At 40.7% G+C, this 128,198-nt stretch overlaps 9 protein-coding genes and 2 long non-coding RNA genes across 12 annotated transcripts; 7 read left to right on the forward strand and 4 right to left on the reverse strand.

Moving 5' to 3' along the window:
• Positions 1-21,374: 21,374 nt before the first annotated feature.
• Positions 21,375-23,615, forward strand: LOC117448606 (parathyroid hormone-related protein-like). The gene is made up of 3 exons (XM_034085928.1): positions 21,375-21,693; positions 21,888-22,006; positions 22,505-23,615. The coding sequence occupies exons 2-3, from the start codon at positions 21,903-21,905 to the stop codon at positions 22,893-22,895; spliced, it is 495 nt and encodes a 164-aa protein (XP_033941819.1). The 5' UTR covers positions 21,375-21,693; positions 21,888-21,902; the 3' UTR covers positions 22,896-23,615.
• Positions 23,616-26,272: 2,657 nt separating this feature from the next.
• Positions 26,273-27,196, forward strand: LOC117448501 (galanin receptor 2a). The gene has a single exon (XM_034085812.1). The coding sequence runs from the start codon at positions 26,273-26,275 to the stop codon at positions 27,194-27,196; it is 924 nt and encodes a 307-aa protein (XP_033941703.1).
• A 13,340-nt stretch (positions 27,197-40,536) lies between these two features.
• On the forward strand, positions 40,537-43,916 carry LOC117447586 (shaker-related potassium channel tsha2-like). Its single transcript, XM_034084343.1, has one exon. The coding sequence runs from the start codon at positions 40,968-40,970 to the stop codon at positions 42,402-42,404; it is 1,437 nt and encodes a 478-aa protein (XP_033940234.1). The 5' UTR covers positions 40,537-40,967; the 3' UTR covers positions 42,405-43,916.
• Positions 43,917-46,597: 2,681 nt separating this feature from the next.
• LOC117448701 (potassium voltage-gated channel subfamily A member 1-like) lies at positions 46,598-52,820 on the forward strand. The gene has a single exon (XM_034086054.2). The coding sequence runs from the start codon at positions 46,598-46,600 to the stop codon at positions 48,071-48,073; it is 1,476 nt and encodes a 491-aa protein (XP_033941945.1). The 3' UTR covers positions 48,074-52,820.
• Positions 52,821-66,484: 13,664 nt separating this feature from the next.
• On the reverse strand, positions 66,485-78,709 carry cnot4a (CCR4-NOT transcription complex, subunit 4a). The gene is made up of 13 exons (XM_034085170.2): positions 78,455-78,709; positions 76,666-76,886; positions 75,843-76,040; positions 74,903-74,989; positions 74,461-74,562; positions 73,482-73,607; positions 73,225-73,349; positions 72,938-73,144; positions 72,324-72,378; positions 71,958-72,213; positions 69,964-70,455; positions 69,070-69,303; positions 66,485-68,290 (listed from the first exon to the last, which is right to left on the reverse strand). Exons 2-13 carry the CDS (start codon positions 76,837-76,839, stop codon positions 67,965-67,967), a joined length of 2,382 nt encoding a protein of 793 aa, XP_033941061.1. The 5' UTR covers positions 76,840-76,886; positions 78,455-78,709; the 3' UTR covers positions 66,485-67,964.
• Positions 78,710-79,259: 550 nt separating this feature from the next.
• On the reverse strand, positions 79,260-86,248 carry LOC117447694 (uncharacterized). The gene is made up of 19 exons (XM_034084521.2): positions 86,164-86,248; positions 85,088-85,189; positions 84,877-84,991; positions 84,610-84,784; positions 84,054-84,165; positions 83,604-83,710; positions 83,385-83,511; positions 83,176-83,296; positions 82,966-83,051; positions 82,665-82,792; positions 82,526-82,585; positions 82,373-82,436; positions 82,197-82,291; positions 81,742-81,870; positions 81,298-81,412; positions 81,074-81,211; positions 80,713-80,879; positions 80,139-80,221; positions 79,260-79,957 (listed from the first exon to the last, which is right to left on the reverse strand). Exons 1-19 carry the CDS (start codon positions 86,246-86,248, stop codon positions 79,762-79,764), a joined length of 2,205 nt encoding a protein of 734 aa, XP_033940412.1. The 3' UTR covers positions 79,260-79,761.
• A 281-nt stretch (positions 86,249-86,529) lies between these two features.
• LOC117448502 (interleukin-17 receptor A) lies at positions 86,530-90,023 on the reverse strand. The gene is made up of 11 exons (XM_034085813.2): positions 89,850-90,023; positions 89,731-89,752; positions 89,363-89,506; positions 89,093-89,211; positions 88,891-89,011; positions 88,534-88,581; positions 88,279-88,436; positions 88,078-88,152; positions 87,913-87,982; positions 87,538-87,633; positions 86,530-87,453 (listed from the first exon to the last, which is right to left on the reverse strand). The coding sequence occupies exons 1-11, from the start codon at positions 90,021-90,023 to the stop codon at positions 86,531-86,533; spliced, it is 1,950 nt and encodes a 649-aa protein (XP_033941704.1). The 3' UTR covers position 86,530.
• Positions 90,024-94,406: 4,383 nt separating this feature from the next.
• Positions 94,407-96,670, forward strand: LOC117448709 (troponin I, slow skeletal muscle-like). The gene is made up of 5 exons (XM_034086069.2): positions 94,407-94,516; positions 94,621-94,752; positions 95,703-95,792; positions 95,874-96,044; positions 96,134-96,670. The coding sequence occupies exons 1-5, from the start codon at positions 94,442-94,444 to the stop codon at positions 96,218-96,220; spliced, it is 555 nt and encodes a 184-aa protein (XP_033941960.2). The 5' UTR covers positions 94,407-94,441; the 3' UTR covers positions 96,221-96,670.
• A 7,098-nt stretch (positions 96,671-103,768) lies between these two features.
• Positions 103,769-104,881, forward strand: LOC139434006 (uncharacterized). The gene is made up of 3 exons (XR_011643408.1): positions 103,769-103,860; positions 104,215-104,306; positions 104,679-104,881. It is a non-coding gene; the product is annotated as an uncharacterized lncRNA (long non-coding RNA).
• A 4,143-nt stretch (positions 104,882-109,024) lies between these two features.
• Positions 109,025-112,181, reverse strand: LOC139434061 (uncharacterized). Of its 2 annotated transcripts, none has more exons than XR_011643471.1 (4): positions 110,614-112,181; positions 110,163-110,223; positions 109,710-110,080; positions 109,025-109,119 (listed from the first exon to the last, which is right to left on the reverse strand). It is a non-coding gene; the product is annotated as an uncharacterized lncRNA (long non-coding RNA). The 2 variants fall into 2 exon arrangements; XR_011643470.1 differs by having other exon boundaries at positions 109,710-110,062; positions 110,614-112,176.
• Positions 112,182-112,238: 57 nt separating this feature from the next.
• On the forward strand, positions 112,239-113,638 carry LOC117448011 (troponin I, slow skeletal muscle-like). The gene is made up of 4 exons (XM_034085064.2): positions 112,239-112,403; positions 112,862-112,951; positions 113,216-113,389; positions 113,552-113,638. Exons 1-4 carry the CDS (start codon positions 112,287-112,289, stop codon positions 113,636-113,638), a joined length of 468 nt encoding a protein of 155 aa, XP_033940955.1. The 5' UTR covers positions 112,239-112,286.
• The last annotated feature ends 14,560 nt before the right edge of the window (positions 113,639-128,198 follow it).

Genomic DNA, 128,198 nt, shown 5'->3' on the forward strand with positions numbered 1-128,198 from the left:
TTGCTGGTGCCAGTGTCGGGTTAACTGACACTCCTGCACTTAAACTAATGGCAGCGAGCAGTCATCTCCCATGAGGTGCTCACCTTGGAAAAAATCACCCAGCTCCCTCATCCTCAATCATAGTGGTGCACTCGCCACCCACTGAATGAGACCATGGGCATGAAAAGAGGGATTGTTTCACCATTCAGGCATATATGAGGGCAAACGAAAACATGTAATACGTATGTCCTGTCTTGGATTTGCCCTCCTCTCGAGTTCAATGAGACGTGGAGAAGTGGGGAAGAGAACAGCACGCAAACAGAAAAAGTCAGAGTCAGCAAATTGCCACTTTCATTAGGATTTCTTTAGCAAATGATGAAAAATATATAAGTATTTAACATTCAGACCAGTACAAAAAAAGAGTTTTCGCAAACCTAGAAAGCAGACACCGGGAAATAGGACAGAAATCTTATGTTATGGTAAAAAGAAAGTAGGATCATTGACAATTTCGCTATATTTAATGATTAATTTCTAAATTGGATAGTTTTGCTTCATGTAACTTATTTTCAATGTTAATCCTTTTTTCATAAACCTGCACCCTATATGCAGTATATAAAGTATATTTACTTTGTCAGTTTGTGTTGCGAGTCTGGACTTAAGAGTTGCTGCATGAGTAAATATGACGTAAATATGCACCATAGCAGGTTTAACAAACTAGACTAAATAGTCTAAGAAAGGGAGTGCATAGGCAGTGTGCTCACATGTGTTTATATATACGCAGTTGGTTAGCTGTAATGATAACAGTGTCTCTTGTTGGATTTCCCAGGATCCATTTTCTTATTATACCACATTCATTTTCCTTGGGGAAAAAAGGCCTGTGTCCATCCTAGGTGAGTTGTTAACATAAATATGTTGTACAGGTGAGTCCAGGGCAAAGAGAAGCACCTCTCAGACCACAGCATCTCCACCCGTCCTCCTCTGAACCCCCAACTCAATGGAAACCTAAACAGCTTTTTAAGAATGAAGAGCTTTTTCAGTTTGTTGCTAAATATAGGCCAACCCGGTGGGAGGTGGCAGGTTCCAGAGCCATTTTCAACAAAGATGAGTCCCAGGTCCTGCCCAGGGCCCGGCGGGTGGTGACTGCCGGTGGTCCGTCTTTCTCTTATGCACCGGCTCTTAAGTAAACACTGCAATCCTGCGGTCAGCTACAGCATGGCAGCGGGCGAAAGGACTCACTGTGCAGTTGCACACAGCTATGGTGTGTTGTCTCCTCCGGCCCACTCAACCTGGGCTCCTCCCCGTCACAGAGGCCTCTGCAGGGGTCGAGGGCCAGCGACAGACCTTGATGTGTGATCCCGGATCCCTGCTGGGAACTCCTGGTGGGGGCAGTGTTGGACTTCACCTTCTGACGGACCATTTTCCATCTGAAAAAAGATGTCTAAATTGAGAACATAATCATGTTTACTGGAACTATGCTAATTCGTGTTGATTTGCAAGTGTAATCTATCAGGATGGATACTCTCAATAACCATGGTTCACATGAGGCTGTGATTGATATGATTTGACCTTTATCAGTAAATTGTTGAAAATATAATACAAATTACAATTAAATTACCATGGTTAGAATTAAAAAAGGTTGTATGCATGTTGTGGGCATTTTTTTTGCATGATTTTATAAATTCAAAGACAATGAATAATATTAGAACAATCATAAAATATTATTTTCTAAAGTGAGATATTGTGTGATTCAATTCATTTAAGGATTAACAGCCACAGATATCAGGTTTCACCTGAAAATATCTGCAATCTCAATATTTTTATCAGAGATAAACATTCAAGATAATATGCCATTAATCATCAGTATCATATCCAATAAAGAGCCTTATTAATCAACACAGAGGAAAACTGACAGCCTAGTCCTTATCCACTGAGGAAAATAAGGGGCAACAGGTAGTCCTTTATCCATTGAGCTCTGTTCCTGCTTTGCTCCCCTATACACGCAGATCATGATTTGGGGAGTCTCAGTGGCTACCTGTAAGGACCACAGGGGTGGCAAATAGCAGGGCTGTGGCTTTCTGAGCTTCTTAGCGGTGCGAGCAGAAGGATTTACGGTAACTCTCAGACAAGCGTTCACAGCTTGGACTCTTGGCATGGATTCGATATTGTACCTGGCTGAGCATCAAACCCACTGAACCTGAGGTCCAAAAGTACCTACACAAAACCCTGGGATGTTTGAATGATAAATCGCCGACATTTAGTGGCAGAACAAAAAATATTGGCCCTGCTGGGGATATCAATTTTAATTTTAATTCACAGTGAGAGCGCATACTGGGTGGCTTGATTGACCAGATATCGGCTTCTGGTTTAATTGAAAAACTCCTCTCTTTTTGGTTGAGATTTCCTGCAGATTCAGCACAGGTGCGATAGTAGAAGGAAACCCTGCAGTGTGAGTAGTGCGACAAATGCCAGTGGGGGTGATATTAAATATCAACCATTATTTGAAGTGCATTAACCAAGTTATCTTTAAGTTCATGTCCAGTCCTTTTGGGACCTGAGCTTTTTTGCTTCTGTGTAACTGGACTCTGCCTGCTTCAGTCAACCATCGCCAAGACTTCTGGTTCTGATAAAGGAGAAACCATTTCCATGAGAGTTCCTGACTTCAATGAGAAAACCATGTGGCAAAAGTTAATACATCTGACATGCCGAGAAGCATAACGGATCAATTTAGTAATCCACTTTGTTGTTAAAGAGGTTTAGAATTGAAATTAAGGATTTTTTTTAAATCATTGGCATCATTATCTTCAGGTAAATGTTGAACTTTATTAATGTGCTCAATGCTGTTTATGCCAAGAGGTGCTTTATAAAGCCACAGGACTGAATTTAAGGTCACACAGGATGCACAGAGCCAATCACACCAACCGCCACCCCGGAGAAAAAAGTCATGTTGCTAATATTAGAGGGAAGACTGATTACAGTGCTACTATTAGGATCTGGCCTGCATTTTGGTCCAAAGTAGGAACGCCCTGGGCATTTCTCTTTGGTGTTCATGCCCTCGCCCCTCAATGGCACACTACATGATATTATGAAGAGCCAGACCAAACATGCCGACGCAGACCACAGGGTTACTCACAGCCCCTGCACATTCTTTAGAGGCTGAAATGTGACCCGGTCCTATTTTTCAGCAGCTTGTCAGACTCAGTGTGGTGCAGGGAGGTAAGCTAGGAGGGAAAACTGTTGTCACCTCTCTATAGCTCTTACTTTTTTTTTACTTACAAGATGGCAACCTTGGGTGTCAAAATGAGACCAGATGGGTGGGTTGGATAAGTGCTGGCAGTCACCACGGATATGAAAAGCAAAAACGTACGGCTACTAACAACATCAGCAGTAGACAGTAAATGGAAATTAGTTAATTGGAGAAGCTTTGCGAGTTGATGGACACACTCTGGTAATGCAATACGTTTAGTAACCACATGCATTAAGACATATAACACCTTGTGGAGATTGAAATTGAAGTGACAGCATAATGACTCGAGGTCAATTCAGAGAACATTTCTGTAGCAGCTAGAGGAAGCCTTGCATGTCCAGCTGTGTGCAAGATGCTGAAGACATTATTGTCCTGGATGTCTGCTCCATTTCCTAAAAAGATATACATTTATTTCCTCCATCTATACAGGAGAGCTAAGTCTTTGTTGGACAACATCTCCAGAGACTTGGACAGGAAAACACTGTTGAGTATTCAATATGTCCGAGGTTGTCATCAGATGAAACTCATTTTGAAAAATGCTTGTTATGACTGCTGCTAACCATATCCACCCACTCGGTGCCCGGAGAGGGGGACAGCGGAGAGGAAGTCTTTCAGTCAGTCAGGTCGTACTTCATCTCAGCAGGCTATGGAGCTGCTGGACAGAACTTTAATGTAAACTTCCTGAAACCTGCTGGTGACACAATACATGGGGGAAAATAAGTAATTGTACATTAGGAATACCTGCAGAGGTCACCGCAATTTAGCAAGGCATTTCCTTTTGTTAACTCATTTAAGTACATAGTATTTGACCAAAATTATAACTTGCTAAATTAGTGCGGTTTCAGACCTCTGAATAGCTGTCTACATTTTTTCAGAGAACTAAGAAGGTCTGGTTGATCCACGGCTCTGGGCCAAAAAAAGCTTTGCAGGTGGGTTTCAAAGTGGCCACGTCACCTTCCTATGTTAGAGCCAGAAAAAAAAGGGACAGAAAAGTTTCCATGAACATGGTAACAAGCGTGAAGGACATTAATGCAACCATACAGGTTGTTGTAAATCAACTTGCAGGAATAACTCTCAAACTGCAGTTTGAGTTGATGATACTGTTTAAGTTAAGGGCTTGTAGAAAAGGCGGTTTCTGGGTTGACCGAAAACCACTGATTAGATTCCTTGTGTCAGAACTGACAATTAAGGGTGCAATTAGGGGTTTCACAATATACCTCAATTGACAAGAATGGTAATGTTTAAACAAAAAAATAGTGACATCATGATGATAATTCATGCAATATGAAACGATTCCTGTTGATAATATCCTGTAAATAATCCAGCGCCTGGTAAGTAAGAAGCATTTTGGGTCACTCACTCAAAACAAAAAACTGTAGCTGCAATGGAGTATGGGCACTATAGTGAAACACAAAATATCTTATTCCTTTATAAAGTATTTATAAACACATTGTTCATTGTTCCCCTCAAATATTCATTTTGTATTACTGATGCCTTTATTCGACACATTGTGTGCTGTCAAACTCCATGATCCAGTCAAAGTGATGCCCTGCTGGACATTATTTGGCCACTTATCCACAGGAATAAAGATCACAATGTTTTCATTTTAAACATGAATGGTCAGTCTATAACTTTCCAAGTTCCTCTAACTGCAGGTTTCTACCGGCCACAAACCTACACGTTCTTCCTCCAATGAAAGCCACAAAAGCAGCTCACCTCCTCATTGACCAAAACTCACTGTGCAAGGTAAAAAAAGAGCCAGACTCTCTGCGAAGCATGGCCAACTTTACCACTGAAATAGATTTCAATACATTTTAATTTCCGCAGCCACTTTCCCGTTCCTGAACATAATGAATTACCGAACAAAAGCCATGAAAGAATTCTCCCCCATTTCTCTTTACTCAATGAATAACCTTCCACCGCACAAAGAAAACAAAAGATGGCAAGTTTATTTTTCTGTGGTGGGGCTGTTTCAACGGAGCGATTATTCACTGACACCACCTTCAAAGGTTCCTCAATCAAAATTTTCAAGCACCATTGATAGTACTGAGCTACAGCGGGAACATTCCTGCACTGTGTATTACATTGTCACATTATAATTAGCTAAGAACTGGAAGGGTATGTTTTGTATATTTTTTCACAGGAAAAAGTAACACCTGTAAAGTGTTTGTCCAAGAAAGGTTTCAGTGCTGTTGGCAAGCTGATTGGCACGCTGTTTAAATGTATCATTCCAAGCTACTAATGTGTTTATGATAGTCGGTCTTTTTTAAAGCAGTTGTACACAAAGAAGCTTTTTGTTCATTATGTAATCATAGATAAGATTATATTTTCACAGCAGCACACAGTTCAGCTGGTTCAACAACTTTGAATCGCTGGCCAAGATTATTTCAGTGATTCAGTGCAAATAAATGTCAATTTAGTCTGATTACTAGCAAACACCCCACAGCAAGAAAAAACAAACTAAACAGGAAAAAGTACGTCAGTTGAACTGTGATTAAAAAGCACTTAGTACCAAGTTATGAGGTGCGTTTAAACTACAAAAAAAGTTGATACAATAACAATGAATATTTAATCTAAACTATGAAATTCTATTGAAGATCAAAAACACAATCTGCAGAAAGATGCGATAATAAAATGTATTTTAGAAAAAGGAATGTCAAATCTGGAAGACAGCGGCACTAAAAAGTATAATTATTAGGATTGTTAGAAAAACAAACATATGACTTATTAAAGAATGGATAAACAACTAGTATATGTTGTACATCAAAAGTACATTAAATAATAATGATAGGGGAATATGAAATGTGTGAAAAGGTCTGTTGCATCTTGTTGCTCTGGCAGAGACAAGCTTATTTCAGAAAATGCTTGTGTGTTTGTTTGTGTAGGCTTGTATAACTGTGGGAGTGTATGTGCATGTGTATATGTGCGTGTGTGTGTGTGTGTGTGTGTGTGTGAGTGGCCTGTGTGTGGCCAGACTCGCTGGGCTGATCTTGGCCCCCGGCTGTTGCTGGCGTTGAGCATGTCTGTAAAGAAACAGCTGGAGGCAAAGCCAACACCAGTCCCGTTCAGGAGCTCGGGCCTGCCAGCAGCGACAGATCCCAGAACTTTCCACGTTCCCGCGTCGCCATGCCAACAGGTCTTGGCACGGCAGGGCTGTCCTGATCTGCACACCTGGCCCACCAAGAGTCCAGAATCACCTCTCCTGTCACTGTGTGATGAACAGGTCATTTACAACCCAAGTGTTTGTGTGTTTTTAAGAGTTATGGGCCCAGGTAAAGAAAACAGCGTGCAGTGGACCTCCTGTGTGTAGCCCTAATCAAACAGAGCTGAGGACCTTAGCCCCGTACAACAGCCGGGCCTGAATTTGTTCATACTTGTACTGTGGAAAACCCACACAGAGGGATATTCAAAAATAAAGTGCATTATGGAAAAAAAGATTTGTTTTGGTATACTTTGATAGTGAGTTTTGTGGTTTTAGATTGAACGTAAAAGGAGCATGTACCGAGCCTGTGGGGCAAAAAGGAAAGTTCAGGCAGCTTAAGGGAATGATTTTAAATTCATTCCTCAGAAATGATGTGACATATTTGTCGTCTGTAATGCTTTCCAAAGTGACGACATGCCCAGGTCTCTCCGGACAGGGAGGTTCCTCGCTGGAGAAAGTTAATAAAGTTTCTCTTTTGCTGTAGGATTTGATTGCTCAATGCACATAGGTGAAGAAGATGGTCAGTTTTATTGTAAGGAAGTTTTGCAAACCAAACGTCAGATAAAGTATGTCTACATGATATTATATTACAATATAATTATCATAATTATTCATAAACTTTGTCCAAAACAGCTATTTTTGATCTTGTCTCAATGACCTTGACCATGCAGATTCAAAACACCCACCTTACTATAACTGAGCTCGACTTCCTGAGCTGCACTAACCCCAATGGTGGAAATGGGGGGATGTACTTCTTTACATTTTCATGTCATAATTTCACGTTTGCCACACAGCTGCTCGCTTATATAAAAGAGCATTTTCTTTAACGGTAAAAAAAACAGAGAATACAAAACAGTAGATTTGTGGTATAAAACAGTGTTTAAAATAGAAGTATGTGAAATAAATACAAGAAAAACGGAATATTAAGCAACAACTCAAACATTAGTAACAGCAATGACCGGGAGAGAGAAAAAAGGAATCTTAGTACAATGGTTAACTTAATGTACTGTTACCTTAAAATAAGAGGCTAAATGTACACCACCCTTCTGTTATGCAACAACAGTTACGTCATCAAAATGAGACATCAGGAGGCCAAATAATTGTATGCTTTATATGTCCAACCATAACATAAATGTTCTCATCACATCACAAAAATAAAACAAAATAACTGCATTTATTGATGTTTTTCTGATGTGTTCAGAACATGAAAACCAGATGACACTAAAATATTAATAAAAAAAGGTCTGTAATAACTATATCGGAGCCAATCGTTTATGTTGAGATTCAACTCCCTGGCTGAAGGAGTGAAGGACGGTAGGTTTTTATTTACTTTGAAGGAGATCTTGTTCCCCATTAGCTTTGCTGAGCAAAAACGGATTAAAGTAGCTTTTATTGCTGAAACATAACGTTCTTGTGTGGCATGTCGAGCGAATATGAGCCATGTAACACTAATCTGAACACACCCGATTCATGACAGCCAGCATGTCTGGCCCCCACATTTGAGATATCATATATTCCTAATCAAATATCTCGAGAAAAGTGATAATCGTATCCTTGTATAGTTGAGACTCTTTAGAGTAATACTGATTATAGTGTCAAGCTTAAACTCTGTGAATAAGACAATTTTCTGTTCTGTTGCTTTGGCCAGGTGATACTTTGACAGCATCTGGACTGATTATGTGTTTTTGAGTCAGTTTTGACTAGGCACTCTAATTCAATTACAGAAAAAAACATTTAAAAAACCTGATATTTGGAGGAAAAATAAGAAGTTATGCACATCATGAAAATGCACATTTCACATGGTGTGTCTTGGCTCAACATCTTTTAAAAAGAAGCCAAACTTTATTGCTATTGGAGAAAAATATGTATTTCTTTTTTTTAAAGTGGTGTGTGTATAAGTGGGATTATTTCTTGCTCTGTCTCCCTGGATATAGTCGCCACCCATGATATGTAACGCTAAGCTTACACATAAACACACTCTCACACATTAGGGGTGGAGCACGAAGAGAAAACATGATTTGTGTATGGATGTCCGGCATGTGAACATTTTGATTGATGGGCAGCTAAAGAACACAGGCCGATCCTTATTAGCAGCTGACGGCTGCCAGCTCTGAGGGATGCGTGGGCATGTCATACTTGGTAAGTGATCAGGTGTTTGACTCTGTCTGGTAGGAAGGAAGTCCTTATTAATGTTGAGGAGAAGGCCGAGGCTCAGCAACCTCAGGTATGCCCGCCCACACACACACACACACACGCACATACACACACTTCTAAACAGCACAGGATTGCTCTCGCTGTGGTTCATTACTGTAGAAGAGAGCTGGTGTGCTCTTACACGAAAAGTCCTGATTGGGAACAGAAATCTACATCTGTGGAGGTATTCGAATACATATTTCAACATCTTTTATTGTTTTACACACGTCCAGCGGAGTTATATTAGCATCCATTAGGAGTCACGTTTTATTAAGCTCTGTTTTGGTCTCTCTCCACCAGCTCCTTTTAAGAAAATGATAAATAGACTGCAAATTAAATAACTTTTTTTAGTCTTCTACAACCCGTTGAAGCGCTTTTACAACACATGTCATGTCACCCATTCACATACGTTCATAGAGAGGCAATGGCTACATCATCAGGAGAAATAAACATTCAAACACTCACACACTGTTGGCCATGCCATTGGGAGCAATTTGGGGTCCGGTATCCTGCCCAAGAACACCTGGATCCAATTGGTGGACTCAACCTCGGTCACAGCTGACCTCTAACATTTCAGAGAATATGAAGTCATTCCTTTTTTTCCAAGTGTCATTTAAGAGTTTTAAGCATTTACTGATAATTATTGGTATAAAATAAAGAATCACAATTATTTTGGATGGAACAATTGGGACAAGAACTTCTCATATTGTACAATACCAATATAAGAATACTGATGCCACATTCACGTGAGTCTGTACAGTACGAAGCTACAGATAGCTCAGTTGTGTGGTAATGCGGAAACTGCTTATTGGATTTGCCCAAATATACAAAGAATACCACAACCAGAACCTCTAATGCTAACTCATTTAAATATTAAATTCTCGGTTGTTATTCTGGTGGCTTTAAACCAGACAGCAAACAAATATGTTTTACAAGTGTTAAGTGTTAGTAGAGGGGCACTCGGAAAGCGCAAGTAAAAAAACGTATGCATGAATCTGCCATGTTACCCCCTCCAAAATGTATGGCTTTTCGCCTCGTTTCACCTTTCAAACAAGTTCCATGCAAATGAGGCCAGTTGTTTTTCCGTAATCCTGATAACAACAGACAAGTAAACAAGTGTGGAACGGCCCCCAAAGAGCGCAGGCATTTGCAAAGGCTGCTTTAATAAGTAAAACATATTGTGGTTTTATGATTCCGATCTGCCTCTCTGATTTGGGTCAGCTCCAATATTAAATGAGGATCTTTCTTGGCCCATGTTACACACTTCCAACAAGTGTCGTGAAAAATGGGCTCTTCTATTATCCAGCTGACAAACCAAACTGAAAACTTCACCTTAGCAGAGGAAATAACTTATCTTTAGAGCTGCTAGTGGTATCGGGATATTTATAGCAAAGATAAGAGGTTTTTTTCTAACTCGTAGTTGTGGGCCAAAACCCCCAAAAACGATCAAAAACATGCAAAAAGGTTCTAAAAAGGTTCTGTAAAGGTACGCTGAACTGCAAATCAGGACCCCTTTTCCATACAATTATGTCATGTGATAAGTTCAACTACAACCATCATTTGGGCTGGTGTGGGAATCCCCCTGACCCTTCATCGTCGTGAACATAAATACCAGCGACCTGTGAAAGGAACACATCACACCTACACAGCCACTTCACTCCCACCATTAACACTGAACTTTAAAAAGGTCTACAACAGCTCTTTTCCCCCTGTAACCCATCTGCACCACAAAGCTCAACGCTCCCTGGGGACAGTGTAATATAAACATATTGAGCATGCCTCAGTGTTTCCAAAAGCCACCCACATAAGCCATACCCCATCGGAGAGAAAGGGGATCTTAGTTTGAATCAGGGCCACTTTATTTACAACTCTTGCAAAACAAACTTTAAAAATCTAATTCCCTTTTACTCATGCAGTGGAGCGAGCAATGAAAGCACGGCCTTATGTTACAAGGTTTTGAGAGCGTGGGCAGCACAAAACCAACAGTTGTGAGCGCTGCCTTCCTTCCTTTACTTTACAAGGGGATGCCGATTGAAGAAATATGTTGGCTGTTGTGAGCAAATCCGCTTCATGGATTTAGACTGTTGGAAAACCACAGTCGGACAGAAAACAAGCCGCCTGGCCAGAGTCCATGTTTGAATTACACTCGGTGTTGATTTATCTGCTGCCCGGAGTATGTAATCGAATGTCTAATGGACTCACTGTTCATTAGTGAATTAACACTTTTGAACATTTACATCATTCAAGCCCAGCACGTGTTTTCAATTTATGAAAGAAAAAGTTATTTTAAAGTTGTTTGCTCAGGGGTTGGGTATATTTTTTCTCTGCGTGAACCCATTCTGAAAAATATAGAATAACAGAACTACTTTTATTAACTAAAAGCTCAACGCCAGACCAGAACACCTCTAAAAACTGGCTCGTAAAGATTTAAAGAGAACATAATGTCAATTTTAAAAGGACCAATCAAAAAGTGTGACTCTGTGGCCTCTGTTGTATTACTAAGTCCTAAATTAATCACAAACTCGACTTTTCTCAGCCACTGACAGAACGTGGCATTAGACCTAAATGTGTACATTTACTGTACTTGTTCTTGGGCCTGACCAGTTATATCTCACCGTTAAAATGGTTCGGTTTTGTATACGTATATTGAGTTTTCTGTCATGATTTTAGCATTCTGATTTTGATGAGTTATGACTTAATATTTGTGTCTTGATCTAGATCATGTTCTAGATATGTTACTGCATTTATATTCAGATATAGCTTTTAGTATCCAAAGGAAAACGCGTGTTCACAGAGTCTGTTGATTACTAGTGTAGACCTGAAGAGACATATATAATGAATCCATGGACAGTATCCTCTCTGATTGGTTCTCTTTTTTATTGCGTCTCACATTTATTCTGTCTCACCAAACTATAAAAGTCTGTCTGTCTGTGTTTGCTGGAATCTGAAAGATGTGGCATCCTGTAAAAAAGCATGATGTCACTTTTCACCACATATGACTAATTGAGCTTTAAAAAACAACTTGAACACATCTTTAATAAATATCTGTGAATATTGCAGAATTACCAGTTCCTTTTACAAAGACTCGTTGCTAAACGAGACCACACACTGAACCATAGCAATTCATAATAACTCATCAGACATGACCTATCCCTTCTCTATTTGGCACCAGAGAGTCTAACAATGAAGTGGCTCCCTATGAAACTTGTTTTGCTACAGCCATAAAAAGTGAATTTGTGCTGTATTTCTCCTTGTATATCCCATTTGCTGCTGCATTAACCAGTTTCTACTTATTTATATTCTTGTCTTCAGGAGTCACCTATAAGAAAAACATGTTTTATGTCACATACACAACGCCTTTATTCAAGCTGAAACTAACAACATATTATAAATATCATAATTAATAATCTAAGTATATCTTTGATTAGTCTTCTGTTCAGTAAATAGTTCACATTGTTTCCCTATATGCCCAACAAGCTCAAGACTGATGGGAAAATCAGTTCTGTATCATATACTGTAAGACAAAGAAGAGCATCCAATCAGAAAGACTGGAACGAGAAAAATATTTCCCTGGAAAATGATTGAAACAAATCACTACATTCAAATGACTGTTTATATTGACTTTTATGTGCATCAGCTTATCTATTAATCAACTCATTATGTCAGCGTAAAGGTGGAGTAGGTAAGTTTGAGAAACCGGCTCGAGATACACTTTTTGTTATATTCCATGGAATGCTCTGAACATCCCGATAGCAATGAATATCTTAAGTGCTTTGACAACAAATCCATAAACATTTTTAATCTGTGGAAGCCGTAGCGCTGTAAAAAGCACGACCAATCATCTGAGCCGGCCCGGCTAAAGTAACTGGATGGCCTACCTGCCAGTCAGCCTTCCATCTGGGCACAAACTTATCTCGTGCCCTCATTGGTCGTGTTCGTGTGTGTTGTGTTGGAGGAGGGGCTCTGCAAGGAAGTGGCAGATTTTTTCCGGCTGTGTATTTTCAAATGATAGCGCACTCGAGCTGGTTTCTCCAAAATTACCTACCCTACCTTTAAATGAGGAGGCTAAAACATATTTAACCTCTAATAAATATAATGTCTGCTTTTCAGCCTATACACGTAAATGAAGTGATCTTAACTCATGCTGCAGGGTTTTGTCTAAACAGGGTTACAGGGGCGCTGCGCCCTCTTCATTTCGGCGTGCGCCCTCATACAGCTCTTTTTACTTCATAGTGATTTTGAAGTGATTTGAAGTTCTCTGGTTGGCCTTGATATCCTTTCATGGTGACACAGCTTTACACATTGCACAGTGTTCTCCAGTTCTCTTGGAGAAGCAGAAAATTGAGAGGTAAAAACTCAGGGAATGGCGTGCCAGTCCCTGTGCCCTGGTGAGTGCGAGGCGGGTGGCCCCGCTCGGCGTGGAATAAAGCTGTCCAGGGGCCGCCTTCAGCATCCGTGTCTGTCTGCCAACACTGCGAGTACGTCCCAGGGCAGGCAGGGAGGACAAGACCGCTCAACAAGGACTCTACATTGAGTGCAGTCCATTTAAAATAACATATGGATAAATAAATACGGGACCTAAGTTCACTGTACAGTAATTGGTCAGGAAACCAACAGAGACAAGCTCATTTACAGTAAATGGATCAGCTTTGAGTCGGTGAAGTGCACTTGGCTCACACCGTGCATTATAGCGATTTGGAAATTTCAGGTGAAGCCTTTTTTTTCACTGTTTAAATATTCACTGAAATGGCTAACTGCGAAAACAAAACTGTATCTGTGTGTCAGAGCACAAGTAAATATAGAATGATGTTAAATATAGAAACATTACAGAGTGCTTAAACATGATGTAAGAGCAAGTTAACACACGCAAAGGAAAAAAGGGGAGTCTGACCCATTCTGATAATACTATTTCAGTTTCTGCACGTAAACTTTTTCTTATACTTTTCAAGGACATGCAGAGACATGTACACATAGTGTGTCTCTCTCTCTCTTTCTCTCTCACACACACACACACACACACACACACACACACACACACACACACACACACACACACACACACACACACACACACACACACACACACACACACACACACACACACACACACACACACACACACACACACACACACACACACACACACACACACACACACACACACACACACACACACACACACACACACACACACACACACACGCCACACGCTCACACACAGTGGTTAGTCTGGCCAACCTTGTTGACCCACTGGCTTAGCTGTGGTTGCACGCTGGACGCAAAGCACTCATTAACGATTTGAGCCTGCTCTTCACTTATGCAAACAAACAGACTCAGGCCGTCATTACCGTAACACCATGTGTGTGTGGTCTTCTCAATCAGACCTCTATTGATTCTTCAATTTTCGCCCGGGCTAAGGCAACGCGAAACGGCACGATTTGTCAAGCGTGTGAAAGACGTGTGGCATGCAGACTTGTGGCATGTTTCAAAAGCGGTTTACACACTGGCGGACACATTTTTCATCAGCCTCAAATACTGCACAGTAGTCTTTGCAGCGGGCGGGAGTCTGGCATCACCACAAGCCACAAAACATAAAACACCAAAGTGGGTTTTATGTTGCGTGTAAAATGCCATTATAACCGAGAGCGCTTGCCCCTCTCCACCAGCTCCACTTTCTGCCCTCAGACAGAGCTATCTTTACATGGACTGTGCGCTCTGCTGTGTGTGTTGCTTGGCAGCCAGGCAGAAGTTTATGGTAATGTTTTGGGTGATAGGTCAGGGGCAGGAGGGTGGTGGCCATTGGTGGCGGCTGTGTGGTGACTGTGTGGGGTTTCAGGCTGAGTCCAGCTGGCCTGGGGTCTGCCTCTGAGGTCAGGAACGAGAGAGGGGGGCATCAGACATGGGGCAGCTTGTGGTTTAGGTTTGGGGGGAGAGTAAGGAGTAAGAAGCCCCCTCTCCCATCCCCAGAGCCTGAAGCATAGGGCCACTGCAGAGAGAGGCCAGCCGCAGTCAGACACCCCACCACCAACATCTGCCAGGAGAGAAATGCTAATGTGGTGGGTAAGCCATAAGGCCAGGTCAAAGACTTGTTTTTCATCACACTGAATCACATCTTTGGCATAATCAAACACATGGTTCAATCATAAGATGAACAACATGGTTTCCACTAAGACGCTCCAACGTTGAATAGATGAGTAAAAACAGCTCCAGTTCAGATGAGAGTAGAGCTGTGCCAGGCAGGAATAATTTAATCTTAGAAATACATTTTACAGGCAAAATGTCCAGTGGCAGATATTTCCTGTCTGAAAAATAATGATTTAATATACTTGTGCTGTAGACTGAGTCTGGACACAGTGCTTTTGTCCAAGTTGGACCTCCCGACTCACTGTCTCCATGAGCTTGACATTTATGGTTAACGTGAAAAAGAATCTAGTTGAACATAAGAAATATGTGCTACCTGAGGAGGATTATCATATATCAAGCAGCAGAAACAGAAGCAGACAAATCTTGCAGCTCCTTTCAGATAAATGCGTGACGGAGGAGGGCATGTTTGGGTAAGCCTGAGCAGGAAAAAGGTAATGTTCGGGATGTATGGCTCTTAAAGTGTGGCGAAGTGACCCTTCTCCTACATCCTGACTAAACTGCCCATTGTGCTTTGTGGCCCAAAACCTAAAAGTCTGCTTTTGCCGTTTTAAACATTGACTCATAACCCGTAAATCTCAATGAGTGCAATTCAATGGATGTGAATATGTAAAATGTTATGTTAAAAAGGTACGCTGCTCAATTAACCGAATTGTAATCGCCAATTACGATTTTGGCATGCAACGATTATAAAAACAACATAATCAAAATAAAACGATTATTTATTTAAATTATTTTTTTGAAATTATTTTTTTATTGGTTTTTCAGTTGAATTATACTTAAAGTTCAGGGTAATCAACTGTTAAAAACATACTGCTCATTTCTTTTTTTCAATAAATGGATGTTTTCAAAGTAAATGGATAATCGTTTTTAATAATCGTGATATCAATTAGTGACCCAAATAATCGAGATTATGATTTTTGCCATAATCGAGCAGCCCTAGTTAAAAGTCCCATTTAGATTGGAACATCTATTTTCCTAGGAAGCCCTGGCCAAGAGAGCAGCAATAGTGTTTCAAAACAAAATAAACTCAGACATCTGAATATTTAAATAGTTTCAAATGTAAGAAATATGTTCCTTCACCAGCTCTGAGCTACATCAGCAGTGTCAGTGGAATCCAGATTCTGTATGAATGATTCAAACACAAGAAAGTGAGAACAATACATTGGTTAGTTGAGAAGCCCAGTCAAAAATAATATATATTTAGAGACCATTTATTGACATATTAATTATCAATGATTCATTTGAATGCTTTATAGAGCCAACTGGACAAATGTGATGATTAACTGCAGTTATTTAACTTATATTAAAGTCAGCTAAACACTTTTGATGTTAAACTGTTGTTCAGACAAATCATGCAATCTGAAGACTTTTAAAAACAAAATCACAAGTTAATTGTTGAAAACAATAGTTAGGCTACACATAGCCCTTAATTCTAAATCACTATTTATTCAATAACAGCTATGGCTAACACATATCCATTGTTTGATGGAGGTAAAAACTCCTTCAATACATATTTCTTGATGCTACATTTATTTGGATGTGTAACCAACCACAGTACAATCATGGAATGTTTTGTAATAGTATATGCTGTAAATTGTAAATACCTTCATAGTTACAATACAACCGTGAAATAAGAATTTATGTCTTGCTTACCATTTATGTATTTGCATTTGTTCCAGAACAGTTATATTAGTAAAAGGAAAACATGTTGTTGGGCCAACAAATCGGAACAAAGATATGCTAACTAGCCTTTTGAGAAGTTTTAAACCACAACCTTCTCTAACTGCAGCTTTCATGTCCTTGTAGAGCGTCCAGATTTGGAGGGCCATATTTTAAGCACCAATAAACCACCAACTGAAAAGAAAACAGGGTGCATCAACTTTCCTGAACTTTTATTAATACCACACAGTGCCAGAGCTGTTGAAAATAGCTGAAGCGGAAGAAGGTCAGGAGGAATAAAGAGCATTCCTGGGATGACAGTTATGATTGGGAGGTGTGAATGATTAGACAAAAACTCTTCCCGCAATACGACAAAGTATGCCTCAAACAAAATGAGCGAAACTGCCTGTACAGAAACTCACCGTTAAAAAACCATTACGAGGGAAAGTAAATCTGCAAAAGTCATTTTTCAAAGGAGGTTTTCCAGGAAAGAAAACCTGAAGTTCTCATGTGAGCAAACGGCCAAGCGATTAAAGCCATGTCTGCATCATAATGGGACCTTTATCAAACACGCTGTAAAACCCCTGATTCTGTTCTTTGAGGCTAAATATATGGTAACAGTATAACGTTAAAGTGTTATATCTACGCTTTTATTTGAATGTTGAACAGGAACAGGACTGAATTACTTACTTAGTTGAACCTAAAGCAGGGATAGTGTTCAGAGTTAAAGGAGAGTGGTGCTGTAAAACAGTAATCACATATAGAGAATGCCGACAGCTCGAAGTGTGATTTGCGTGGGAATTAACACTGACTAATGCAAACGGTGACTCTGAACGTAACTCCAAAACAAAAGCAGGAACTGTTGCCACAACTGACGCCAGGATTGATGACATAATAGGGTGGACCAATAATAGGTAATGGGTACAACACATCCAAAAATAGAAGCTGAACTCTGAGTTAATACATGAAATGAGGGGTGTTTCTCTGGCTGCAAAGTGTGTGTGAGCTGGATGCTTGGAACAGGATAGTGTGTGTGTGTGTGTGTGTATATGTTTTTTGTGTGTGAATTTGAAGTAGGTGCAGTGTGAAAAGGATGAAAAACGAACAGGAATACTGTTCTGTGTTGAGAGTGCAATTTAGCATGAATCAAAAGCAGCTTTCCTGGCTCCCGTTCCCTACGCTGCCGCCTGCCAGGAAATGGGATTTTTTTCATATTTTTTTGCAGGTAAAGTCTTTGCAGAATGGAATCAAATGAGGTATTTTTTTCCCTACCGAACGTTAAAGTGTTGGAAGTTTGAGGCAGACTAGCTGGAAACAGAATAAAGCTGCGTTTTGGAGACTGCAGGGGGGGTCTGCCATATATTTGTCCCAGCCCCAAACCCCTTCTGGACCTCTTGGTGAATTGAATCATGACTGCTTGTAAAATACTGAGCCCTCTATTAAGTAATTTACCACCGACTGGTCTACAGTCTAGCCTGAAGTGATTCTACTAATCATCACTGCACACAGAAATAATTTATGAGTCTTATTCATGCGGAGAAATGCAAGTTATTCCATCCAGTAAAACAGTGCAAGTAGGTGCAGAGACCACATAAATGACTCAGGATTTTTGAATGGACTGTATTCATTTTAGTCACCTCACAAACGATTTTAACTATGGATCCCTAAAAACAGCCAAATTGCAGTGTATTTATATTGTATGTAGGTTAACATACTGTAGTAAGTGTTGTAGTGTAGGGAAGACGTACAACGAAAATAGTTAATTATACTTTGCAACAACGCCATGGTTCATGCTCTGAATTGTGTTTATAGAATCTTTAATGTTAACAATCTTCACCACCTTAGTTTAGTCAGTTACCAAGCAACATTTACAGTTAAAGCTATACACAAAGTCAAGTTGAGGCTAATGGTAATGCTCTTAGGTTTGTAACTAAAGTATAAGACATGTGTGGTGGGAATCAACTTTGTAGTGGTACATCGTCTTAGCATCAGGGATATTTTTTACCACATTTTTTGTGGATAAGTAAACGTAACAAGAAAAGGGATCTTAAAAGTTATTAGGATTCATCCTATAGGGACCACGAATGTGTGTAAGAAATTAAAATCATCAATTATTTGTGATATTGATCAAAGTCAATATGTTAGCCTGCTTGCAGCACTATTAAAACAAATCAGGCGATCAACGAATCAGTAGGGTTTAACTGCTGGGGACAATGAACGTCTGTACACATTTTCATGGCAATTCATCAAATACTTAAGAGATTTTGAGTTTGGTCCAAAGAGGGGGACAGGACCGGTCTGCCATCAACAAGCCACACCACTAACAAGGCCAACAAAATGATGTTGAGTATAATAAACGAGAACATTGGTAGTTTGCACAGAGGCGGAATGTCCTTAATGTGTTGGCACAGGCTGTACTATTGTTCTTCAACAAACGGGTCATGACCAAGAAATAAATCAGAGAAGAATCTGCTGCCAGAACAAAACCAACTTTAACTGAGGGACTCTTACAGACATAGCTGTACAACTATGTTCATGTTCTTATCTTTCATTTGAGTCTAATAACATTTTACGGAGAGATCACTTTCAATAAACTCAAGAACACCATGTTCTTATTGTACCAAACAAGAATTTTGCGAAACTAATTCGCCCACTGTGAAATTCAAGATCAGAAGTCAAGTAACATGCAGAGTTTACGGTCCTCAGCTCATTGTGTAAGATCAAAGCGTTTCCACTGCCTGGTGTGGCCTTACTCAACTCAACTCACCTTGAGCTTGGTTCCCACTAGAGATAGTACCTTTTTTATTTATTCTACTAATTCATCCAAACAAGAAAAAAGTATCATTCATACACACAAAGATAAACAAAGTTAGTAGAAGCGGGAGTGCTGAAGCATAGCTTATGGGAAGTAGCCCTCCCGTGAATCATCAATATAACATTGGCAGTATTGCATCAAAAACATATAGAAATTAAGGAGTACAAAGAAATAAAGAAAACGGAAAAAAAAAAAGTTAGGGCAAGAACAAAAAATGCATATATATAAGAAAACTAGATGTCAATAGCAGTTGACTATCTTTTTTGAAAAGGAAAATACTATATATATATGTACACATGTACTTGGCAAATAAATAATAATAATATATTACATTTGTAATTGTTAGACGCTTTTATCCAAAGCGACTTACATACATTCAGTACTGTGGACAATCCCCACAGGAGCAATGTGGGGTGAAGTGTCTTGCCCAGGGACACAACGACATGCTGACGCAGTGGGACTCAAACTTGCTACCCTGTGATTTGAAGTCCAGCACACCACCCACTGAGCCACAGCCTCCCATATATGCATATAAACATTGTGAACAATTATTTTCAAGTGACTTTTTTTACATTCATATGTTCACACATACACAGAATATACATAACATATGCTCAGGTGTATAAGTGCACAAATGCACTCATATACACCAATGCAAATATTACAAGGCAATTTCCAGGGCTGAAATAATAATTCAACCGCATAACGATGAAAAGAAATAAGAAGGAAAAAATAAATAAAAAGTAATGTAAATGATATTAAATAAATAAACAAACTGAGAAGTTATTATTTCAACAAAAGAAATTTAATCTGAGAATACCCAATATTTGTTAGCTGGAGTGATCTGAATTTAGTTTTGAATTGTTGATGACAAGCGATACTTCCCTATTATCAGTTGTTTTCAAATCCTGCAGTGTTTTGACGTCACGATTTACCGATCACCTCAGCTCGCTTGGGACCTTGGCTGGGATGGTACTATGTATTGTGCAGAACTCCGTGACATTTTGTACAGACAGTCATGTTCCCAAGAGGATGAATCCCTCATTTTCGGTATCCTCTTTTATCAGACTTCTCACCTGTCACCAACATGATGTTCAAGTTTAAGGGTATCGTGATGACTATTGAACAGATTCCCATGACATTTGTTAAAGAAATAAAAAATGTTTAAAGAAATAAAAAATTGCCCTCAAGATTCAATGTAATAATTTGAGTGCTCCCTTCAATGTTAAGACTTACATTCTCCCTCTTAAAAAGGCATTTTTAACTGTAGTGCATTCAAAAGAAATCCTCTACTGCACTTCAGCATGTAGTGCTGTCAATCATTGTGGTACTAAACATAAATTCACTTTTAGACAAAGCTAAGTCTTACGTCAAACTACTGACCTCATTACGTTTTCACAAACATGACGAATGTGGCTGATGCTTTAGACTGGTTTCATCGCATTAGCAGTGGACCGTGGATTGTATATGGCTGCCTCAATGCAAAGCTCTCCACTTTCCTTATTAGCTGGATATGAGAGATACCTCAGTGCCCACTGTAACCATTTGGTGGTGAGCTGGTTTGCTGAGGCAGAGTGGAGGTGAATTGAATGGTCTGCAGTGAGAGGCTGTGGGTTGGGTTTCTCTGAGGTTATGGTCATTCTCCCCTGGGAAAGTGGTTAGGCCTGGCTGTTTACTTTGGAGGAACCCTGCCCCTCCCCTTATACACTCTGCTTGGTAACACAGGATTACCTCCATTGGTGTACACCTGTCATTTCTGACCTACATATAATGAAAGAATTAGGGGACTTCATTTAAAAAACTTCAGCTGAAATCATTTGGAATTGATTAAAAAAGGTGTTGTGTTGAGTATACTCTTTGTTGTGTGGTGGTTTAGACGTTGTGCGGGCGCCTCCTACTTGTCACAGCAGGTGTGTGTGAAGGGCTGGGGGGAGGTAGAGAGGGGAGGGAGGGGAGGGTGTTAGGACTGCACTTATTGGGAAGGGTCTAAGGTAGTGCCTGCATCTTCACCCAAAGAGGAGTTTGACTTTCTCACTGTGCCTCTCTCGGACAGCCTCACACAGTGCTGGACTGTAAAAAGCCTCTCAGCTCTGCTCTCCGGCTGCGGCCACCAGAGAAGATGCTTCACGCTTACTTTTCATGAGATTACTGCAACACTGGGTGGAGTGGCAGCTCTGCAGCTGATGGGCTGCTGCTGCGGCTCTTTCTATCTTATCCCTCTTTCAATTGGGACGCTGGGGAGAAATAAATAGCTTGACACACACTGTTGGGAGGCAAATGAATGGAGCAGAGTGACGGGGGATTTCCCCAGGCTGCCTTCACACCAATGGATCTGGACACACGCTTTTATCTGGCCAAAATGTGTTTTGTCGAATAACTTTTTTCTTTACAAGATAATCTCTTAAGAGCTTGCAGCCTGAACACTTTGTGGATTTTTACTGTAAGGATCCACACCATGTAAGTCTAAGGTTTCTTCTCTACTTTAATACACTTTTTATTGGCACAAGTAATGGTCCCTGGGAAATCTCACGTAGTCAAGAACGATGTCATTTTCAGCTGCCGACACTGCTACTGACAACAGTTTAGTTCATAAAACTAAGTTTAACTTTCCTCATTGAGGTGACTGATGTAATATTTCTTGTGTTCTTCAGATCTTAAGCTTAAGGATGTGCTCTATAGTCATACTTCATCAGTGGAGTCTGGCTGTGTTCTTGCTGTGCTCCCCGGTGACTCTTGATGGGAGACCAGTTGATGCACTTAGTAGCAGAACGTGAGTAAATGATATGCATTTTGATAACCAAAGAAAAGTAATTCAATGTTATGCGATATGATTTTTATTTTAATGTCATGTTTTGAAAGATTATTGTCTTTTGGATTAAGTAAACACAACTTCATTTGATTACTTAGATTCCATTATGGTAATCGGGTTTCTCTGTTTTAACTCTGGCTCTTTGAGGTCTAGAGCTCAGATTTGAGATGGTTCTCACAAACTTGTTTATGCTGCCACCTACTGCACTGAGGTTTACTGGTGCCTTGCCTCACATGCCAGCTGTGGTGAACCATGAAAAGAACAACAAAAAAAGCAAACTGTAACTTTTTGTTAATGCTCACAAACTCATCAATAAGGAATTTTAAATACATCTGGAAAAGCCAAGAAAATATGTTTTTCAGTCAGAGAAAGGTGAACTTGCATTGTGCAGGAAAATCAACTAATTAATTAAACTCAACTTTCATTGATCTGACTGTCTGTCTCATGTCATGCTTTAAGGAGGAGGTCAGTGAGCCATGCCCAGCTGATGCATGACAAGGGTCGCTCCTTGCAGGAGTTTAAGCGCCGCATGTGGCTGCAGGAGCTGCTGGAAGAGGTGCACACCGCCGATGAGCGAGCTCCACCTGAGCAGAGCAAAACCCAGAGCCAGACCTTCAGTGGGAACGCTCTGCACGAGAAGCCCTCAGGGGCCACCAAGAACCTCCCTGAGAGGTTCAAGCTGGACAGAGACGGCCCTAACCTGCCCCAGGAGACCAACAAGGCTCTGGTTTATAAGGACCAGCCACTTAAAGTGGCCACCAAGAGGAAAAAAAAGGTGAGGCTAGGCCGACGAAGAGAGAGCGACAAGAAGCGGAGGCGAGCACGGTCCGTTTCAACAAAGGAGCCGTGAAGGACGCAGTGCCGTGACTTAAGAGACTCCGTAGAGCTTTTTGGTGCTGCACTAAGACACTAGACTGGGATCTGACAGACTCTGCCAATGGCTGACTCAGTCACTTCATATTACAACCATGGGGTTGTGCTTGTACAGTATGATAATATTTTGCTGTGTTTGTATTTTAAATCTTATACTTCCTGAAGTTTCGTGAACTATCATAATAACATCTTCTGTCCATATTTATTTGGGAAATCTGTAGGCCTCTGTAAAATGGTTGACTTCAAAACAAAGCCATATGCTGTCATGTCTAACCAGTCGTAAGCATGAGTAGATCATAGGAGGAACTATTTATTGCCTGAAAAATCATGTAACTTCACAACATTGGGAAGCTGAATGGTCTACTCTGTTGACTATTGTGAGCTTACAGTTATAAACTTACATACAAACTGTTCACTGAGAACATCTGTTCAAACTGTTTTGCCATAATTTATTTCTTTGAAAGTGTGTATTTATTTTGTGAATGTATCACAGTGCTGCTGACTAAATTCCATAATGCACTTTAGTTAAATCATGTACATGTTCTTTTGTGGTTTATTATTTAGAATTTTCTGTTGATGGTCCTGCTTTCCCTTCCCAACTTAGATCCTCAATGGACTTGTAACTTATTGGATGTTTAATGTAATCTACTTTCAACATTACAATTTTCTTTTTTAACAAGTCCAAGTCAGGGCCTGCCGGATGCATTTAATGTTCTTCACTTGCACTGAGGGCATACTGTACATGTTTCCAGTTAATCAAATATTAAAAGTGTAGCCATTAGAAATGTTTTTGATCCATGGTGTCTTTGTTCACCAGCCGTGTATGGCTCAAATGTGCAACTTATCATGATGACAGGTAGAACTTAAATTATTAATAGTAGTAGTAAGTAAGTAACCGATAAGTTAATGGACAGAAGATCCATCTGCAACTATTTTGATTATTTATTTTAAGTGCAATTCTTAAAGCACAAACGTCTTGATTTTCTGCTTTTAAAAATGGTCTTTTGTGATATTTATATATTTGGATTTTTGAGCAACAACAACACAATTGAGGACATCACTGTGGCCTTTTCACATTATTCTGACATTTCAAAGACCAAACAATTAATAAAACAATTCATTGCGAAAAAATTATTGTCAGATTAATTGATAATAAAAATAAAACGTAAAGAAAAAAAAGTCAATTACCTATTCTCAATTATTTTAATTCTACTTTTGAAACCTGAGGGCTATGTGCAGAATTTGGCTGATGAAAATAGTTGAACATTCCTTTTACAATGTTATCGAGCTCTGGTGACCTTTTCAAATATTTTGTTAGTTCGAGTTCACACCCCAAATATATTGAGTATCCAAAAATCCGGATCCTGCAAATGGTTTGGCATTTTTGCTTGAAATGTGATTTTAAAAATTGATTTAAAATACATGATCAAAGTAGTTTACAGTTAATTTCCCTTTAATTTAAAGCAATTCATTTATATGTCAAGTAATAACTTTAGCTTGATTGTCTATGAAACTATATGAACGATAAACTACAAGACTATACAAAAACTATCGTTGCAAAGCAGATATGCAGCATGGTTGGTTACCCCTATTGTCCCCAAATGTTCCATTGATAAGAAGCTAATTTGACTGCCTCATGAATAATCAGCGGCTTAATTAATAAAAAAAAAAGGTTTTGATACATGTACATTTCATCATGACCTTCAATCTTGCTAAAGAGGCACAGAGAAAATAATAAATAAAAAGTGCAAGATTTAGGCATTACATTTTTTTATTCCCCATAGAGTTGAAAAACATCAATATTTGTGTTGACTTTTGGGCATGGACAGAAGGCAATGAAGCTGTTAATGTCCCACTTGAGAACATGTGGCTTTTTTAACAGCCACTGACTGAGTGGCACGCACTCTGGTAATGGAGGGGTTAGCAAATGCATCAGCATCAGCTATATCCTGTGCTAAGAGCAGCAATGTACACCGAAGACCATTAGCTGACACAGAGCCATAAATACTGTGGAAAGCCTGATAAAAGGCATCGTCAGGAGCCTACAGCTCACACCGAAGAAATCAATCTAACCATGGAGAGAGACATTAATATCTCCAGAGAAGGGGAGGAATGGAGAACGTGATTAATCGACTGGTCTCTTTTACTATTGAGTGCTCATTTAAAAAAATAAAGCCATATGAAATACCAAAAAGTATGTCAGTCTCACGATAGGGAGGCTTTAACTAATGTCAATGATACAGCCCCACACATTTAGGTATTTTAGGGTACCAAAATGAACAATATAATTCAACAAAGGTTCACAAGGTCAAGTGTATACTACTTAAAATGTCACTGTAGAGACTAAAGATACACATACATCTTCTAATAGCAATAACAACAACAGGCATAGTCGGTGACTGTTCCCCGAGCAGCTGGTCTGAGCTCGTTTCTCTTTAAATCAAGTCAACCAGAATCAATTTGACCAGAGTGATGTTTGCCTTTCTTCCACGTTCAGCTGTCACACTTTGTAATGAGTCCTGAGAGGCTGCCACCTTCCCCTCCGTCAGTCCAGTTTAACAAGATGGACACCAATGAAATAGAAATCTACATTATGAGGATAGCCACCTCGCAAACATGAGACTAAAATACTGCTTTGAGGAACGACGTAGGTGAGTACGTCCAAATGATAACCATTTTTGACTTCTGGCACTATTTTAAAATGTATTGACCATCGAGTGGACAAACCCTACCGGTTTCAGTTAATTACACAACAGGTCAAATATACAGCAATTAAAAGTAGCTTTAAAAAGCTGTCTGTAAGCAGACAACCAAACTGCTGTTGCTATTACAAAAACCTTGTATTTTTGTTTTGTTTCGGTGGTCTTACACCATGTTTTTAGATAACGTTATGACAGATAAAGCTTACTTCCTATAACTATGGATACACATGATGCTATTTGATTAACTACAAACATGCATTTTGGCTAGGGAAGTAGACATAACCTAATATAACTTAATTATTGTTCATGTGCATGTAAACTTGTATTGCAAAGTTAATTGTGTTGTCTCCTACTGAAATTGGGAAGAACGTACACACCATCGACAATGTGGTTGGCTCTCAGAGTTTGTTCTTGTCTGAGTTCATTGGCGGCTTGCAAAAACATGCATACTGCATTTCAGTATCGGAGTGTCAATGAAAGTCTATCTGGCTTCCTATTATTCTCTATTCATCAGCTACAATTTCATGTGAATACTAGTAATACAAAATGTGACGTATACATTGTTCATCCCTAACACAAAATAATAATCCTAACCTAAATGATGAATACATATTGTTTTTTATTTGAAAGGTGATGTCAAGCCGGTGAGAATATGGCTCATCCCAATACCTATGTGTTGATTTTTGCCTGTACCTGTGGAGTGATCCTGGGCATCGGGCTCTGTGCCAACCTGCTGGTCTTCTCTCTGTTCGTCAAGTACAACACGCTGCGTAAGAACCGCCTTGACATCCTCCTCCTCAGCATGACTCTAGCCGACTTCCTCACCCTGCTGCTCATCCCCTTCACCCTGCACTCCGCCATCAGCTACTCCTGGCCTCTGGGGGATACGTCCTGCAAGGTCTACCAGTTCCTGCTGGCCTTCAGCCTTGCGGCCAGCACATACTCGCTCTGCGCCGTGTCCATGACCCGCGCCATGATCATCACCAACCCGTACCAGCCGCCCACCATGGACCTGGTCATCCTCCTGTTCGTCCTGGTCTGGGCCCTCAGCTTCTTCATAAGTCTGCCGCTGCGAATGTTTGCCACCAAAGAGAGCCTGGGCCCAAGCCTGGCTAACTTCACCTTCTGCCTTCCAACAATTCATGAGCATCATTACCAAGTGGTGCTGAGCCAGTTTGTACTTTACTACTTTATTCCAATGCTAGTCATTGCCTTCAACTATGTCCGACTGGCTCATTTTCTCCACAAGAGCCCTGTAATGTCGGTGTCCAGTGCCAGGAACACCCGCCGCGCCTCTGTCATGGTGTTCTTGGCTGCTGCTACCTTCTCAGTGTGCTGGCTGCCTGGTTATGTGCTGGAGCTGTGTGTGTACCTGGACCTGTATCGCCATGGACAGGCCTGGGAGCTGTTTTACTTCATCTGCACTGTGCTGCAGTATCTGCACCCCTGTATAAACCCTGTGCTCTATGTGCTGCTGTCAAAGCGCTACCGCCACAGGAGGGCAGCCTGGCTCTTCAGCTGTAACAAGAACCGAGTGCAGCCTCAGGTCATCAGCGTCACCACAGACAGCTTTTAAATTCAGCTGGTGGAGCAATTTGGTTGGACACTTTTTTATAGTTGCTGTTTGTACAAATCAATTGCGTGTTTCAAAATAAGATGGATGCTTTTTGTGATTATTACCCGTTATCCTTGCCATATTTGAAGTATAAATGTACAAATAAGAAGATGAGAGAAATGATAGTTTGGATAATAATTTTTAAATATTGTCAAAATGTATCCGTGTCAAATCTTTTTTTAAGGAACCGTTGTCATTATCTTATTCCCAATATTAAGTCTAGTCTTACTAATTGTATTTGATGTTGCCCCAAATGTTTCTCACCCTCATTTGGTCTACTTTTGTTTTGTTTAACATGTTGGTACAACAAATCCGTAAGTATTTTCCTTTTGTCTGAACTATCAATACAAACAGCTGTCTTAAAGATATCATAAGGAAGATTCATTTCATATTGATTATGGGGACCCCTGTGGTGAGAAACCACTATGACAGGAATACAGATGTTTGCTTTGTAAAAGATAGCAATGCCGGAGTCGTTTCAGGGCTATATCTTGTCTTTTCCCTTTTGTGGGTTTACAGTTACTAAGTATGTGAGTTCTGGTCTTTAGTATGTTCGTCTCTTCACAAAACAAAATCCTGGACATTTACTCTAAGGGACAGGATAGCAGGTATATCTGATGCTGTGCTATACTGCAATAAAGATGTGGGTATACTGGCATGTTCCTACTCCAGAGCAAACTTGGTCTCAATGTCCTTCACTTCTATTTAATGCCAAGAGTACATTTAAAAAAGGCATAGCTGCTCCTTATCGTGTTGCAATGTTTCATCATATTTGAAAAACTGAGCAAAACAATCTCTTAAAAAAACATTAAAATGCAACATGACAAATACACTTTTACAGCACAGTTATTCTTCAAAGAAGCAACAAATCATCAGTTGATAACTTGTCACTGCCATTAAATATGAGCTATATGATCCACAAGTATTACTCCTAACTAAGACCAACCGCAGGGTAAACTGCAGCTTCTCAGACTCCATACAACCTCATTGAGCCATCAGAAGTGACCATTCAACCACGCTGGACAGAAAAACTCAATTCTAATTGCCGAATTGTGATTACAACTGTGTCAGTGCATGTTGGGCTGTATTATTAAAATATGTATGTTTTATTTACCTTGCTAAATACCAATTACAAAAGTGGACAATCATTTGATCAGTTTTATTGTGAACATAAAGCAAGATAATGACAATAAATGCTTCTATAATTGTAAAGTGAAGAGAGGGTGAGGGACTATCAGAAATTAACAATTGTGATGCAGGAACTTTAATGTGGAAGTGTCACTATAATGCAGGAACCCAAAGTGCAATTCAGATCAAATATATGTATCTTAAATGCTCTTGTAAGTACAAGTATTATTCCTTTAAAAAAAAAAAAAAAATGTATTTCTAACTGCAGGTCCAGTTCTTTAGAGCAGAATGTCATTTAATTTAATGAAAAATGAATCACAGATATTTTGGCTTTACTTTATGTTAAATAACATAATAACTTTCAGGCAAGTATTGATGTGGGGCTTATTGAACAATCAAACATTAGAAGAAAACACAGTCGGAAAGCAATAAACAACAGTAAGTGTTTCAGGGAGCAGGGTGCTTCTTTTTAAATGAGCATAATCCCTGAGGACCTGTTGGCTGTCCCCTGGGTGGATCAAAACTAACACCACCAGCTTCAGGGTGCCATTCTTTGCTCACTAGCAGCACACACACAAACAAATCAGATGAAAGCACACACACCTGACTTCCTGCTTTCTCTCGGGCAGCTAAAGGCCTACAACTTGTAGTGGGAGAAGAGCAAGTAGAGGGCTATGTAACAGCTCTTGTTATATACAGTAGAAAGCCAAGATATGGGGAAAGGGTTGAGAAACCAGTCTGGCTGCTTTCAAGCGGCCGTTGCAGTAATAGGAGACCACGTGCCCCTCCCTCAGTTTGCCCCCTGACTTTTGGCCTTCTCTTCAGCTACAGCAGGGGCAGCTGGCCTGACTCGTACTGATCGTCATCTGTGGTTCATCAGCATGTCAGACATGGTTTAGCAATAAAGAACACGTGCTGCTCAGTGTTCTACAAGTTAACCTATTGAACACACCTCTGAGTGTACAGAGTGTTCTGCCACCTTTAAATCAAGGAAATCGTCGCAAAAACGGCTTTAAAATTCCTCTGTGAAATGCCCCCTGGCTTTATGTTTGTTCCATTGTTTTTTATAGTCACCAAATATTCATTTTCATCCTATTATTGATTGAATTTCCCAAATGTCAATATTTTTCTTTGGTATTTAATTCACATTATGAAAGTTTGGAAACATCTGCAATACAAACTTTATCAGTACTGTCAGTTTGGTTTAAGGACCACTTCACACTTTGGAACGAACAAGTAGGGAATGAGACACTGGGGTTTGATGCTGCAAAGACATGTCCGTTTTCAAGCATCTTATCATAGTATTGGAGAGCCCTAATAATAATGTATTATCAGTGAGGACTTCTCAGATCAAAGCATAATAAGCGTGCTGATCTGGAAAATATACTGTATCAGTCTATACATCACATACATGGCATTGATTCAATACACATAAAACAAATCCTATATTTGGTGGAGCAGCAATATTAGGCTAATGTGGCTTAATTTTTGAGTCGCTATCTATGGGATCCAATAACATGAACATGATTTCATCCAGGAATTGGAGGGGGGTCAGGGGGAGCTATTTCGCAAGCTCTGTCTGAGGGGAGGCCCACAGTCTCAGAGTTTAAAGTCACTTAAAAAGGTGACTGACACATTTGTCCAGTACCTTTGAAAGCCCTGACCATTATGATAACTTCAGCAGTTCCATTCAGTCATACTCATTGGGTTATTACAATTGCATAGATAATCATACAGGTCAGATAGTATGCAACTTAGTCAGATGGAGAAGATAGACGAGAAAGTGTTTGCTTCACATACCAAAAACTGAAGAAGACCGATGTCCCATCATGGTGGCGGAGTCATCAGATATACCCAGATGCAGGGTGCGAACTGGAGGGGAGCAGGGGGAGCTATAGCTCCCCTAGTGGTGACATGAGCTCCCCTGGGAACATGGTTTGTGAAATTTGGGGGGAGCTCTCTAAAATACTGATATGATGACCAAATAAATTCCATTTGGGCATGTTTTTTTTTTCAAAGGTGTAAAATAAGTGAAATAAAATTATATTTAGAGTTTATGATTCATGAAAAAAGTGTCGCCTGCTTGCACGCTGCCCGCAGCTCCACCCAGTACCCACTCAGTCACAAGCTCGTTTAGTTAGCACTGCATGTTTACCAGGCATTGTTGCTGCTGCTGACATGTCGAAAAGAAAAAAACAACATAGCAATTTCTTTAAAAAGACGGCCAAACAACCTGATCAAGAAGACCAACCGAATGTAGCTGGTGGTAGCATATCGTACGTTGTGACTGCTGCTACAACAGAACCGAGAGAGGAGGGAGCTAAGGTCAGTGCTACTGCTAACTTGACAGCTAACGTTAACTTGGGGGCTGAAGAGACACAAGAAGACGAGCCGTTGTGTAGTGTGTGTGGCGTCGCGTCTCTCCAGGCAGTGAGAGGGTTGTGTTGTGCTATAGCTGTATTATTAATATTAATATTGTTCATGGTTGGTGCCGCTGGCTGCTCTTATCGCGTGTGTTCGGCTCTGTGTAGGCTACAGCCATAATAGGCTATAGCCCATGTGAAACAATGTAGCCTGTTTTTGAGTCATTTTAAGTTGATTTCATTAAACAGTCAAACGTTACATTGGTGGTCCGTGGATTATTTATTATCAAGTTGATTGAAGTTTGCGTAGCCCATACATGCTCGGGAAATCTGTTGACATGAACATGATCCATCGGGACGTTTCAAGTAAATGTAGACCTGTGGCACCACCCCGTGTGCAACAGGTTTTCTCTTTATAATAGGCCTATGTCTGTGCTGTTGCTATTAATGCACGGATCAGCATTTACCCACCCCCCCCCCGCAAAAAAAAAAAAATCCCGGCTCCCCTGGAGACCGTGGTATGGTTCGCACACTGCCCAGATGTCTCAAAGTGCAGGCGACTCCACCAACAAAAACTCTCACATATCCACCAACAAAAACTCTCACATATCCGCCAACAAACGTCCTGTTTCTGCATGTCCATTTTGAAGTAGCTAAGCCTCCTTTCTAACGTTTTTTTGCAGCAATGTTCCCTCATAAGTGAGTGCTAATGGTTAGCGTTAGCAACGTTACATGTACGAAAACACGGTGATTAATTAACCAAGAGATGCCACCTTCACCTGGCCACTTGGTGGTACGGTTGACATGATTAGCGGCGTAATACTCCCGGTTGTTGACACAGAAATCACGAAGTTTATCATATTAAAGTAGTAAAGCTAAATTATGAAAGGTTACCTCAGTTTTTAGGGTCCATTGCCGTCCGTTACCATGACATTTGAATGTTAAAATTGCGGTAATCTCAAATATAGCTGGACTCCCGCGATAACACAAAATGACGCGAGAATCACATTGTAAACAAACCGTCTGGCGCGTCAAGTTAAATCATGGATGAAGAAAAGAAGGGTTAAATAGCCATAGCCGTGAACTCAAGATAGTTTAAGTGTATGTAACACTTTCTGGCAAACAGAAAAGTTGCTGTTGGGAAGAAAATCCAGAGTTATAAGGTGAGTGAATATGAATCTACTGGGATGCTCATGTTGCTTTCTTCTGTTTAGATAAGCAGTTGTTGGCTAGCTTGAAACTGTGTTTGTTGGTTGTCTTCATGCTATTCCTTTTTTCGTACGGTGGCCCTGAAGTGCAAGACACCACAGAATTTCAGAAAACACTACAGCATTTCAGAAAACGCCACAGCATTTCAGAAAACACCACAGCATTTCAGAAAACACCACAGCATTTCACAAAACGCCACAGCATTTCAGAAAACACCACAGCATTTCACATTGGACGGAAAGGGTATTCATTTAGGGAGAACACTTCTTGTTTGTGATTGGACAGAGCCAGCCAGAGAAGCACTACTGTGATTGGTTGTTTTTGCTGCCAGTCAAGAAATGACGCTTCCTGATTGGTCAACACCCGACAGCGAAATATGTCCCAACCATAGACTGGATATATAAATCAGCACACATCAGCACATCAGCCGTTAGCACACACTCAGATCTCACAGCTCCTCATATCTGTTCAGAAACTGGACAAAAGTTAAACATGTACAAACCACAGACTGTCTATGTCATGGCGAATACAGTCGCTGCTTTATTTATGTCTGTATGACGTTGTTGTGAGTGTGGACGGAGCAGCAACAGGTTAGTTTAGCCTGATGGATCCGATTCCATTCAGAAAACAGGCATTTTAAAAGCTTTTCGCCTGCCGTCTTGTCTGCAGACTTGTCAAAGCGTTAATTCATGGTTTTTACTAACCGTTATCAGTATGTAGTTACTTCGGCATCACTTTGAAACGTGTATTACAATTAAATCACGGTCAAATATGTTCATTTTGTTGTAGTTGGTATCTCCCATAGGATTTACATGGAGATACGCCCCGCCCCCTCTCCAGCGCGTCTTGTTTGAATGACAGGAGCAAACACAGCTGACAGCCGCGGTGAAACTCGAGCGACTAGAGCGATGCGAATATTGGGTAGTCTACCATAGTATTTACATGGAGATAACATAAGCCCCTTAAAAAACATGAATTAATAAAGCATTCATTCTGTGTTTACTCCTGTCATTCAAACAAGACGCTGGAGAGGGGGCGAGCGGGAATCGGATTGATCAGGCTAAACTAACCTGTAGCTGCTCCGTCCACACTCACAACAACGTCATACAGACATAAATAAAGCAGCGACTGTATTCGCCATGACATAGACAGTCTGTGTTTTGTATATGTTTAACTTTTGTCCAGTTTCTGAACAGATATGAGGAGCTAACGGCTAATGTGTTGGGCCAATCACGAAGCGTCATTTCTTGACTGGCAGCAAAAACAACCAATCACAGCAGTGCTTCTATGGCTGGCTCTGTCCAATCACAAACAAGAGGTGTTCTCCCTAAGGAATACCCTTTCCGTCCAATGTGAAATGCTGCGGTGTTTTGTGAAATGCTGTGGTGTCTTGCACTTCAGGGCCACCATATTTTTGTTTTGATTTACAGAAGAATGGTATGGCCTTATTGTATATACATATTAATGAATGTATATTGTATACATTTCCAAAATGTATTTAAGATTATTTTATTATTAGACAATGCACATAGCTGACAGAAAATAGTAGTGTCTACACTGTAAGATCAGAGCGCTGTTGCCATGAGCTAATCATTCCATGTGCCATATAGGAAAGTGTTGAAGGAGTGTTGCCTGTTTATTTATAGGAGTCTCTAAGGTTCCACAGCAGAGGGTTGCTCTTTGAGCTGGATTCAATTTCAGCTCTGTTGAAAGCTGAAAATGCAGCATCTTTACAGGCACAAACACGAGTATAAATTCTTAATATGTATCCAAGGGCCTACTTTGTTGTGCTGTATGTTCAGTTGTCGAAGCACAAGATGGTGATGTTTCTTTCTCCCCCGGGAAATACAGGATGTAAAATTGAAAACATTAAGGCGATATTTCAAATGTACATGTAGGCTTCTTATTTATTTGTTTGATATGCTGACTGGAGTGTAAGGCACTTCAAAATAGCTATTGTGGATGTAGAAAAGGAATGTATGATACCATAATACCATAACAGCAACAACACCATCCTATATAAATCCAGCCCAGCATGTGCTGTCATCATCCCAAACCAGTTAGTGGCTGCCTGAAGAACCCACAAGTCCTCTGTGCTCAAAGCCACAGTCAGTGTTGTGGACAAACTGGTTGCATGTTATGTAAGATTGATGTCATTTTATTGTAAAGTAAATGTATTTGTAATCAGCTACAGTTATAAAAAAAAACATGTTTTAGGCTCGTTTTAAGCTAAAGTAAATAATTGAAAAGTTGGTGATAACAAATCTGAATAAATTAATTTAAGTTAAAAGCTTTTAACATTCATTATGTTCATTCGTTCTTATTTAAATATAGGTTATATTGATTAACTTAAAAGTTCCATAGTGATTAGCGTTGATACTGTTGTGATGTTTACACTGCCTGGTTTAAGTTTCTGTTTTTAGTACTTTCAGCTTTTTGCCCATTTTAAAATATTTCTTAGCAACCCTAAAGCTAATATACATTAATTCCATGAGGTCATTGACATTATTACATAACTTACTACTAATTTAAGGATAACTAGTAATCTGTGACCTATTACATTTCCAAAGTAACCTTTCCTACACTACATGTTAAAATGTTATGCTAGATACACCTTGGGACTACAACACTTAATGAGTAAGTCCTCAGTCGCTGTTTGAGAGCACGTGATGACAGGCACAAGTTGAAGTGTTTCAAGGAATCCACGAGTTGAGAAATGCGATCGGAGACATGACAACAACCTGCAGTCCAGATGGTCAGCAGCACCAGCCTCACTCTGACCTAATATCGCAGTTCAGCCGTCTGTTTACGTTGTAAAGCTCACTGTGACATGTAAGGACATGGCAGGCGAGGCACAAAACAGGAACATGTTTGAATTAACACTGAGTTCACCTCTGAGCTTCTGAACAAGTGAGGCCTTGTAAGTGCCAGTGTAAATACGGTTCTTCCTATAAAGAAAATAATCAGAAAAAGGAAAACCTGCTCTTACTTCAAATGAAATTATTTGTACAGGCAGAATGTTTCTGGATAATTTGACTAGAGAATTCAGCAGCTTGCCAAGAAAAAAAGAAAGTATAGTAGAGAATGGAAATATATTTGATCTATCAATAGAAGAGGTGTTACTGTATCTGATGTATCATAGCGGAAATCAAAACTTCTCAGCTGGTGTAAAAGTCGCCAATGTCAGCAGGCTGCTTTGGTCTTGATGGGTTTTCACCCAGCTGGAAAAACATTGTTAATGTGAACACAGATGCAGTAGGAAGTTATTAAGGGTGTTTTCATCGAAACATTGACACACTTAGCTGATTGGAAATTAATCAAAAGATGATTTAATACAGAGAAAATAGAAAACCGGCGAATCCTCACACTAGTGAAAATGGAACTAGATGCCTGATGAATGATACCATTTCTGTGTAGATCACCCCATTTGTTAATTGATTAAGTGTTTCAGCTATAGTAGGGAATATATGAATGTAAAGGGTATATATATTTATAAATCCTTGTGTATTCTGGTTGAGGCTCAGAATACGAGACGCACATTAAGGGTGCAATCACAAGCCAAGAGAGTAGAATCATAAACATAAAGATGCAACTTTTGAGACCTTTGAAGTCATCCCTGATTAATTACCCAGCGGTGTTTCTCCTGTGAACTGATCCCCCTGCAGTTGGCCCGCGGCCTGGATTTTGGACGACACTGTCTCCTAAAAAAGGGAAAGGCTCGATCAAGGAGTGAAATGATAATCCGAGGTACGCATGGAACAAGACATGCAGAAGTACTTCCAAGGAACCCTGCCCTCCGGATCTGAGGTATCCAGTTTCATCTCTCGCTGCTGAATGGCGCGTTACCTATCAGCAAAAACATGAACGTCAACTTGAAATGACAGCAGGCTAAACTTGGTGGATATCAAAACCAAGGAGCTGGCAAAGAGCTCTGTGGAAGCCCTGGGTTCAGACACCTCGGTGTGAGGAGGCTCTGTCCACTCTCTTGTACAGTGGGTAATGGGCACAGCTTGAACACAGCTTAGACTCTATTAGGCTAAAACGTTCACACCATTAATTAGATGCAGCTGCACACGCTCCTCACAACTTAGCCATATGCACCGGCTGATGAGTGAAGACTTAAATGTAGGATGTAATCCATATAAAGTTCACAGTGTGATTTGAAGATGTACTGTGTCAAAACATGTTGAATCAAATTAGTTTAATCCGCCGGCACTGAGCTCGATGCCATGATGTGTATCCCTTTTTTCAAGTGATTTATATACAAGGCCCAGAGCTTTGACCCAGTTTATGAGTTTGTGCTGCCCTCACTGAGCTCAGGCACCTGTAGCTTTGGCGGCTGTGCTCTCAGTGCTTTGTCTCCCTGTTCCTGCCTGTTGGCGTCAGCTGATAGAGGTGCTATTGTGCTTTGCCTGTTTTATCTTGTTATGCAGCATGTTGACGCTTCTCTCAGAACCAGCTAAATACATGGGTCTGGGGTAGAGATCTTCAGAATTGGTTTGGCATCCGTTGTGTCAACTCGTGGCGCATGACATGTCTCAATTCTCCGGCCGAAGCTCCAAATAAACCGTCAGTGTTTGCCATCAATGTTCCAGCTCGCCTCGTGTCTCTCTGAGTCCTGTTTCCAAATGCTTCAGTAGTTAAGCTCACAACATTGATATTTGTTTTTAAAACCCAGAATGTAAAATTGTTTTGATAACTTTTTTTTAAAATGTCGATTTAACATAAAAAGGAAAATGATTAGTTAATTTTAAGAGGCCTGTTTATATTTTTTATTTTTCATACACAATTGCTCTTCAATAAAGCTAAATTATTTCTTATCCAATTAATCATTTGAAATGTTTTTAGAGTATTCATAACTAAAATAACAGCTGCACCTCAAGATTTATGATATATATAATATATATATATATGAATATATTAATTTTCACTGTATTATTAGCACATTTTAATACAGTGATAACAACATATTCTCATAAATCAGCCTCAGTAACTTGCACCACACACACACACACACACACACACACACACACACACACACACACACACACACACACACACACACACACACACACACACACACACACACACACACACACACACACACACACACACACACACACACACACACACACACACACACACACACACACACACACACACACACACACACACACACACACGCACACACACACACACACACACACAGTATTGATAGACTCAGAGAGATTTGTGTGACAGCTATAGACCGATCATATCCCCTCATGACATATAACGTCATACTGTGCAACCCTATTTTTAACCTACAGCTGTATAGAAGTCATTGACCTTACTTACATTAGGTAAGTTGTTGTTTTGAATAATAAGTATCCTTTATTAAAATATATTAATCGAACATTTGTTTAACTAGGAAGTCCCTTGAGGTGAAAATCTAGCACGCTACAGTTCAAAAAGAAAAAGAGCCAACAGACACGGAAAATAGTGAATAAAATAAAATGCATCTGTTGCATCGCTGGGTATCATGAGCTTTTCACATGGCTTTATCATTTCATCAAGGGCACTAGATTATGTCAATGGAGAAAGGTATGAGACGCCTTTCTGTCCCTAGGTCAGTGCAAACCCTTGGATACTGGTAAGGAAATTGTAGCTGTTGAATCAGAGGATCCCAGATATAGCTCCACCTTCATAAACTAATTCCTGTGTCATTCCTGAGACGCTGTTATCACCAGCCCTTCAGCCCTATCTCACTTTGAGCGGATTAGTTGAAACTGAAGCGAAGTGATCTAAAGGAGCTGTTGACTAGCACGTCTGACCTTCTAAAGACTCCCATTTAAATGTATAACAGACACACACACTTTATATACACATAAGTTCATTCACAATCGTACTAATGATGGATACACACTTACAGAAATGCACACACACACACACACACACACACACACACACACACACACACACACACACACACACACACACACACACACACACACACACACACACACACACACACACACACACACACACACACACACACACACACACACACACACACACACACACACACACACACACACACACACACACACACACACACACACACACACACACACACACACTTTGTAAATACTTGGGTTTGGAAAGAGGAACGCCAAGAGGAGTCAGTGACGCAAGAGGCTGCTGCGATTACCTCACGTCTGTAAAGTGTTAGCAAGGAGCCACATTCTGTCTATTTTTAGACAAAGACAAGAGTCAGAGGAACAAGTGTCATCAATCAACATGCTCGTAAACACAAACTCTAAAAAGATACATATTTATTGTTTTTTCAGAACATCAGCATTGCTAAAAGTATGCGTTTTTCATTCAAAGTGAATGATGTTGATATAATTGTTAGTCAAATAGTAATAATTCATGTTTTTCCATCGTGCTATTTTTTAAATAAATATTGTTTAATCATAAATCATACTAACACAATATGAAATCATGATGCTATAAATGCCAGTAGAGATCACTGATTTTCTCAAACATTCAAACTAATTGATTCCTCATGCAGAATGATAAGAAAGCACGTTCTCTTTTTCTCAGTGTGAGAAAATCCACAGTATCCTGTTTCCTTGGGGGTCTCCTGCATTCATGGGTCGAGCCATTAATAACGAAGGGAGGTTCCCCACTGTCAGCATTCACCCTGCAGGCTTTATGGCATGTGTCTCCCAGGCTACGTCTCATTGCAGTCACTGTAAAGTATGCACGTAAATGCATGTCTCTCTGCATATCTAAAGGTATGTGTTTCTATAGAAAGGCCCTACGGAAAGCCCCACCACAAACATGCATGGAGAATATGTTGTTATACTGTATTTAATTATATAATAATACATGTTTTTTTTATAATTGTATGTACCATGTATGTGTAGTATAAATAATGGCTATGTGTATTTTAAATATGTTATTGGGTTTAAAAACATGAAAGGACAATAAATAATAAAAAAATATATTGTTCAAAATAATAATATTGAGGCTAAAAACTATTTTTGATCCCACAAATGAATATGGAGAACAATACCAATGTAGCTGACAAGGGGAGGTTACTGTAATCTTTCCAGATCGAGGAAACTCTAATACTGCGAGTATTTTTTGGACTGACCGATTTAGAGTCGTGTCTCCATTCCTCAGATTGTTTATTATTGTTTGTTTCCTTGGTTACATTCAACGCCTGACACCTTGGCGTGACTCATACAGTAATTTGCTGAACGCAATATGCTAACACATTAGAAGCAGGCGGCTCTGTGTCCTGACACTGACATTTGACTCTGACATCCAACCCCTTTGTTCACTAATGAAAAGGCAAAAAACCTGCTAACCTGACCATGAAAAAAAGATATAACCTCTCTTGTAAAAATGTGTGGTGGCATGTTGTCCCCAACAAAGATTGCCCCCATCAAGGTAATAATGCAAAGCGTTCCGGTTGGTTTTAGTAACACTGATTATCGCCCTTGAGCTATTATTGCTGCGTCCACAACTGCACTGACTGACATACCTGATGCAGCGTCATGAAGGCAATGAAAGTGGAAAAAACAGGCTATAATTAGATCACAATGCTGCGGTACACATATCAATTCACTCTGTAAACTCGGGCCAAGTCTCAACCAAACTCCAATAGGTGTATTAATCTTTAACATGTAAGAAAGTGAAACCTGAACTATTGTTGGATACACAGGGTCTATAGGGAACTGATACGACTGAAGGTGTCCGATTTTTAACACCTTTTTTTAACACCTTCAGTGACCCCATAACCAGGTCACTTGTCTTCTGAAGGTCCCCCGTGTTCCAAGCTGTACAATTGAGCCTTTTAAGTGCTATAAAAGGTGGGTGTTATTTCGGCCGTGGCTTTCTGAAGATGCTATCATCCTCGGTCTACTCAAGTGTCAGTACAGCCAGCACTTTCCACTGGCCGGGTCCAGCAGGGCTCCTGGCTCTACCAGGCCCTGCGCTTCAGAGCATTCGGGTTGTTTCATGTCATTTATTTCAAGTTATAGCAGCAGAACATAAACCCTCAATATTGTTAACATGCTGGATCTATTTGTCATCAACACTCCTGGTTTCTAAAACGGTGGGCTGTGACCCAAAGTATAGACAACGGCCGGGTGCTGGAGGTTCCCTTGTGACAAGAATAGCCACATGATTTCATGAATGAGGGACCTGCAGGGTGAGAGACTCAGTTTCTCAGTAGTCTCTGGATCTGGTAAAGTGATGGACCTTTCTCTGAACAGGGACATAGAGTAGACTGAGGAATTTAATGTGGGATGTTTTTAGTAAGAGAAATGTAGATTTATAGCACTTCAATGATGACATTATGATTTATCTCAACTTGGAAACAGAGGAGTATTTCAATCCATTTTAGTAATACTGCCTACTCTTAATACTTTGATTAATTAAGTATGATTTGTTTTGATCTTTTACTTCATTTCCTATGACTATTGATATCTAATAGGGGACTTCCCCGCCCCCCCTCCTGTACAAAATGTTCCAACTTTAACCAAACTTTTTATTATCGTTTTTAAGATACATGTAAAAGTGCAACAAATAAACAACAATAAAGAAGACTACATTTGTAAGGCTATCCCGGTACTTATAAATCAGTGCAGTGCTAGTGAGGTGAGTGAGTGTGAGAGGGACAGCAGCAGCAGCAAGTGTCATCTGGTCTTCCAACTTGGGGGGGGCTTTGGAGTTTAAAATGGTGTGAATATGATAGCCATCGGGATAGCTTATGCAAGTGGAGATCTGTCTGCATCATTGAAAGTTGACAGTTCAGAGGCACTAATCTGACAAAGGGACGGTATAAATCAACAACTGGTCGAACATTTTTCGATATCAACAAACAAAAACAGTTGGGGAGCAAAACAACTAAAACAGGTGGGGAGAGTTTTTCTGAGTGTGAGCGGCTGCATGAGACGGAGAGTTGTGAGGACGCACGGGTAACAGAGGAGAACCCAGAGGAGGTGAGTGACGGGTTTACCCTCGGAGGGGTAAAAAAGATGACCGTGGTGTCCCAGGAGAACCACAACGACACTGTGGTCGTAACTCCTTTGTTGCAAGATGCTGCTGACTTGGAAGCAGCCGACACGGAGTGCAGCGAGCGCGTGGTCATCAACATCTCGGGTCTGCGCTTCGAGACGCAGCTAAAGACCCTCTCGCGCTTCCCCAGCACGCTTTTGGGAGATCCACGTAAACGGATGCGTTTCTTTGACCCTCTGAGGAATGAATACTTCTTTGACAGGAACAGGCCGAGCTTTGACGCCGTCCTCTATTATTACCAGTCAGGTGGGAGGCTCCGGAGGCCCGTCAGTGTACCTGTGGATATTTTCCTGGAGGAGTTAAAGTTTTATGAATTTGAGGAGGAGACCATTGAACTTTTCAAAGACGATGAGGGTCTATCGAGGGAGGAGGATCGCCCTCTGCCAACCAACATATACCAACGCCAGTTATGGCTCCTTTTTGAGTATCCAGAAAGCTCAGGACCTGCACGGATAAACGCCATTGTGTCTGTTGTGGTTATTTTAATATCCATTATCATATTCTGCATGGAGACTTTACCCGAGTTTAGAGAGGTCCCACTGGTGCCAAAAACTCATCCCAATGGGAGTATCATCGCCTTTGAGCACAGTCCGTTCACAGATCCGTTTTTCATGGTGGAGACACTTTGCATCGTGTGGTTCTCCTTTGAGTTCACCATGAGGTTTCTGTCGTGCCCCAGTAAAGCAGCTTTCTTTAAAAACATCATGAACATAATCGATGTTGTGGCAATAGCTCCATATTTTATCACCCTGGGTCTTGACCTGGCGGAGCATCAGGGCAGCAGTCAGCAGGCAGCGTCTCTGGCCATCCTCAGGGTCATCCGTCTGGTCCGAGTCTTCCGGATCTTTAAACTTTCCAGGCACTCCAAAGGTCTCCAGATCCTCGGCCAGACGCTTCAAGCCAGCCTCAGGGAGCTGGGACTGCTCATCTTCTTCCTGATCATTGGAGTTGTTTTATTCTCCAGTTCGGTTTATTTCGCAGAAGCAGAAGACCCAGATTCTGGATTTACAAGTATACCCGATGCGTTTTGGTGGGCAGTGGTGACAATGACGACAGTCGGATATGGAGACATGTGCCCTTCCACCATTGGGGGAAAATTCGTCGGATCGTTGTGCGCCATTGCAGGAGTGCTAACCATAGCTTTACCTGTCCCTGTCATAGTGTCAAATTTCAATTATTTCTACCACAGAGAGAACGAGGATGAGGAAAATGTTGTGTATGTGCACGTCAAATGCGGGCAGCAGCAGCAGCCCTCCTTAAGTGAAAGTGATTCAAACAAAAGCAACCAGTCGCTCTCCAAAACTGAGTCCTTCCAGGAGAGCGACGATTTGGAAACGTTGACGCATCCAAAAGTAATCCCAGTGGAGACATGCACAGTGAGACTGACAGAGGTATAACACGTTGGAAGGAGTTTTTATTTCTGGTGAGTTGTCTTCCAGTGGACATATCATTAAAGCTCCTGGGGGCTGCAGTTGCTTTTACGCAATCTGTTTTCAAGTGTTTTTCTAAAAGTGGAGCCTCATATGTTTATGCTACAGGAGCCCCCACCAAAGTGAGAACTGGCTTAAATGTACCGTGATGTATTAAAATGTGGCAAAGGAGGGGAGCAACTGTCAATACATGGGGAACTGTGCAGTAAAGCTATACCATGACATGCACACATTTGGGAACCCCTGGGGCACACAGGGCATAGCTGAAATACCACTAGCCGTAACCGAGACATGCTAACAAACTGAGCAGTCAATAGAGGATCATTGAAAACAATGTGTTCGTATCTTTAATTTCTCAGTTCAGTCAACATTTTTTTTGTAAAAAGTCCCTTAAATGGTGTTTACGCACGAACCAAACGTTGATACTATCACGTATCCCAAACGAGTTACGCAAGAGTTAGAAGGAAATGGGTTTGTATTTCGCTTTGATGACTCGTAACTGCTGTCCCTTTTGGAACATTAGAGCTTGTTTACGTCTGTTTGGACTGTGAATTGTTGGCTTAATCCCTCAGGGTACTATTGTCAAAAGTGTACATGTTTTACATAATAACGACGAGATCACTTATCCATAGTTAAAATATACATGTCTCTTAATGACAGCATTTCTTTCTGTACTTTTCTTCCAAAAAAACAAACCTCACTTTAGGAGCCATCCCAGACTTTGTTTATTCGGAGTTTGCAGCATACCTTTATTCAATCTGATCAGGAAAGTGAGCTGTGAGCGCCCCTCTGTGGATGAAACTCGTCCCTGCTCAGAATGCTGTGTGAAATGAAAACTTCAGCTTGTGTATCTCTGACACATGACATTGACTGATTTAGGCATAAGCCCCTGAGATCATGTTCTTTGACCGTATGGATGCGTGTGATGGTTAACTAAGCTCAGCAGAAGCCTGACTGCTCTCTATTACTGTTTACTTAGTGAGTTTTATTTTCTGCTTACTTGCAGGAGGCAGACGAGTTTGTGAAGCGTGTTTCAGAGTCACAACAAAACACAAGCGTGGGATTATTTTCTTCTCCCAAATAGTGGATAATTTTCTCACCGATATTCTTGCATTGCCAGTGTTGTATACGGAGATGGAGGAAACGCTTTGGAAAGATTCAGTCTGCGATAATGGACGTTGTGTTTATCAACAGTAGAAAAAACAACATTCTTTTGTGTAGGCTTTATTGATGACCACGTGTATAAAAAGCCTTGTGTATACTGCGTTTTTTTTTGTAATTCTGAATTATTTTCTTATGCAGTTTTAATGCAAACTTGGAATGGCAACTTGTCTCTGTGTTGTTACAATCATTCGGATTGCATTGCAGCTACACGAGAACATAGCCCACATAGACATTACAATGCAATGTCTGCATGACACGAATGCATTGTGAATTTTAAATGTAATAAAATATTTATTTTTATAATTCAAACATGTATGTGAACTTAACTTAATCCTTTTTTTATAAATAAATTATGAAGCAGAACATGTATCGCTCGTCATTCTTCCCTCAGTATTCAAAGAAGGCAAACAGTCACTTGTGTCAAATAAATGCCCTTAAATTGGTTCAATATCTTTTATCACTTTTGCTGCTAAATGTTTGAAAACAAGGGCGCAGAAGCAGATATTGTGTAGTCTTGCCACAAAACCAATTAACTTAATAAAATGTCAAAGTGATTAATGTTGGGGAGGGTTAATTGGCTGGAGGCACATTTAACAAATTAGACCTGATGACCTGCTCTTTTTGTTTTTAAAAAGTCAGCAGACAGCTGTTTAGAGTCAATTCAGCTCTGACTCTCACTGTGTTTAGGCCTCGTGCCTATACACTCAAAGTCAATGGAGACATATATGTGCTATGCTGCTGTACAGTAATGACTTTAGTACATTCTGGATTATGTTGGGATTTGTAGTTTTCTGTGAGGTGAATTAATCACTGCGCTATCCGTGGTGCTGAAACTGATCCTGTGGCCTCTGCAGTGCCAACATTCCTGCATTTCTTTCAAAACTGTCTGACTTTCAGATCCATATGCAGCAATGAGTGAAGGTTGGTGGGATGTTACAACTTAGTATCACAAGGTGATATTTGGTGTGAGTATATATAGAGCACATCCTGAATGCTGGTTTCATAACTACGAAGGGTGCACACACTGTGTGCAGCACTTTATCTTTCTTATTGCTCACTAGAAAACTGATGAAAGTTACACAATCTAATTTGGTCTCACATCAGGCACATTAAAATAACATATTTAGGGGGTAGATGGGTATTATAATCTAAGCAATTTCTGACTAGTTTTTCTAAATGATTAAACATCTCAAATGTCACCCAGTGTGGGTTTAGAGGTTTTGTTACCAACTGTCCCTCTTTGCAGTGAGATTGCGCCAGTGCTGGCACACAAGTGCTCTTGTTTTTGTGGTGTGTGGAGAACTTCTACCGGTGTGCTTTAGTAGAGCCGGTCTGCATTGCGTCGAAACCCTCCAACTCCTCCTCCTCCTGCTTCTCCTGCTGCTCTCCCTCCCCTCCCCTCTCCTCTCCCCTCTTCCCCCCTCACCTCCCCTGCACTTGCATGTAAAATGCACAGCAAAACTTGCTTGACATTGTGGAGAAAACATTTGGACCTCGCTGCTGCACTCTCCACTATCCGTGTCTTTGATCCTGCCCTCCGAGCCGCGCTGAAAACACATTGTGCCTGTCATCTCGTCCACTCGCAACAAGCGGAAGATTTCTGCTGATGCAGAGATGTCTGGAAATGTCAAGGGCTCGCTTATTGCCCCTTAATGTGTCTCCCCCCTGAATTGCAGCGCAAGATTTTCTCCTGCGGTATGCTGTGAGCTGTTCACGCACCGTGCCGCGGAGCGAGCAACTCCCGACGCTGCGGCTCTCTTTCTGTTCCTTTTCCATCCCAAGCTTTCCTCATTACACTCACCTGATTTCACATCTTGTTTTTTCTACTTGGCTTCACCTTCCTAAGACATTTGGGGGCACTTTGAAGATGGCGAAGAGCACAGAGAGGCTGTAGGCTTCTTTCTTTTCGAGGAAGGTGCAATGTAAAGTTGCCACATGACACCCTCTGCTGCCCTGCCGTTGGATGATTTTACTCGAGGATAAGACGCATTCAGGACCTTTGAAGAACAGCCAACGGTAAGCCCCGAAACTGCTGATTTATGGAATAATCATATCGGTTAGATTGTTTTCTCCTCCACAGCTGCTGTTGTTTTAATGGTTAGCTTAGACAGCTACTGCATTGTTTTACTATCTCGTAAATGGGTTTTACATATGTGTTGCCCCGCGGAAAGCCTTTAGGCTGTTTGCAGAAACATCAGTTGGTGTATATCTGAATCAGATGCTATGCGTCACATCATAATTCTGGATGGTTTAGAGTGCCGTAGGATACATTATGGTCATGCTCCTTTAAGACATAAACCACATCATTTATATGTAAAACTAAAGTGAACACCCTTACAGAAACAGCATATGTATCAGAGAAACAGGGTAAAACTGCCCATAAAATCATCTATAGGAATATTAAAATCATCATATTATCACCGCTACAGTAAGATGATACATATTTATATTATAGAATTGCACCTCTTTATTGTGTTTTCAACCTTTACTACCAGATAACTGCACTTATTGCAGGTTGAGAGAACTAAATAAATAAATAAATCAACTGCAAAAAATGCTGAGCCAGCAAATATCTTGGCTGTTTGATCCCATTATTTCTTCCTCCTTCTCTCTCTCTCTTTCCCTCTCCCTCCCTCTCTCTCCCTCCCTCCCTCTCTCCCTCCCTCCCTCCCTCTCTCTCTCTGTGTGTGACAGAGGCAGCAGTAACAACAGCAGCAGATGCACAGGAGAGCAGCAATGGTCAAGTCAGCGAGAACCGCAGTGGAGCCGCACTGAGGCAAAGCAGCCAGCTAGCCCCCTCGTGTCCGGGGACGTCTTCAACAATTTAAGGGGTGTGGGAAGCTGAGGAGTGGAAAATTTGCCCCGAACCTGAATGCCTGCTCAGTCAGACTAACCGGGATCCCCACACAACTCCTCCTCCTCCTCCTCCTCCTCCTCCTCCTCCTCCTCCTCCTCCTCCTCCTCCTCCTCCTCCTCCTCCTCCTCCTCCTTCCAAAATGACCGTGGTAGCAGGAGATAACATGGACGACACCTCGGCTGTCCCGGGACACCCTCAGGACACCTATCCCCCGGACCACAATGACCACGAATGCTGCGAGAGGGTGGTCATCAACATAGCCGGGCTCCGGTTCGAGACACAGTTGAAAACCCTCTCCCAGTTTCCAGAGACATTGCTCGGCAACCCCAAAAAGAGGATGCGGTACTTTGACCCTCTGAGAAACGAGTACTTCTTCGACAGAAACCGCCCCAGCTTCGATGCCATCCTCTATTACTATCAGTCAGGGGGCCGGCTGAGGAGACCAGTGAACGTCCCTTTGGAAATGTTCTCGGAAGAAATCAAATTTTACGAGCTGGGGGCGGAGGCCATGGAGAAGTTTCGTGAGGACGAGGGTTTCATCAGGGAGGAGGAGCGTCCTTTACCCGAAAATGAGTTCCAGCGTCAGATTTGGCTCCTCTTCGAGCACCCGGAGAGCTCAGGCCCTGCGAGAGTGATCGCCATTGTGTCTGTGATGGTAATCCTGATTTCAATTGTCATATTTTGTTTAGAGACTTTACCACAGCTGAAAGAGGACCCCAGGGGTCGAATGATCCCATTTGGGAACACTACTATTTATTATAAGCCAAATCTCCTCACTGACCCCTTCTTCGTCATTGAGACACTCTGTATAATCTGGTTCTCCTTTGAGCTGATTGTACGCTTTCTGGCGTGCCCGAGCAAACCGGCCTTCTTCAAGAACATGATGAACATGATCGACATAGTGGCTATCATCCCTTACTTCATCACACTCGGCACAGAGCTGGCCGAAGACCCAGAGAAAGAGGGAGTGGGGGAGCAGGCAACATCTCTGGCAATACTCAGGGTGATCCGTCTGGTCAGAGTGTTCAGGATCTTCAAGCTGTCTCGACACTCCAAAGGACTGCAGATTTTGGGGCAGACACTCAAGGCCAGCATGCGAGAGCTGGGATTGCTGATCTTCTTTCTGTTCATCGGAGTCATCTTGTTCTCCAGTGCTGTCTACTTCGCCGAGGCAGAGGAGGACGGATCCCACTTTGGCAGCATCCCGGACGCCTTTTGGTGGGCTGTTGTGTCTATGACAACTGTGGGCTATGGGGACATGGTGCCGGTCACTATAGGAGGCAAGATTGTAGGATCTCTGTGTGCCATCGCCGGAGTGTTGACAATTGCGCTCCCAGTGCCTGTCATTGTGTCCAACTTCAACTACTTCTACCACAGGGAGACCGAGGGAGAAGAGCAGGCGCAGCTGCTCAACGTCAGCAATACCAACCTCCCCTCTGAAACCAACTCCAGCCGCCGTAGTTCATCCACCGTCAGCAAGTCAGAGTACATGGAGATCGATGGAGACATAAACAATAGCATCGACAACTTTAGGGAGGCAAACCTCAGAACTGGCAATTGCACTATAGCTAACCAAAACTGTGTGAATAAAAGCAAGCTGCTTACAGATGTTTAGAATCTAGCTAGGAACTTAGAGGATCTCTATGGGACTGTCATATGTGGAGTAGACCATCAGTTAGGAATGCTTCATTTACCTCCTCAAAGCGCTCTATGGCATTAGGCCTACAACTATGCTAAGCTATATAGAAAGGAAAGGAAAATCAAAGCTCTTAGAGTGAATGACAGGTAGATAGAATAATTAATTCTTCTGATCCTACAAATATATAGGTACATCAAAAAGAAAACATCGAATATTACGCATATACACGGCTCCCTGGAGGACGCAGAGCGCACACTGTCTCATCCAATGACAGCGTGATACTAAAATCTTATGCATGGAGTACAGAAAACATTTCAGCAAGTTGCACAATGCACCAGAAAAGTCTGCAGAGACATGCAAGCACCTGCAGCCAAGTGATAAGCGCCAAGAAGTTAGGCGACCCCCGTCCCTCCTCCTTCCTCTCTCCCTACAAAGGATATCTACTATTCAGCAAAGCACCTTATAGGAGGAAGACTGATCTCTCTTGTTTGGATGTAAACAGATGGTGATCGGCTCGCTTCACGGACATCCGCAATGCTGCTGTTTTCCAGCAGATGCTGTAATTGTGATATCACCAAGTGATTTAATGCCATGCCCTTTAGATGCAACACAGCACAATGTTAAAGTGAGCTTCACACGAGCATGATTAGAGACTTTCCATTTTGATATCGGCATGCACGAGACATATCTCACATAATGGAAAGGATGTTCTTTTGGATACCTGCCTCCATCCCCCTCTTCTCATCTGTTTTCATACCGAGTGCACTGGATGAGTTATTAATTTGAAATGCTAATCATTTAGAAGTATAGAAATTGAATGTTAAATCTTAAGGAAACAGTACATAAATGAGATCATAGCATGATAAAAGTTACCTGCATTATGGTCTATTGACTACGGTACTTTTGTATCCTGGTATATGTAATGCATGACATGAGTATTCAGCTTGTTGCAATTCAGGCACTCTGCAGTGCCCTATTGTCAGGGAAGCTAAGGAAATCAAATTCTGGATGTTTTCCGAATTGCGATCAAATATATCCAAACCCACCTTGAGGATGCAGAGTTTCTCATTTAAAGGTAGTCAAAGAAACTGAATAAGTATTATCAAAAATGCATATAATTATAATAAGCACCAATTACAGTATTACTTCAATAGTGCAGTGCATGGACTTTCTTTGAACAAGAAAGGTTAACATATCATTAGTCATGCTTCCATTTCCACATCAAATTTGAGTACATATTGGTTAGGAATCCACTGAGAAAAGGATCGACACCAAATTTCACTTCATATTACAGAGAATTATTCTGACATTAGTTGCTAGTGCCTTTATCCCTTTCACCACCAGGACCAGTGAAAGTGCCTCTGTGTACAATGGGATTTGTGAGGTTGAGCAGAGCTGGTTTACCTTCTGTTCGAGTGTTGATATACTGTTGGTTACGATGTAAATGATGCCAGATGAGCAAGGTTGCAACAGCAGGTGATTGTGGTCAAAAAGATGATCCATGGCTGTTATGCACAACCCGGTTTTCATGCTGTCACACACTTAATTATGCCCTTAAGCAGCAATGTATTGTACTCTGCATGTCTACCAATCCAATTCAAAAGGGAATTTCCATAGGGTTTCTAACATATTTGATTTATGTCTGTTGTTTTTCTTTCTTTTTCGTGCACCATGCATCCTTTCAGGGTCTCTACCTCAGTGAGGTCATTGCAAACTTGCTGCAGAGCTGCAAGCTTCAATGCAGGGCTTCCTTTACCATAATGCAACATGGAACCTTAAGTGTAAACTGCAGTCATGCAACATTGAATGTGAGAGTCCCAAAGCATAGCCTTTACACAAGCACTTAGGGCAAATAGTGTATCACGATCCCGCTCCTTTTGTTCACTTAACGCTACGCACAATCAGAACATTCATATGGAGAGAGTATGTAGAGACTGCTTGGCTCTCTTTACGGGAGGAGATTGACTGTTTTATATGTTGCTTTCTTTGAAGCAATGGTATCTGAAGTTACTGTTGCGTCACCTGAATGTGTTTTTAAGACGGTTTGTTATGGGCATTATTATGCACAGTGATGTGCAGCCCGCCTTTTTGCACAATCATTTTGTTTTCTAGCGCAAACATATTTTTTTTAATTATTATTTCCCTGTGCTTGCTCATATGTAGTGCACTGTTTCCTAGCATATTGTTCCAGACTAACTGCAGATAGATTAGGATAAATTATGACTACTTGAACATCTCCAGCTACTGTACATCGATCTTCACTCAGTATTGAGATGAATTGACCCAAATAATAGTAAGATTTTATAACGTACTGTACCCTCTTTTTATTTGTATTAAGCACTCTCTTGACAATGTCCTGTAAAAGAAAATCTCCGCTGCAATGCAACTTGAATGTCATATATTTGTTTCTGTTAGTGCAATGGCTATTCTTTGTGGTGCTAGTACAGGACTACTGTACTTTTCCATTCTTGTCCCTGTTTTGTTTTTTTACGCTGGTTGGTCCGCTTTGTTCATTTTCTTTGATGATTTCTTTTACTGTACTGCTGAAGAGTGTCTGCCTCAGGTTGAGGTTAAAATGCAAGAGCCTTGCTAGATGTCAGTAACTTATCATGAGAGCAAAATAAGATACACATTTGTGTCAGGGATCTTCAATTTGAGTAGGGTTTCTCATACAGAAGGACATTACTAATCCCCAGTACCATATATTATATTGCTATGTATAGATTCAAGGAAATTATAGTAGTCTCGTTAATGCAGCTATCAGGAAATTGTTCACGAGTTTCTTGTACGACTGATACTTGAAGGTAGTGATGTGTGTAACATGTCCTACAGGAAACAGATAAAAGTGAGGTAAAGAAAATAAAAACAAGCTCCTCACGTTAGCAGTGCTGTGAGGCATGTATGGATGGTGCTATGCATTCAAATACCCAACAGAAACATGCATTCTTAACAGCAATAGAGTATCAGATAACCTGTTTCTTAGATGCTTTTTGTAACAAAAAATATAGGAAAACAAATCTATTTTGAATGTCAGAGAAACTGCGATCACGTGACAGACAACTCACAACAGGGCTGTTTATGATCCAACCGATTGTCCTTTGTTCTGGGATTTTGTAAGGTCAGTAGGGTCGAATGTAGAGGATGACATTGTATTGGGAGAAATGCTTGAAAAGTCCAAATATAGGCTTTGTAACAGCGGCAGTCCCCAGTAAACACCGAGGTCGGACTGGAGTTGTTTTTCAGTCAGGAACAAAGGCTGCTGACGGGTTCATTCGAACCTAGAACGCAGTCCCAAAGGAAAAGCCCATAATGCACTTAGAGAGGATCTATCATCAGTTCACTGGACTGATCAGCTGTGTGAGAGAAAGTCAGAGAAGGTGCCTAAATTGTTTTACATATTCATTTGTCTAGCTTACTGTTAGATGCTAATGCTTCTGCAAAGAAACACAAGTGAGAAGATCAACAAAAAAAATGACGACATTAACCTAATCAAACTATAAGAAAAAAACCATGAAATGTCACGAGAACAAAATGCAATTTAGCTACAATAAGATAGAGAAAAGTAACCACTATAACCTGCAAATACGTATGAAAACAATTTTATTGTGTGTTTTTATTTTCCTCTTCTTTTCGGTGGCACTGTAAAATGATTTAGGAAGAACATGCCATAACCTGGAATATCAAAGACAATTTGTTCCTCGGGCAAGCCATGATAATGAAACTACTGTATTATGATTAATTGCTATACACTAAATGATATGGTCAAAAAGTGTACTATTATTAAAAAAAATCTTACGGTTTGTCTTTTTGGTTTTAAGAAGGAAAAAATACAGGATTCATTCAAACACCATGTTGACATTGTTCCACCGCCGAACCTCCTGCTACGATGTATCTGCCTACTAATCGCAAAAGACTGCATGGTCGATGAAGGACTGCATGAGTTTTGCCTTTCAAACTGTGGATCAACTATAACACGGTTGCATCATTTAAAAAAAGAGACCCTTGCTTTCATCTGCACCAAGGCTTCTTGTAAGGCCCTGTTCAGAAGTTTGTCATGAAACGAGTCCTCTGCGGGATTTCTTAAAAAGCACCTTAGCGCTGACCTCATCACTCAGGTGGCGTTGGGTCTCCGTGTGATTTTCAGGTTGGGCTCTGAGTGTGAGCAAGGACATAAAAGACTAGTTTCTCAAACTCTATCTCTATTCTAGGACTGAAGCGCTCTTTCAAGTGACATTTTGCCCGTCCGTATCTCAGTCTAGACTGTAGTGATACTGCATTGTTGGACACGTGCCCATCATGTCTAAGCAGGGCCTGTGCCACACAACCTCCTCTGTACTACATTGGTTTTAAGGCATTCTGTGTGCTGAAGGTGTCGGCCTGCTTTCTGCCTGCTGAGGAGGAGGAACAGGATCAAATGTTGGGATGTTGTGTATTGATGAGAAGATCTTGTTTGTGTTAGAAGTGTAAAGGCTATGAGTTTGTCTTTCCTGTCAAGAATGCACATTTAAACTTCGCTTGTAGGGACGTTTTTTTGGAGCAAATCTCAAAAAGGACTGTTCTGCTCTTCTTTTCATCCACAAGCAAACCAAGCTCTGATTGTGTTATCTAATCCAGCCGCCATTGTCATGTTGTGTTTTACCAAGGATTATGCTACAATGTGTTCAGTTTGTCACATGATGACAAAGGCATGGTCTGTGATCTATGCAAGGGTTATTTGTTTTTCTTTTTCTCATATCACTTATGATTTCCTCTTACATTAACTTCAATAAATTTTTAAGGATCTGCTGGTGTATGCTCATTTCGGCTCGGGGTGGGGGATTGTATCTGCACTACGGACCTGCACAACAACCTCCATTAATCAAAGCATCTGCAGAAATATCCTGCAGTGTGCATTTCTCCAGACCTCGAGGTCTCAATTTAAGCGCGTCCCACCTTCGTGTTACAGTACCCTCTCACTGAAGCCATTAGCAGTGATTCACAGGGCTAATATAAAGTAATGGTTACACACTAATCCTCTGGTCCCAGGGGAGGCCTGCTTACCTCTGTCATTCCCTGCAAGTGGTTACATACCTCCAGGGCCTGAAGAGCTCCCCTCCCTGCTTCCTCACGCTCAAATCCATCAGATTGTGCCTTCTGAGGTGTTGTGCATTCGCTAAGTGTGGGATTATGAAGTTATTAGAGCTGCGACAAAAATATATTGTAATTGTATTTATAAAAAAAGTAAAATATGCCCATCGCATTATTATAAATCCCAAGGTGACTTCTTCAAACTGCTGATTTTGTCTATAAAAGTTGCAATTACGTTTGAGAAACTGGTACTTAGAACATTTGAAGTATTTCTGCCTTCAAATTAAATAAAAAAAACCGCAGGAGATATTGAGTTACATTTTTGCCATCCATTTACTTAAAATATAATCTTTAAAAACATACTCTAAAGCATCTTGTTTCCAAGAGTGTGAACTAGACAACATGTTGCATAAAGCTACATTTTATATTAAAGCCCCTCAGCTGTCGAGGGCAGTAACCCTAAAACAGCGAACAAACAAACACGTCCCCGGAACAGTCAAGCCATGTGACTGAAAGAAGTGGGCGCAATCTTTCTGGGTGTGAAAATGATTCATTCCCACTGCTGTCCTGTGATGGCGTGAAGCTGGAGAACATTGGACAGTAGAGGCATCGCACTGAATGCTGCAGCTCATCTGTCTCTTTCTCTCTGTGTCCATCTGTCTCCCTGTGTCCCTCTCCGTGTCTCTGTCCGCCGCAGGCTCTCTGTGGTTTGCACACCGCCGCTATGATTTGCTCTATGGTGACCTTAACAGAAGTGAGCCTCTTCTTCTTCTTCTTCTTCTTCCTTGTCCTCTGCATTGCCCTCAGGAAATGCAGCACTCCTCACTCTGCAGGCAGCAGCAGTAAGGGTGGGGTGAGCTGGCGCCGGGCCCACTCTCTCCCTCTCTTTAGTGCTGTGAAGCTCCACTGGACTGTAATAGCACCGAGCATCCTACAACAGAGGAGCTCAGTCATAGCAGAGGATATCACACCTGCTTAATTAGTTTCTCCTCTCTGTTGTTGTTACTTAACTTTTCACTAACACACAGAGGAGTTCAAGCAACCGAGTCAGATGTCCTCTAATAGTATTTTATATAGATGCCCTTATCAATTATTTTTATTTCAGCAACTGAATAACAGACTATGAGAGACAAACCAACAGATTACCACCCAACTTAGTTCTAAGAAGCGTTGGACCGTCTTTTAGCTCATTGTTTTGGTTTAAAATGGACTGTTTGGTTTAAGGCCTTGTCCACATTTTGTAAAACACAGCCTTTTCTCTACATACAAACTGACCTTTTGAAAGACTCCTTTTCGTGACTCAGTTCTCAGTGTTGACGTGTAAACGCAAAACACATCATATTTCACCTATAACGTCAAAGTGTGTGCCGTTATCTCACTTAGGAGGCATCCCAAATTAGGCTACATTTCGTGCTACCTCCATTGAACACAGGCAGGACCTTTTTAACGACACGTCTGACATGTAAAGCAACTCTTCAGTTACATTGAGAAACAGCAGCTTTAAAGCACATGTTAGAGGTCACTGATACATTATCTAACACACCGATTGTGGACGAGACCTGTGAGTGTGGGTTTGTGTGTGTGTGTGCGTGTGTGTGTGTGTGTGTGTGTGTGTGTGTGTGTGTGTGTGTGTGTGTGTGTGTGTGTGTGTGTGTGTGTGTGTGTGTGTGTGTGTGTGTGTGTGTGTGTATGGCCGACCTGCCCACTGGCCTTGACAGCAGTTCAATAGTGTTTTCATGTGGACAGAGACCTTTTTAAATAGTGCTTGTGTGGACAGGTTTTCTTTTATCAGAACAAAGGAGGAAAAACCCTGTTTTCCAAAATAACTGTGTACGTCAGATGGACTAAAGCACCAAAGCTATCTGCAGCTGGCAGCTGTTTTCAGCAGCTCGGATGTAAATACACTACCTGCATAGCACCCCCAACAGCAGCCACAGTTATCATCTACCTGGAGAACATGTTGGACTAGCGTAAGACCCAGATATTCTGGAGTTATCAGAGACCAAAATAGAGTCAAAAGGAGATCAAATATTGGACTTGATTTACCATGTTGACAGAAGCATCTCACTCAAAAACAGGCAAACATGTACAAAGTGATTTTCCATAATATGTAATGTAATCTTTACAGCTTGCTCCACTTCACCCAGGTGGCCAGAATAACACAAAACAACCTAGCTTCCTTAACACCATGAAACAAATAGAATATCATTAGACTTATCCCCTAGACCAGGGCTATTCAATTACAAATTCAGTTGGGCCAGATTTTATAACTACTCAATTCAGCTGGGCCAGACATTCAGCGGCCTGTAAAAAGCGGGTAATGACACATTTTAAACCAACACAATTTTTATTCATCCTTCATCTAACAAAGGCACGTCAAAAAGTGCATAAAAACACAACAAATTAGCATTAATTTAACAGAATCTGAGGATTCTCAAAGTGCATACAAAACAAAAAGTGCACAGTTGAAGCATTACATTTTGTTCGCTTTAAAATATTAAAAGTAAAATATTCAGGTTATTTTTTTAACATTTTTTAACATATTTTGCATTTAACCGAATACAATAATAGCAGTCTTAATAAATGTCTTCATACATACAAAATAGGATACATATGACACATGCACATCAAAAAGTGCATTAACAAACAGTTAAAGAGCTCCAATGTAACACAAAGAGGTAGTACTGTAGCAATACTATTTTTTCACTTTTCAAGTATTAACAAAAAATAATACATGTTGGTCACATTTGACCCAGACACATTACAAAGTGCATTTAAATGAATACAAAAAGAACTGTCAAACCCTTCAGTGCACAAACCCATAACAAGGGATAAGGGTAACTAACATATGAATGAACACGTCTACTCGCTGACTTTCTCAATGGGAGAAGTGACATTTTTTGTTTTGAACAAGAGCAGTGATTTTTGGCTCATAGGATGTCAATGCAATCCTAAGACATTGGTGAAGAGTGCTGTCAGTCAGGGAGCAGCGAGTGCTACTTTTTATTGAGTTCATGTGTGAAAAGCTTGATTCACATGTGTATGTTGATCCATACATACTGAGCACACAGATCGCTACTTTCTTAAGGTTAGGGAACTTCTGTTTGTTGACATCACTCCAAAACTTCGCTGGCCCGTTGCTGCGCTGCTCTTGTGCCATGGTTACGGATGACTGCATGTCAATAAGCTCCAGTATAAATGTCCCCTCGTCGATGGAGGGGACCACTTCCTTTGCTCTGCTGGATACGCCCCCCTCTATTGCAACAGTGAAGGGGTCTCTGACAAAGCCCATCACCTCTGTGGGCAGAGCAAGTCCATCCAATCGACCGGCAAAGTTCTCTTTCAACCTCGCAATGAACTGTGTCATCACATCCGTGATTTGTGCCGGGGATGTGATGTGTTTGTGGAGCGTCGGAAAATGCAGCATCCGACCCGTGCTCAAGTCGGTCGCGAAAAGGTCCAGCTCGACTTGGAATGCGCGCATCTGCTCCACAAGATCAATGACCGTTTTGTCTCTGCCTTGCAGTCCCACGTTTAGGTCATTCAGATGTTTGAATATGTCGCTCAGAAAGCAGACATCTGCCATGTAGCTGTCGTCCAGTATGCGTTGCAAGTTTGCTTCTGCGTTCTTTTGTTTGCTGCTGCGGAGAAAAGTTATAATCTCTTCTCTGAGATCACAGAAACGCTCCAGTGCTTTGCCTTTGGACAGCCACCTGACATCATTGTGCAAAAGCAGGTCGTGGTGCTCAGCTGACATCTCTGACAGCAGCTTGCGGAATAAGCGGTGTTGGAGGTTTGATGTGCAGCGTATAAAATTAATAGTAGCCATTACATTGTTCATTGTAGTTTTGAGCTCCCCACCGAGTTTTGCGCACAACACCGTCTGATGCACAATGCAGTGTAAGGATGTTAGCCGGGGTGCTACAGCGGACCAACGTGCTGCTAAACCACTTATTTTCCCTGCCATGGATGGAGCCCCATCTGTCACAAGCATGCACACACGCTCCATATCTAGACCATTGTCTTTGAAAAAGGCTGAAATTATCTCAAAGACTATCTCGCCAGTTGTGTGTCCTTCTAACGACAGTAAGCCAAGCAATTCCTCTCGGAAGCATTTGCCGTCGAAAAAACGGACATATATGCACAATTGTGCGGTATCACTTTTGTCTGTGGACTCATCTACTGCAATGGACATTACATCGGCTTTCTTCAGTTCTTCCAACAGCGTTTCAAACACATCTGTAGCAAGAGTTTCAACCCTACGGATGTTTGACGTGTCTGACAAAGGAACATTTTTAATAGCAGATGTCACACACGTTTTAATTTTGTCGTCATGTATCACTTCATCCACGACGGCCAGCATACACTCTTTCATGGTTTCAGAGTCTGTGAATGGCCTTTTATTTTTTGCCAAGATCCATGCAACACGGAGAGACGCCGCTGTAGCTCTTTCTTGGGCTGTGAATGTTCGCACCATGGTGGTAGAGCTCCGGTTGTAACATGAAATCAAACTCTGCACTTTTACCGCCCTCTCCTGAGATCCTTCGGGGAAGTTTGTTCGGAAAGTCGGGTTTGTCATTGTGGTGCCTCCGGAAATTGTAATCTTTAAGTACCGCAACGCACTGATTGCAAATTAAACACATCGGCTTGGCGTTTGGATTTGACGGCTGAATAAACAAGTATTTGTCGGTCCAGGCAGGGTTAAACTGACGGTTTTCATCGTCAAGTTTACGCTTCAAAGTTGAGAGAGACATATTTTAGAGTTGCTATCATAGGACCACTCGACGTACTTTCAAAAAAAGCGCGCCGTAGTTGTTGTTTGGTTGTTTCTAGGCAACGCGGAGTGTTGCGTTCATGGTCTGTACTAGTGTAGGAATTTGGCCACGGGAGGCTGGGCCACTCGGGTGTTGCGTTCATGGTTTGTACTAGTGTAGACATTTGGCCACGGGAGGCTGGGCCACTCGGGAGTTGGCTCTGGGCCGCATCTGGCCCGCGGGCCGCCATTTGAATAGGCCTGCCCTAGACTGTTGACTTCGCACACCTGGTGGATGTTTGTTGGACGTTAACAGGTGCTGGCCTCGACATGCAGATGAGAAGCTTGTAATTGAAACTCTGGTTTAAACCACTGTCTTGGTAATCCCTGATCAGCATGTTGGACTAATTGAGGTGCTGTCGGTCAGTGGTGCAGCGCGCCTCCATCTAGCTTAACGCCCCCCCCCCCTCCTCCTCGCTCTATTTTACAACTGCCTGAACACAATGTCAGCTGTTAGAAATACGTCCATATTGAGGAATGAATGTTCAGAGTCATGCCTGTGTGCACATGTACTGTGGCTGTACTGTGCTTATTCCTACACTGCTGCTTTGATTGTGTTTCTCACACACTCAGGAACACGCAAAGAGGGGCCGGTTATCCTGAGTCAGGCCTCCGGCTCACTTGATATTCCCCCGATCGATTTCTCTAAAGACAGACACTCATCCCATATCTCTTGGACACAAATGCCATGCCATTCCTGTTGACATCATCCAAAAAGTTTCTCAGGGGCCTTGTCATTGTGGTCCAGTCAGCTGTGCATGCAGAGTATCGTATCATTCTATCACATCACAACTGTCCTCTGGCGCCGCGGTGAACAACCAAACCACCATTAGCCTCATATGCTGTACAGTAGCTTCTGGATGTTAACAATGTGGAAAATAGCTTTGACAGCATTATTGGATCTCCCATGCTAAAGCTAAAGCCCTTGAGCCTAACACTACCCCCCCAACCCCCCAGGTCCGAGCCCCCCCCCGATCCCCAGGCCCTCTCTCTGGCCCACTTCCTCTTTGCATTACCTCCATCAGGCCGGGCTGCTGACACACTTGTTTAATAATTAAGGGCACGTCCATAATCTCCTCATCCTTGTGGAAGTCCACAAATGGTCTCTGTGAAACTCTGGCCAGTTAAATGTACCTCTTTACCCCAGGCCACTGACAGCCCTACATCACTGTAGAGATACAGTCCAGTGGAGGTGGAGCTGGGGCCATCAGAAGCAAAGGGCTCATCGTGAATTACCCAGCACATATTTGTATCCGTTTATTCAATTTCCATTGACGTAGACACACTCACACATCCTGTGGTGGAGTGTCTGCCATCACGCCGAGTTCTGGAATAATGTATGACGGAGTGCATTAACTATAAAACCGGCATCGATATGTTTGACTGTGAACCGTGTCTCCATGTGCCCATAAAATAATCAATCTATAAACTGATGAGTCCATCTATTCATGCACTGATCCATGAAGAGAAACAGTGCCGTCTGCAGTCGTGCTAGTAGCCCTGTGAGGCGCTATGTCTCGTTATCACAATGCTAACAAGTTTAGCAGGCCTTGGTCGCAACACACGTTTTGACAAGTCATAGTAGAAAAAGCACAGATTTGACTAATCACACGAACAATAGCACTGGTTTAGCCCCTGATTTGTCTTTCTTCTTGGACTTTATGACTTGTACAGCTTTATAGCGAGTGGATAAGGAGGAAAGATATGCAGCAAAGGGCCACTCGTCAGATATGAACTGACGCTGCGGTAGCAACTCAAGTATGTCCGCATGCACAATACAACCTTAAATCAAAGCAGCTAAATGGGATTCAGCCATTATTGATTTTATGATTTACACCTGGGCTTTTCCTGTGACAGCTTAAATACCTCCAATGTTTACTGTGCTTGCATTCAACATTGCATACTTTTATATATTAAATATTTGTATATATATTTGTGTATACATTCATCACTCCATAATGTGAAGTTTGGATGAGCTGTCATCAGGCCTCAATCTGTCTGTGCACTCTCAGTGGTGTGAACAATTTGACATATCGTCAGGTGCACTGTCTAGGTCAAAATAGCCAGGAAGCATAGTGGTTTGCATAATGCGAAATGCAACCGGATGCAGTAAGAAAAGCATACATAGAAAATATTAGGAAACACTCAATCTTGTTCTGGCATATGGAGGCATCAGAAAGCACTGCATGTTTATTGTTTTACTTTAAGTGTGTAAGGAAGCTAACATTTGCTAATAAGCACTAAATAAAGTACCACTGCGGTTGTTGAAAAAGTCATTTGTTTGGATGGTTTCTGGTCCTAAAACAAAGTTTCGGACATATTATAAAGTTTGACCTGGTGATAGGGCTAGACTAAAGGGTTAGTAATGAACAAAGTTATCACACGTTACCCTGAGAGAAATGTAGATGTTTCAACCACTTTACAACAGTTGTTAAGACTCACTCAAAATCACAAATGTTAACCGGTGGCCCTCAGGAAAGGATGCATCCTCTGGGAACCATGAACGTTTTAGTTTTTTTTCAATTTGATGCAATGACAATGTAGCAGATTATGGATTGATGGGCCCAAATCTCTAGACCAAAGCCACTTGCACATCTAAAAAAGCATAAATATCTTCATAAATGGTAGAATTGTTCAGTTATTCAAATTGAAGATGTAACTACTGATACCCAATAACTTGTTAATAGACATTTTCTACTAACCCTCTCTCAGCCTTGGTAGGATCTGTTATCGATACTCCGGTCTGGATGTGTCCTTGTGGTATCAGCGAGGAGGATCTCAGTTTACATGCTGCTCTGCTCAGCGTGCAGTGTCAGCGGGCTTGTCTGGGGGAGAAAATTCAAAACTTAACATCAACGAAAAACCATCGCTGTGACCTTCCCGCTTCAATTACACCATCGCACAGCGCTCAAGGAGGCTGGCAAACACAAAACCACAAAAGGATATCACCAGGAAGCTGAAGTCTGAAGCAACAACAAAGGTCACTGTGGAGCTGGAAAAGGATTATTTGGTACCACTTTACAATAAGACTACCCTTATAAAGGGTTTACGAATAGTTTGTAATTCATTTATTAATTAGGTTGTGAACACTTTATAAATCATTAACAAGCTGTTATAAGACATGAGATAAACAGGGCAACTGTGACCGGTTGCTTGCCAATAAGTGAGCCCACATTTATCTGTACTGCTAAGCCTTATTAGAAATGGGAGAAACTCATTAATAAATGGTGATTTGTTTAACAATTTACAAGGCTCCCTTTTGACAGTTATAAATGTTAGTAATTCGTAAATAAATGGTCATAAAGAGATGCCAAGAAACATCAAGATGGAAGGGGGGAATCAACTCAGTGAACAACAGATACCAAGGATGTTGGCTGATGAAGACGACAAAGTAAGATAAGTAGCCAATATAAGGCTTAGTCATCTTGCCAAATAGTGAGCCTGTGTTGATGTATGAAAACTATGTTAGAACTGGTTTATAAATGGTTCTTAATGATTAATAAAGTGTTTACAACCTAATTAATAACCTAATTATAAACGCTTTATGAATCCTTTATAAGGGTAGTCTTATTGTAAAGTGGTACCAATTATTTTAATGATGATCTTTGAAGGAATGGTTCAACATTTTAGGAGAAGACAGAAATTATAATTTATAATATTGATAACTTTCCTGTCTGTACGTTCAACGTGAGACCTGGACATACACACTACGTAACTGCTGATCAGATAGAGGGAACTCAACTGTACTTGTTAACATTTTGTTAACAAGATACACGGTGTGCCTGTAGAGGTGCTTGTTGCCTGGTTTGGTTATCTAAAAACAGACTAACTGTCTCCACTGGTTTCCATACTTTAACCTCACCTAACCTTTATGGATGTTCTTACTGTCAGCAAGAAAACCTATTTGCCAAAATCTCACCAACAGCCTAACAGTCATTCATCTCCTGCAACACGTTACTTTACTGTTTTGAATTGTTATCATATCTTTAACTTCTTCAGGAAAAACTCTTTTGAAAACAGATTATGTCATTTTGATGTTTACAGTAGCTTAAATATGTAGGACACTTAAATGGCTGTCGTGTTGACTAGAAAAAAAGTAAAACAAACATGCATTGGATATGTCTCTTCCCCATATACACCAGAGGACACAGAGACACAGTTATAAACCACTGCATATGTTGCTCCACATGCAGAGCCCATACAGAAGGGCCATTATATGTTGTAGGATGATCGAGCAGCATGTCAGTTTTCCTGGCCAGGACACATTAACTGTACTGCTGGTGGAGTTTACAGTAAAGGCTTGTGTGCACACTGTAAAAAATATCCACCTTATTGAGTCATTCAATCTCAGATACTTTCTGCATATAAGGGGAAACACTTTAATACATTTTGAGAGGCAATTAACTTCAATTAAATTACAGATTATTTATTTCTTATGTTTCTCTTGTCACAAAAACACATAGACATTATTTTGTCTATTTGTAGCATTTAAAAAAATACTTTTAAAGATTTAATTAAGGGCTACAACTAACTTCAATAACCTATTTATATTATTTATTATCAATTGATAATTTGGTTTACATTAGAAAATAAAAGCTTTTTTTAAGTGGTGAAAAATCGCAATAAATATTCTTTATTCATTTATGGTCAATTGATTACTTGACTAATAATTTCAGCTCTAGTTTTCATAGCCTAATATAAAACTACATAACTGCCAGAATGGTCATTTCTTGCAGTGCGGACCGCCCCACTGGTGAGAGAGCCTGTCAAAGGCTGACAAATGGAGAGAGTGCTTTCTGCTGAGAGGCGTCCCTGCAGGTTTCGCATGCAGGCAGCAAACCAGGGCCCGGAAATTACATATATATCATCAACTATCATAATGTTGACATGCGAAAACCACATAACCTCAAAATGTAATGTGTGTCACTGAGGTTGTCCTCCTTAGTGACACACATTACGGTCTGCAGTCAAACTGAATTGCTGACTTGCATAAAAAGAGTTTGGTCACTTTTGGTAAGATAAAGAAAAACAAGTGTACAGATCGTAACGAATGAACTTCTGAACAAGCACAGGTCCAGGGGCCCAAGAGGTCAGGGGCCCCCTGTGCCCGTGTCCCTGCTCCAAAGATGAACTGTCCGTTTGTCGGTCGGTCTAACACTTTGGTTGGCTGGGAACCAGACAAATTCGCAAGCTCATGGTTTACTTGCTCTGGCAATTGCATCTCGCTGTGGACAGATTTTCCAGCAGCCTGAGCCAATCATAACTACCCGTGACCTTCTCAGCTATACTCTGGTGTCTGGTGGAAATTAGCAAATGTTAGCATGCATATATGTTCATTTGAGCGGGAAAGCATGAATATGTGCTTAACATTAGCATGTAGATATTGCCATTCTGAGCATGTTAGCATGTTGATGTTAGCGTTTAGCACAAAGACCTGCTGTGCGCACATACAGTCTTACACAGCAACCTTGTCTATATTAATCCTTAAACAGTCAGCATATCCTAAACAAACAAATCGAATTCAGGGTTATGCATACAAGGTCAGTACTTGTCAAATAAATGTAAGTTATTTATGAGCATATCGACACTGCTGTGTTGCAGTTTTTTTTTAAGTGAAAGGGAGGGGCCAAAGAAAATATGAATAAGGCTTGCTCCTTTCTCCCTCCTCCCCAAACCATTAATTTCAACACAGTCCCTTAAGAATAAATTGCAACTCAGGATTTCCTTGCTGGTTTCTAAGATTATTTTGTACAGTGTGCTGCAGAATTGAGTATAGTACTGTATAGAGGACTGCCAGTGTGGAAGGAATGAGGTTTAAAACAAACAATCTGTATCCCCAGTGGGAACAAAATACTGCAGCACTTTCTGATTCACCTGCAAAATGTCACTCACTTCAGACGATGCATTATTGTATACTGTTTCATAATCCATGGTTGCCTCTCAGCACACTGCAGGTACTGTGCCCTCTCCACATGCCCTCATAGCTGCAGTCCTCAAGGAAAGCAAGATTTCAGCAGTTTAACAGGCTGAACCCCTGCAGAGGACAGAGTGAAACATCAGGGCTTTTTTGCCTGTCCTGATGAAACACCTGGACATAGGTAAATGCGGTTTGTGGACATTTATTTGCTAGTCAGCATACTTCAGTCCAACATTCACTGGAGGGAATTGAAGTTCAAATGCTGGAAAGTTCCCAATTCTTGTGCTTTGAAATTAAAATAATGAATAACCTCTAACCTCTTTGACTTCACCCTTCATCTTCAAGTCCGCCCCTTCCTCTTATAATAATGAGCATGAATATGCAGTTTCAGCAAAGCAAGCAAATCAATAAGCTAATCATTCGGCGTCCTTCACAGAGCACTTAATAATTAAGTAAGGCATGATTTTAGGAACATTCTGTAGTATTTTTCCACTAGAGCAGAAAAAGGACCAAACACTGGAGTTATTTTCTGTAGCTGTGTAACATAAACATATGCTATTCTTGTCAGGTATGCATCATCACAAAGATCCCTCCATTATGTTTCAGAGCAGTGTCTGCATGAGTGTGTGTTGGTCCGGGAACACTCTCAGCAGAGCTAACCCCCTCATCTGTGTTGCTGCTGACTCATTGTCACAGCTCCTGAATCTGCTGCCTGCCTGCATTATTCACACACTCACCTTCCTCTGCCAAAGCCTCCTCAGCACCTGGAGCCTGAAACCAGAGGGGCTGAAACCAGAGGGGTCTGTAACCAGAGGGGCTGAAACCAGAGGGTTCTGTAACCAGAGGGGCTGAAACCAGAGGGGCTGAAACCAGAAGGGTCTGTAACCAGAGGGGCTGAAACCAGAGGGGGCTGAAACCAGAGGGGTCTGTAACCAGAGGGGCTGAAACCAGAGGGTTCTGTAACCAGAGGGGCTGAAACCAGAGGGGCTGAAACCAGAAGGGTCTGTAACCAGAGGGGCTGAAACCAGAGGGGTCTGTAACCAGAGGGGCTGAAACCAGAGGGGGCTGAAACCAGAGGGGCTGAAACCAGAGGGGTCTGTAACCAGAGGGGCTGAAACCAGAGGGGCTGAAACCAGAGGGGCTGAAACCAGAGGGGTCTGTAACCAGAGGGGCTGACACCAGAGGGGTCTGTAACCAGAGGGGCTGAAACCAGAAGGGTCTGTAACCAGAGGGGTCTGAAACCAGAGGGTCTGAAACCAGAGGGGCTGAAACCAGAGGGGTCTGTAACCAGAGGGGCTGACACCAGAGGGGCTGAAACCAGAGGGGCTGACACCAGAGGGGTCTGTAACCAGAGGGGCTGAAACCAGAGGGGCTGAAACCAGAAGGGTCTGTAACCAGAGGGGTCTGAAACCAGAGGGGCTGAAACCAGAGGGGTCTGTAACTAGAGGGGCTGAAACCAGAGGGGTCTGTAACCAGAGGGGCTGAAACCAGAGGGGCTGTAAGGGGATAAAACTACAGACAGAAACAAGAAGGGCGGGAACTAGAGGGGCTAAAACTAGAGAGGCTGCAACGAATCCCGATGGGCCGGTACTGAAGTGGGCCGGTCGGATAAGACACTAGCACCCCCCCGGTCGACAATTTACTAGCGGTATTTACTTGCGGTACCGGGGTGGGCCAGTCGGATAAGTCACTAGCACTAGACAGTAGACACACATACTGTATGTATATATGTATACATATATAATCACACTTGTAATAATACAATAAAACCTGTTTAAGAAGTTATACTTGTTGTCAAACCTGAACATTATTGACACTTAAATATCTGTCTTTATATCTGCTTATAACTACATTATAGTGCCTTATAAATCATTTATTTCATAAAATAGATCCTGCTAGTAAATGCTCTATTATTACAGACCAAAACTGTCGTGTCAAATCATTGTCCTAACGCATTAATCAATAAGGAAATCATTATTAAATTGCAGCCCCAAACCAGTAACAACTTTGGATTGTCCTTCTGCCCACTGCAGAGACTGCAAAACAATATTGAAATGTAAAATGTGTGTATCGAGTCGCCTGATTCAGATATCTACTGAAGCCCCTGTATGGACTGGCTCCTCCCTGTGTCTGTCAGCAGAGCTACAGGACAGGAGTCTCTCTGCAGGTTTCTACTGCTGCATCGGCCGGGAGAGAGCAGAGCTGCAGACTGAAGCGCTGCCATATGCACGCATGCTCTGCTCCCACTGAAAACACACACATATAGCCCTGACAAATGAGAGAACAAATCATATCTGCATTATAGTTGTGTATTTAGTGTGATTAAACATGGTGTATTTGAGAAAGTGTGGCATCAGTCTGTGTAATCTAGTGTGTGCTCGACTGAAGTTTGACTGCAGGGCTTCATCACTGACAGAAAGCCAGCTGCCCTCTAGTGGAAGACATTGGAACAACAAGCAGGAGTGATTTATAGTGACCATCCTCGGGAGTTATACAGTATGGCGGTGAGTACTTTCAGGTTTAAATATTAATAAGTCTACATGTTTGAATCGGGGTCGCTGAGAACACAACAGTAGACAAACACCAGCTCTGAGTTTTCAGTTTTATTTAAGGTTCATTTTTCCAGACCTGCAGAGGACCGTTCACTTCCTTTTAGCGCCTCACTTTTGTTTTTTTTAATGCGCAACATCATGTTAAAACCCACTGTATGACTGTGTTGGATTCTCCTGGATGATTTTGTTCATTTTTGTGAAATACTGTTAAATAGGGAACAGCAGGAGGGGTGGGAGTGGAGGGTAAGAGAGAGAAAGAGACAGAGCGAACATGGATCAGAATTAAGACTTCAAAAAAGAAAAAAGGCGGTGGTCGGAGGTCGGTCTCAAATCCTAGAAAGGATGAGAGCTTTTTAAATCACTGCTACAGTACTTGGAATTGTCTTGCAGCCCCTTCCTTTGGGACCCTCACATACAGCTGCTGAAGTCATACAATATTGCATATTTTTCAGCAATCCTTGACGCTAGACTCCCCCTCCAATCACTCAAGCTCCTTTCTCTCATCTGTCTGTTTTAAGGCCTCGGTTAAGCCCTCGTGGGTCCAACAGAGGGACCTGCTAACCCTGTTGCTACCCTCTTTAGTATCTTTGACATATCCTCATCCATTTTGTCTTCTCTTTGTGGTGGCTGTCCATGTTAGGGATAGCTACTGTAGGCACCACACAGTGGCACTGTGAGTAAGAGTCTAACCCTAGAGTTTAGGATGTGTGCCACCCTGTCCCTGCCGCCCTGTGCTCCATCCTCTGATACAGAGGTTCAGCAGCATTCTCCCTGCAGCAGGACAGGGCCAGTGGGAGTCCTCCACTAAAGGGAAAGTGGGCCAAGTCCTCTCAGGCCGGCCTTCTGTGTCCCCACCGAACAGGGAGTCCATGCATAACCTGTGCCCTCAACTCCCCCGTCATCCGCATTCACTGACAACCAAATCTCAGCTTCTCTTTAAAAAACACTCAGAAGCGCCAACCCCTTTTCTCTCTCTCCTCGTATTCACAACTTGGCTGTTAGGGTTGACCCAGTTAAAGTGGGGAGGATGAGGGTCTTTGGGGCAAAGCTTCAAGAGCAGATTCACAGCTTGCTTAATTCCTCGAGAAAACGAATCGTCACCTTTCAGAAACATAAATGTTGTTCATGCCTAATCATTAGTTACTTTTTTTAAAACACCTCCCTTCAGCTCATTTGTTTCTCTGTGGAGTTAGCTCTGGTGTCACCGCTGGGCGCTCGGTGCTAAACTGTCTCCTGTGCTCTCCGTTAGCAGCGAGCTACATCATGAATGCCATGTGACGCCCAGAACTAGGTCTAAGGAGTGATGATGGTCGCATGGAAAGAGGACCGATGACTTGTGCGCCACAAACAAAAACAAATGGGCCTGGGAGTCGACGAAAAGGAATGAGGAAGAGAAAAAGAAGAAAGCATGTTTGTTACTTTGTTAATAATGTTTCATACTCTGCAGATTGGTGTGTATTGCATTGAGGGGAGGGGTACAGGATGAGTGGGTATAAAGTGGCGGGGTGTAGTCTGTGTTCAGTGGCGGTCCACCGCGGCACTCTGTAGCAGCTCTGTGGCCGGCTGTCCGGGGGGTCTGAAGGCGGTCTGGAAGCCGGGGGGAGGGGAGTGGAACTGGCTGGCAGGGTTGGGGGGGTGCATGTAGGGAGCCCAGCTGCTAGCGCCTCTGTGGTGGAGGGGGATGTGGGCGTCCAGGAGGCTGCTGTGGAGGGGCTGGGGGGGGGCGGACATCGCAGAGCAGGCCGGACCGTCCATCTCTGTGAGAGCCTGCAGAGACTTGAGCCAGTGGGGGGGGTTGTCGTCCTGGAGACAGTCTATATTGTTCCCCGCTGACGCCGGGATACCTGGGGAGGGGGGGGGCAGGTGAGATATGATAAACACAAGGTGAGGTACAGAAACACTTTGAGGGTTGTTTTTAAACATCATGTATTTGTTTAGTTTTTTGTGAATTATTTTATTGCTTCGATTGAAGTGTTTTTTCATAGTTCTGGGATCTGAAAAGAATAAATATATTGCTTAGAAAATAGCAGGACAAAGTTTTGAAGTTCATTTCCGTTGTTTTTATATTCTTAGGGCTTTGTTTTTGTTGTTTATCTTTTCAAGGTTCTTTATTTAGTCGGACTTAGCTTCAGTGATGCCGATGAAAATCTTGTGTCAGGGATTTTAAGGGGTTCTGATAGTTTTCTATGACATCAGAGACCATGTCAACTCATTCATTTATATCTATATGATTTAATAACGTTGTGTTATGTAAATGAGGCGGCAAACTACCAACTACTTATTTCCAGGAGTGAATCTTATGCTGTTTATTTTTTATTGTATTTGTTGTTCTACATATTTATTTCGAATGGTCAGAAAACATTCGAAATGATCCAGAGGCCAACATGACATTTTATAATCCTTTATTTGGTCTGATCAAGTCCAAAACAAGAAGTATATTAATTATTAAATTACATTAAATAAACTACTTCATTCCTCATATATGTCACACATTGTTGGATTCCAGCCTCTTTATTGTGGGAATGAGTTTCTTTGTCTCGTATTTTAGTAACTGATGTCCAGCTTCGATGTGCCGTGAGAAACGGTGTCTCCTAACCAACTGCCTGAAAGGGACAGTGTGTACCTGTGATGATGGCAGGGTCCATCCAGCTGGCTGGGCTTTCCCAGCTCAGGCTGTGGGAGAGACCTGCCGGCCCCATCGGGCCCCCGATGTGGTTAACACTGTTGGAGGATGAGGAGGATGAAGAGGAAGAGGAGATTGGGAGGCCCCCGAAGTTGATGTTGATGTTGGGCAGCAGAGCTCTGAGGCCGTCCTGCCACTCTTTCACATTTAAGCCGTCTATAGAGCCACTGTTCTCTGCAGGAGAGGAGGAGAATCAGTCACTTTCTGCCGACTAGTGGTCAGCTGCAGAACTGCATCTACCAGCATGCCCTCTGTGAGGTCAATAAACACTAATTGAAACAAGTATCACAATCAATGGGAGGAGCGAGAACTCAAATAATTTACTTAACGAAGGAAATATCAATTTACAAGTAAACGTCCGAGAAATAAATACCTGAAATTTTCAGGCAGAATGGCTCCTTTCAGAAAGTCAATTATTATGTTAAATATATTATTATACAAATCAGATAATTGGATTATAATCACTGGTGCTTTAACATGTAAGCATACTTGTACTGCTATTGCTAGAGGAGCTTTACATACCGGTTAATTAAAAAACACAGGATATGTTTTTGTAAATGTTTGATATACATTTCATTGTAAAATCATAAGCTGTAAAATAACTAGTAAGTTCAGCTGTGCGATGAATGTGGAGTAAACAGTATACTGTTCCTCTCTTAGACAAAGTGAAGTAGAAGTATAACATAGCAAAACATGTCAAATGTAAAGTAAAAGTTCCCTCAACATTCTTCTTAAGTACTTGTGTCCATCACTGATCACAAGGCCGCAGTGTATATTAAATAACAGTGTGAACGCGTAACGCTCAGTGTTAACATGCAGAAAGGCGTCCAGTACCTGAGATGGGGATCCCGCCCAGCCCTGTGTTGTGCTGAGGCGGCAGATTCAGGTCCAGGTAATTACTGTGTGAGGCAGCACTGGCTGAGTGGTTCAAGTGTGTGAGGTTATTTCGTGTGGGGACGCCCATCCAGGGGTGTCTGGAGGACAGCTGCTGCTGGCTGTGCTGGCTGTGCTGACTGCCGGGGAAACTGAAGGAGCTGAAGATGGCTCTGTGGTGGAGCTGGGGGAGGCGAGGCAGGCCGCTGGGGAAGTGGTGCGAGGCGTTCGGGTTCATGGGGGGCAGGCCGTGACTGTGAGCGCTGTGGGAGAGGAGCCCCGGGGACAAGGGGCACTGATCCTGCACCGACAGCTCCTTCTCGATCAGGTCGGCCAGGGCTTTACGAGTGACGTCAAACGGATCGAAGCCCAGGTCGTCGTCCTGCTGTTTGCTGGACGAGCCGAAGCCAAAGGCCGCCTGCCAGTCTGTGGAGGAAGACACTGGTATTGTGTCTGTGAGGAGAGAGGAGGGAGGAGGGAGGAGGGAGGAGAGAGGAGAGAGGAGAGAGGAGAGACACGTTATGGAGCCGTTCTTCATGTGAGAAAGTACGAGCTGACGAGCCGTGGGAACTCTACAGCTAATTGATGATTAGCCTCGAGTCTCCAGACTTTAGGATGCTTAGCCTTTAACACCAAACAGGCTACTTCTGTGACTTTCTACTATTTAAAACATTTTCAAACACTTTGTATTTTTCTTATAGTTTTACATTTCTAATTGTTTTCTTTGTTTTCTTTCCCCGTAAAGAACTTTGTAACTATGTCACAAAGAATAGACATTTTCGGTCACAGTTTGCAAACACAACATCCAGCTCAATGAGGATTACTGCGGGTTGAAGCCAACGCTCTTGTTTTGTAAAAAGGATGTCTACTTGTTATTTCTACTCAATATTTATCTCTCCTTTAAGACATTTATGATGACAAACTCTAAAAACATGCAAATATGAAGATATATACATTGCAAGTGTGATACCAGTGGTTTTTTTTGTCTCGATGTTATTATTTCTAAAAACAGTCACCTTAAATCAAATTTCTCCCATTCAAATAATTGCTTACTAAAAAGGCACCATTCAAAATGGTGTCACAAATAAACACTGTTTCCTATATTATTGCCTTCTCCATGCCATCAACACAAGGATAATTTTAAATTACTAAGATTATTTTGTCAACACTACAGAGATACACCCAACAGGTACAATTGTAGGGCTGTGCAATTCATCGTATTTTAATCGCAATTACGATTTTGGCCCGCCACAATGACGAAAACAACATCATCGAATAAAACTATTATTTTGCTTTGCTAGGTTGTGACAGTGTACTGCGACATATTTGATCTCATTTATTTTAGTCTAATTAATTTGTATTTATCATATTTATATACGTTTAGTAGCTTGTGGAAGTGCGCTCCAAAATATTTGTTGATCTTGTTTATTGGCATTTATTATTTTGATATTATTTATTTAAATATAAATGTATCATTTATTTTTGCATTGGTTTTGTAATTTAATTATACGTTCAGGGTAAATAACAGTTAAAAAGATACTGTTCAAATTATTATTTGTATTTGTTGTAAAGTTCAATAAATCAATGAATAATCGTATTTAATAATCGTGATATCAATTATTGACCAAAAATAATCGTGATTATGATTTTAGCCATAATCGAGCAGCCCTAGACAATTGATGCCTTTTTTCCCCGCTAATTTCCCATAAAATGTATATTTTTATTAGATTATTAAAATGGCCAAGTCTCCACCATTTTTATAATCCAGGGAAATTAAGAAGCAGAAAATACCTAAATGATGGAGACACTACTATTCCAGTCAATGTTATGATGTTTAATGCCAATAGCCACAGTATTATGAAAACACCTATAACAGGTCAACCGTTTGAAACCAGACCAAAAACACCACCGACGAAACCCTACAGACAAACGAAATGTTTAAATCTCCACTGTACCTGACGTGAAAAGGCTCTGTGGTTCGGGGGTCATGGGCCAGTCCGAGTTGCTGCGGGGGGAGCTGGGGAAGGGGGGGAGGCCGGCGGGGAGAGGGTTAGGATGTCTGAAGTTGCTGTTGTCTGAAAAGAGCGACTGGGACTCGGCTGCCGCTCCCTCGAAGGGTGAGCGTGCGCTGAGGTCTGACATGCTGATGGGCACTACCAGGCTGGGCTTTGATAGACCCGGGGGGGGAGAGGGGGAGTCACTGCAGGCCATCTGGAGAAAGAGGGAGGAAAAAGGGGCTTGTGAGATCGTCCTTCATTTTAAAATCATGTAACAGAAACAAAACTGACATTAAACATACAAATGATTGTTATTGTTTCTACCTGTTGGAAAGTTTCTCCGTTCATCATACCGATCGACTCTGGTTTATCACTGGGACTGCAAATTCAAATGACAGACAACTTTATTAGTTACTAGCGTTTTTACACAGATAAACATAATAACAAACCAATACATCAAGATTATGGCAAAAATCATAATCACGATTATTTGGGTCAATAATTGATATCACGATTATTAAAAACGATGATCCATTTACTTTGAAAACATCAATTTATTGAAAAAAAAAAAATTTGTAATAATTTTACATATTTAAATAAAAATAATCGTTTTATTTCGATTACGTTTTTTTTGTAATCGTTGCAAGCCAAAATCGTAATCGAGAATAAAATACGATTAATTGCACAGCCCTAACATCAAGGAGGAAACGTGTTGAAAAGTAGATTCATTATTAAATGAATTGAATCTACGGCTGCATAGCTGTTACATCCAAAATCAATAAACTATTTCTTAGTTAAGAGAAATGTAAGTTAAGGAGTTGCCGTTATAACACTGAAAAATAACATTTGTGAGAACATCCCTGTAGTCTGACAGACGAGAGACATGTTTGGATACAAATTAACTGAAAACATTTTGGAAGAATGGTGGTGTGCATTACCTGTTACTGTCGCAGTTAGAGGAGAAGGGGGACAGCGCAGAACACTGAGCAGAACCCATGTCTGTGTCGAGCCCGTCTGAAGTGATACCTTCTTGGTCTAGAAAGTCTAGCAGCGGAGGAGACTTGCGGTCCTCTGAGAGCCCATTGGACAGTTTGTTGTGTCCTGACAGCGTCGGCCAGCCATCTTTACCGTTGCTACTGTTGCTTCTGTTACAAAGAGAGCAGCAGAGAAGTGAGGCGTTGCCCCAGGGGAAGCAAGAAGAGGCAGAAATCAATACAAAACCAACCTCTGTGTGGAGTTGGATTTACTCTTTGACTTCTCGGTTCCACATGCTGGAGGTTGTAGAAAGCTAGGGTTAATTTTATAGAGGTCTTGGAGGAGTTTCTGCTCATACTCTTGATGTTTTCCCGCCTAAAAACAAATAGACACACGATTGGTCAACATGAATCCTTTCGTTAATATAAAGAGCACAAACCATGGTCAACAGATAAAGCAAAGAGTGACAATTTGTTTTACATTTCACAAAAAGAAACAACGATTTACCTGCATTTCCTCTTTTGTAAAGCTAGCTGCTTCATCCCCCAGCTCATGTAGATACATACAATCAGGTTTTGGACACTGCATACTTTTAAGAAAGTAACTGCAGTACTTTGTTGTGCCTAAAGAAGCCTGTAGCAGAGCAAAAAGAGAAGACAATTACACACTCGTCAATCAAGCCGATGGACTTTTCTTTCAAGGACTTTTGGTTTAATCCTACTATTTCACAAAGCGGGTTTTTAACCCTTGTGTTGTGTTCGAAAGCTGTTACCGCTCATGGTGTTCGCGGGTACATTTGGACCCATGATTTATCTCAGTCCAAAACACAACATAAAAATGACTATCATCCAATATTGTTTTAACTACATCATAACTAACTTATAATGCATTCATAGCCGTACGATCCTGTTAATTTAATGTTATGGCCCAAAACACATTACACCACATATTGCACACGTGCATGTGTGAGTTCAGGTTCAAGTGTTAGTGTACATATTCTTTGAGAAAGGTTGAGTTCCCGCGGGGGGAGGGGGGCAGAGGGAGGCCAAGTGCATGTTGCGAAAAAGTATTGTTACAGTGTATGAAGGGGGAGGGGGGGGGGGGGGAATCTTGATTGGGCCAAATTTGACCTCGAGTCACCCAAAACAATTCTGCCGTTCTCCCCAGACCCCAACACCAAATGATACACCTTTTTTTTCTTAGAGACTTTCAGACTTGGCTAAAATTGTCAAAATCTGTTTTGTAGTGTTTATATAGCTGTTGTGGAGGAGATCATGAAGCCTTGTTCTGATACAAAAAACTAGAGCGTAGTTATTATATCATTTGTACTTGAAACGGGTCACAGGAGACCCGAACACAACATAAGGGCTAAAGGACGTTTACATTTTACAGAGAAATAAATATAGAATAAAGTTATCACATGGCTTTTATACAAATAAAACTCCTTACCATAGTCACATGAGAAAAGCAATTTCTAACGTCTCACCTTGAGTGTTCTCCCATCAACGACCACGTTGTTTACACACTGTATTGCTCTTAACGCGTCTTCAGAGCGGATGTAAGTGACATAAGCGCTGGCACTCGGCCCCTGTAAAAACAGAAAATGTAAATAAACATACAAGGCAAACCCATCCGTTGAAGCGGAATAACTCTGTTTACAGAGGTATTCCAGGAAAGCAATGAATAAGGATTTCTAACATTGATTCCTCACATTGCAATAATGACGGGTAAGAAAAGATATGCTAAAGAAAAAGGGGGAAAAACGACATAATATGCAATTAAAATGACTAAAAAGACAGAAATAATGTGTTTACAACAAAGGGGTTAACATGTGTCTGTTAAAGAGAAACATCTAATTGATTATGTTCTGGTCCTATTCAGAAACAGACATCTTGGATACATATTGTAGATGGCATTGAACCCCTTACCTGTGACCCTGCGTATGATGTGCTATTGTTGATGACCACTTTATGGATTTTCCCAAACCTCCCAAAATATTCTGGTCGTTTTAGGACCTGTGAGCACAATGAACAACATATATCACTTATCACAACGTTTCGGGTGCAGTGTGAACTCTTAAAAACAATTAAAGAAAAATAATTAAACGTAAGGCTTCAGAGGGAGCTTGTCACTGAAAGGCCTTTAAAATGTGCATTAAAGATACATTACATTGCATTTAGCTGACGCTTTTATCCAAAGCGACTTACAATAAGTACATTCGACCAGGAAGACACAACCTTGAGGAAAACAGAATCATATAAGAACATCAGGTTTCAAAGAGCCAATCGTTTCAAGTGCTGCTCAACTGGCTTTAGATAAGCCAGTCCTTTATTAGTATATAAGTGCTCTGTTAGCAGTTCTTTGTTAGTCATTCTATCGCTCGAAGTGGAGTCGAAAGAGATGAGTCGAAAGAGATGAGTTTTCAGTCTGCGCCGGAAGGTGTGTAAGCTTTCTGCCGTCCTGATTTCAATGGGGAGCTCATTCCACCATTTTGGAGCCAGGATAGCAAACCCACGTGTTTTTGCTGATGGGAACTTGGGTCCCCCTCGCAGCGAGGGTGCAGCGAGTCGTTTGGTTGATGCAGAGCGTAGTGCACGTGCTGGGGTGTACGGTTTAACCATGTCCTGGATGTAGGAAGGGCCAGATCCATTCGCAGCATGGTACGCAAGTACCAGTGTCTTGTACCAATACCAATGTACCATACCAATGTATTTATGAGAATGACTTTGTCAGAATAATCCAAAAATAAATCTAGCAGCCGTTTACTTCAGTTTGTCACAGCCGTATTCACATCAAGCTAAAACAGTGTCAACACTATTAAGTCACATCTAGCATAAACCACTGAGCTTTTGGAGCCCCTGAACTCACCTCTGGGTCGGCGAGTCGCTGCGAGAGCCCGACCACGAACACCAGGTTTCTCTGCACCACTCGGACACTGGCCAGGTGCTTTCGGTTTTCTGTCACCTTCTGCTTCTTCTCGTTCTGTTTCTGCTTCTTTTCGTTCTTTATCCTTTGGATCTCCTCCTGTGACAGGGGCTTGTACACAGCGGGGTCCTCTGGGTAAGGCTACACAAAAGAGGAGAAATATGTTAGAGATATCAAACAATTATACTATTCTAGTTGTTTCGTAAAGGTTAGTGAGTAACTGAGGCCTTTGGTTGTCAACACAGTAGTCCAACAGGCATTACTAGCCAAGCTGAACATCATGTCAGTATACGATTTATTAGTATTACATGTTTGATATGTATAAACAGTATGTTTGATTTTTCTTTAGTATTATTTAAAAACTATTTCTTTGTTTTTATATAATTGATTAGTTTTTGTGCTTCATGTTGTCTTGCAGAATTTCCTTTTCTTGTTAGTTTTTTATCCTAACGTGGAGGGGAGGTCTGTTTTTTAAGTCAATGGCTTCATGAACTCTCAAGAAACACATTCCGTATTTTCTGGATTTTATTCTGTCTTATTCGTGTGCAATTCAAATCAAATCTGTCGAGGCTGTAAACTGTAAATGACTATGAGCTAATGTTTGAACTAACAGGCTGCTTCAGAGGGAAAAACCAAAGTGTATCTCTCCCCCAGATTAATATTTGGAGAGTTGGCGTCATCATCAGTTCTGTTGTCACTAAAGAATAATCCCCTGTCAGTCGTGATGAGTTCCTCTGCCTTCATATCCATCTCATCATCTCCTCACCTTTCTGCAGGCGGGGCAGAGGCCATTCTCGTCTGTGCGAATGCGATGCCAACAGAAGCGGCAGATCTGATAGCCGCAGGTGCAGGGGAAGAAGTTGACGTCATCAATCTCCAGCGGCTCCATACACAGAGGGCACTCCATGAGGTCGTCCTTCATCTCAGGGCTGTGGGACATCCTATGGCACGGCGATGGTGAGCGTTGAAACTGGTCAGAGCACAAGGCTGAGAAAACAAACAAAGTTTAAAAGCTCCATCATGACATGATTCAACATAATATCAGCTGAACTTGTCGTCCTGACACATGGCTGGATAGTAAAGCCTCTGAAACCTACGATATGACCACCAAGGTCACAATATCAGACAGAGCTCACCAAAATGCATTTAACTTTTTATCAGCAAAGGAAACGCCACAATCAACTAGTTAATCTACTGACACCATTTTGATGAAACTTTGAAGAGAGGAGTTGATTCAACTGCATGGTTGATTTATAGGCTGTGGTTTGACAAACTACAACAAACATTGTACTGGCTGTTAACTGCATTGTGTTTCTAATGTTTCGTCTCGTTTATTTCCGCCAGAGTGTAGCATAAATATTGAAAATGGCTATCACTAGATTTCAGCTGAAACAATTAGTCAAGCCTGAAATTAAAAGTATTCTGAAAATCGACTTATCAAACTAAATAAGACATTTAGAAAATAGACTTGGGCTCTGATAGTTTGCAAAGCAACAGCCTCCAGAAATTGAGTTAAATAAACATTAATTTGAAACATTTCAAACATATCCTGAACATTTTAACCTCCACAAAGGTGTAATCATTACAGGGCTTTGTGTGCAGACTACCCTAATAAAAGATCACAGCTTGTATATCTTAGACAACAAGTCAAAACAGCTGTCATCATGTTTAAGGGATAATGCGGATGTTGTGGCATCTTCCAAGGGTTGACAGTATTTGACACATCGTCATGACACACGTTAAAAGGGAAACAAGTGCATTTATTTACAGTTGAGACCTTATTCTTTAAGCATGTACACACTGGTTTCAACACAACACTGCAGCCACTAGGCCAGCTCATGATAAACCCAGATTGATTAAACCTGACAGTGTACAGCTGAGTTAAACGATAACAGGGAAATGCCAACGTTTTAAAATATGTGCCAACATTTCACTGATACACGAACACGTACAGGAGTGTCACAGTTCTGCTGCTTCCCTAACATAAACCAGCTGATTGGTAAAGTCGTGTCTGAAGCCTGAGTACCTAGCGGGTAACTTTAGCTTCTCTCTCTACTGGATCGTACATTATGACAGATGTTATTTGACTACAATTAGGCTAAGCTAACATTAGCCGCGAATTGGTGAAAGAAGCCGGTCTAACTAATAGCAAGTATCCAGGAGCAGTTGTGAGTTTAATCAGAACACCAAAACACAGAGGTCATTATTTACTCAATACTGACATTTTAAAATACCTCTGCCACAACGATACGCCTTCTCTCACATATTAACTGACAGCTTGCTTAAAGCTGACCGCTAGCATTGGCATAGCTAGAATGCTACATTCTCATCAGAGTTTTCGACGAGGCCTACACAAGCTAATGCTAACCTAGGAACAAGTTGTTGGCACTATAAACAATTGACATGGCTCTCACGACATTCAGATTACCTGGACACTGGGCAGAGAATACTCCAGTATCCGTGTGTAAAATAGTGACATACACACAACTGCCCTTTATTTATTATGGCAGGATGGAAGCTGGCTAGCAACTAGCATCTCGGCTAGCGTTACTTACCCTGTCCGTATTTAGCTTAGGATTCCTCTCCAAAGGGAGTCACACCAAATTGGGCGGGGACTGCTAGCCAATGTGTCTGAAATGTCAAAATTCCTATAACCGGTCACTTAAGATAACCGTAGTTATGTTGTTCTGTTGTGATTAAAAGGCTATAGAGATGTTTCGCCCCTTTCTTTTCTTGGTATAGTGGAGACAATTTACGCTAAACCACCATCTTAGCTAGCATTAAAGTAGGGAGGAGGGAGTGGGGCAAGTGTTCATAGCAACTGAGTCTGCGCAGAAGGACAGAGGCTTTGTGGGAAATGACGTTTTCGGCTGAAGTGGGGCCAGGGTGGGACCGTGGGACCCTATGGGTGCATTTACAAATAATATTCCAGATAGATAAAGGGAGTTTGATGCTGGTTATGGATAAGAACTGAAGTATTGTGTTTTTCTTTAATATGTAGGAAAGAACATTTGCAGGTAAAGTTTTACTTGTAATAATATTATGGTTTTATTAGTAGGCTACTGTTACTTTTTTTTGTCAATGAATTATGCCAATACATTTTTTTTCTTGTTTTTCTTCCTTTTTTGAAGGGTGTTCATTCATTTTCTTTTGATATTAGGTATGTTTTTTTGACAGAAAATATTGGACTAATGATTTTAGTTAATAAATATAAAAAGACTGTTAGGAGTTAAATTACACAACAAGAAAACTGGAAAAACACAAGAAAATGACTATAGTATTTTCTCTATCTTTCCTTAAATATGTATCTTTATTTATTTTAAGAAATAAACCACCACATCAGGCTACCTTATACCATTTTATAATTTATTCACAAGGATTTGTAATCAAGAAAGAGTGTTTAAGTTATTTGTCTTTAGACCAATATCAAATATCATATAAAATGTGCATTAAATGGTTTAATGTAGAATCTTTATACATCACGCTTCACAATCCAATCACACACTAAAAGGCCGAAAATTATCAAACTGACAAAAATATTTGAAAAACTAATGCATATTAGACCCACTTTTCTACTTTTCCCCAGTTAGGTTTTAAAATTGTGTTTAACTTTTTTTTTTTTTTTGATTGATTGATATACTTTATTAATCCCCGTGGGGAAATTGTTTCTCTGCATTTGACCCATCCTAGTGTTAGGAGCAGTGGGCAGCCATTTTGAACAGCGCCCGGGGAGCAGTGTGGGGAACGGTGCCTTGCTCAGGGACACCTCGGTAGCACTTGGTCTTGCCGGGACTTGAACAGGTGACATTCCAGTTGCCAAGCCAAGTCCCTATAGACTTCGCCACCACCGCCCCTAACATTTTTAATCAATCCACATGAAGCTGGGTTTTGGCCATTCTTGAGTCTTGACTTTGTTGGGATCCACAGAGTCGAAGGTGAGTGTTGGGGCGATAGGATGTGGTGACGCCAGAGAGAGGCGAGCAGCCAGGAGCCCCATCCGAACACAGCTGTCTGTGTCTCGCTGCTGGAGGATCCCAGCCATCAAAGCACCTGCGAGACTGCAGATAGGGAAGGGATAAGTGTTGTTTTGTTTTGAATGTTGTTGAGTTACAATCATTTAGTAAGTGAGAGAAAAAGTTCATGAGAAATAAGAGGATGAAACAGAAGCAGAAAGAAATTTTGAAATTAAAAAAAGAATGTATACGAGAAAGTACAGTAGGTCAACTGAATGTCCAGCACCTGTCTCCTGCTCCTGACACATTCATGGTCTCGTCTGCCGTCACAGTCAGCGCTGGGTAGTGTACAGCACAGAGCTTCCTCTTCTGCAAACGTATAGTTCAGTAAACTGTCACTTTCACTGTTGTCATCATCATCATCTGAATTATCATCATCCTCAACGTAATTATCATCAGTTTAAAGCTAATGCTTCACCTTTTTTTCACGTCAGAATGCAATTAGCGTTTGATTAGCAACAGCATTGATTTGGCTGCATTTTAACTATTATTTTGAGGAAAATAACACACATTTTGTTCTAAACTCATTTTGAAGCCATGGACCTATTGATAGCCCAATGTTATAAAACGCATGATTATATGCTGTAATGGTAGTAGAATCATAAATGGTGGTTATAATGGGGTTCTATGGGGGCTTTGTCCTTAAAGGGCCTCAGTGACTGTGTTTGGTTACACAGCTTAATTTTTGAGTTTTTATAGGAGTTGATCTTCTAAAATTCAGGGAAAAAACACCCTTTCCAAAATGTATGTACATTAACAAAAAAAGCCAAAGTTAAGGGTTGAATATAAGTTGCCCTTACCTTATTCTGTTTCCTTGGCTGCAGGTTGACAGAGCCTGCTTCATGCTCTCCACACACCAGCACCCCACTCTCCCCCAGAGTCACCACCAGACAGTGGAGATGCTCCAGGAGGGGGCGGGAGAGAGCCACAGCAACACTCAGCACCTCTTCCACAGAGAGAGGCAGCACTTCAACCCACAAGACAAAACAAAAACACATCCTCAATGACACTACTTCACAAGAACACTAACTTCACACACTGTTAAAAGATTCAAAGGGCTTTAAAAACACATCTGGTCATTGTATGTTGGGTTATGTGTTTGCCAGGATAAAGAAGTAAATTAGGGGTTAAACCATGACAGATTCAATAAATACACTTTACCTTCAGGTGTGGGGAGGCCCAGAGTTTTGTTCATGGTGCGCAGCTCGGCCAGGTTTGGGGATGAATAGGAAAGGGACTTCCAGGCGTCGGACAGGAAAGGCTTACAGGCTTTATCTGAATCTGTCGGCTCATACCAAACTGTGACACACATTGATTGTGTTGTAATAGAGTCAATGAAAGCTTCTGACCATGATCATTCATAGTGAACATCTCTCCATGCATACCATTGATGTTGTGTTTTTGGGCAATGGAACAAACATAGTCGATGGTGGAGACAGGGATGTTTCCATCCAGACACACAAGAGTGGCTGAGGAAAGCTGCTTCTCAAACTGTGACACCTACAAACAGATATTAAGTCAATACACTTCATTTACATGACACATTTCAGAACAAGAGGTGCGTCAAAAATAATAATAAAGATATATATAAAACAAACTTGGGTTGCAATTTTTTATTTTTTTAATCTTATTTTGTTAAAAATAATCAGTTAAAAATCTTTGGAAGTGTAAAAAAAACCAATAAATATACACATTCAGAACTGGAAACTGGAAAATGACTATGTTGGACAGTGTTGGAGCGAATTGGAGAGAATTACCTGCATTTATATGGTATTTGATCACAAATCCTTGTCTGTAGCCTTGCTAAAATAGAGGCTTGTTATACTTACATAGTGCGCTGTGATCTGCTGATGAATGTCCATGTCTCCCAATCCTAGACTCAGTTCTCCACTAGCAGTGATGACAGCACAGTACGTAGCCGTGCTCTGCTCTTCTAACCTGGCCACACCACTTGTGTTCTTACAGAAATAAGGACCAAAAGTCAGGTTAACATGAACATATAAGCAAAACAAATTATATATTGTATTTAATCAGCAAGTCACTTTGACATTTCATTTCAAATGAGACCTGAGTACAGTCTGGGTGCTTTTTGAAATAGCCTTGGTGTATGTATTACAAGGAAATGAAAAAGGCAGGTAAACAAAATTCACTCCTAAAATGATGAACCTCTAACCAAATCCTTTAACTGGCTTTTCAAAATCAGTATTTCAAGTTTCAGTCTTTAATATAATTTCTTCTATTTGAATATATGCTTGGTGATAAACAACTGTTGATGTTTACATACCATATGTTTACAATAGTGTAGCACTGCCTCGCTGTGTGAATCAGCGCCAGTAGCTGAGATGAACAGAGGGCTGCAGCCTAATCGACTCAGAGAGTCTGGAAGGAAAATGAGTGGGACAATCGGTTTCACAGTGCGTATGAAAACATGTGCATGTACATAATCAGATAAAAACACACCAGCGATGTTCCGTCCTACACCACCAAATGATTGACACACACTTCCTGGGTTTGTCTGTCCAAACTGAAAGAGATAACACATTATTTCTCAGAAGTAACCTACAGTAATCTGGCTTTACGTGATCTGCAGTAGATTGAATTAATGTAACTTACAATAAGTGTTTCTGCTTTTCCTTTTGCAATAAAATCAACGTTTATTCCTCCAATGACAACCTGTAAGAGAACAGCATTGTGGGTACTGTAGTGTGACAGTATTTGACAAAATCTTCCATTGTACATTTGTTATACTCACTATATCTGAGTCTGAGTGTTTTCCATGACGATTGGTGTTTCCTCTGCCCTTTCTCTCAGACATTTGTCGTGACAGTGCGCAGGCTATCTGACTGCCAACTTTAGCATTGTTATGAATGAGAGCAATGTCTGAGAGCAAAAGAAGTTACGGATTTTTTACGTGTTTATACAGCATGGAAACATTGTGTGGTCTTTGAGAAAAAACGTTATTAGACTTCACTGTGCCTTTTCCTTTCAAAATGATTTGATATGATCCTGGTCTCTGCTTGAGCTCTGAATAATTCAGATTTTCAGAAGGATACTGGCCTGAAGGGACTTTCCTTGAGTCAGCTCGTTGACCTTTTGAAGAATAAACGGCGTCACATCTCTTCCTGTTATACCTTTAACACTGAAAAACAAAACAAATACAGAAAGTCCAGAGATCCAGACAGATCTTTACGCTTCTGAACTCTGTTTGAAGTGTTGATTAAACAAAAGTTCAACAGATTATAAGGTACAGCGACTCTCTGTACCTTGCCTCTGTGACTGCAGCCTGAACGGCCTCCTCTATCAGCTGACCGGCGGCTGCATGCTCCTCTGGGATGGGCACGGCTAACAGGACGCCACTTTGGAGACCCAGTGACAGAGTGCTCGCTGAACGACACACAAACAAATTCATAATAGTTTAAAATAAATAGTAGACATTGAATCTGTGTTTTAAGGATATGAATTTATAGTATACCAATAAGTTTGGCAGCCTCCTCAGGGTTGAAGACATGGAAAGGAGAAGTGAATCCGCTTTGTGGAGAGAAGAAGGCTGGGAAGTTCTTAGACGCTCCATAGGTGGCTACACAGACACCCTGTGTCTCCTAACAAAATATACAATAACAGGAATATAATACAGCCCAATATCTTTCTTATATTTCATTGATTTTATATATTTTTTTATCTCATATCTCACAAGGTACTCCAGGGTGCGACCGATGTCCAGAATAGATTTTACACCAGCAGAGACGACTGCAATGGGAGTCCTGCCGAGCTCTGTCAGATCTGCACTGATGTCCAGACCTGGAGGAATAATCATGACCAATGGTAAGTCTTCACATAAAAAGTAAAATTATACTATATCTTATTATGTACAAACAGAACTTACAGTACTGTTCTGAAAGTGTTGGTGTCTATTGGGGTGCTCATGGAGACCTAACTCAGGGTGAACTATCCCATCACCAGGCATTTATTTGACCTCCAAAGAATAATGTTAACTCATAATTGTTCATCGTTATCAATAAATCCAGTTTAACATAAAATAGCACCTTATGACACATTGTTGAATCTCTATGTGAAAATGCCAAAAAATCCAGTCAGTGAGTCTGTTTTCACTTTTTATTTTAGTACTTATAAACCTGCTTACTGTTCTCTCCGTCTCTGTGAACTCCTCCTATGCCCCCTGTGACAAACACAGGGATGCCAGCTCGATGTGAAGCTATCATCGTGGCCGACACTGTTGTTCCCCCAGAGAGCCCCTGAGAAAATATCACACAGGACAGCAGTAGTGAAAAGATATTCAAAGTTCACAGAATATGACACTGAAATTGTTAACTTCCTTGTCAGCTTTTAGGACTCAATTTAAGATATTTCTAATTTCTTCATGACATTTTTTGCAAGATAGTTTTGTTGGTTGTATATACTTATTTTAGGTCTGTTTTGTTGTTTGTTTTCTGTCTTTTCCTACTGTTTTCTGTTTGCTTTTTTTGGTCTAATTTGTATAGATAGTCGAGAACTCTGAATAAGTATTTTAGTATTATTTTTCCTCTCCTGCAGTTGCATTACTTTCCATATGATGTGTTTATTTTATATTAGAGTACAAGTAAATAGATTAAATTAGAATAAGTTGATGCGACCAGGTCGGCCTTCAGGTTTTAGAAAGTGATTCTTTTTTTAAATAAGTGATTGTATTGTGGTCTCACTTTGCTGACGACGTAGGGCAGATCACGGCGGGACACCTTCATGGAGCTCTTGCAGCGGGCCAGGTGGTCGAGCTCCTCTGACGATAAACCAACATGGACGACACCATCGATCACTCCAACCGTGGCTGGAGTGGCTCCTTCAGATCGCACAATGTCCTCCACCTCCTTCGCTGTGCTGCATCAAAACATTGGTAGCACTTATTTTCAATGATTTATGTAACTTTTAGCTGCTGCTATCAGAGTTGACTGACTCTTTAAACAGGGTACCTCAGGTTGTGTGGATAGGGCATGCCATGTGTGATAATAGTACTCTCCAGAGCAATCACTGGTTTGTTTTCTGCCAGCGCCTCAGACACAGATGAATGAACTCTGAAGAGGCTGTCTAAGAGAAGATGCACGATTAGATCATCATTATTATCATCCCTCTTTTATACGTTATACAGTTTTTAATATAGATATGATTAAAGGATGCATTTACCATTTCTGCACAATCTGCTTTGATAAGTTGTGATTCCTCTTCTCAGGAGGAGTGCAGAAGCTCTCTTCAGCATCCTCATTCTGTTCAGATTTTGAGAGAAACCTTGAAAACAGGACGTTTTTAGAAAAAAAACTGTCAGCTGAACGTTTCAGACTGATGTTCCAAAGGCTCATCTTAGCGCCTCCTTTCTTTGGGCACTCGGAGGTCATTTTAGTTTGAGAGTCAGAATTCAACAGATTGGAAAATGTTCTTACTTTTGCTGTAATCCAAATGTCTTCTTTCCAACATACATTAAAAAAATTAACATCGAACAATATTGGAAAGATAACGTCAATCAGAGCTTCAGAATGAATCGCAAACATTAACGCATTAAAAAACGATTTCATTATATATATTTTCCATACGTTTGACTTATTTAGACTCCTTTCTTTGATTAAAACAATTCATAATAAACAGCACGTCTATCTACTATAGCGTATAAACAAATTCTTCAAAAATAAAACCTATGTACATCATTACCTCAGCTTCTTGAAATACAAATCTAATCCAGTTACATCACACCCTGCAGTGTGTTCTCTGTCACTGCAAGGCAGAAGTCCAACTCAGCCATTGTGAGGATTTCTTTGCTCCAGTTAGTTGGGACAAATTCCCACAACCTCCCCCCTTTTTTGGGGCCACTCTCAGAAACCAACTTCTAGAGTTAGGGTCTGTTTGCTATCTCTTTCTACCACTGCATGTATGCACTTGGTGTGAGTTGGCTGAAATGTACTACATTGAGTAAATACTTTACAAAAAAAATGTAACAGTCTTTAATATCTCATCAACAACACAGAGAGGATCAGGAACACACCAACAAACACTTGGAATTATAATGAACAGATCAGATGTACATCATACAAAGGAGTATCAACATTTATTTATTTCTGGTCACATGCTTTATGCCGCAGGGACACCTTTTACCTGTGATAATACAATAAACATGTCCATGCTTTACAGTATTAAAAAGTCCATAGCACATTAGATGAAATCAGTTCATTATAATACAAAACAGTGTCACAAATCAAGACTAGTCTTACCTTCTTCAGTGTAACAGAAACGATAGAAACTTTGCCCAGTAGGCTGAACTTTGACCAAAACGTTGTTGACACAGACCAAAAGCATCAACCGCAGATCTCTGTGCTATAGCTACTCTGGATCTGTCTCCTGAGTGAAAGCAAGATATATTAACATTAATGCAGCATACAAAAAAATAACTGCAGCACTGATATGAAGGGAAGCATAAACTTGGTAAAACTAGAAAGTCACTCAGAAATTGCAGGCCTCCACAAAGGCCATATCCAGAGACAAAAAATGTGTTTGTATGGCCCATGATGAATGTTTAAACGTTTCCACCAACAGTGGAGAAGATCGTCATTGTCGTCCCAAAACATTACCACAATTTCATCAAACATGCTGCATGTTCTCAGATATAAGTTGGTTGAACTCCACAGAAGTGCGCATTTGAAGCTCTTCAGCCACGTAAAGTCCTGATGTGTTGACAATGAAATCAGTTTCTTGTGTATTTAAATGACTGGTGACATGAGCTGATTCGGGTTCACGATATGTAATGAGGTTTATGGTTGATTTTGCATCATCACAGATTTCAGATGAGGTATTTGAGCTCTCCAGTAATTCCTCTTCAAACCACTGGGGATGCTCCAGCTGGTATGCATGAAAAGCCTCTATGGCGTCCCTCAGGGCTCTACCGGAGGCACACTGGTGGTACTTTTCCTCTGAAAGCCCATCAATGTGATTCACTTTGCCGGGCTCATGCTTCTCAGTGTTCAGGATCCTGAAAAAGAGCTCCTCAAACTGTTTCATCAGCTTGTATCTCAATGTAATGTTGAAAGGTGAAGGAACATCATCTTCAGAACAAACATCATCAAAGTAAGCCACTATGTATTTTTCAAATGACGAAGATCTGATAAAATGGGGTACCATGAGGCTGAGGGCTGGACTGAGCATGTCACCCATAGGTGAGCGGGCGTCCTCTCTCAGAAATACCTGTTTGTCTCCACACATGGCTTTCCATTTGGCTTTAACTCCTCTTGAGCACAGGATTAGTATCTTATCTTTTGAGCTTTCAATTTGTTCCCTGTGCCAGTCCAGCCACTGAACGCTTCCCAACACTCCCAGCCTTGTGGAGTCCAGCAGATCCAGGAACACTTCAGTACCACATTTGGTTGCCAGAAAAGCACTAAGCTTGAGGACAATGTTCTTGTATAAAGGGTGGTCGAGGGAGTAAATGACGAGGAGTCTTCTTCTCTCTCGAACTTGAAAACCTTCTGGTTGTTGTTTGGCAGCAGATAAAGACGAGTTCACAGGATCTGAGAAAAGAGGGAAATCTGTTGGTTAATTATCAATTCAAGATGCGTTTTCTATTCATTACTGTGCATTTGTAAGAAGCAAACCTTTCTGGAAAGCTGTCCACAGTAAAAAGGCAAGAACACCACCAAAGACAAGCAGTGCCAAGCATGCCTTTATAATTAAAGTCCGGGGTGGGTAATCTAAAGAAAAACAAACAAATGTGATTAGATCAATCAAACCTCCTGTGTGTCTAAAGATACATCTGAGTGGCTTTCAGGATGATTAAAGCGATAGGAAAGAATAAATATAGTTTTTTTGTATTTTATTTATTCTTCGACAATCTGATGAATGTAAAGTTCTAAAAGCTGATAGACCTTCAACAAGGGGAAGCAAGTAATCGCTGCTTTAGTGTTAGAGATCTCAAGCCAATACGGTTAGGAACCACTGAGTGGTAAATATAGTTTACTTATCGTACTTACACTTGCATAAATCTATATCTTTCTTGGGACGCCAACAGTCATTCTTGCATCGAACAAAAAACGGCTGAATCTTAAAAATAAGCAGAGTCAGTTTAGCTTATAATGTTATATGAGTTCATACAAGATTATTTTATTAACTGGACCTTACATTTAAATGAAACTTACCAATAACTCCATTTTACACTGTGGAAGCTGCCTCCACCCAAACTCAAATGTCACAGTCAGCCATGTTTTGTTTTCCTGTAGATAGAGAAAACCATAATGATATAATGTTTCCAAAACAAGGAGCATATCAGGATCGTAGTCTCATAATATAGTCATTTTTGTCATCATTGGTAATATAAGATAGAAATTCAGTGTAATCACCTTTGAGACACTCTTTGAGGAATTGAAACCTTTACTGTGGATGGATACTTGGTATCTCTCTGAATATTGTGCTGCTTCAAAAAGCACATTGATGGAAAACTTTCCAAGCCCTTTATTGAGATCCACCGAATGATTAATGTGAGGATCCCAAAGACTACCTAAAAATAACGAAACATGCAGAGGATAATGTTAAAATGGTCTAGGATCGTTAACAGCGGTCGATTTAAAATCTTTTAGATGTAGATTTACTGTTACCATTTTCCAGACACATTTGGGCCTCTTGGATTCTCGTGTCATCACATCCTGGCCATGAGGGAACAAGTTACATGAAGAAGATTAGACACCGATTTGATTCAAGAGCCATTGTCACTATATGTATTAAAGGGATTTTTTTTGGGAGGGATTAAGTTGTTACTGTCTGACTCAAGAGCGGATATTTTTACATTGCTTTTTTTTTAACATGGGTCATAATACATACCATATTTTCTGTTATGATCACACAATGTAGTTTCACAAAACACAGAATACATCTTATTCTGCTGTACAAACAAACTTCTAACTCATAATAAATGTTTTTCTCATGCAGATTTCAGGGATCTGGAGGTCACTCACCTGGGATGGTAATGTTCATTCTAAGACTCTCGGGTTCATCTTCAGGCTCTGGCAGATTAAGAATTGACACTCTATACGAATGGTGAGGCTCTACCACGACTCCATCCAAGGAAAATGTCCACTAATAAAGAAAAACATATCTGTAACATCCATACTACTTTTAATACTCATAGATAATTAAGCAAGTATGTTCAAATCTCACCTTACTAAGGTTTGGATTTTGCTGTTTGCTGAGGTTGAAAACAAACTGCACACACAAACTTTGATTTGTACTTTCATCCAGAAAATCTATTTGTGATCCCCGAAGGACTTTTACATTTCCTGTGAATAGAAGAATTTAATTTGTATTATTATTTTCACCTATAAAGAAATACCGGTTGGTTCACAACTTGTATTTGATGCATTTTTACATGTGAGCTACAATAAACAAAGTGTATTTTTAAAATGAAGTATAGATTGTAGCAGTACTTACCATCTGACTTTATTGTCCATGACACATTCACAACAGAAACAGGTCCGTGTTCGTCCATCCAGACACCCAAATGATGGGGACCCACTTCTGGGCCGTTAGGAGCATGTTGTCGAGGTTTGGCAATGCGCTCGCCTGGGCAGTTTTCTGAGATATAAGGAACAGTGTGTCAATTATAATGCTGTGAATATATGTTAAACTTACTGTTTGTGAATCACAATTAAAATGAAATTATTCTGCACAAATCATTCATCCAAGCTTGTAATAATACCAAATGTATATAAATATATATTATATAGACTGTTTCACAAAATAATGCCACTCAACATATTCTTGATTTTTGCGACTAACTTGCTGAATAGGATACTTACTAATTTGGCAGTTCTTAAGACCCTGGGAAAAAAAACACAAGATAATTGATGAATTAAAAACAACAAGTGGACTTTTATGATATTGATTGTACTTATAGTTTAATAGATTGAATCCTCACCAGTTGATTGCAGTCTTGACGCTTGTCCAGGATCCTGATGGAAGAGGACACCGTGAGTCCAGCAGTCAAACAAAAGCAGAAAAAAGGAACGTGGATCACTCTGGTGAAGCTCCACAACACATGAAGAAAAGCTTTTAAAACAATGGAGTAAATAAGAACAATAATACACTTCATCTTGAAGATGTTTCAATAGTTTCCTTGAACGAAGACAGAGAAGATTCGATGTGATCCAATCTCAACAAGTGTTCAAGTTTCAGGTTTATCAGGCGCTGCCATCTTATTACAGGAACAGGAAGGACGCTCTTATCAAATGTGGTTTGTAGTTTCTATTCTCATGAAGAACATGGGCTGAAAATGTTTACCTAAACTTCTACAGAATTATGTCAGAAATAGATGTTTTTTTTCTTCCTTCTCTGTGTATGAACACTGTAGATTTAGGCCAACTGTAAACTAATATGTCAACAGTCACTAGGGGTCAGCAGTTACCAAATGTATAATATCTAAATTTCTGGTTTTAACCGTTTAAATTGCATTTTGGTATCTAAAAAATATGTATAAAATTAAGTTAAGTTATGTTCAATCATTTTAAACATTATATTTGGAGAGTGTTGAGTCTATTAAAAACATTGAATTGCATACTTTTTGGGGGAAATGTTAAGCTTGACTTTAACAGCAGAAATTCAATAGAAAATGAGGGGAGAGAGAGACTGTGACCAGGCCGCATTTCAACCTGGGATGTTGTGATTATGCAATCAGAGTCTTGAACCTCTTGTCTAGAGGCCGCCTCTTAAAGGGACAGTTCCCAACAATATAACACTATACTTTTCCTCTTACTGTGTAGTGCTTATTTTGATCTAGACAGTTTTAGCGCGAGTGTCCCTTTAATAGAAATATAGGCTGTATAGATTTCTGCCTTCTCACAAATATAGCACAACTAGATGAAACTTGGCCTGTAATGCTCAAAGCGCAAAATAAATTGAATTTGAAGGTCGTATTAGCAATTAGTCTTTTCAGAAATCATGGCCTTGTTTCTTGAAATAATCTACAGACCTTGTTGTGAGCTGCTTCATGTGGGAACTCTTTTTTACTATCAGGGTGCGGGAGAAAGCATTCATTTACTTAGAGAAGAGGACTAGTGCTCACTTGTTTGTGGGTGGCTTGCCGCTTTTTTGGTAGAAATGTAAAAAGATCGTACATGAGATTGCTCAGAAACAGGGTCTGTGAAATATCATCAGCCAAGTGCCATGTAGTTACATTATTATCAAAAGAAGGCAAACATGTCAACATCTCCAACAATCAACAACTAACGAAACAATCTATATTGAGTAACCGCACTTTAGCTGACGAAAGGAGGTATATTTGTGTTTTGAGGTGAACTGTCCCTTTAAACACCTCTTAACACCCAGCCTGACCCCGCATAACCACCAGGGACCATAACCCTAATACAAAGATACCAGAACATATCACTCTAAAGGATCAACACCTGAGGGCCAGGATTAATACCAGAGAACCTGCAGCTATTCACTGCTGAGTTACAAGGGATTATATTGTATATGACAACACGTGTCCGTGGTTATGTGTTAATTCCTGTAGCAGTGTTACTTTGTCTCATACACAGCATTTATCCCAAGAGGATCATTTTACATAACACTAAGAAAGACAGACATGTGCTGCCTAAATCTGACAAGAATAGACTGCAGATTGTTTTTGCTGTGAGAGCAGTATCAGGGCAATTGCGATTCAGTTGCCACGGTGGCACCTCGATCTAAATATAACACGTTACTTTTATTCAGTGCAGCTGCCGTCTGTTGCGATGTAGCCGTTCAGAAGGTACAATTTGTAAGCAGCAGATAAAAACGTAATGAATAGGTTATAACACATTATAACATTATATAGTGTTGTTGTTGTCAGATATAAGAATTCGTTACTTGTGTTTTTGTTGACAGTTAAAACTCTTCCTAGCTTTAATGCAATCTAAAACACATGTTGAAGTTATTTTAGGTTAACTTTCTAGTTAAAGGTGGGGTATGTAATTTATTTCAGAAATACTTTTTGTTATAGTCCATGGAATGCTCTTAACATCCCGATAGCAATGAATATCTTAAGTGCTTTGACAAAAAATCCATACAAAAATGTCATCTGTAGAAGCCGTAATACTGTAAAAAGTACAACCAATTGGATGGCCTACCTGCCTGTCAGCCTTCCATCGGGGAACAAACTTATCTCGTGCCCTCATTGGTCATGTGCGCGTTCGTGTGTGTTGGAGGAGGGGCTCTGTAAGGAAGTGGCAGATTTTCTCCAGTTGTGTATTTTCAAATTCTAGCGATCTCGAGCCGGTTTCTCATATTGTTGGCCACTGTCTTTAATTTTCGTATATTTCAACAATTTTATTTTTATTTGAGAATCTAGATTTATTAATGTGCATTTTTGTTTGCAAACTAATCTCAAGATGCAGTTTAAGTAATTAAGAAAGTATTTTTTAAATTAAAAAAAATAAGTAAACAACAACAATGTATCCAACATGCATACAACAATATAACAAATTGTCTTTATGTTTATAAAGAACTTTATATGAAATGTAATAAATGCAAACTGTAAGCACTTGTTAATAGGTTATAAGCTTTCTGGAAGAGTTTATACAACAGTAATGGGTGCTGTATAGTTTTTAGAGTTGAAATGGTTGACAAATGTATAACATGTCATTCTTACTTTGTATTTGCTTACAACTACATTACAGACTGTTTTTGTTTGTCAGGTCAATAATAAGAAATTAATTTTTAATTACTCCAACACTTTCATTTTTGAAACTTTAGAAGGCACCTTTAAAACCTTGGCCTGTCCACCCCATGACACATAGTGAGAAAGCAAACAAGGTCAGGACGCCAGATATCCGCAGAGTCGATAAGTCAGCTGTCAGTGAGGTGAGGAGCGTGTTAGGTGGGCCCTTGTGCAATGCAATCACATGAGATAAATTGGTCATGGGTAGAGGGCAAATCAAAAAGGGGTTGCACTGTGATGCAGAAATTGTCAGGTGGACGGGGGGGTCTATTTTAGCGAGCCATTCACATGGGACTTTGAATACATAAATCTTTCACTAATAATCATCAAGTGCTTTTTCTTTTCCAGACGTACAACTGCTGCTGCCTGCTCTGATTTTCTCTCACTTTTCAAGGTAGGTTTCATATAATCAACCTATGGTATATCTCACAAGAAACTCAAAGTCAATCAGATTAGACATTGAAGGAGACTGCTTAACGTAGCATTGCTATTTCACTTCTTGATGTGAGAGAAGCTATCAAAGGCTTTAATGATGAAGACTGCATTACAGCATGCACTGACACATTTACTGTGACTGGTATTTATGTGAGGGAATCTCTGTTATGTTGCCACTTTTTTCAAGGTCTTAAATACATCTTGATGATATCTTGATCCTGTAACTGTAGAAATATAACCCGAGGCTTGAACTGCCTGAAAAGGTATTGTCGGCTGGTAACAGCAGGCCCGTCGTTTGTCCTAAAAGCTGCTCTGATAAGTGATGATGGCTCGCTCATATGAACTGGCAACCTCCTGGGTTGAGGGGCAAGGCTACAGGCTGGGATACTTTACCTTGAATTTAGCCCCCTGTCAGGCTGGATTAATTTAAATTGGTAATATTACTGTGTTGAATCAGAGGCATTGACAGGCTTTCATCAGTCTCTAACACCTACTTTTGCTAATATATAATGGCATGGTTACATTGCATTTTGGGTATGTGGTTGTAAAGCTAACGCTAGAATGAGAAGGTCAGAGAAAGTGAGAGAGACAGAGGAGATAGGGTTTGTTGACAGCTCATCAGCCCTAATCTGAAAATGTCTGCTTGAACAAAAGACATGTGCATTTAACATGCAGCAGAATAAAAATGAAGCAGTGTTGTGGATTGAGAATTGTTTTTCATAACTCTCACAGTCTTTGAGAGATGTAATTAAAGTTGGTCTCTTGCCTGCCAAACCTTTTCTCTGGCACCATAAAGGACAAGGCAGCTGCTGGGGGACAGAAAAGTATGGTGGCAATGTGGCTAAATATAGCGACTGGCTCCTTGTCAGCTCTTATAACAATGGGAAGGATTATCTGATCTTGGAAACAAATAAAAATGATTCTGACAGCCACTGAGGTCAATGAGACCACTTCATTCTTTTGAACTGTGAACTACAGTAGTTGAATTAATCAGATTCACTGTAGAAAACATGAGTAACACTTTAACAAATACTCATTAAATGTATGAATAATAAGTCTAGTCTGTAAAACTATCTAAAGAAGTGTTGAAAATGCATGCAATGCATTTCAAAAGAGTAAACAAACTTTGTTTTTGCTCCAAAGGATACCGTAAACTGCAGATATGTCTGAAGGGTAAGTATTGACCTCTAAAAAAGAGCCACAATTCTCTACACTATTTGTATGATGAATAAAACATCTCTCTATTTCTTTTGTTTACTTGTCTTGTCACATCTTGATGAAGACCGGTGAGTCCAAAAATATTTTCCTAAACATGCATTAATTAATCATGCATTTTGTGCTTTAAAATGTAACATTTGAAACTGTATTAATTGCTTTACATGACATGTAAAGCATTATTTTCTTCTTCACAGAAAAAGACAAAGTATTCAGCAACACGCAGACTGCTTTTGAAGGTAGGTCCTGCAGACCTTTTAGACCATACACTAAAAATGCCATATGCTCCTACACTGCTTTAATAATTTGTATGCAGACATATTAACGCCTCCCTGTATTACAGTCTAAACTGCTGAAGAAAGCAGCTTCTATGCTGGTGGCTGAAATTGAACAGAAGAAACAAGAGAAGGAGCGAGTTGTGAAAGATTGTTTCCCTCCCCTGAACCTGCCAGGTCTGTCAGTCCAGGAGCTCCAGGTACTGACACAGAAAACCATGCTGATTCAGGCATTTCAGAGCACTGCAAGGATGACATGTTTTTGTAAGCCAGGGGTGTCCAAACTACGGCCCGGGGGGCCAAATGTGGCCCGCGGACCATTTTGAATTGGCCCTCAACAAATTCAAAAAGTATAATGGAATATGGCCCACAAATGAAACCTGTGCTTGTCTTATGTTGTACTTATTAAATATAAATGTAAAAATACATTACACAGTAGTATTCATAAGACCACTTTTCAAATAAATTCTGTCAATAAAAGTTGGAAACATTTTTCTAACATATCTTAGTTGATATGAAAAAAGCCCAATTACTTATTTACATAACAAGCTTGAAATACACCCTTCCTATTTCTCCTTATTATGAGCAATCTGAGGCTTCTGTTTTAAGGGATGAGCTGTCAACACTCACAAGCATCATTTACCTACATTTGATTGATTTTGATAACTTATAACTGAAATTATGAGGCAGTATACCTCCAGTGAGTGGCCCAGCCCTTTGTATATTTTCCTGTATGTGCCCCACGGTAAAAGAAGTTTGGACAGTCCTGTTGTAAGCTGACCTAAAAATGAACGGTTGCCTTGACAAAAAGCAAATTTCATGTTGGAGAAATGTTGACCTTTGGCAAACAAAATGTTATTATACTAAGCCGTGTTAGTCACAAATGGACCGATTCAAAAATATTTTGAAGCCTAAATACAATCGCCAAATGTAAATAGATAAACTAACTACACGTGTTGACTTCAACATCACCACGGCCGAGTAGATGAGTTTCCTCTTGTTCAGCGTAATGACTTTCATGTCCTCTTCAACCTCTTTCTCTTTGAGCCACTTGTTAGCAAACAAAAGCGATTGACCTTAAGACAAGGAAACAGAAAGAGCAACAATTATAAATCCATCAGTTTGACATGTTTTATTTTTCTCTTTGCAGGACCTTTGCAAAGAACTACATCGTAAAATTGATGTTGTAGATGAAGTTCGTTATGATACAGAAGTTAAGGTAGTCAAAAATGAAACAGAGGTACAGTGGAAGTTTTTAACACAAATTCATTTGTATATTTACTGACCTATAAGGATGTTGAAGGGTGTGTTTGTTGCACAGGTCCAGTCACTGAAGGAGAAGATCTTTGGGCTGAAGGGGACGAAGAGGCCTAACTTGAAGAAGGTGAAGAAAACCACGGACGACATGCTGGGTGCATGCAGCGACACGTCAAAACTCATGAAGCCTGATTTCAAGGCCAAACTCAAGACAGTGAAGAAGGAGGACGAAAAGGTAACGTTTGGTTGGAAACAATCATCCATCAAGAAAAATAAACTATATTTAAAAGTACATTTAAATAACTTTTTTTTGTATCTTTGCAGAAGGAAGAAGTGACTGATTGGCGTAAGAACGTGGAGGCCATGTCTGGTATGGACGGCAGGAAGAAGATGTTTAACGCAGGACAATAGACAGTGCTGTTGGCATCACCTGTGTGTGTAGCTGTAATGCTTGAGTGTGTGAGTTCATGAGGACTCATAATGGTATAAAAAGGATGAACAAGACACACCATCGTGACATGCTTGCAACAACTCATCGCCATTAGAGAAAAAAGCCAAGTCTATGGGCACCTCCGTTAGGAAAGTCTGCAGAGATGCAGACTTAAAGAAAGAGTGTATAATATAAAAAATTGTTTTTTCTTGATTTAATGTAAACATGTATGTACAAAATACCACTTTATGGTGTAATCATAAACATTGTATAGAATAGTGTACCCTTTGCATTGAAATTGTGTTAAAGAAAATGCAGAGTAGCTTTGTGAGTTTGTCATTTGAAGTGAATTATTTGTATTATACAGATGAAGGCGCTGCCACTGGTCTGTAAAACATGTGATGCTTATTAAAAGACCATAAAGACTTTAATGCTTGGTTTTTCTTTGGTTTGTTAGATTTTCCAGTTTTGATGATGATGTGTTCATGGATGTTTTTCATGAACACATCATCATGTTTTTACTCTTGGTGTTGAGTATACAACATTGGTGGTTAACTTGGTGTGGGGGGGGGGTGCCATGTAGAGGTGAAGTGATATACAGTATGTCAGGTCAGAGGAGGCTATTTTAGTTGACCACTCAACCATTACATTTGGCGCACGTTTTTCCCTTGAGGAAAAGTCTTGTCACTTTTCACCTCAACAGGTTTTCTGCAGGGATACAAAGGTATGTTCATTTTTATAATGACAAAAATGTGGTTTAAGAATAAGTAAGACTGTTGCATTTATTTTGAAAAATGGAAAGAACAGCAGGAACTGTAAGCCAGGGGTTCCCAAAACTTTGCCATGCCAAGGACCCCCAGCATGATCCTCTGGTGGGGACCCCTCTGTTGCAATTTTTTTTAAATGATGAGTACATTATGATGGAACATATGACAAATTAATCATACAGCTTAATATATTTTCTTAATATATATTTGTATTAATAATTAATAATCAGTTATTCTTCAATTTTTTTTGTATTTATCTTTTGTTTGTGATTCATTACATTGATTGTGTCTTCTGTTATAAACATTCTTAACACAATATTAAACAGTCTGTCTTTATAATATTATATAATTTTGAACAGTAATATGAACAATTAACATATATTTTTAGCATTTTTGAAAGCTATTTATATATAATATTCAACGGTAATATTAACAATAAACATATGTATATTCATATATATAAACAACAATATTTGCTACATCCGTGCTCTCATCCAGCTGCAGAGCGAAATATTCACTAGCTCTCACTTGCTCCAAAAGCTGAGCAGATGCTCAGTTTCACTCTCAGTAGCGGCAGCTCGATTCAGATTGGCTTGAAGGGCGGCCGTGTGATTTAAAAACAAAAAACAAAAATATTAATTTAATAAATAAAAAATATTAGAAGATTGGCATAGATTGATAGATATGCAGTTATTAATAACATCTAAAAAATAAATAAATGTAACTTTAAAAATAGAAAAAAATTCCCCTTTCCCTCAAACTTTGCGTGACCCCCTTGGCGCCACTTTGAAAAACACTGTATTAAGCAAATCGGTGAAAATACATGCAGGTTTACTGTAAAATATTTGATACTGTTTGATCTTTAAGAGACCAACACAACACTATAATATTACTTACTTACGGCCCGTCCACACAGCGGCGTGCGTTGACGCTTGCCGGCGGGCGTGTCTGAAACTCGACCAACAACCAATCACATGAATCTCCCGCCCCTGACACACAAGCAGCGGTTTGATTGGCTAGAGCTTGTACTGGCATATGATTCGATTGGCTGACGCCTCGCCGAGGCGTCAAAAGTTGAACATTGCTCAACTTTTGCAGCGAGCCACGCCAGCTACGCTCCACGTCGCTTCCCACGATGCATTTCGGCTAAAAGTGACGTCACCCCATTCAAAGTGAATGGGGAAGCGTCAACGCACGCCGCTGTGTGGACGGGCCGTTACTTAAACATGCATGAGGGAAATTAATTCACCTATATTTTAGTACTTTTTGTTTTATTTTGCAAAAGCTAAGGTTGATTCTTGCTGCCTTGAACAATGGATCAACTCTGGGATTTTATGACTACACTTAAAAAAATGTGCAGCATTTACACATGCAGCGTTACTGATTGAAGGGCTTAATGCTGGTATGTTGACAAACCGAGGTCTGGATGAGTCGGCCCAGTCAACCAGATGTGAATAAACAGTATCTTTTCTATTAAGTATCAGATTCTGGTGCATGAATCACAAAATAATAATTATTAAAGTGTTACTGCTTAACAGCATGTATGTAGTAATACTACTGCAACCGATACTGTCCTTGCATTTAATGTTTCTGAATTTGAATTATTTCATTCATTCAGACAAACAGCAATCATGTCTGAGGGGTAAGTTATGCTTTCTTTACCATGTACTGTACATCTGTATTTGTAAAATTCAAGTAATCTTTTACAATGTTATGATGCTATCTCTCGTTTATTTTCCTTCCAACATCATAATGTCTACCACAGACAGGTAAGTTATCTATATTATTATTTTTATCTTATGAAAAAACAAATATACACTTACATACATTACTGTTAGGGCTGTACAAGGGCGTGGAACCAAATGCATGATGCAGAGACAAACAAAGTATCAAAATAAAGTGTTTTAATGTAGACAGTAGTGATGTTACGTATTGCGCCGAGGCTTCAGAGCGTGTGTCGAGTAATCCCCGAAGCTTTTTGTGAATGTATCGAGGGTGTGTATCGTTTTGGGCCAGTGACGTCATCGATGACAAACGAAGCCTCGCTGCCTGTCGACACCACGTGACTGCTTCACGAAGTGATTCAGATCGGTTGAACCGTTGAACCCATACAGTCTATGGTTGAACCACAACGCTCATAATACCCATGGATGTATAAGAGAGCTCAGACCCTCACTTATATAGAGGTCGGAACATGTCATAAGTATAAATGGATGCAAGCATAAATAAATGTAGGAATAAAAACATCAATAAATACAGGAATACATATCTTGCAGTGTTTTCAGGGAGCTTTAGTGTGTGTGCTGTGGCTCAGCTGGAAAGCAGTTGACTCATGACCGCAGGGTCCCTGGTTCAACGACTGAACAATACGTATTTTGTTGTTGTTTATAAAAGCTACAGCTAAATGAGATAATGTAGTTAATAAATGTATTCTTTGATATGGTTTAGCCTTTCTCAGGCTACAACAAGTTTATGAATATTATTAAGGAATACAATCCCTCTTTGCAATGTGTACCAGCCTCCTTAGGCTTTTCAATCACAATCATTAAACTGGAATAAATACAATATTGTTAACATGAAAATATGATTTAATGTTCGTTGTTTAGAGTTATTCTAAGGCTTTACTCATTGGGGACTCTGTATGAGAGAGCACACTGTTGAGATGTCCAATCTGCCTGTTTTACACACTTTGACTAACAGGGGGTTTGTGTTCAAATGAAGCCCATGATGAAGCCTCATGAGATGAACCCTTTTGCGAACCAATTGGCTCAAAAGCTTCATAAGGCTTCATCTCGCCATCACTAGTACAAACAAAAACTACTAATACACTAATCTAACTCTATGGACGATAACTCTATGGACAATGACAAAAGGATCTTACGCTGGAAGGCTTGGAACACACAAGACAATCTGGCAACGAGACAGGGGAAGCCGAGAACTATATATACTAGACAGACAACACCAGGTGAAGACAATTAGACAGTCACAACCGTGGGAAAACAGACAAGGCAGGAAACGTACTTTAGACACATGAGGGTAGACAAGACTATCAAAATAAAACAGGAACCTATCTAAACACATAACATGAAACCTAAACTAGGGAACAATCTTAGCAGAGCCGTCTACGCACAACAGTACCCTCCCCTCTAGGGACGACACCTGACGGCCCTGGGACCTCCGGATGACACCTGTAGTAGTCCTTGATTAAGTCTTTGCCCACGATAAAACTGGACGGGACCCAGGACCATTCTTCAGGGCCGTAGCCCTCCCGATCAACCAGAAATTGATGACCTCGGCTTCGATTTCTCACTGACAGGAGACGTTTGACAGAGTACACCGGACCACCATCAACAACACGGGGGGGGGGGGTTTGGAGGGTGGAACCAGGGGACTGTCCAGAACCGGCTTGATTCGGCTGACGTGGAACGTTGGCTGAACCCGTAGTGACCTGGGCAGACGGAGACGGACAGATACAGGATTGATTATTTTAGTGACAGGAAATGGACCCACAAACCTTGGAGCGAGCTTCTTTGACAAGACCCTGAGTGGCAGATCCTTTGTGGACAACCACACCCGCTGCCCCGGTCTGTATAGGTGCCACCCGCCGCCGTTGATCCGCCACCGTCTTCATCCGAGCCGAATTCCTCAGGAGGACCAGACGAGCTGCAGCCCAGACACGGTGGCATCTTCTGACTAAGGCGTGAGCAGATGGCACCACCACCTCCTTCTCAGTTTCTGAGAATAGAGGAGGCTGATAGCCAAAGACACAGTGAAAGGGAGACAGACCGGTAGCAGAGGTGGGCAAAGAGTTGCATGCATACTCCACCCATGTCAGATGCTCGCTCCAGGTTGCAGGGTTCTGAGAAACCAGGCAGCGCAGGCACGTCTCCAGCTCCTGATTCAGCCATTCCGTCTGTCCGTTGGACTGGGGATGATAACCTGAGGTGAGGCTGACGGACGCTCCCAGGAGGGTGCAAAACTCCTTCCAGAACCTGGAGGCAAACTGAGGACCTCGATCCGACACAATGTCTCTGGGAATACCATGAATACGGACAACATGAGTCAATAACGCCTGAGCAGTCTCTTTAGCTGACGGCAACTTTGGCATGGCAATAAAATGGACCATCTTAGAGAACCTGTCCACTACAGTGAGGACAGTGGTGTTACCCTTGGATGGAGGAAGACCCGTGACAAAATCCAACGAAATGTCAGACCAGGGCCTGCTGGGAACGGGGAGAGGCTGCAGCAGTCCCATCTGTGATTTTGATGACGTCTTGTTCCTGGCACAAACTACACAGGCAGCCACATATTCGGAGACATCCTTAACCAAGGAAGGCCACCAAAACCTCTGTCGAACGACGAATACGGTCCGCTTGACCCCTGGATGACAAGTGAGCAGTAATGTGTGAGACTAATGAATAACCTGTGACCGCATGGATTCAGGCACGAATAGCCTGTCCAATGGACAGCCACTAGGTTTCGGCCCCTCACCATTGACACGTTTCACCTGATCTACTATAGGCCATGTCACCACCCCAACCACACGAGAGAGTGGAAGGGTTGGCTCTGGATCCTTGGCCATGGGCTCTGGGTCATGGAGGCGTGAGAGGACGTCAGGTTTTCTATTCTTGGACCCAGGTCTGAAAGACAATGTAAAGTCAAAACGGTTAAAAAAAAATTGCCACCGGGCCTAGCGTGAGTTCAACCTCTTAGCTTTGCGGATGTATTGAAGGTTCTTGTGGTCGGTCCAAACCAAGAATGGCTGTGGCGCCCCCTCAAGCCAGTGCCTCCACTCCTCCAGAGCCATCTTGACTGCCAACAGCTCTCGGTTTCCGACGTCGTAGTTTCTCTCTGCAGGAGATAGTTTGCGAGACAAAAAGGCAAAAGGATGCATCTTATGATCCCCAGCCGCTCTCTGTGAGAAAATGGCCCCCACCCCATCATTGGAGGCATCCACCTCCACAACAAACTGTCATTGAGGATCAGGAACAGTCAGTATGGGAGCTGTGGTAAACCTTCTTTTTAACTCATTAAAAGCCTCCTCGGCACTGAGGCCCCACACAAAGTTAACCCCTGGTGAGGTCAGTGCATGAAGGGGAGCAGCAACAGAGCTAAAGTTCCTAATACATCGTCTGTAGAAGTTAGCAAACCCTAAAAACTGCTGTACCTTCTTCCTATTGGTGGGGGTGGCCCAGTCTGCCACTGCACTGACCTTTGCAGGGTCCATCAGGATTTGTCCAGGAGAAATTATGAACCCCAGGAATGAGACAGTTGATGCATGGAACTCACACTTCTCTGCTTTTACGAACAGGTGATTATCCAGTAGGCGCTGTAGTACTTGGTGGACATGTTGCACATGAGTCTCCTTATCAGGAGAGAAGATTAAAATACAAAAAGATACAAAAAACACGTTCAAAAACTCCCCGAGTACATCATTGACCAGCACCTGGAAAACTGCTGGGGCGTTAGTTAACCCGAAAGGCATTACGAGGTACTCGTAATGTCCTGTTGGGGTATTAAATCCAGTTTTCCACTCATCCCCCTCCCTTATTCTTACCAGATGATAAGCGTTGCGTAAATCCAGTTTTGTGAATACTTTAGCATCCTGCAATAGGTCAAAAGCAGAGTCAATGAGAGGGAGGGGGTATCTGTTTTTTACCATTTACCATTCAGTGGACTGTAATCGATGCAGGGACGGAGAGAACCATCTTTTTTCTTCACAAAGAAGAAGCCCGCTCCGGCAGGAGAGGAAGACGGTCGGACGAGTCCTGCCTTGAGTGAGGTGTCGATGTAATCCTTCATGGACCCCTTTTCTGGAGCTGACAGGGAGTACAGACGGCCCTTGGGAATCGTGGATCCTGGCAACAAGTCTATAGCACAATCATAAGGCCGATGGGGTGGTAGTGCACTCGCCCTAGCTTTACTAAAGACTTCCTTTAGATCATGATAACATGTGGGGACCTTTGATAAATCAGGGTAATCAGAAAAATAGTCAGAAAGAGGTTCGTTGGGACAGTCTGCTTTAGAAGTGGAGATTTTCCTCAGTATCAACTTACTCTGATCGTGTACACACTTCTGTTTACACAACATTCCCGACTCTTGTACTTTCCCTGACCGCCAATCAATGACAGGATTGTGCAAAAGTAACCAAGGGTAACCTAAAATGATCGGGTGTTGAGCTGATTTAAACATGTGAAAAACTATGTTCTCAACTTGAGTGTCATTGATTGTCATTTTTACAGGTGTGGTGCAATGAGTCACTGTGAATAGTAGGCGCCCATCTAACGCATTCGCTTTTAACGGCGAAGGTAATGGCGTCAACGTCAGGTTAAGCCTCAGAGCTAGCTCTTTACCCAAAAAACTCTCATCGGCTCCAGAATCTACAAGTGCCCCCTGTTCAATAACCTGATTACCTTCACATAGCATAACTTGAGTTAATGTGCGTGGAGGGAAGTCAAAAAAGTCAGATTGGCTCACCAGTGTCTTCCCTTTCACCGGTGAGCCTGTTCTTTTACTGGACACATGGCTTGTTGATGCCCCTGTTGACCGCAGTAGAAACATCTTGCCTCCACTAGGCGGCGACGTCGTTCCTTCGGTGAGATTCTGGCCCTCCCGCGCTGCATCGGCTCCTCCGAGTCAATGGGGGCCGCTGTGGCCTCTGAAGCAGGTGACGAGCCGAATGATGTCCTCCGGACAGGATGAACAGCTGTTGAGAACCCTCTGGTTCCGCTTGTTGTCACCATAGACATATAAATACTAGATGGCTCATGGGAGATTTTCCAGCGTAGCTGACCGGCCGCCATCTTGCTACAGTCAACAGTTACTCTGATTCGCGTTATGGTAGCTGTTGTCAGGTGAGTGATCTGCACAAAAATACTCTTAACTCACTGAAATCTTGACTGATTTACCAACGGTTTGGTTTATTATAAACATGATTAGCATGGCTATGATACAGGATGCTTGGACATGTTGAAATTGCAGCTTTTCTTTGTGTATGTGGTTGTATTTATTAGCTGGCTAATAACAAGAGGCTGTCAGTGAGACCTAGTATTACAAAGTTGACCCAGCAACTTTACACCAGTGGGAGAGGCAGCACTGCTCTTTCTTTTCAACACAACTTAAGTTACACATTATTTCTTCCAAGTGGTTTGGCTTGTTAAAAACATCTTGCATTATGATACAGGAATTTGCTGGCTTTGTGTTTACAGAAGTACCTGACTATGCCGGACTTTTGTGCAGGCTACGGATGCTCTAATCACCGCAGTCTGGAAACAAGAACCCGTGGGATCACCTTTCACGTGTAAGATATGACAATATAATTAGGATAATCGTTAATTACTTAGTGGATGTATGTACATTACAAGTCCTGCTACACAGGATCAGTGGGGCTATGTGAGATAATAGTATTGCAAGATTGTTGTTGACCCAGCCTCTTTAGAATATGTTGTTACCATTTCTTTACACAATTATTTAATGTTTCTATTGGACACCTTTTTTATTACTCTTAGTGTGGTTGTCTTATTCTTAAAGTAGGCTATACATACATGCATACATACCAAAAATATGATAATTTCGGTGTGTATATTTGTCCTACCCTTAATGTTAAAGGAAAGAAGGGAGGAACATGTTGACAATAATTTATATATCTGGCTACCTTTCTCATGTTTTTAAGGTTTCCCAAAACCAAAGAGAGGAGGAGGCAGTGGGAACTCGCCCTAAGAAGGGACGGTTTTGTTTCCTGTGACAGGACACTGCTCTGCAGTGAGCACTTCAGGAGTGAGGAATTTGACCGGACAGGAGACGCAGCACTATGTTCCCCACATATGTTTATGTTTGCTCAGTCTAATAAACCCATAACATGGTTGTGAAAGAATACCAAAGCTAAGGCTGGACGATGATTGATTGTTGGTGCATATATTGCATAGGGGCAATATAGGGAACAATTTAAACAGTGGATTTTGTGATATATCAGGGTGAGACAAGACAAACCACAAATGGACTACAGAAGGACACAAAAGGACATATGGTACAGTTTATATTATTCTTGGTCTTTTTTCAATAACATATTTCAAAGGTTCTGGATTTGTTTACAAATCTAGAAACTAAATACAAAACTAGGATGATATGAAGATCTCATGTCAAAAATAATTGTGATAAATTAGACAGAACTGGCCTGTCTGTGAGCACATTTTATATTGGTTTAGTTCTTCTGATAAAGGTGTGAATATCTAAATAATATACCAACATATGCTATTGTCATTAGTTGTGTCCCTGTTCTTAAAGCTAAGGCATTGCTAAATTAACAACTCTTGGCTTACAGAGTGGTAACATGAGACCGATTTTTATATATAAAATATAAATGTATTTTAATTTTATAATTTATTTTAAATATTAACAATATAATAAAATAAATGGAAATATATATACCGGCAAATATTTAATATAAATACCTTGTGTGTGTGTGTATAGCTATTGCTTTATCTGATTAATGTTATTTTCATATGAAAGTCCATGATTATAAGTATGCAGTATCATAACTACATCTTTGATGTTTATAAAAAACCAAACCGTTTGAAAATTGGTTGAAAATTGAGCAAGCTATGGTTATTTAAATAGTAAACCATAATGTTATGAATGAGAGAACTGCCTGTAGCAAGATGGCGGCCAAGTGGCAACGTCGGTCTCAATTGGCCAGCAGCGCAGGTGAGTCATCTAGTGTTTATATATATCTATGGTTGTCACTACCCGATCCGTCACCCTACCCGATCGGTGCATGTGCGAGATGGTCCGGAAGTCCGGACGGCAACCCAAGATGGACACTTGACACAGTGGCTTTTAGCAAAGCTCAAGAAAAACCGAGAGAGATGAGTTATTGTTATTACAACGTGACTTCACTATTATTTAACAACTCTTTTTATTGGGTTCTTTTATTTGGGGTTAAGTACATTGTCAGAATAAGTGAGAAATGAATTTAACTTCTGTTAGACAGCTATCATACTGAATAAATATTTACTATGAATGTATGCAAAAATGTATGGCATATGGCTGTCTAACAGAAGTTAAATTCATTCCTCACTTATTCTGACAATGTACTTAACCCCTAATAAAAGAACCCAATAAAAAGAGTTGTTAAATAATAGTGAAGTCACGTTGTAATAACAATAACTCATCTCTCTCTCGAGTTTTCTTTTTGAGCTTTGCTAAAAGCCACTGTGTCAAGCATAGATATATATAAACACTAGATGGCTCACACGCGCTGCTGGCCAATGGAGACCGACGTTGCCACTTGGCCGCCATCTTGCTACAGGCAGTGCTCTCATTCATAACATTATGGTTTACTATTTAAATAACCATAGCTTGCTCAATTTTCAACCGATTTTCAAACGGTTTGGTTTTTTATAAACATCAAAGATGTAGTTATGATACTGCATACTTATAATCATGGACTTTCATATGAAAATAACATTAATCAGATAAAGCAATAGCTATACACACACACACAAGGTATTTATATTAAATATTTGCCGGTGTATATATTTCCATTTATTTTATTATATTGTCAATATTTAAAATAAATTATAAATAAATTATAAAATTAAAATACATTTATATTTTATATATAAAAATCGGTCTCATGTTACCACTCTGTAAACCAAGAGTTGTTAATTGAGCAATGCCTTAGCTTGAAGAACAGGGACACAACTAATGACAATAGCATATGTTGGTATATTATTTAGATATTCACACCTTTATCAGAAGAACCAAACCAACATAAAATGTGCTCACAGACAGGCCAGTTCTGTCTAATTTATCACAATTATTTTTGACATGAGATCTTCATATCATCCTAGTTTTGTATTTAGTTTCTAGATTTGTAAACAAATCCAGAACCTTTGAAATATGTTATTGAAAAAAGACCAAGAATAATATAAACTGTACCATATGTCCTTCTGTAGTCCATTTGTGGTTTGTCTTGACTCACCCCGGCTGATATATCACAAAATCCACTGTTTAAATTGTTCCCTATATTGCCCCTATTAGGTGTCCTTGGGTGTTATGAAAGGCGGCCCCCCCAACATAAATGTATTATTATTATTAAGAAGAACAACTCGGTGTGGTGTGGAGGGGATGTAGGAAGCAGGAGCAGGTGGGGAGAGATGGGGCTTCAAGGTTCAAGGTTATTTGTTTTAAATGTGTCTTGCACACAATAAAATAAAATACAGTATACCACAAAACCAATAAGACACACAGTGACACATGGCACACTAACAATCAATCATCGTCCAGCCTCAGCTTTGGTATTCTTTCACAACCATGTTATGGGTTTATTAGACTGAGCAAACATAAACATATGTGGTGATCCCACGGGTTCTTGTTTGCAGACAGCGGCGATTGGAGCATCCGTAGGCTGCACAAAAGTCCGGCATAGTCAGGTACTTCTGTAAACACAAAGCCAGCAAATTCCTGTATCATAATGCAAGATGTTTTTAACAAGCCAAACCACGTGGAAGAAATCATGTGTAACTTAAGTTGTGTTGAAAAGAAAGAGCAGTTCTGCCTCTCCCACTGGTGTAAAGTTGCTGGGTGAACTTTGTAATACTAGGTCTCACTGACAGCCTCTTGTTATTAGCCAGCTAATAAATACAACCACATACACAAAGAAAAGCTGCAATTTCAACATGTCCAAGCATCCTGTATCATAGCCATGCTAATAATGTTTATAATAAACCAAACCGTTTGTAAATCAATCAAGATTTCAGCGAGTTAAGAGTATTTTTGTGCAGATCACTCACCTTACAACAGCTACCATAACGCGAATCAGAGTAACTGTTGACTGTAGCAAGATGGCGGCCAGTCAGCTACGCTGGAAAATATCCCATGAGCCATCTAGTGTTTATATATATCTATGGTGTCAAGTGTCCATCTGGTGTTGCCGTCCGGAGTTGTCCAATATGGCGGACCCTCTCGCACATGCGCAGTACCGATCGGGCAGGGTGACGGATCGGGTGGTGACACCACCGCTGGACCAGAGCTGTATAATAGAAGAGTTACGACAACGGAAGTCCAAAAACGGTTATCGTCACGTGGCTCATGTAGACGAGGATCGTTCCCCGGAAGTTCATGGCGGGCAATGTGAATGCATTGATAACAGGAGATAGAACTACGATTTTTGGTAATTATTAGTGAATAAAGGTTTTGATTTGCAATATTTATACAACAAATCGATATGTGTATGTATTTACATCAATATGTTTTAAAAAATAAAATAGAATTTGGTAATATTAAGTGATAATATTAGGATTAGTGTGAACAACTAGTTTACATGTTACTAACAGTGCCTTGGTTAAAGAGCCTGTTTATTTATAGCTTTGAATTCTTTAAAACAAATATTATCTTCTTAAACCTGTACGGTAGTCAGGAGCATCACTTTCTAATGTTTATTGATATATTTAGCGGGATGGGGATCTAAAGTAATGCTTTAAAATTCAGATTAGATTCATTTCTACCATTTTCTTAAATTCATGGTAGTTTCAGTAATCCCATGGTAATTGAGGACACAAGTTATCTAAATGACTAATGTCATCTTTATGGCTTTCAGAAAGGACAGGTGACTATCAAAGGACTAGCAGCAGCAGCAGCAGCATATGATGATGATGTTAAATGTGTTGTTTTAGGAACATCCATTGCAAATACATGGAATTCAATAAACATTGAATAGCATATCATGCAGTTTGTCGGTGCCTTTTCCTCCGTGTTGTCCTGGTTTGCTGTGCTGCCTCCTCGTCGCCACCATGGTTTGCTGTGCTGTCTGGGGATGCTCCAATCGCTCAGAGAAAGGAGTACGAATGTACGGCTTCCCCACTGACACAGAGCGGAGGAAGCAGGAGCAATTTCACGACCAACAGCAAAAAAATATGTGATTTATATACAAACACTGCATTTGCACTTTTTCACAAAACGAAAACCACACCATTGGGAAAGCTTAATGTTTTATTTAATACAAAAAAAAAACAGGGAAAGGCTTGAAAACCACAGAGTTGAGACTCAGGGTGCAGGGTGAGGGTCTCAGTGCAGGTATTCAGGCTCCATTGAATCCCCCTCTGGTTCTTGTGCTGAAAGAGGGAGTAACAGACAGGAGAAAGGGTCATACACACCTATATAGCACACCTATTGCCTTGGGGAGATAAGGTGTGGTCTTTGTTCCCAACTGAAGTTATGGAACTTTATTATTTGTGAGTTTAACAAAGTATGACAAATGGCATCAGTAACAGATGTGATATGAATTTCTATAAAGTTGGTCATATTTTATATACAGTATGTAATGAGTATAACATGTTCAGTAAGTATAAAGTGTTTCCTAATACTGTGTATTCAACTACTATGGAGTATGTATGTGGGCAGACAAAACTGAGTTGTTCTGTGTGTGAAGTAACCTCAAGTCACTCGTTTGTCAAGACAAAAAAGGGCAAGACTAGGCTGAGAGCAGAGGCTATACCCACCATCTTCGTGCATCGCCCTGCGGTCAAAAAGAGAAGGGCCCCTGTATCTACAAAGCCCATAGCTCATGATCACAGCGATAGTGTGAAAGGTGACACAGGTATAATAAGTATGAACTCTTAGTAACAAAAGTAATATTTCTTATTTTTAAGTGGTATAATATTTTAAATGTTCGAACATTTACAGTGCCATGTCTTCTACTTACATTAGTCTCAAAGATTGAAGGAAGAAGGGATCACTGCCCTCCACCTGCCAGCACCCAGCCAGAGGAGCGCAAACAACAAAAACAAGCAAGGTGTCCCGTCATGTACCTGGAAGTTTGGGTTGGCAAAATGGAGTAAGAGAGGGACTTGAAAAACCTTGGTGGCTCTCTACTCATGTTGTGACAGTTGTCTTGGTTACAGCTCTCAAGTTTTTTTTGGTGCCATTTCCACATCTTTAGAAAATATGAAAAAATTGAAGTGAAATCAACCTCTTCTCTGGAGAACAAACTTTGATTTCTCTGTGTTGTGAGTTTGCAGTCTTGCTCCTCCACCTGTAACATCACTGCCCCTCCACCTGCCATACAGTAGGTTACTAACAAGATTACTTATATAATACAGTGATAGAATACATGTTTAGTATGCTTACTTTTATAAAACAGTAGTATTAAACTTACCTTGTGTTTTCACTCTCACTTAAGTCCCTCTCCCTTTGCCATCAATCCAGAATCAGCTGGGCTGCAGCATTATACACACGGGTAATAATCAACAGAATCACAAGGACACAATATGGCTCTGCTAAAAACACTCACTCTTACATGCACCAAAGTTATATTTATCTAATATTTAACTCCCTCCACCCCCGCATACAATCCCGTTTAGAAAACCCTCTTCTATAATTCAACAACGTTGGACGAAATGACATTAAGAGAACGGAATTTACAATTGAAAGGCTGTTCAACGTGTGTTGCTAACTTGCTTCGGTATCCTAGCTTGATCTGTTATCTGTAAACGTTCCCTAAATCTACTAATTTAGGGATAATCCACTGACATCCTTTAATACACATGTTAATTTGAATCAGATGTACTGATAATATCCGCAATATAAATCTTTAAACTTCTTCTTACCTTTAAAAGTCCGTCACGAACGGTCTATTATGCTGCAACTATACGGCTCTTCTAGCCTTGGCGCTAACTTCCGGGGAACGATTGAGAGGCTCCACGATCCGCCATTGCTGTAAAAAAGTGGTCCATTGGAGTGAACGGAGATGTCGTAACTCTTCTATTATATGGCTCTGCGCTGGACGAAACGGCAGTCTTCTTTCTTTCTCCATCTCTCTCACAGTCAGATGCGATTGTCAATCTTAATAGCAGCCGCTACCATACTTTAAGTCTGTGGGAGGATCCATAAGCAATAAATGATTTTCTCTGATAGTCCGTTCCGAAATATGTCCCTTAACGCTGAATCATTCCAATCGCAATCAATAGCCATAGTGCGGAACTCAATTGCATAATCCGCCACTCGGCGTTGATTTTGCTGAATGTATGTCAAATTCTGTGCGCTCTCTACAGCTGGTGTGTGATGTGCAAACACTCTTTTAAACGAGTGGATGAACTGAGAGACAGAGTTGCAAGTTGCAGAATTTGTCTCCCACTCCGCCGTAGCCCATGCAGCCGCACGGCCGGACAGATGAGAAATGATAAATGCAATCTGAGCATAATCAGAGCTATATATATATATGTAGGGCATTCTTAAAGTGTAGATCACACTGAGTCAGAAAGGATCTACAGTCATTGGAATCTCCGGAAAACTTATCTGGAGGGGCCAAGCGAGGCAACCGGACAGCATGAGATCCAGGAAGCGGCGCCGCTGTAGTAGGAGGGGTTGCCAGCTGTTGAGGATGAGCCGCAGCATGAGGTAATGCTGGAGCAGTGGAACAGGCGTGACAGCACACGACAGGCGTGACAGCACACGATGCACCGCCTCCGCCATGTCGCTGATTTGGGTGTTGACCGAGGCTTGGAGTCCATGTTGCTGCTCCGCCAGGTCCCTCACTGCCTGGTGTATGACAGAGAACTTCTCCTCATGATGGTGTAGACGTTCGCCCTGAAGTCGTATCGCTGTTTTAACTGGTTCTGCATCTGCTAATTCCATGTTTTGGCCAGATTGTACCGCTGTACAAGGGCGTGGAACCAAATGCACGATGCAGAGACAAACAAAGTATCAAAATAAAGTGTTTTAATGTAGACAGGTCATAACACACTGAATACATAAAGCAACAAAACAAAAACTACTAATACACTAATCTAACTATATGGACGATAACTCTATGGACAATGACAAAAGGATCTTACGCTGGAAGGCTTGGAACACACAAGACAATCTGGCAACGAGACAGGGGAAGACGAGAACTAAATATACTAGACAGACAACACCAGGTGAAGACAATTAGACAATCACAACCGTGGGAAAACAGACAAGGCAGGAAACGTACTTTAGACACATGAGGGTAGACAAGACTATCAAAATAAAACAGGAACCTATCTAAACACATAACATGAAACCTAAACTAGGGAACAATCTTAGCAGAGCCGTCTACGCACAACAATTACATTGTGTACATAACTGCTAATTGCTACATACATATTTTCTTTAGGAGCAGAACAAATCAAAGATCTCTGCATCTCGCAGACTGGCTCTCAAGGTATTATGTCTTTATGATAACTTCTATAAGTCTGATCCGTGCCACATAGTTAATCAACCTGATTTATTATACCTAATTTAGACCAAGCTGCTGAAAATGGCAGCTGGGATGTTGGAGAAGGAGAAGGAGGAAAAGAAGCAGGCGAGGGAAGCCACTCTGGCTGAGAGAGTCCCTCCACTCCAGCTGTCTGGTTTGTCCGTCCAGGACCTTCTGGTATGTGCAGGTCACTGCCGGTCAATCATTCTACAGTGAGTCCACATCAAGGAATTGTTCCATATGCATGCATTGCTCTGATGTTTATAGGTAACATGCATACAGTATGTTCATATGCAGTACGCACATTAGAAGAGAGGTGCCTCACTGTCTACATTTGACATTGTCTGCATGTAGCTGACATTCATTTTTAGAGAAACATTTAATAAATCATATTAATAGAAAACATATGATCTTAGACAAGGAATGGATACATTTGAAATACAACCATGACTGTCACAATTACCACACTAGTAATAAAATACACCATACTCTTGGTTTGATGTTTCATAAATGACTTTGTGTTGCATCAACACAGTTTTAAACTTTGACATTTGCAACTGCGCAACATACAAAGCCATTGAATGCTCGTCGTTAAAGGTTCAACACACATAATCTGATTCTCTCTCTGTCTGCAGGCTCTGTGCAAAGATCTGCACCGAAAGATCGACGTGGTAGATGAAGAGCGTTATGACGTTGATGCCAAAGTGGTCAAAAATACTAAGGAGGTACATATTTATTATTTTCATTGGACTTATATGTTGATTTAATCCTTGCTTCATGGATGTGTTAACAAATGAAACCGTTCTTTACAAATGAACAAGCTGCAGTATTATCAGTTTTATTATTTACTAGAAACATTTAGGGTTAATAGCCTTACTTAGTTTGTGTTTATGATCTATTGATAAATGTATTTTCATTGGGACTGATTGGATTTTTTAAGGTGTTCATTTTGTGTACCTGTCACTTACATTTGTCATTGTTTATTGCAGGTTGAACATCTTTCCATGAACATTATTGAGCTGAAGGGTAACATGAAGCGACCTGCTCTCAAGAGGGTGAAGATCTCAGCTGACCCCATGCTGGGAGCTCTGCTGGGCACTAAGGTCAAAGAGTCCATGGACTTTAAGGCCAACCTGAAGACCGTGAAGAAAGAGGAGGAGAAGGTAAGTGTGGAATCTTAAACATCTGATTGTTTCAAAGCTGGGTTGACTCCTAGGTTTAGATTAGGTTTGAATTATAACACAATGCTTTGGTATTTCTTAATTTATTGGGGCTATTCTTAAAGAGCACAGCTTCACTGAGACATATTTTCTTCTTATGAACAGAAAGATGAGGTCATTGACTGGCGTAAGAACGTGGAGGCCATGTCTGGTATGGAGGGCAGGAAGAAGCTGTTTGACGCTGGACAGTAGATTTAGATTTAAAAACGTTGCACAGTTTAGAACTTTAGGATATTAGGTTATTTGGTAACACTTTATATTAAGGTACACAAATTAACCATCAACTAGTTGTTAATTAACATGCATATTAGCAGTATATTTGCTTTTTATTAGTCATTATAAAACACTTATTAATGCCTTATAATACATGACCATATTCTACAAGTAATATACATTAGTTGAGAGTTTTTCCTCAATAACCCTCTAATTAGTGCTTATTTGTTGCAAGTAAGGAAGTTGTTTTACATGAGTTTTGGTCTTAATATGCTCTGCTCAATATGGGCTTAATAAGGCAGTAGTACCCCAAGAATAGTAATTCTCCCATAATAACACTTAAAGGTGGGGTAGGTAAGTTTGAGAAACCGGCTCGAGATACACTTTTTGTTATATTCCATGGAATGCTCTTAACATCCCGATGGCAATGAATATCTTAAGTGCTTTGACAAAAATTCCATAAAAAAATTTCATCTGTGGAAGCCGTAGTACTATAAAAAGCACGACCAATCATTTTAGCCGGCCCGGCTAAAATAACTGGATGGCCTACCTGCCTGTCAGCCTTCCACCTGTGCACAAACTTATCTTGTGCCCTCATTGGTCATGTGCGCGTTCGTGTGTGTTGGAGGAGGGGCTCTGTAAGGAAGTGGCAGATTTTTTCCGGCTGTGTATTTTCAAATTCTAGCGCACTCGAGCTGGTTTCTCCAAAATTACCTACCACACCTTTAACAAATATGATCTATTCTTATGTAACAAGATATGAAGTGTTAATTGTGTCTAAATAACTCAAAATTAAGTAGTTATAATATCTAAGAATATGTTTTGGGGTATTGACAGTTCAGCTACCAATAGCAAGGGTGATATTGACCTGTATGTTTCATATTTGCACATTTATATTGTTGCCTTACACTTACACTGTAAGGATTAGTAACATGTTGTGTTTATGCGATGTCATTTGGAGATGTTTAAACACAATGAGAAAATGCGTTAGCATTCACGCTAGCGTTAGCATTCACGCTAGCGTTAGCATCTATGGTTAGCATACATGGTAGCGTTAGCCATACTAGCCTGTATACATGCTTATTGCACAGCTAGCATTAGCTTTATTTACCTTGTTTACACTTAGCGGTCCTATGTGACAATCTGTGTATGTTACACTTGCATGTATGAGATCATTAACCTGTTAAGCCCCAAAGCCCCCTGAGCGCACTTTGGCACAGAACTCAAGATAAAAGATACCCTTATTACTTATCGTAGCTGCACATACAATATATCCGATTAAAGCTGAGGTTCCACAGATTATTTAGGTATACATATCATCACTGAGTGATCCGAACTCGCGATAGGGGAAGCAAACACAGACATCACAACACGTACCTTTACGTAGATCCTCTCACCGTTGCTGTCAATCTGATCAAAAGACTTGTTCAATGGCATTAAAACGACAAAAAACGCGGCTGAATCGGTTAATCCATAGGTTGATAATGTTTCTGTGTAATAACGTTTTTTAATTTATAATCCATAATTCAATTTTTATGTAAAAATCGGAGAGTAAAAGTTAGCTGCTAATGGTAGCCACCAGAGTTATCGCAGCTTCCGGTTTTGGCTATGTGTCAGTCTCACACACACACATTACCAAATAAGGAGTATGTGGGAGTTCCCCTCGATTCCATTGGATCTGACGGTTAGAAAGAGATGTCAATCAGCAAAATCGAGCAAGGGGGGCCAGAGATAGGTCAAATCCACCCAAATGACCCCAGAAGTGTTTTTTGTGTGCTAAATCTCTCTAAAAAGGTCAAATTTCACTTGTTTTGCATCAATCTTGATACAGGGTACTTATTATATGTTGTAGTTTGGATTCCTAAAGCTTTTAGTCTACCATTCCATCATTCAAGGGTGGTTTTCACTATAAGTAATTTTTTTTTTTTGGACGGACACAATAATTTAATTTGTTTTACTGTGTTCAATCTGAATTTACTTTAAAATAAAAACATCTATATTGATTCTGGCACTTCTACATCCAACTCACAGGTGTAACCTTGCTTTGAGAAAAAAGATTATTAATTTAACCCTTTTAGAAGTGAAGATATGGTCATTTGTTCTGGGAATGTCATTTTCGAGCCTGAAACCTGAAAAACAGGCTCGGGGCTTAACATAGTGCCTTGTAACTTCTTTTTTTATAGTTTCACTCCGTTTGAATGTCAGTGGACTACAAATAAAGGAGCATGGCTGCTCATTCCCTGGCTCTCAAAAGAGTTTGGCTGGCTGTTTAATCTATGTTCAACCATACTTGCCAACCCTGAGACCTCATAAATCGGGAGCATTTCAAAACCACCGCGGCCTTTCAGTTGCGCGCGCTACTAAAGAGACGCGCTACCATGTAAACCAAACAATGGTGATGCTGTATTAAAGTCAGAGTGGAAACAGTCCTCAGTAAATCTGATTTTGTCAGAAATCGGGAGAAATGCGGGAGAAATATGAACCCGGGAGGAAACCGGGAGGGGGTAATGAAATCGGGAGTTTCCCGCGAAAATCGGGAGGGTTGGCAAGTATGAGTACAATATAAAGAGAACAGTACATCTATTGTGTAAGTACATACAAGCAGGTCACACAGTATGATCAGTGATCACAAATACATAACATCTGTTCAAAATCTGTTTTTATTAAAAAGTACAGGCTGCATATGTGTTCTGCAGCATTTGATATTTAAGAAGTGTGTTTTATATTGAGTTATCTGTTTCATCCTTTCATAAATGTGAGGACCAAAATGGCGGTAGACCAAGGGCTGGTAAGGGTTTTATTGCTGTGGGGGAGCTGGACCAAGACCCCACTGTGGTCTCGGAATGTGATGGGGGATGTGTGTCGGTGCAGAGGCTGCAGAAATAGGAGACAGTGAGGGTCAGAGGTGTTTGTATGAGATGACTGGACCAGTTGTCCTTAAACTCCACCCCCTCCTGTATCATTTGGTATGAAAGCCTATCCAGCTTGCTGTTCTGTCTCTCTCTTCACGCGTCGCTGGGACAGGAGGTCTGGTGGCCTGTGGGCAGGAGCCAGGAGTAGGCCTAACTCCTGACATTACACATAATACGATATGATTGTGTATGGTAATGTATTTGATTGTATTGCATTGTATATTACCATTAAAGTGGATTATTGTTAAACGGTTAAGTGTATGCTCTGGATTCCCTTCATGTAAGATAACAGCTTGTAGGAACGCGAGGAGATTTAAGCCTAAATCTCCTAACAAATGGTGACCCGACGTTTCCGTGTAGACAGGGCTGTGGAACCAGGATTCAGAGTGTTTTTGAAGTTTGAATGGAGTATACAATGCATATTTTATACCATGTTAGGAAAGTTATATAAAACACGTGAACGTTGATCGTCAGGTATAGAGAGTCCTGCGTAACAAGAAATTAGAGCAGTTTGCGTGGATCTTCAGGTAGTTTAGTCCTGAAGTGACGAAGGAGCGGTGCAGTTCGTGAGTTTTGGGTGCAAGTCCCAGACGGCGAAACCTGGATGGTCGATATTTAAGATCGGTCCGCCGTTTATAACTGGGGGTAAAATAGCAGTCTGAGATCGAATAAGCGAAAGTATCAATGGACTGCTATTCTGTTAAATCCTTGGGAGAGAGCGCTAACGTCACCTACATTGTGACGAGACCGGCTCCCGTTTCCCTTGTCTGTAAAAATTAATTTGAAAGGCTGACGTAAACATAACGTTGATCGCAAGGTAGGCAGAGAGTCCTGCGTGACGACATATGTAACACGTTATCAGGCCGGACAAACTGTACGGGGAATAAATCTGTGTGATTTTTACCTAAATAACCTGTGTGAGCGATTGTCTGTGGTAATCAGGCATTCGCTCAGAAGAGTGAAGCTCATTTGTGCTCTGCTGCTGCCATCTAGTGGCTGAAAGGGGGGGAAGCACGTTAATTAAGTCAGATAAATAAAAGCGAAGTCAATATATTGCGTCAGAATAGTAAAGACAATTCTGAAATTCCAGGGAGTTATCGGGAGCAATGGGAACAGATTAAGAGATTGATTTTAAGTGGAATTAAAAAGGGGGATAAAGAAAAGGCTTGTATATTTAAATAAATAAGCTGTCTGTAGGTTGTCATTGTTGATTAGTAAAGACCTTGTTTTATGTTGGTAAATGTAATGGTACAAAAGACAGGGGTACTTATGCCCGTTTAGGTTTTCAATGTGCGCCATCACGTTAGAACAGGATTGGTGGCATTTTCAGTTCATTGCTTACTTCCACACGCCTTCCCCCTCCTTGTCTCTTTCACGACTATAGTTAATGCATTGGAACGATTGTCAAGTTGCCGTGTTTCTAGGAACACGGCTGTTCCGGAACGGCCTTTCAAAATAAAAGCCAAAGGCCGCTGTTCGCCAGAGATGCCTTCACAATAAAACAGTAATTACCTTAACAATATATTTAACTTATATTGCGTCTTTAAATATTGATTTTAATTCATTACAGATCTAACCTGCTTGTAACACAACTTTGATCAAAAATAATAGGATAAGCAAGTGGTTAAAGGGGGTTTCCTGTCTGGCTCATTTGATTTAGAACTGAAGTAAGGGAAAATAGTGTTTTATGAGTCATTCCTCATGGTTTCTGAAGATAAATCATCAGTTTGTCTGAACTTTGATATAGAGATAGGATCATGGTGGAGAAGGAAGACCTTTTTTTGGTTTCAAATAATTAAAGTAGAGTTTAAGGATGAAGTAAGCAGGACCTCAACTGGCCAAAAGACATTTTAAAGTTTAATATTCTTGGTTAGCAAACAAGACATCTGATTATTATGTCACACGTGATAATCTTGTTATAGAAACTAGCTTAAAATATTGGAGAAAATATGTAGATGTTCTTTCGTGGTGTGTGGAATATGTGATGCTGGAAACATGTACGTTTTTCAATGTATAGGAGAAAATGTTTTCCTGAAAGAGTTATGTTGGGTACATATGTAGCAATGGATGAAACAATTTTTAGAGTGAGTTTTTGTAATATCATTTGTAGACATCAATTAGGTTGTTTAGATGGCATTTGACAATTAAGACAGATAGTATGATTACAAAGAGTCAGAGTGGAAAGGGTTGGATTTATTTAACCTCAGTGTGCTAGATTTTTTATAGGTAATGCGTCCCGAGACCTGGACTCCCCCTCTGAGTTAGAAAAGGCTAAGATCCCGACCCTCCAAGCAGACAAAAGACCTAACCCAACAGGAAACTCCTCCTTCTCCATTGAACAGACAGAGAACCAGAGCTGAAACGACAACAACAAGACTGCAGCCAGAACTATCTCCGCCTGTGGCATCCAGAACCAAACAGCATGCTGACGGGCAGAAATCTACGCTCATCAGTCCCTCAGACAGGACCATGAAGTTCCAAGCTGAGCACAAAAGCAAAGTGTGGGAGATGAGAGCAGAATCTGCCCTCCATAAAAACAGCAGAGAGACTGTAAAGGAGGAGATGAAATGTAAAGCAGTGCAAGAACATTGGCATGAGGGTGCATGCAGATGTAACTGGGCCAATGGCTGACAGCGGATGAAGTTACAGCGGATGGACTGAAGAGAACACAGAATCAGAGGAGTTGGTATGGTCGATTAGAAGTGAGGAGGCCGGGGTCACGGCTTGAGAAAACCAGAGGAGGAGAAAAGGAAAACGGGAATGAGTGAGTTTGCACATAAACACACTTATTCACAAAACGCACATTTAAAGCATAAATACGTAAAGACAGAAAGATTTATTAAATTAAAAATAGCAGTAAACTATTAGAGTAAAATGAGAACACACTGAGGGTTCAGAATACAACCATATTCTTCAATCTTTTCATCAGGTTCACATAATATTCTTTGACATTTTTATTCACGTGTGAATAAAGTAGTGGGATAGTTTTGGGAACCACTCTATAAGACAAATCTTTATCTGTATGGATAATGTTAAAGGGCGAGCTGGTGCCAAGCCAGATATAGTATTCCAATCTAAATAATTGATTTCACCATTGTAGCATAGTTATTACCATGGGAAATATGAAATGACTTCTGTTTTTAAATCCTTGATAAAGGAGGGAGGAATGGTTGCATGTTCGGACATCCAGGGTTCCACACACTGCTAAAGAGTTTAACATTGTTTTTTAGGTGGACCAGAATGGATGACATGTGGTTGTTATACCATTGTTATCGTGAACTAAACATAAATAAGGACATAGTATCTGCTTGAAGATGAATGGATTTCATATCCTAGAGGGGATTAGTTATTGTGAAGACTCCACAAGGTATCTACTAATGTATTGTAAAGAACTTGAATTGACTTGATAAATAAGTAAGATAAGAAGATCTATGGACCATAAATTAGTCAATTGGTAAATAAAAATAGCGGAAAAGAGGGGGACTATTAAAGGGAAGTGGAAAATCAGTCTAATACACACAACAACAAAAAAAGGGGGGGAGCATGAAGGAAGTATGCACTGGATTTTTTATTCGTGTGTGAATTTGGTAGTGTTTTAATTTGTTACAGTATTGATCAGTTCAAAGGGAGAGTTTTAGTAACAGCTCTATAAGATCAGATAAATATTTATTTATATAGGTCATGTTGAAGGGAAAGCTGGTTCTAAACAAAATATAGTATTTCAATTTGAGGTACTGGTTTCATGTTCAGACACCCAGAGTTCCACGCACTGTGAAAGAGGGTAACATTGTTCTTTAAGTGCACCAGAATTGAAGATAAATTGATAGAATGAGTTATGGAATAAATAGCAGAGCTTTACAGATCCTAGTAATGTTTTGACACAAGATAGTGATGTACACATGTTTCTGAAATAGATCTATTAGTCATTTTAATACTAATTAGGTGTAAATGAATTGCAGTAATAGTAATAGTACAATAAGGAAGTGACATTTTTTTGGCTAGACACTTTTCAGGGAATGTGGGAAACAGCAAGGAGGGGTTGGAGATATCTTGAACATTATAGTTGTAATTGTGAATTAATAAATGATGGCGCTCCATATATACAGATTTGTATAGACGGAGGATGCTGGCCTGTGCTGGAACATCAAAGTCTCTGCAGAGCACGACACATGGCCAAAAAGACTGAGACCAACTGACCGACAGGGTAACTTGGGAAGGCACTGTCAATGACTGACTCTGCGGTGAACCTGACCAAACCTGACTTTACAACCTGACAGTGTGAGTGTGAGTGAGTGTATGTCTGCACCTGATCAGTGCAACTGCATGATTTAAAACGATGACTAATCAAGCATGTTTTGGACTAACACATTATTTTTGGGTGATAATAATGTGTGAAATGAGAGGTTTCCTAACATTGCACAAAAGGGGAAACCGTATCTAATCTGCTTCATGATGTTTCACTCCCACAGGAGGTGGCGGTTTGAAGAATGTGAAACTCAAACTATGACATTTGGAATTCTGTTTCTTTTAGGACTGAATGATGGAGAGAAACACTCTCAAGTGTTTACTGGGAAAAATGTTTGGTATTGTCTTATAATCCATTATGACCTGAAGGTTTTCTTCCCATACAGGTTTTTGTTTACACATGAGATAATGTGTAAAAAAGGGGGAGTGTAAACTTTACAATGTACATTTTTCATTTAGGGACTGAAAGGAACCGGCTGGCACAACTCGATTGTTCAATCTGACCATTGATTGACAGTTTTAGAATTGACCTGCTCCATATTTGGGGATAACACACTGTTTGGTGAATGTTGACATGTCTCTAGTATTGATTGAGTTATAGCAGGAAACACAGGTAGAGAATCAGTGGCCAAGGGGCTGCTGGGAGAGATGTAAGTCCAGAATGAAATACTGGAGAGGCTGACTGGTGAGTAATGTGTCAACTAATGTTTCAACAGGTATTAAAGTAACTAAGGTTTGAAATGTAGAAAGAACATATTTACAGTTAAAGTTAAAACATAGTAATGTAATGAGACACAATGTAATTTGGACAACATCATGTAACTAGTCTGGTAAAGAAGTAAAAGCCATAGACTTTATTGTTGAGGTCATTATGGGGATATACATTTAATCTAAATACATAATAGAAAGACATTTGAGGACAGTTTGTTGGAATTCTGTATTCATTTTTTCAGCGGGATAATATCTAAGCACTGACGGGTAGAAGCAGTATCACCAGGAAGCCATTCACTTTGTTAGTATCGTGATTTTGGTTGTTTTTGAAGCCATAAGATTAGTGTGTTTCTTTACCAGAAACATTAGCAGTTCAAATCATATTTTTAGATTTTTAATGGGATCTCAGGGATTTCATTTAAAAATAAATACAGATGCTTGTCAGAAATTCAGAGCTATTGAAATATGTTATTTAGTTTACCTAAAGATGTTGGGGTTCTTATTTAGTTGGCACAGTCCAAGTATTAAGATTCTGAAGCTGCACAATTAATTTAGAAAACCTGTGCACCGACGTCTGTTGTTTTAAGACACCCCACCAACAGGCTCCAAGTGGCCAGGCACTGGTGGGTCAAACAGCCGAGGGCCCCAGAGCCCGGAGCGTAGGCTTGAGGGATTGGTATCAGATTTCTCCACACAGGTTGTGGATGCCAAAAGGGGGACCCGAGACGCAGGAGGCTGACTGTCAACCCCAGGCTCTCCAGCCCCGACCGAGTGACCCAGAGGACATCCCGTGCCGTCCGCCTACAAGGAAAGGGGGACAACTGGTACCACTGTGCGGAGCCAGTGTGCGGCGGGGGAAAACACCTGCGAGGACCCTAGACGACATCAGGACGGATCGGGCTCTCATCAGGGAGGTCGACTCGGAGGCTGTCATCAGCGGATTGGAGGAGAAGGACCTCGAGGAGATCCATCATCCATCCAGCAGTCGTCCCAGGAGGCATCATCATCGGACCGGGGAAGGACCTCGAGGACATCCATCCAGCAGTCGTCCCAGGAGGCATCATCATCGGACCGGGGAAGGACGTCGAGGACATCCAGGCAGCAGACGACTTGGAAGCGGCTGGCAGTGGGCTGGGGGACTTGTCGAGCAGCAGAGGAGTCTACTTCTCTCTGATCAGTTCCACCCGTGAAGGGAAAGCCGCATCTCCCCCTCCCTATCAGCTGTCGTTGTGGGCTATTCCTTTGGGGGGGGGCGGGCAGGCGGGCTGATGATTCACCACCAGGAGACCGCTTCTTAGCACTCAGCTGCCCCCTCATGGTTCCTTCACTGCCATGGGAAGTGACGTTCTGTTCCTTCACGATTTCAAATATTTTGGATCTCAGTTTCTGATGATATTGGAGAGGAATGACAATAGTTATGTTTCAAGTGCCTTGTGTAAGTTGCACTCTTTTAGGAGAGTGCAAAAGAGGGATTGCAGCATCTGATATTTAAGAAGTGTGTTTTATATTGAGTTATCTGTTTCATCCTTTCATAAATGTGAGGACCAAAATGGCGGTAGACCAAGGGCTGGTAAGGGTTTTATTGCTGTGGGGGAGCTGGACCGAGACCCCACTGTGGTCTCGGAATGTGATGGGGGATGTGTGTCGGTGCAGAGGCTGCAGAAATAGGAGACAGTGAGGGTCAGAGGTGTTTGTATGAGATGACTGGACCAGTTGTCCTTAAACTCCACCCCCTCCTGTATCATTTGGTATGAAAGCCTATCCAGCTTGCTGTTCTGTCTCTCTCTTCACGCGTCGCTGGGACAGGAGGTCTGGTGGCCTGTGGGCAGGAGCCAGGAGTAGGCCTAACTCCTGACATTACACATAATACGATATGATTGTGTATGGTAATGTATTTGATTGTATTGCATTGTATATTACCATTAAAGTGGATTATTGTTAAACGGTTAAGTGTATGCTCTGGATTCCCTTCATGTAAGATAACAGCTTGTAGGAACGCGAGGAGATTTAAGCCTATATCTCCTAACAGTTCTCAGCCTTGGAGAAACTTGACATGTTTTGGTATGTCTCTGAACCTCTTTTTAGTAGTTCATTAATAAAACAGATATTTCAACGTGTGCCTACTTTGTTCATACCGTTGAGGTTACTTTCAGTAGTTGTGTGCTATAATGTATTTACAAAGTGTGAAGAGGAGGCCATTTTAGAATAGGGAACCTGTTCAGGTCAATTAGAGTCAAACTAGCATATTGGTTATGAACAAGACTTCACTTTAAAACAGGGAACATATTCTTAGATATAAATACCTAATTTTGAGTTATTGAGACAATTAACACTTATAGTTTCATGTCTTGTTACATAAGAATAGATCATATTTGCTAAGTGTTATTATGGGAGAATTACTATTCTTGTGGTACTACTGCCTTATTAGGCCCATATTGAGCAGAGCATATTAAGACCAAAACCCATGTATAACAACTTCCTTACTTGCAACAAATAACCACTAATTAGAGGGTTATTGAGGAAAAACTCAACTAATGGCTTAATACTTGTAGAATATGGTCATGTATTATAAGGCATTAATAAGTGTTTTATAATGACTAATAAAGAGCCAATATACTGCTAATACGCATGTTAATTAGCAACTAGTTGATGGTTAATTTGTGTACCTTAATATAAGGTGTTACCGGTTATTTACTTAAAGGGGACCTATCATGCAAAATGCACCTTTGTACGTCTTTTATACATGAATATGTGTCCCCGGTGTTCCAGGAAACTCACCAAGTGTCAGAAAACACAACCCTCTCTATTTTCCTCCTTCGCCAAATCTCTAAAAAAGGGGCTGCAACGGATCTGAAAAAAACGGATCCAGATTTCAACACTTTTCTACGTCACAGAGAAGTCCTCGGCTTATTGGTCAACTCTCCACCTATCAGGGGAATGAGCCACGGCCACGTGCATTGCCAAACCTCTCATTCGCATATAGGCTATCGGCAGGCTAAATCAACCCACATCTGTGTTTTTGCCTGCTCTTGCCAGGATGTCTAAGATAGTTAAACGTTGTGCTGTTGTTGGCTGCAAGACTCGGGACAGGGGACTGCATGCAATGCCATCAGTGGAAAAATAAATGAATCTGTGGCTAGACTTCATTTACAAGGGACATGTGCCATAAGACCACGGCAGATTTCTGTGTGTGTGTTCCAAACATGTTACGACGGACATGTTTATGAACTTGTCTCAAGTCCAACACGGATATGCCTCCAAAGTAATGCTAAACCCGGGATCAATACCAACCATCCGGGACCAGGCCAGCGAGGACACATCCAATTTTGAAGCTGTACGTTTTTATTTAACGGTGTTTTTGCTGATAAAGCTATCTCTAGCTTGTAGCATGTAGCATGTAGCTTCGCCGTATCAATGTCGCCTCAAACCCAAATAGTAATCGGTTAGGTGTTTATATATTTTTGTAGCATTTTATTTTGTACGCTCCGCAGTCTTTGCTTTGTCTTTTATTTGAATTATCAGGCATTTGCTAACATGTTCAGACATACTGCCGTAATGGCGATCTGTGTGAAGGCTGTAAAGCCACGCCCTAGGCGATAACACAAGTATTTATTCTCCTATTTATTAGTATTTTGTATCCTCTAAAATCATATTGAGTAAGTTATAATAACAAACGTAATCTTCTGTAGGCAAGTGCCGTTTTTTACAGCGTTATATGTAAAAGCTTTTGTGATTGTAGTCTGTAAGAACGATCAGATATCATCGATCTGTAAGCTAAGCTACGCTATGCTACGCTGATGAGACATGCCGTTTTTTCCAGCGTTATATGTAAAAGCTTTTGTGATTGTAGTCTGTAAGAACGATCTGTAAGCTAAGCTACGCTACGCTACGCTACGCTAATGAGACATGCCGTTTTTTGCAGCGTTATATGTAAAAGCTTTTGTGTGTTTACTTGTTTGCGCACATGAATATAAATGGGGGTGTGTTAGGATACAACACTGTGTATGTATGCGAGGGGACACACACACCACGAGTAAAACTGAGCTAAAGCCCCGTTGGTCTGTTGTTGTTGACAAGGCCTTACCTCTAGCAACAGGCTAATTAGTGGCTAGCACTCATTACAGTCAGTCTACTGAGCTCAGCCCATCTCCAACACATCATCTGTATTGAGTCAGAAACACAGCATGCACGTTACGGTTCAAAACTAACTCAGTTTGGAAAAGGCTAAGCAAAGAGCTTTGCTAAATAGAGAGTTTTGCTAAATAGAGAGTTTTAGCCCCATCTTTTGGGATTTCAGACTATATTTATCCAAATAGTATTTTCTCATCCTGAATACTAAGTTGAGATGATTTTGTTCTAACTATGTGTTCTTCTTTACAGGCCAGCACCTCACATACTTACTAATTAGTGACAATTTGTACATCCTTTGCTATTATTTACATTTTTTTTTATCATGGCGGAAATGAAAGTACCTGCACTACAATGAAAACGCTGAGCGTGCACAAGCCACTACATCCACTGGAAACCCTCTGTATAAACTGCAGTTCCCAAAGGCCAGGAAGGGAGAATGCAGAGCAAAACCAGTAAAGACTGACCCCACATTCCGTAAGTGTTTAAAATATTTATTATACAACTATTTACAAATATAAAATAAAAAAATTAGAAAGAAGTTTCAGTTTTTTACATGCATATACTAATCTAAACCACATTTTTTGTTGTATTTTTTTTTACCATTGCACAGCCCTACGTGGCCAACTTGATGGACCTCATCTTCGACCAAGTCTTTGTGGACCCTGCACCATTATGAGCGACCTGACAGGGAGGAGGTCATCGCCGGGTATGCTACACGGTTCAATTTGGCTGCCGTCTGAACCCAACATCGACATTTCACGGATCAGGAAACTCCCTGCGTATCCTGAGGACAACGCAGGCCGGAATCACCACTCTGATTCTGCGTCCAAGGAAGCCCCAGCACCAGCTCACAAAGCTTCTGTAAAAATATTTAGTGTCATTTATACAAAATACAAGTAGGCTACATTTAGTTTTTTTTTATGGGTTTTTTTAACCGTTGATTTTGACAATAAAGTTCCGAATTGATATCAAAATGTGTCGTGATTATTCATGTTTGTATGGGTAAAGAATATTCTGATTTCAAAAGCATAAGGTTGTGTGTGTGTGTGGACCTTTTTGTCGTACACATGGGTGTGTTATGCCATTGCTGTGTAGTATATAATATAATAGTACAATGACAGAATGAAAGATTGCATAAAGCCATATACACCAGTATTTATTTCCATGAACAATATTAGCATTCGTTTTACAATTTCAGTCAAAACAAACAAACCACTCACTGCTCTATTTGCCTCAACTGTAGTCCACCATGTTCAGCTCTGTAAATATTCAACGCATTCTGCAGGGAGAACACATTTAGGCACACAGGCTCCAATCCAGGATGGTCCACCATACAGGTTACAGAGTCCTCAAGTTACTGCATCCGTCTTGACACATTGTGATAAACATATATTGAATGACATGTGAAAAATGTATTTAAACAGACAACTTAGTAAAGCTGTCAAAAATGTTACCTGTGGTATCTCCATGCAGCACACATTCTCCGTTCAGAAGGCATCGTGGCGCAATTTGCACAAAGAAGTCAATAACTGAGCTTTTAAAAACACGTGACACTACACACATTGCTGACAACTGAGGTGTTGGAGTTATACTTTTTATCATCCTAAGTTATTCAACTTTCCAACGGTTGGTGCACGATGTTGGAAGAAAAGGACTGTAAACTATTAATAAACGCAATGAGGTCATTGTATATATGCTGAAAATATGAATGTCTCCCTTTATAAATATATATATATATATATATATATATATATCGCTGTTTTTGCGTTACAAACTGTACACATTGCATTCTTGCTAATTAGCCAAAATATGAACGGAATAAGGAGCAAGCATCGTAACAGAGTAAAATAAATAGGGACAACAGCTTGTCAGCTAACCATTCAGAAACGTCCTGCTGCAACCGAGATTTTTGCACCTCCACCAAAACCTCCGCTGCTTCAGGGTCAGTTTCTGGATCAAATTGATAATATGCTTGAACACATGCATTGCTCTGAGATGACATGTTTATTCGACACTCGTAATCACAGCAAGCATGGTAACGTGACTCTCGCCGGCTCATGCCTGCTCTTCTGCAGGGGGGCGTGGTCAGCTGCTGCTCAGAATTTTCAAAGACGGGCTTGGAATAGAGCGAAAATGAGCGAAACGAGGCATGTCTAAAAAATGATCTGTTTGGTATTTTGAAAAATAAAATGTATAAATATACCTTATATAGGTATGGTCATACACTATATCATTTAAATATAGCATGATAGGTCTCCTTTAACATACTGTAGGTCAACAGTGTATGTTTGAGTGTGTGTGCAGTATAGACTTCAGAGGAAGTGTGTGTGTACAGCATAGACTACAGGAAGTTGTATATTTTGGAGATAAGTTAGTAGCATTCTGTCATCATGTAGTTGAAATGAAAAATACCAGTTTTTGTGCTAAAAATAAATGCTTCTGATCAACAAAGAAAACTGGTGCCTGACTTTAACTTTTAAATATCTGCTTTATTATACAATTGATTGATTGGACAAAGAACAAATCTGGAACTGATTCTT

Source organism: Pseudochaenichthys georgianus, chromosome 6 (assembly GCF_902827115.2).
Source record: "Pseudochaenichthys georgianus chromosome 6, fPseGeo1.2, whole genome shotgun sequence".
Lineage (NCBI taxonomy): Eukaryota > Metazoa > Chordata > Actinopteri > Perciformes > Channichthyidae > Pseudochaenichthys > Pseudochaenichthys georgianus.

Coding starts and splice junctions, on each gene's coding strand:
- LOC117448606 (XM_034085928.1), top strand. CDS start 21,903: ATGTGCTCTATAGTCATACTTCATCAGTGGAGTCTGGCTGTGTTCTTG. Junction 22,007..22,504: donor GATGCACTTAGTAGCAGAAC/GTGAGTAAATGA, acceptor TCATGCTTTAAG/GAGGAGGTCAGTGAGCCATG.
- LOC117448501 (XM_034085812.1), top strand. CDS start 26,273: ATGGCTCATCCCAATACCTATGTGTTGATTTTTGCCTGTACCTGTGGA.
- LOC117447586 (XM_034084343.1), top strand. CDS start 40,968: ATGACCGTGGTGTCCCAGGAGAACCACAACGACACTGTGGTCGTAACT.
- LOC117448701 (XM_034086054.2), top strand. CDS start 46,598: ATGACCGTGGTAGCAGGAGATAACATGGACGACACCTCGGCTGTCCCG.
- cnot4a (XM_034085170.2), bottom strand. CDS start 76,839: ATGTCCCACAGCCCTGAGATGAAGGACGACCTCATGGAGTGCCCTCTG. Junction 73,608..74,460: donor TTGATGGGAGAACACTCAAG/GTGAGACGTTAG, acceptor GCTCTGCTACAG/GCTTCTTTAGGCACAACAAA. Junction 73,350..73,481: donor TTACAAAAGAGGAAATGCAG/GTAAATCGTTGT, acceptor ATTTGTTTTTAG/GCGGGAAAACATCAAGAGTA.
- LOC117447694 (XM_034084521.2), bottom strand. CDS start 86,248: ATGCTTTTGGTCTGTGTCAACAACGTTTTGGTCAAAGTTCAGCCTACT. Junction 84,785..84,876: donor CCCTATCCACACAACCTGAG/GTACCCTGTTTA, acceptor GTTTTGATGCAG/CACAGCGAAGGAGGTGGAGG. Junction 83,512..83,603: donor GTCGCACCCTGGAGTACCTT/GTGAGATATGAG, acceptor ATATTTTGTTAG/GAGACACAGGGTGTCTGTGT.
- LOC117448502 (XM_034085813.2), bottom strand. CDS start 90,023: ATGAAGTGTATTATTGTTCTTATTTACTCCATTGTTTTAAAAGCTTTT. Junction 89,012..89,092: donor AAAATCCAAACCTTAGTAAG/GTGAGATTTGAA, acceptor TTTCTTTATTAG/TGGACATTTTCCTTGGATGG. Junction 87,634..87,912: donor AGATATAGATTTATGCAAGT/GTAAGTACGATA, acceptor GTTTTTCTTTAG/ATTACCCACCCCGGACTTTA.
- LOC117448709 (XM_034086069.2), top strand. CDS start 94,442: ATGACATGTAAAGCATTATTTTCTTCTTCACAGAAAAAGACAAAGTAT. Junction 94,753..95,702: donor TGTCAGTCCAGGAGCTCCAG/GTACTGACACAG, acceptor TTCTCTTTGCAG/GACCTTTGCAAAGAACTACA. Junction 96,045..96,133: donor TGAAGAAGGAGGACGAAAAG/GTAACGTTTGGT, acceptor GTATCTTTGCAG/AAGGAAGAAGTGACTGATTG.
- LOC117448011 (XM_034085064.2), top strand. CDS start 112,287: ATGGCAGCTGGGATGTTGGAGAAGGAGAAGGAGGAAAAGAAGCAGGCG. Junction 112,952..113,215: donor TGGTCAAAAATACTAAGGAG/GTACATATTTAT, acceptor TGTTTATTGCAG/GTTGAACATCTTTCCATGAA. Junction 113,390..113,551: donor TGAAGAAAGAGGAGGAGAAG/GTAAGTGTGGAA, acceptor TCTTATGAACAG/AAAGATGAGGTCATTGACTG.